Source organism: Xiphophorus couchianus, chromosome 4, assembly GCF_001444195.1.
Source record: "Xiphophorus couchianus chromosome 4, X_couchianus-1.0, whole genome shotgun sequence".
NCBI lineage: Eukaryota > Metazoa > Chordata > Actinopteri > Cyprinodontiformes > Poeciliidae > Xiphophorus > Xiphophorus couchianus.
Window position 1 is genome coordinate 36,356,514 of NC_040231.1, and position 144,179 is coordinate 36,500,692.

General features: G+C 41.0%; 2 protein-coding genes and 2 long non-coding RNA genes across 11 annotated transcripts in view; 1 reads left to right on the top strand and 3 right to left on the bottom strand.

Moving 5' to 3' along the window:
• Window positions 1–884: 884 nt before the first annotated feature.
• Window positions 885–86,160, bottom strand: tmc3 (transmembrane channel like 3). Of its 7 annotated transcripts, XR_003595106.1 has the most exons (23): window positions 85,897–86,160; window positions 85,360–85,506; window positions 83,259–83,334; window positions 78,596–78,677; window positions 78,292–78,398; window positions 74,368–74,466; window positions 73,906–74,048; window positions 73,653–73,800; window positions 73,479–73,522; window positions 72,048–72,195; window positions 71,604–71,713; window positions 66,613–66,691; window positions 52,894–53,130; window positions 44,765–44,893; window positions 32,997–33,064; window positions 32,600–32,728; window positions 25,153–25,263; window positions 22,637–22,762; window positions 22,343–22,421; window positions 19,309–19,351; window positions 18,934–19,207; window positions 6,651–7,201; window positions 3,927–6,560 (listed from the first exon to the last, which is right to left on the bottom strand). XR_003595106.1 is itself a non-coding variant. In XM_028014241.1 (22 exons), the coding sequence occupies exons 1-22, from the start codon at window positions 86,016–86,018 to the stop codon at window positions 2,948–2,950; spliced, it is 3,474 nt and encodes a 1,157-aa protein (XP_027870042.1). In that variant the 5' UTR covers window positions 86,019–86,156; the 3' UTR covers window positions 885–2,947. The 7 variants fall into 7 exon arrangements, 6 of the variants coding, with proteins under 6 accessions (XP_027870042.1, XP_027870044.1, XP_027870043.1 ...); XM_028014241.1 differs by lacking the exons at window positions 3,927–6,560; window positions 6,651–7,201 and adding an exon at window positions 885–3,920 and having other exon boundaries at window positions 85,897–86,156; XM_028014243.1 differs by lacking the exons at window positions 3,927–6,560; window positions 6,651–7,201 and adding an exon at window positions 2,702–3,920 and having other exon boundaries at window positions 25,153–25,179; window positions 85,897–86,157.
• LOC114142786 (uncharacterized) lies at window positions 49,440–50,334 on the top strand. Its single transcript, XR_003595108.1, has 2 exons — window positions 49,440–50,166; window positions 50,235–50,334. It is a non-coding gene; the product is annotated as an uncharacterized LOC114142786 (long non-coding RNA).
• Window positions 86,161–101,129: 14,969 nt separating the features above from the next.
• On the bottom strand, window positions 101,130–102,928 carry LOC114143341 (uncharacterized). Its single transcript, XR_003595224.1, has 2 exons — window positions 102,887–102,928; window positions 101,130–101,497 (listed from the first exon to the last, which is right to left on the bottom strand). It is a non-coding gene; the product is annotated as an uncharacterized LOC114143341 (long non-coding RNA).
• Window positions 102,929–121,839: 18,911 nt separating this feature from the next.
• efl1 (elongation factor like GTPase 1) overlaps window positions 121,840–144,179 on the bottom strand; it is a 40,892-nt gene continuing 18,552 nt past the window's right edge. For both annotated transcript variants that reach the window (XM_028014758.1, XM_028014759.1), the window contains exons 12-23: window positions 142,805–142,904; window positions 138,675–138,793; window positions 137,897–138,051; window positions 135,903–136,038; window positions 135,001–135,132; window positions 134,384–134,531; window positions 130,819–130,948; window positions 130,490–130,616; window positions 129,644–129,848; window positions 128,999–129,495; window positions 127,826–128,010; window positions 121,840–123,376 (exon numbers count right to left, since the gene is read on the bottom strand). In XM_028014758.1, the coding sequence (XP_027870559.1) occupies window positions 123,188–123,376; window positions 127,826–128,010; window positions 128,999–129,495; window positions 129,644–129,848; window positions 130,490–130,616; window positions 130,819–130,948; window positions 134,384–134,531; window positions 135,001–135,132; window positions 135,903–136,038; window positions 137,897–138,051; window positions 138,675–138,793; window positions 142,805–142,904 (2,123 nt within the window). In that variant the 3' untranslated portion in view covers window positions 121,840–123,187. The remainder of the gene's footprint in view (window positions 123,377–127,825; window positions 128,011–128,998; window positions 129,496–129,643; window positions 129,849–130,489; window positions 130,617–130,818; window positions 130,949–134,383; window positions 134,532–135,000; window positions 135,133–135,902; window positions 136,039–137,896; window positions 138,052–138,674; window positions 138,794–142,804; window positions 142,905–144,179) is intronic.

A 144,179-nucleotide genomic window follows, 5' to 3' on the forward strand; every position in this document is an offset into this window, starting at 1 on the left:
TGGAGTGACAAACACTCACAACTACCTGTTGGATGTTTTCCTATCAAATGTAGTTTTATTTAATACTGTATGTCCGAGCCTCAATCTTGTCACTACTAAATGATCTGCCATATATTCCCTTCTATAACTTTATGAGCAAGTATCAACATAAACCTAATCTTTATTTGAGCTTGTGTCATTCTAAATATAACTTCATAAATTTCATATACAAACTCCATACGACTTTCAGATGAGACATTTAAAATAGACATTAGTGATGATAATGAATCTGAACATATAAGAACTTTTTCAATCTTATTTTGCTCTATCCACTGTAATGCCATCAGTATTGCTAACATTTCCATTGTATATACAGCTAAATGGTCAGATGTTCTTTGCTTCATAAATATATCTAATTCAGGAAAGCAAATCCTGTTTTTCCCGAAACTAAATCTTTTGAACCATCTGTAAAGGATTGTAAAGGATTTATATATAGTTTTAATTCTATCATTTACAAAAGCTACCCAGTTATTATCTTTATTAAGCTATATTTCTTTATGGACCTCTAGGTCTACATTCACATATGGAAACAACCAAAAATGTGTAGTTGAAAAAGGCACAGCAGCACAGTACCTCTTTCCCTGTATCCCCATTTCCCTAGAGGATTTATCTGCTGCCCAGCTTTTCCACTATCCCAACAAGGTCTCAGGATTCTTAGTGCTGGATTATTCTCCTTCTTATGTCCTTGCATACTTACCCAATAATTCAGCATAATTTGATTTTGTCATAAATATAAAGGAATTTCCCCCATTTCCACCTGCACTGCCAAAGATGGAGATGTCTTCAAAGCTCCACAGCAGTCTCAACGCTTGATCCTGAATTGCTGTTTATGCAGCCTGCCCATACACCAGAGTTAATAATCATAAACACGTTTTTGCTGAGGCTCTGTAAGAGCCATATGAATGAAAGAAGTAATTGATATGACAGGAGCACACGACTTTGACACTTGGGTGGCGAGCGTGTCGATGTGGGCGTGATGTCATCAAGTATGAATGGGAAGGTTACTGGCCTGCTGCTTTGTGTGTATGAGGAAGCGAGTGATCGCGGTGGTCAGTCCTTGCAAAGTTTGAAGCATGATAATCAAAATGGAATAAATCGATAATTGTGACAGAACAAAGAAGTGATTTGGATTTGAATGATACACGAGTCGGACAGATGAGATTCCCTTAGTTAAAAAAAAAAAAGAAAAAAAAACGAGGCGCACGTTACGCAAAACTCAAACAGGAGAATCGGACGTAAAACGGAGCAACAAACTAGATGTGAATAAGCACCGGATTCACGCTGAACAGTGAAAAATCAAGAACTTATATGAAGACAGATCAGGTGAAACTCAAGATGATGAAGCGGAGTAGCAGGTGAATGGCATGATGAGTGAAGAAAGGATAATACTAATCAAAGGAAACTAAATGAAAATGCAGGAAGAACAAAATGCAAGTTGAAGAAACTAAAGTAAATACAGAGGAATGAACCCATATGAACCCAATAATTATTCTGAGCAATAATTAAAACAGGGCAGGGGATATGGCAAGAACAGACAGATACTATTTTCAGATTAAAGCTAATATTGTTGAAGTGCCGTGGGTATGTTGAGAACACATCTAGTAGAAATGTATTTTACTGACCATAACAGTAAGGAACTTATCACTTATCTATGTTTTTAATTAGATTTTATTTTATGTATTTATTTCTTCAATATTATTTTTCATGCCAGTGTTAATGTCATGATGCTGTTAAGTGACACCATGATACTTTCAATTTGACTCATTAGGATTTGATTAAGAACCAGCTTTATTATTTGTCATTTCTGTACAGCAAAACTATTAATCTATAAATCAATAGACAAAAAAAGGTTGAGAAACACTGTTATGCACTGGAGGCCAGTCGCCTAAATCCATCTCATCATCTCCATCACCCTCAACCTCAAACACCATAGCAGTCCAGTCACAAACCAGTTTTATGCCAACCGCCCAAGATCAGCAATTTTTTGTCGATTCGGTCCTGTCTATGGACTTCTTAGCTTCCAGATAAGAAGCTAAGAAGTCCGTAGCTTCTTAGCTACAAACTTCATAGCTAAGCTCATGAGTAAAATGAGCTTACTCATTTTATTCAGGTAAAATGAGTAAGCTTTTTGCAATTATGATTAGCTAGTTACTAACCCTACAATTACATGTAGCCTAAACTTATAACCTTATTTTCACACTCATAACAAATGTACATATTGATAAAGTCATTTAAACTAAACAACTTTTGAATGGAAAAGGTAGAACATTTTCTTTTCAGTGTATTAATATGCTCTGACCATGTAAAAATAATGAAAATCATACCTTAAAACTAGAAATCTTTTTGTTCTCCATCCTCTCCTTTACCATCTTCTCCTTAACCAGACCAAACTCTTATACTGCAGGAATAATCTGAGTGAGTTAAATAATTTGTTGCCAACCAGAAGACAGTAACTATTAGGAAGCGCATAGCCATTTCAGAAGTAGTAGTCCGCTTTCATCTGGAGCTGCCTTAGTTTGCTTAATGTATGGTAATGCATTTTAGAAACTTTCCCCCACTAAAATGGAGCAAATATTTTATTCACTTTAAATTGATACATAAAAAACTCAAAATCCCTGAAAGCTTTGAAAAAATAGCAGAAATCAAAAAATCTGAAATACACTCACCAAAGAAGACACCGATTTTATTTAACAGAACTTAATATTTTTAGAGCAAGCTCAAACAAAACCTGTTACTTCACATTGTTGTAATAACCCATGTAATTGTATGTTACAGATCTTTTATGCACATACATGTTTATAGCAACCAATGGAGAATTATTATTTTTTTACTATTTGTAGTTGCAGTTTAACAAGTAGGATATACATACTAATTAACAAACAAAATTTAAATTTGACAAAAAAAAGTGTTACACATTGGAACAGATCAAGTCATTTGATTCTGTGTAGTTTAGATCAAAGTTTGTCTTGGATTTCTTTTTGGACATCTTTTCTTGCCTGACATCAGATCCAAGATGGCGCTCTTTGCTGTGGATGACATGAATATATTGATCAGTGCTGCTGTTTTGTTGGTCACTGCTGGATGCTATGGAGGCCGAGTCAGATTCAGTCAAATGAGTTTCAAGCTGACCCCTTAACTTGGGCTTTAATTGAGACCCCATGTGTCTGGTTCTGGTGGGGGACTGATATTGTCTCCTTGGAGAATGGACAGGTTGCCTTTGTGTGTGAGAAGATTCTTTTTCTTTTACACTGGTTTGAGATGGAGACGGTAAATTGAAATCTCCCCAGTCAATTCCTTCTTTACCAGCTTCCTCTTCATCATCTTCTTGCATCTCATACCTTGCTCTCTGACTTTCTCTAAAACTATCTAACCTTTCACCAATATAGAAGTGCGCTTGTTGGTGGTGGTCAGGCAAGGAACAAGGCCGAAGGCTTTTGCCTAGAGAAGTCCTTTTCCTGTCTTTTCCAGTTTCTTCCTCCTCTTTCCTGAGCTGCTGTGATGTGTGGGAGCGGGGGGGATGTTGTTGGTGAATGGTGCGAGGTGTGTAGTGTTTTATGTTGCGCGGGTATAGCTCTAGGATCTCTCTGGGCTCCTCCATGAGATAGTGCCTTGGGATTCGTGTGGTTGAGCACAGTAGCTTCTTACGGGGCCTGTGCTCATTAACAATCACATAGCGGGTAGTAGGACCACAGTGCCCCCCATAATTTTGTGCAGCAATGATTCCAGCAGCCTCAACAGGGTGTAGAGAACGAATGGTTTTCCTGTACAAGGGGTCAGTGTGGATTGCATTAGAAAGGTCAGATGGCGGATTATATGCCATGTGGTGACAAGACTTGGATCTGCAGGAACCACTTCGGCCACCAATGAAATGTTGAGGTCTACTATGGGGGAAAGAGGGAAAAACAACATTAATCAGCTTGTGCAGTAATCATGTTCTATTTATTTACACTTTCCCAAGTTGCAAGAGCAGACAATGAGCCAACTGCATGCCAGAATGTGTGTAATATTTAACTTGGTTCACAAAGATATATGCACTGTCATCAGTCTCACTATACACTCAATGCAAACCTCTGAAAGCATAACTACTGTCAGCATACAGTATATATATATATAGTAAGTCTTTAGGGTGTTTTCAAACCTGATAGCCCGGTTGAGTTTAGTTTTGTTTACCAAAATTGCAACATTTGTAAAATTTTTAGCTGCTGTGGTTCACATTCACACTGCACTGTGTCAGACGACCCAAACTAACTAAAAAACCTGTTCCTCCCGTCACCTGTGGGGGCACTGCACCAAGAATTACTGAAGGAATTGACACAAAACCTCTGAAGAAGACCAGAGCAATTTCCTTCTTCACAAAACGTAAACAAAAATGGAGCAGTGTCAGATTTTAGCGTTTGTAGGATTTCTCCATTCATATACATTACTAGTTTGGACATCACCTATTAGCTGCTAAAGCTAGCAACACGCCAGCAGGCGCAAATTACTGATGCGGTGAGTCTGTCCACAAAACCAAACTGCTCCAATGTGGAATGAGCAAGAACCTGTCAAAAATGATCACAGTGTCCTTATTTTTTACCAGATTTCTATGAACTTGGCATAAAGCTGAGAAAATTTCTCAAGTTTTGATATATGTAAAATATGTATATTATTATATAGGCAATTAGTCCAGTTTTTGTCATTTATTAAAGTTTTAAAAATTATAGCAGCTGCAGTGCTCCACATCAAAGGGAAAACAATCTGAGAAACAGCTTTAAACATCTACATTCTGCGTTTCCTTGCTGTCTGTGACAGATTGCAGACCTGTTGCCATGGCAACTGACCTCCGATCCGCTTGCATTCTCACTGCCTTCCGACCACTTCAGAGTTCACTACAGCTGGATTCAGACCTAAGTTGGTAGGCGGTTCAGTTTGCTTCTTTAGTCTATTTTGGAATTCAAATTTGTATTCTCACTCCCCAAACGAATCTGACTTTCTAGACAAACAAATTAGAGTCTGATTACAGTGGACTAAACAGGGCTGGTGTGAATACACCCCTCGAGGTTCATGACGCACGATGGTGCAGTATTCTCTGGAAAGACTGTTGGCATAAAGGGAAGACAAAAACCTGTTGTGCAAAAACACCTTCCAAATAGAATATTTTAAGTGAAAGGTGGAACATGCTCCATCCCAAGTTCAGTGTGTCCACTACAAACTGACCACAGCCCATCTTTGCTATCTTTGTTACTGTTGTGTAAAATAATCAACTTTATTCATAAAGAGGTGAAACAAAGTGCTGTACATGGGAGATAACATAACAAAGCTAAGCACACAACAATATACCTGAATTAAAAGCTCAACACAAAAACGCAGTAAAATACATAAAATCAATACCAATAAAGTTTAGTCAAATTAAATCTCATCTGGGTTGAAGCTAATGAGTAAAAATATGATTATAGATGGGTCTTAAAATAACCTGTATAAAATAAACAAACGACAATTAGCCTGGTGGTGTAGGGCAAGCTTCTGTACACTGGGGGAAACCCTGCAGCCAGAATGTTTTAAAGAATCCACAATTAGGTGGAGCAATAGACCTTATTTGGGAAATATTTATTTTACATGTAAAAAAAAAAAGTATAATAATACTGTAGATTTGGTTTTATAAATTTTAATAAAATATTGTCACATGACAGATGTTCACTCTGCAATGCATTATGGGTAGATGGCATCAAAAGGTTCAACTGCCTGACTCCCTCCAGCCAAAACAGTGATGAGTAAAGTAATTATATGGAGTGAAAATAGTGTCCAAACACCTTCACAGTGTGTAATACTGTATTTGTAGTCCGTGTAAGCATCTTTGTGTGTAACTTTGGATAGTTGTATCTGTGAAACATGATTTGTAAACCGGGTACTTTTAAATATGTGGTGAAATGCATACACAAATAAGAAATTATAAATACAAAATAAAAGTACACATACACAAATACAATTTCTACAAACATTAAATTTCTACACACAATTTTTTTAACTACAACCTCACAAATCTGGTAATTCCGAATTCAAACCTTCTCCTATTCCTACAAATGTTGAGAAAGCACGCACGAGTCGAGTGATACACACAGACAAAACGGCATTTATGCACAGATCCGGTTACGAATGCACAACGATTCTTAACCGGATTAATTTCCATGCTTCCAACAGCCTCTTACTTGTGCGCAGGTGGTGCGTTTAAATTCTGGTGGAAAGCTGGGTCATATGATTTTTGCTCAGCATCCAGTGTTCTCAGTCGCTGAATGTTTGTCACTGTGCTTGTACCAAAGTGGCAAAGATGTTATTTAGTTGAAAAACAGAATATTTTAATACTTCTTTATAATACTCCAAAATTGTTTATAGGCATATTGTGCATTTTATGAGCGGGACAGATGAGATTATGTGGTTAATAAAAATGACCACTGGGTGGCGGAATGGTCAAAGGTTGAAACAGAACTGAAACGTATGCTAGAGTTGGGTATCAGAGCCCACTGATTGGTGCGCCCCGATGGTTCCTGTCGAAAAGTAAAACAGAGATCAAGTAAGAGTACGTATGGATTTGAAACACCTAAACAAATCAGTAAAACAAGAGCACTACATCTTACCAACTATGGAAGACATCACTCCAAAGCTGGCGGGGGCTAAGGTGTTTTCCACCTTAGACGCCTCATATGGATTTTGGCAGATCCCTCTGGATGCAAAGAGCAGAAGACTGACAACATTTATAACTCTCATCGGTAGATTCTGCTTCAGACAACTGCTATTTGGAATCAAGTCAGCTCCAGAAATTTTTCAAAGACAGTTATCCACACTGCTAAAGGACCATGAAGGTGTTGTCGTAGTCATGGATAACATTCTCGCTTATGAACAAACTAAGGAGGAACATGACAACCACCTGAATGCAGTTCTGAAGACCATCAAGAACAGTGGCTTGAAACTGAACAAAGCAGAGTGTTATTTCAGCAAATCAGAAACGCGGTACTTCAGTCACATCATCAGTGCGGAGGGCATGAAACCAGACCTGACCAAGGTAGAAGCCATCACGCAAATGCAGTGTCCCACAAATGTGGAGGAGCTCCGTCAGGTACTGGGTCTGACTAATTATGTGGGGAGATTTTTGCCAGGCCTCTCCACCAAGCTACATCCAATCACCAGCCTGTTGAGAAGAGAGAACAAGTGGATATGGGATGACACACAAGAACAGGTGTTCATCACTGCTAAAGCTATGCTCGTGTCAGCCACAGCTCTTGCATATTATGATGCAAATTGGAAAACTGTCATCAGCGCAGATGCAAGCAGCTGTGGCTTAAGGGCAGCTCTATTACAAGAACATGAGGACGGCTTAAAGCCAGTGGCATTCTGCTCCCGCAAAATGTCTGATGCCGAGAGGCGATACTCTCAAATCAAGAAAGAGTGTGTGGCAGGTGTGTGGCAGTGTGCGTGATTTGCACTCTACATTCAGGGAATGAACAGTTTCCTTCTGCAAACAGACCACAAACCACTTGTGCTGCTCATAAATACTTATGATCTGGACAAAGCCCCTCCACGGTGCCAGAGACTCCTGATGTGCCTTTTAAGGTATTGCTGCAGAACACATCCCAGGCAAGCAGTTGGTGGTGGCCGACACTATCCAGGAGGCCGCAGAGACACGGGAGTGGTGAGACCACAGATCATGTGGTAAAAGCACATGTTGAGTCGATTGTAGCAAATGCACCTGTCTCATCCCAAAGACTCTCTATGATCTGTGTGGTTACTCAGCACAATCATGAACTGCAGGAGATTGCAAGTTTCATCAGGAATGGATGGCTGCCCAAAACGGTGATGAACCCATCTCTTCATTGTTCTTATTCTGCAAGAGCACATCTCTCAGAAACGGATGGATTGGTGTTATATCAGGACTGACTGACTGCGCAGAGGGTTGAGGTGCTATCAGATCTACAGTACATAAAGGACACCAGGGACTAACAGGGGCCGGGCACGTGCTAGGATGGCTGTGTGGTGGCAGAGCATCAGTGCTGAGATTAAATAGACACTGTCATCATGTAAATTCTGCATAGAAAATAAACCAACCCAGAAGCATGAACCTCTCCTGACTTCTACCCTACCAGAGGGCCCCGGGCAGCATATTGCTGCAGACCTGTGAGAGTTTGAGAGATAGAATTATCTCATCGCAACTGAATATTACTCCAGAGACACTAGATATAGAAGAGAGCCAAATTATTTCAGTCGTGATGTCACTAGTCGACTCAAGGGCATGTTCGTGAGGTGGCGAATTCCACTGGATCTGGTCAGTGATAATGTCACTCAGTTCACATCTACCGAGTTCCAGGACTTCACCAGAGAGTATGGATTTGTGCACAAAGCCTCTAGTCCCCATTACCCTCAGGGAAACAGTGCTGCTGAATAAGCAGTTCAGGCTGTTAAGAACATCTTGAAGCAGCCTGACCCCCATTTGGCCTTGATGTGCAACAGAGCAACCCCTAGTACTGCTACAGGCGTGAGCCCTGCACTACTTATGACTGGAAGAGAGATTAGAACTACACTTCAGATGATGGAGAGCAAGTTGCAAGCTGCTCCGGTGGACAGACAAAAGGTTCGGCAAAAAGACAATCAGACAAAGTCAGCGTATCGGTTCTTCCATGACTGCCATCATTCTGCACAACCACTTCCCACACTACAACCAGGACAGAAAGTCAGGATAAAACTGGACGGTGAAAAAGGTTGGAAAACCCCAGCTAAGATTATTGCCAAATACAAGGAGCCATGCTCTTACACGGTGGAAACAGAGAATGGAACTGTGCTACGACGGAATCAGAGACACCTGCAAGCCGTCCCACAGCCCACCGATCGACCAGATCAACTGCAGTCACCTGATTCCCCAGTGGAACTGACCAGTAGCTTTCCACCTGAGGACAGTTCTGACTCCACGGCCAGAAGCCCTGTTCAGAGGCAGTTGTGCCCAGAAGTGGAGCGTTCTACTCCACTTGAAGGTTCACAGGTTACATCCTGAAGAGTAGTCAGAATTCCTCTGAGATATAGAGACACTTTGTTATTCAAAGTTCAAGTATTTAGGTGTGAAACCTATAGAGTTCAGAAATTTATTAACTTTATTCTACTTCAAAGTTTACAAGGACGAGACAAAATGTTATTGCACATTATAATTTTGTTTTATTTCTTTATAAAGGTAATTCGATATAGTAAAAAAGAAACGAGAACAAAAGGGGAGAGAAAAGGAGTAAATTGGAATTTGAAAGTGCACTGGAACTTTTTAAGTGTAAAGACTCACATGTTATAGATGGTGGAGTTCCGAGCCGTCTACTAAAACTTTTCTGTTTGTTTTTTATAGGACTGATAGGAACAGCAACTGTTGAGGGCAGAATAATCCCTATGTTGCTGCAAACTGAGGGCAGTCTACCCCAACGTCCTAGTGTTCAGAGATACTATTTTCTAACTTAAGTATTTCTGCAATGTACCTGTTAGAAAAATTATCCTCCTGTTCATTTACTTATGAGTTTATTTTACAAGTTATGTTTTCATATTATTCTTTTATATTATTACTCTCATATTATTATTCTTTTTATATTTACTTAACTTCTCTTTCTTTTGTAGTATATTATTAACTTTGTTTAGGATGTTTGCCTGGAAGCTAAAAACGTTAAAACATTCATGTGTTATTAGTTCCATATGTAATTGATTAGTTGTGGTCAGTCACATGCCCTTGTAAGGGCATGTCCACAGGAGGTTCCAGAATGTAAAGACGGTTGGTCAATTCTCTGTGTGACTGTGTGAAGAAGCCCAACCTGCTTTTTCTATACAGTAAAGAGAAATGCAAAGAAAGATCTGGCAGAATTGATTCCAGACAGTATTTGACAGCGATTCGTCGCGTCTGCTCTCAATTCTCCTGTTCTGCAGAAAAGAAAAGAAAACTAATCCCTGTCTCTGGCTGATTCTTTGCAGGTTAGGACAAAATAAACCTATCAGTACCCATGTAAGGCTATGACAACCTCTGTCCTGTTGATATTGCTATCGATATACATCTCTGTATCGGAGGTTGCGTTAACGGAATATTTTCCGTATTTGACAGAAAATATTCCGGTCGTATAAAAAAATATACGAAAATATACAAAATTTAAAACCATCCATCATTTGACAGGTTATAATTCACACCCTTGAATGGTGCACATGCGCAGACATTATAGTTTTTACGCTCATCGCAGAGGCAACTAAAATCAATCAATAAGAAAAATCCTTTCTGAATTTCATCTCATTGACAGTGAACTAAATGAGTCTTTCTGACCAGTCTTTCTGACAGCATGTTGAGGATGGTTAGGAAGCACATTTCAAACCTTTGGTTGAAATGGCTCCTTTAATTCAAGTCTCCATTCTAGACCAGAGAAAACTAAAGAGAATGCAATGTTGAGCTAATCCATTTGTACTCTAACCAGAGGAGCTGGCAGTTTATCTTGAGGAAATAAATAAAGGTGCAGAAGTTAATTAGACCATAATATGTGCAGTCTAATTAACTGCACAACCAATGCGGACGCAGCTCCACCACTATGAAGAATTGAACTCAACTCATCCTGTGGATTTAACAAATGGAGCTGGAAACTAAAGAGGATAAAAAGCTAGCAGAGCTCAAATGGTTTGATTTGGATCAGTTTGGATCAGACAGATCCAACTGAATTAAATTAACGCAGATTTCTCTGCAGATGCAACCAGGAGGAATTTGTGAGGCTGTGTGTTCAGAGCCCAGCAGGAAGTGCTTTTAATTTAAGTAGAGTTGTTTAATTTCATTTACTATAACTTATTGGGGCCACAGTCAGTGGTTTTTGTCTCTATGGAGAAAAAGTTAGATGCCTTTATCTGCTTTATGTGCGACAGGATCTGGATTCACGGTTCAACTAGGTGAATATTAACAAAACCGCATAAAAATAACATTGGCTAAAATAGCCAATGTTACTATGGTTATAACTTGACAGGTAAAAATAGAACATGACCATTTTTTTAATGCTGTCTGTCAAAATGACGGATAACAAGAAAGTCTAGCGGGACCTCTGCTGTGTATATAATTTACTTTGTGTTTGGGTAAATAGGGCGCATGCATCAGATAAGACTGGAAAACAGCTACTTAACTGCAGTTAATTTACATATTAATCTTCAATCAGATATTTCCAAATGTACACTACCCTTGATCAGGTAACATATCTGGATGTTGGTCACCATCACTGAAACCATAATTTGTTGCTTCAGCAGTATTGAAGGTAGACATGGACCTGCCAGGAACATCATCTGCAACTGCTAGAAAATATTCACCACAAGAAACTGAAAGGTACTTCCTTATTTACGTTGACTTTTTAACATAAATGAAGATTTAGACTAATGTTCACATAGCCTCCAGAATCTTCAGATTAAACTGTATTTGTGTCTAGTTCTCTATGAAATCCACAAAGACCCCTTTTCATTGGCCCTTGAACAAATATACACCTCATCTGCAAAAAAGATGGGTTAGGCACCTCATCGTGCCTAACCCAAGACAAACCTGGAGTTCTTGTCTGTCTTCATTTCAAGTTGACTAATGTAGATGGTAAAATATATTCAGTTCAATTAGATTTTCACAGGACAGTAAAATTCTTTTTCAATTGATACTTTGACATAATTAACGACTAATAAATGTATAATTAAAAAATAAATATTTTATGCATTTATGTAAGCACCATTGCAAAAATAACCTTCACAGCAAAACATTTAAACATAGACATTTAACAGGGTCCGTACCGGTCATGAAAAACCTGCCCAGCTAGCATTGATTGTTCAGACGACATTCACTGAATGTCCAGACGTCAAAATGAAATTCGACGACGTTCGTGACGACTTTTTTCGGACTAAAAATGAAACACAGACGTTCAGCGGACATTTGCTGACAACTTTCAGTGGACATTCGGAGTAGGTCAAAATAAAATGCTATATATGGTTCAGCTAGATCTGTGGAAATGCTAATATAGCAGCAATTTCATTGGAATGCAAAGTTTTCATGTGGAACAGTTGTCTTCCATTTCCTAGGGATCCTAATACAATCTTGTAACAAAAATCTATGACAACCAACCACTTAAAACACTTGGAAAAGTGCTTTAAGTGGTACTGTAAAATTAATGAATACTGTAAAATTCATTCATTTTACAATATTAACATTAAAGACTTACCCCGAGACACAATATGATTTAAAAAAATTCCCATTTATTCATACACATGTACCAAAAAGAAAGTAATGAAGCCTTCATTTCAACAAAGTAAAACAGCACAGTATCAATTTTAATACAATGGCTTTCCAGAAGACATTCACAATAATAATCAAGGCAAAGTCAGCATTTAAAAACCAACCTCTCCTTCAAAATATGATTTTAAAAGAAATATTTACACCAGAACTGATCTTATGAACGTTGACACATACACAAGATAATAAAACTACAACAAACCAAAGGTACATGAGCTTATACTTACTACATATTTCAGTCACAAAGTGCTGGTGAGTAGAAAGACTTTTCTCTCCACCCTGTTCACTCTACTGCTCACCTTGGTGGTTTGAGAGGATTTGGGATAAAATGTTTCAGACAGCAGATCAGGTCCCTCAGAGACCCAGCTAAAAAAGTAAGACAAAGAATTTAAAAGTCAATATTTACACAGTACTGCACCTGATAATGTGAAGAGAAAGGCTAATAACGTTTTCAAAGTATTATGCATACAATTTTTTTCTGAACAGTTCCTGATTCCAGTTTTTGGTTTGAGACTCCTAATTTGATGACGCCTGATGCCTCCTGAACGCCTCCCTGGTGAGGTGTTCCGGGCACGTCCCACCGGGAGGAAGCCCCTGGGAAGATCAGGACACACTGGAGGGACTATGTCTCTCGCCTGGCCTGGGAACGCCTTGGGATTCCTCCGGAAGAGCTGGAACAAGTGGCTGGGGAGAGAGAAGTCTGGGCCTCCCTTCTGAAGCTGCTAACCCCGCGACCCGACCCCGTATAAAGCGGAAGAAAATAAATGGATGGATGGATGGATGGATGGGTCATCAACATGCTGGATCAGACTGAACATTAAAGATTTTTTGTTCACTCACAAGAAACCATTAACTAGTTTTCAGAAAGTAGTGCATTTCAGTAATTACTGATCCCGTAGATCCTGCTGTTAGTTAGATTCCTCCTATGGATCTAAAAATAATTCAATTTAAATATACTGTACTTCATTGATCCCAAAGGAAAATTAAATGCAACTCCCATTACCAGCTGCCTCGTCTCATTGCTGTGTTAGAAAATGTCAGTAAGCTTTGCACATTTGGCAGTATAAAGTATTAATGCATTTATTTTCTCTAACTTGGCTTTTTAAAAGGGACAATGTCCAACTCAAACATAAATGTTACCATTTAATGCTCTGTACAAGATAATAGAAAAAGCCAATTCGCATTCAGTCCCTTCCTATCATTTTTACTTGCTGGCCAGCAGCTCCACTCCGCCTGACTTTTGGTAGACATGTGGACTGACGCCATGTTGTTTTGTTTTCTCTATGGCCCTCAGTCTATGAACAAAGCAGTCCGTACGCAAACTCTCCTAATTACCTGCTTACCAATTATGTTGACACTGTCGTTCAGGAAACTACAACACTAAGCAAAAAATGAGCAGGACATTTCACTCAGAAAAATATTTCTGGCTGCATCAAACTTATAATCAAAGTTGAGAAGTCATGAGATAAAAGCGCCACATGGTTGACATGAAGGACGGCAAAGTTCGGTGCATGATACACCCACAAAAAGTGTTCGTAACAAGTTATGTGGCTTTTTATGCTCTAAGCACATGCTTGGTCAGAAAATGATACAAGTAAATATGGAAACCATTAACTTACCAAACAAGGTAGATCCCATCGGTTTCATATAAATACAGAATCGTTGTTTCATGACTGCAGAAATCCGAGTACAACCCGGAAAAGGAAGTTGGGGACTGACGGCACTCCACAGCTCACTTTTTTAAACTCCAAATGAAAGTACTTCTTGAACTTTTAAGTGTTATTCTCTGTTGATACATTTACATACTGTTAGAATAAATGCAAACGCCCTCCTAAGTCGGGTCCTGTGTCACACGTACGACAATACTGTGACCAAAGTCTGAAACATGGTGATGCGACATTCAAGAACGAGACGATTTTTCTGAACGGCTCTTTACTATGAATAATACACTGCCTGGCCAAAAAAAAAAGTCGCCACCAAAAAATAGTCACACTCTCTGATATTTTGTTTGACTGCCTTTAGCTTTGATTACAGCCCACATTCGCTGTGGCATTGTTCCAATAAGCTTCTGCAGTGTCACAAGATTTATTTCCATCCAGTGTTGCATTAATCTTTCACCAAGATCTTGTATTGATGATGGGAGAGTCTGACCACTGCACCAAGCCTTCTCCAGCACATCCCAAAGATTCTCAATGGGGTTAAGGTCTGGACTCTGTGGTGGCCAATCCATGTGTGAAAAAGATGTCTCATGCTCCCTGAACCACTCTTTCACAATGTGAGCCCCATGAATCCTGGCATTGTCATCTTGGAATATGCCCGTTCAATTTGGGAGGTCAAAATCCATTGATGGAATAACCTGGTCATTCAGTATATTCAGGTAGTCAGCTGACCTCATTCTTTGGGCACACAATGTTGCTGAACCTAGACCTGACCAACTGCAGCAACCCCAGATCATAGCACTGCCCCCACAGGCTTGTAAAGTAGGCACTAGGGTGCATCACTTCACCTGCCTCTCTTCTTACCCTGATGCGCCCATCACTCTGGAACAGGGTAAATCTGGACTCATCAGACCACATGACCTTCTTCCATTCCTCCAGAGTCCAATCTTTATGCTCCCTAGCAAACTGAAGCCTTTTTTTCTGGTTAGCCTTACTGATTAGAGGTTTTCTTACGGCTACACAGCTGTTCAATCCCAACCCCTTGAGTTCCCTTTGCATTGTGCGTGTGGAAATTCTTTTGCGTTCACAATTAAACATACTCCTGAGTTCTGCTGTTGTTTTTCTTCGATTTGATTTGACCAAACGTTTAAGTAATCGCCGATCACGATCATTCAGGATTTTTTTCCGACCACATTTCTTCCTGGAAGACGATGGTTCCCCACCATCCTTCCAGTTTTTAATGATGCGTTGGACAGTTCTTAACCCAATTCTAGTAGTTTCTGTAATCTCCTTAGATGTTTTCTCTGCTTGATGCATGCCAATGATTTGACCCTTCTTAAACAGACTAACGTCTTTTCCACGACCACAGGATGTGTCTTTTGCCATGGTTGTTTAAGAAATGAGGAGTTACTCATTGCATCAGCTGGGGTTAAATAACTTGTTGCCAGCTGAAAGATAATCGCCTATGCAGAACTTATCCAATAGGAGGCTTGTACCTATTTGCTTAGTTAAATCCAGGTGGCGACTTTTTTTTTGGCCAGGTAGTGTAGTAAAAATATGAATAATAGTAAAGAGCTGGTTCTCAGTGAGAACAAAAACAAAGAGATTCTTTGTTTTTGTAATGCTCTGCGTACACTGCAGTACCTATTATTCTATTTTATTAACATATATTTATTTAATCATCAAGTAAACCTCCAGTGGTGTTGCAGTGTGTGTGCCTGTCTGTTCTGAACTTTTGTAGAAGCAGTTAGTTCTATATACATGTGCAATCTTGTGTTTGCATTACTGCTAACATGTTATTGATTATAAAATTATTGTCATATGATTTCTCAGTCAATATATTGGCACTTTTCAATTCATACCTTTCTGTGTGGGCTTCATTTTCACATTTGTGTCATTTATGTTTTCTCCCCATCTCCCTGCTTTACACTTTTACATGTTTGCCATAGTACAACTTGGTGGGGTTAGTCTGTCAGTTATATACTTTTCTCGATAAACCTGTTGTATGTGGATCATGGAAAATTATACTGAAGGTCATGGAGAGTCATGTAAAAGTCATGGAATTTTTTTTCTAAATACCAGTCGGAACCTGTCAACATAAAAAGAAAAAAATTCTACATTTACATTGTGAAGATACAAGCAATTTTCAGGTTCAGTAATGTTTGGTCAAATTCAGGTTTGTCAGTGCATCAGTTGTACAGGAAAATCAACATACATTTTCTAACACTGTCTATTTGTACTTTTCCTTGCATCTTCAGACAATCTGCAGCAGGGACGTTCCACACCAAAACCTCCAGCTTCAAACTGAGCCGTCCACCGGACCAAGGAACCTGCCTTCCTAACAACAACACTAATTAATGTGTTGGTAGACATTATGGTTTATCCTTAATCTGTATTATGCATTATGTATTAATCAGTCTGGCCTTGGTCTTCTTTGAATTCACAGCATTATGGCGTTTTCTTTTGGTAATTGCTTCTAGTAAATATTTGAACATCCATGTAAGTTTTAAGACATTTTATCTGTTAACTTTAGGTAGCTGTGAAACAACTCATGTTAATCTTTGATTCTATTTTGTTAAAGATTCAACAGATTAGGGTGCTTTTACAAATTTCATCTGTCCTTTGTGTGCAGTGAGGTGAACATTAAAGTTAACTCAGGAAACACTTTTGTCATCTTTCTGCAGTATAAATGGAATGATGCCTCTATTATATTTGTGACATCAAACTTTCTTTCTGCCATATAGCAGTGGTCAAACTACGGGTAAATGTTTGTAATTTACTTTCAACAAATGGTCACCAAAATGGTTTTAGCATAGAGACACAGGTAATGTTTCCACATGCTGTATTGTATGCAAGTAAATGTGATGCAGCTGAGTGAAAGTTGTACAGCTATAAACACTTTTGGAGTATTATAAAGTAGTACTGAAATATTCTGTTTTTCAACAAGATATATTATATAGTATTTATTTAAATGTTTTTCATACAATATATTTAGAATTTCACTCTTTGTGGTGGTTATTGCATTATGTTGTTTACTATTGTGGTTACACACATTTAGTAAACACCTTATGTTTTATTTGGATCATTAACTATTTTGTTTTGCTCAGTTTAAAGGACTGGCTTTGGGAGAGGACTGGTTGAAAGGCAAACCAGGAAGTGGACCAAATCTGCTGGAAGCAGGGGACTTGATGTTGAAGAATCTGCCTCTCTACTAACAGCACAACTGCTAAAATATGTTTGGTTGTAGGTTGTTTTGTTTTTACAGTTGTGTATGTTTATGCATCGTTTGTCTCCTTTTCCATCCCTCCTCGTTTGTGTAGACTAGCCTGTGTGTTCTTTGTGTGAGGTCGATTTTTGCTTTGTTATCCTGAGTTAGGCCTGCCTTAGTTGATTTTTTTGGGGCCCATTTTGCGGAATTTTTTAGATTTGTTGTTGAAAGCCTTTTGTTAAGATTTTTTTTAAAAATAAACAGAAACAATTTTTTTATATATGCCTTTGTCCTTGTGCCTTACTGGTTGGACCGTAACACACACCCACAGGTGTTTGGAGACTATTTTCATTCCATATTATCATACCTTTTCAATTTGAACCAGAGCTCTTTGAAATTGATTGGAATGCAGAAATCACAAGAGGTGATGAAGATGAGGAGGACCAAACAGAGGAAGAGGACAGACTTGGCCGTAGGAGCTGGTGTTTTGCTGTTGCTGCCTTCAGCTTCTTAAATAGGGTTAGAATTATGTAAATGACTGAAAGTGTTGTGGAGAAATGTCGCGGGCACAGATTAGGTCCTTCGGAAATTGTGTTCCATTCCGGCTCTGGCACTGGGCCCTTCTTTCTTTCATGAGGGGAATTTTCCAAATTCACCTCATTTCTTTTCTTCTTCTTTTTTTTTAAACAACACAGTGTGGCTTTATCTAAAATTACACCAGTAAAACACAATATGATAAACAACTACTGGGGTAAAGTTAGCCTTCCTGTGTTTACACTGTAGACTCCAGTAGAGAATGGACCTGATGACGTCATCAACCCACTGGTGAAAAAATGGCGACCTCCATGGGTGAAAAATATAACTAAAGATACACATTTTTGAGGTAATCATGAGTTTTGGTATATCACAAACAGCAATGTTTTAGGTAATAGGAAATATACAGTATATTTAATCCAACTTGTTCAACTAGTCCTGGATTCCTTTAAAATAATCTAGTGGTAATAATTCTAGGACATCTGTCTGCAGCATCCTGAGATGAAATATTGTGATGGTGTTTGTACTGTAAACCTTAGTAGGAATTTTAAAAAATAGCACAGTGGGAGTCTTACATTCTGCTTAATTACATAAATTCTTAAGTTATATGAAGAGAATGTTCCAAGCTGGTCTCTGGCTGTGAAATTAGCCAGTTTGGGTGTGGCTTTGTCAATTTGTGTAACAGTTATTTCTTTTGGGTGTTTTTTTAAATTAACAATAAAGCCTGGACATTTTTACTTTTTTCTATGTGAGATTATGGTATTGCACTAAAAACTGAATTTATTTTAGGGTAGTTGACATATTCTTAACATGATGACAGTAATTTTGAAGTGAATTGAACTGATAGAAATCTCCCTTTTCCTAAATAAAAACATTCAAAAGTTTTGGTAACAAATAATTGTCATTCTTTGTAGCACTTCTTCAAAAGCAAATGAAATTAATTTCTGAATTCTTTGCAAAAGTATCTATACCTCTTGAGCTTTAGGATTATAACTGCATGTCACAGTTTTCAAAATTTTAATCCATAAGAACCTTAGAAAATTATTTTGCTTCTATTTTTGCACTGCTTTGTGTGGATCATTAACATAAAATCCATTCAAATTTGTGTTTTTACTGTAACTTGTAAAATAGAGGTATGAATACATTTACAAGACATTTATAGACTTTGTTCTAATTTGTTGAAAATTCTAGCAAAACTATCATGAAGTGTGTAATACCTGTTCGGTAAGTGTTCCACCTGGTGTTTGGGTAGTATGATCACAGCTGGACTTCTGACAGATCCAGACACACATCCTTCATTCAGGTCAGCTCCAGAAGCTGATTGGCTGATGGTACGGATGCTGTTACTACGATTAATAGGAGACTGAACGTTTGTAATGCTGCCATTTTGCTGGGGAGATGAGGTGTGTATGGAAGCTTCCTGGTTTGGGATGTCACTTTCCTGCTGATCTGGGTTTTTGTCAGCTGAGGCCTCTGGGACTTGCAGCCTTGCTGTAATAGTAGCAGTGGAAACACAATCACAACACTAGTTTTATCAGAACAAACCCCACACAACTCAAAAAAACAAAAAATAAAATAAATAAATAAAATACCTGCAGCCATCTGAAATACTTTTTTCTTGTCTTCTGTCCGCTCCTAAAAAAGATGGGAGGGGGAAAAATTCAAACAAAGAAAGAAAGAAATTCAACATCAATTGTTATTTTTGTCTTAAGAACAATACACTGCACTGGCTACATGTCTTTTTTCAAGGACTGATTAAGAAGAGATTAAAAATTCTAATTCAAAAGTACTTTATTGATCCCAAAGGGGAAAAAAATATTGTAACTCATATTAATCCAAATTCTTCAAAGAGTTTTTGTAGATCAGGGGTGCTGAAGTCCAGTCCTCAAGCGCTACCATCCTGCAACTTTCAGATGCTTCCCTTCCAACACACCTGAATCAAACAAATCTGTTGGAGTAAAAGTTGCAGGACGGTAGCTCTCAAGGACTGGCCTTGAGCACCCTTGTTGTAGGTAGTCATTACTGTTGGCAGGAAAGATCTCTTGTAGCAGTCTGTATTACAGTGAGTACGAAGAAGTCTCTGACTGAAGACACTGTTTTGCAAGACAGACTTATGAAGATGGTCAGGGTTGGTCTTGATTTTATGTTTGTGAGTTAGCCATAGATCCTGGCAATCCTGGTCCTCAAGGGCCGCTGTCCTGCAGCTCTTAGACGTCTCCCTGGTCCAACACACTTCAATCAAACAGCTGAATCGCCTCCTAAGTGCAGTCAAGTTCTCCAAAGTCCTGCTAATTATCTCATTATTTGACTCAGGTGTGTTGAAGTAGAGACACGTGTAAATGTTGCTTTGTCCAGATGACAGTAGGTTTGTTGAAGCAGGTGTATGATGACGTCTTCAACTCCAACTCCACAGCAATAAGCAAACTGCAGGGGCTCTTGATATGTGCTTGTTTGTGTGCACAGCAGGACTGCATTCAAATTATTTTCTTATAAAAAACAATGTCCCTTATACAAAAACTTAAGTACACAGTTTTACCTAATCAGAAGTGTTTTTTAATGGTGAACCATCAGCATTTAAGTGTAGTGCCAGTTTCCATAAATATATCTTCTTTTTTAGACCCAAGCAACAACAGCACTTCAAAGGCCTATTGTAATTTATTTGGCGCTACTCTTTGACTAATACAGATTTCAACCTAAATATGTTTGTTTGCTAAATATTTAGTTATTAAGCTAAATAGATAGATCTGAGCTAACTATTTAGTTTGAAAAATGTTTAATTTGGAGCTAAATATTTAGTTAGCAAACAAAATATTTGCAACTAAATATTTATTTTGTGTGTGTATGGTTGTGTGTCCTGTCTGTTTCTGTGTTGCCCTGTGACAGACTGGCGACCTGCCCAGGGTGACCTCACCTCTCGCCCGGAACGTTAGCTGGAGATAGACACCAGCACCTCCTGACCCCTCTAGGGACAAGGGTGTTAGAAAATGGATGGGTGGATCATTGTAGACTAAATATTTAGCTCAGACTTAACATTTAGTTGGGAACTAAATATTTAGCTGCAAATTAAACATTTATTTTCCTAACTAAGTTAGCGCATTTAATTTGAAAGCTAAATATTCAGTTAAACTAATTAAATATTTAGGCTGGAATACAGACATTTATGAATGTAGGAACAATATGGTGAAAATCATGGAGGACCAAGACTGACATAACTAAAAATTAAAAGCAGAAATATATGTTATTTTGTTTTTCCTTACACATGTTTTCGATCAAGAAATGCCTGTATGTTTTTCCTTTTCTTCATATGTGTTTTTGTCAAGAAATGTATTTACTTTCTTTTGCGTTTTCCCCTCTGATGCATGAGTTATTGACTATACAGTCTTCCAAGAGTGGGTCTTTTTGCACCCGTGTTAGAATCACTGTTTTCATGCTACTTTTGTCATTTTGATTCAGAATAATGTTTTGTAAAATACTTTTTGCTGTGTTTTATTTGACACAAGAATTATTTCATATTTGAAATATTTCATTTTTCAAATTTTTAAGCATTTTTAGAACAATTTCTAGAACATTTGTGATGATTTGTAGAACATTTTTAAAACAAAATGACAGCAGCAATTTTACAACAGCAATGTTGGAACAACATCAACATCCATTATGTATGTGTGGGGGGTAGAAAAAGCATGTTTGTTGAATCTAGCTAACCAACATAGCTAACATTACTGTCTGAATTCTATTGTGCTATCTGTATTACGCATGTGAGTGTGAAAGTGCAGTCATCTATCCATCCATCCATCCATCCATCCAGGAAATCCCAAGGTGTTCCCAGGCAAGGTAGGACATGCCGGGAACACCTCACCAGGGAAGTGTCCAGGAGGCATCCTGACAAAGAAGCCCGAGCCACCTCAACTGGCTCCTCTCGATGTGAAGGAGCAGCGGCTCTACTTTGAGTCCCTCCTGGATATCTGAGCTTCTCACCCTATCTCTAAGGGAGAGCCCAGACACCTTACAGGAAAAATTTATTTCGGCCGCTTGTCTCTGTGACCTCGTTCTTTTGGACATGACTCAAAACTCATCTATGGAGATGAGGATAGGAACTTAGATCTACCAGTAAATCAAAAGCTTTGCTTTTTGACTCAGCTCTCTCTACACCACAACAGACCGGTACAGCACCCGCTACACTGCAGACGTTGCCCCGATCCACCAGTTGATCTCCCGCTCCACTTGGTGCAGGAGATCAAAATTAAGCTGATGTTCTCCCCGACCCTGAGATTATTCTTTTTCAGCTAATTTATTTATGCATTTATATATATATAGCTATGAATTTTTATTTTATTTATTGAGATGATAAAAGAGAACACATTGATCAACAAGTTTTGCATGTCTTTCAACACATCCTCTCTCTTGGTTTTCTCATCCATGGTGTCAGACACACACATTTACTGAATGACACTTCATGACAACATTTATAAAGACTCCATGTTCATGACAGTGTCATGTCAGTCTTATGCACACCCCATCAAATAAAGTGTTACCAAACATTCTGTTTTTCACTGTTAATTTGCAAAATTAATACAAGGCAGAAAACGCTTTTTTGCAAACTGTCATGGTGACTATTTTAAAACTTACAGTCTGGAGCTGAATCCTCAGTTGGTTGTTAGTAAATTTTAGGGATCTGGCAATTGCTTGAAGATAATATATCAGCATACTGAAACACAAATGGTAAAAATACAAATATGTTTTAGAAAAAAGAATGTTGCAGCAAGTGATGTATATATTTACATGTATAAAGACACACACACACACACACACAGAAGTGAAGGCTTTCACTGGTATGAATAAACATGCAGGCGGGGCTGGGCGTGTGTGACATATATGAGACATGATCTGTTTAATGTCATGTTAGTGTGTGAGGCATCTTACAATAGCAGTAGCACTGCTGGCAGCACCACAACAGGGCTGGTGACATAACTCATCACTTTACTGAACCAAAGTGGGAAGTCTGATGCCACTGTATCTGAGATGATGTCATAAATCTTCTCCTGGCCACTGAAACACACATTTCAGCACTTTTACCCAAATTAGCTCTTTCAGAGGAATTATAAAACATGCAAGACTGAAAGATGTCAAGTCAATTATATCTTTTACAACTGTTACATTCAATTCAGATTTATTTATATGGCACAAATTCACAACAAGTTTCTATCAAAGAAAACCGATTGAATCTAGTCATTGACTAGCAACATTTCCTCCTCCTGGAAAATCAGAAAACCGCTAGTGTTGTGTTGCTGACTTTACAGCAAACCCTCATACAGAGCATGAGGGTTCTATGCTAGCTTTCCCTAGCATAGAGAGGGAAAGCTCCTCTTCAAAGCTGCAGTATGTAACATCTAGAAAAAATAGAGATTTTTTTTACATATTTAATAAAACTATCACTTTGTCATGACAGTATGGTATGAGACAGATAATCTATGGAAAAAAATCAAGTTCCTCTGCCTTCTCCCAGTGATCCCAGTACTGACCACAGAAATACACAGCTCAGTCAGAAACAACCAATCAAAGCCAAGAGGAAGGTCTTAACGCTGCCAATCAGGCCTGTGTATGTGCTACATATCCTTCCCCTCAATAGTAGAGCCCATCATGAATCATCTGCTTAATATTGCCACTGATGACGGTGGATAAACAGTTCTTCTGGAACAGTAAGTTGTTTCCATGCAATTACCAAATTGAGCAGCACATACACAAGACTGAGTGGCAGTGCTAAGGCATTTCTCTAGGTTCTGATTGGTTGTTTTTACCAGAATCAATGCATTTCTCTAGGTCCCAATAGTAGCTCAGGCAGAGGGCGGAGGAGCTTATAGAATAGAATAGAATAGAATAGAATACTTTATTAGGATACCTTATTCATCCCAGCAGGGAAATTACTTCGCAGTTACAGCCTAGAGACAAGACACAATAACAACTACCACTGAGTAGTAGTTGTAGATAAAATAAAATATAAAATACTATGAATTGTAAAAATATAAAATGCTGTTAATATAAGAAGCAACTTAAGAGCAGTCCTTGCAAGATTCAAAAAATGCAGATATGTATATGTAAATATATGTACAGCAAGTGTGCCACAGTGCAGTTGTGCAAAATTGGACTGATTAGTGCAGAACAATGATTTAGCTTTTATTGTACAGTGAGATGGCATGTGGCAGGAAGGATTTCCTGTATCTGTCCCTACGACAGCGGAGCTGGAGCAGCCTATGTGAGAAGGAGCTCCACTGTCTGTCCACTATGTGGTGGAGAGGCTGCTGTTTATTGTCCATAATAGACAGAACCTTCTTCAGTGTCCTCCTCTCCACCACAGTTTCCAGGGACTCCAGCCTTAGTCCCAGTACAGAGCCAGCTTTCCTGATGATTTTGTCTGGTCTATTAGAGTCGCTGGCTCTGATGCTGCTTCCCCAACACACAGCAGCAAAGAAGATGGCGCCGGCAACAACACTGTGATAAAAGGTCTCCAACATCTTGCTGCACACATTAAAGGATCTCAGCTTCCTTAAAAAATAGAGTCTGCTCATCCCCTTCCTGCACACAGCGTCAGTGTTAGATGCCCAGTCCAGTCTGTTGCCGATTACAACTCCCAGGTACTTGTAATCCTCCACCTCCTCCACCACTTCCCCTTTGACCTTTAGTGGCCGTGAAGGTATCTTCTTCCTTCTGAAGTCAATCACCATCTCTCTGGTCTTACTAATGTTGAGCCTCAGGTGATTCTGCTCAGACCACTCCACAAAGCTGTCCACCAGTGTCCTGTACTCCCCCTCCCCTCCATCCCCTATACACCCGACAACCGCTGAGTCATCAGAAAACTTCTGTAGGTGACATGACTCAGAGTTGTACTGGAAATCAGTGGTGTACAAGGTGAAGAGAAAGGGAGAAAGCACAGTTCCCTGTGGAGCTCCTACGTCACTGACCACCACATCAGACAGGACACTGCCCAGACGGACAAACTGTGGCCTGCCTGTCAAGTAGTCAGTAACCCAGGAGATCACTGAGTCGTTGACACCCATCCTTCCCAGCTTCTCACCCAGTAGCAGAGGCTGGATGGTGTTGATATTTTTCACAGATTATTGTGCTCATACCATACAGTCACGACATGGTGACAGTTTTAAGAAATGTGTAAAAAAACAAATTTTTTTTCAATAAAACTTACATACTGCAACTCTAACAGGAAGAAACCTTCAGCAGAACATGGCTCAGTAAGAGCGGCCATCTTCCACAACCGTTCACAGCTTTTGATCACAGCAATGCTGTGTGGTATTCTCAAAATGAAGAGTTTTTCAATGGAAAAAATAAACTAAAAATTAGACCTTGACAATAATATCCTTCAACAGCAAATAACATCTGTTTGTACGGTTTGTATAAACAGATGCACATGTGCCTTCTGATTTTACCTGAATGGTCCACAGTGTTCCGATGGTCTATATCGCACAATGGCAAAGATGGTGGGGAGCATACACAGGAACAGCATGAAAAGTAGCATAGCCAAGTAGAAATTATTTGATCTGAAAAAGCAAAATACAGTTAGCAAAGAGCAAATTGAGAAAAATTTCATAAAACCTTTTATAAGCAAACATTATGTTGAAGAGGGTTGGTTTAAATAGGTCACCGGCAAGAACAAAGCAGACTGTGAATGTGGGGTTTAAAGCGATCTTTTTTACATATTTAAGAGTGTCTCTATATATTGACAGTGGAATATGAGACAGCTAATCTGTGAAAACGTCAATTTATCCACCTCCTCCCAGTCCTACTATTGCCATCTGAAAAAATATCAGAGAGGAAGGTCTTAGCCACAGGGGTGAAAGTAGTTTTAAATTCCTGCTGGTACTATGACGAAAGTTGTCAGTGACTCATTATGTCAACCAAAACAAATACAAATAGTTTAATAAAAACTTAAATATTTTACTGTACTAAAGGCTACCTGTATGGATAACACTGTCATGGTTTGAGTTTTTCTGTGTATTAATATTGATTTTCCTGTTTCTGAGTCTCCATGTTGTCCTGTCCTCCCTTTGATTGTTCCCAGGTGTGTCTCGTTTCTGTGATTACCCTCTGTGTATTTAACGTCACCTGTGTCTCTGTCGGGTCCTTGTCATGTGTCAAGCCAGTCGTCTGTTGTTGTCTATGCTGTCTAGCTGTTTGTCAGTCGTCCATTCGTTTCGCCAGTTGCTACCAGTGCTGAACCCTGGATTCTGTTCTGCCGTGCTGCCTGGTTGTTTGACTGTTTGTAGAGTATTTCGGACTTACTCATCATTAAACCATCACTTTACTTCTACCTGGGTCTAAGCGTCCTGCCTCACCATCTCCACCCACACAACGTGACAAACACAGAAAGTATAAGCACTTCACAATGTGGAAAAAGTATGTAATTTGGTTTCTGCAACATTTGAAATATCTATTAATGGGTAAAGATAAAATCAGAAAAAAACGGTATTGATCTTTCAGCTGTGTTTGTATTAAGATCTCATGGTGTTGCATCAATTGGAAGACAGAGGAGCAAAACCCACCAAGTGTAGTTCAAGTTAACTTCTGAGAAAAAGAAAAGTCTTTGCTGAATTTAATGCATCAGTTTAATCATAAATTAGGAGCTAGGAACTGAAGGCTGAAGGAGAAACAACTTCTCCCACTCTTTCATCCTTACTGACAGCATTGACTGCTAAAGATATTCCATATCCAGTTTTTATAATTTTATAGCTTTTATAATGTCACCTCTTTATAATTTTTTATAACTACTCTTACATTTTAATTTTTGCAACTACTTTTACATTGACAATTTTGAGGCTCTAGACAAAAATCAGCTTGAAACCTCACATAAATTTGAAACAATAGAAAAGCAGATTCTGCTACTGGAAGTGAATATTGCATTAAACAATCTTTGTTGCAACGAAACAACTATTCCCATAAACAATGAAGAGGCTGCATGCCCTGCACCACGCAGCCCGCCCTGGAATGTCCTGGGAGCTAAACCGGAACAGATTGTGGATCTGACGAAAAAACCAACGCCGATAACCCCTCGCTTGGACAAATCAGCATGGCGGCTTTGAGCCAAAACCCACATCCAATGTCAGCACCTGCTGCACCTGCTGGACAACAAATGAGGAGAAACTATTCCACTGGCCCTGTTTCGCAGGACAAAACGACCAGCCCGAGCAAGAACACACCCCGACTCTGTGGGAATCCCACTGAAAAACAGATTTGCTACACTTCAACAAGAACCTGTGAGGGAAACCTCAGCTTAAGACATCAACCACAGGTATGAAGCACATTCACCCCCCAAAGCAAACACTAAGAAAAACTCAAATATGCCAAAGTACTTAATGTTAGAGATGAGACAGTATGTGGAATCAACCATTTCTGCAGTGCCAAGAGAACCAGAGTCATGTCCTTTCCCAAATCTACTGTATGTGATATGACAGAAAAATATTCTCTCTAACCACAGATTAGTCAACTATTGAAACTCTAGTTGTGCATGTGGGAGCTAATGATCTGGCAAAAACAACAATCAGAGACTCTGAAAAAAGACTTTACCATTCTTCTGGACCCTGTTGGAAAACTAAAACAAAAGATTTTTCTTAGTGGCCCTGTTCCACAGCAGGGTGGGGTGACGAAATACTCTCGATCACATTTAGTTATGTTTAATGATTAGTTATTTCATTACCCTAGGTTCTGTTGTTCATATATGCCTGAGTCTATGTGGCAACCTTTCTTTAGTGATTCTAGTTAGGTTATTTCTTTGTTTAGTCATTCTAGTTATTCTAGCTTTGTGTTCCTTAATTCGTATCATTTTTTTTTAGATCAGCCTTGTTTCTGTTTGGTTATTTCAGTTTCCCCTCCTGTCTTTGTCTCTGTAGTTCATCATGTTTTCTTTTGGTCTTAGTGTAACTTAGTGTAAGAATGATTTCCAGCTCCCTTGTGTTCTCTTCCCCTCCTTCTCTTGTATTCCCCTGTGCATCTTCCTGGCGTCCTGTGCTACTTTCTCTCTCAACTCCTCAGCCTAGTTTCTGCTCTAACTACTCTCAACTGTAATTAATTAACTCATCAGCCCAGGTCTTCTGTCACACTCACAACTCTCTAGTATTTAAGCTCCTCTATTTCAGGTCAGTCCATCTTGTCACTCTGTTTTTGTTTACTCTGCTATTAATTTCCTGTTTCTCTATGATCTCCTCAAGTCTTCAGTTTTGGGTTTGTTTTTTGGATTCTATATTCAAGAATGTCATAAATTGTAACAAAATCTCTTTGGGTCATTTCACCTCTTTTGAATATCTGGGTATTGAGGTAAAAGGCCATAAACAAACTTTGATGCTAACTTTATACAAAACTTCAACATATGTACAAAACTTCTTTGCTGATTTTAATAAACTTTTATCTCTCATATCTATTGATTATGATTGTTTAATAATTGTCGGTTACTTCAACATTCATATTGACAACCCTCAAGACAGAGGGGCAAAATAGCCATGTTATGATATTCTTGATAATTTTGGTCTAATTCAACATAATAACCAGGCAGTGTGTTATTATGTCCAGCAGTGTCAAGGACACACACTGGACATGGTTATCAGTAAGGCTGTGAATATTTCCAATGTCTCTAGAACTGATGTCGTCCCGTCACATCACTTCTTGTTATCTTTGAAAATACCATTAGCCAAAAAGCTACTATCACAAAACGTTCTTTCACAGAAAACTCAGCAAAAACATTTCATCAAATCTACTCTTCTTCCTCGCCCTTAAGTTGTAATGATGTAGATAAGTTGGTATATAGCTTTCATTCTAAAATTTCAGATATCATTGATTCCATGGACCTTACCACAGGGGCCGCTTTTCATTGGCTGATGCCCATTCTACGTAGTAGCGGCTACAACGTGTGTGGCCGTCTCACAAACACACGCTTCCCGTTAGCTAAGTACAGCATAAAGGCAGAACTGATACAACTTCTACACCTTGAAGCCTGTCTGCTACACAGTCTTATGTTAGCTAAACAGATCAATATCCAATGTGTACTGTATCTGACATACAGTAAAGATTTTATTTTAGCAGAAAAGGCTTTGGACTAATCTGTTACTCGTGTTAGCCACTCTAGCACCAAGTACAGCTAGTCAGTCAACCATTGCTGTGTTCAGGGAAGCGCTGATTAATAATCGAGAAATAAATATCAAGCCTGGAAACTTGATATCGTAACGGACTGAATGTTATGTTTTTAACGTAATCTTTGCTCGTCTTGCGGGGAGCAGGCGGTTGCCATGGTAACAGGTGTGCTTACAAAGAGAGAGAGTAAAAAGGTATGAGTGGTTTTGAGTTGATCACCTGTTCGGGTTATTTTACCTTTGTTGACCTTTGCTGTGGCTCATTACAGCCACTGTAGTTTCTAAACATTGGACTAATTACCTCGTTCGTTTGTGAGTATACCTCATTCACAACAAACATCAAATAGAACAAATACATTTCATAAAATTTTAACAAACAAATGGCTTCTACTGTGGTAATTCTGTGAAATTAAATTAATTATATCCCAACTTCAGAAGATTTGCCTTTACCTTTACAGAGCTCTTTGGTTCCTCCTATCAGTCTGTAGCTTCTCATATTGATGTCATCAAACCAAATTTCAGATCTACCATAACTGACTGACCTGCTGGCCTCAGGTTTGCAACCAGCTTGTGACTGAGAAACCAGTAACTTCCTCCCAGATGATGACATGAACTTGTTAGTTCCTCTGTCCATTGTAGTAGCTGATCTAATGTGAAAATCCGGTAGAAATGATGCACTAATCGAGTCATGTTTACATAGAAACAACGCGCTGCGAGGCTTTGTTTGTGAGACTTGCTGTCACGTGGGTCGGTTGTGAGCTTAGCTTGGTAAGGTCCATTACTCCCATTAAAGTGAAGGCTGTGTCTGGTAGGATCAAGTCTGAGTGGAGAAATGCACAGTTAGATCTGCAAGACAACTCTGCCATAGAGCCAAAAGTAAATGGCGTAAAACTCAACTTCACATTTATTATAAAATCTACAAAGATAGACTGCATAGCTATCACTCAACACTAAAACATGCAAGAGAAACATTTTTTGTAGAGATCATAAGTAAAAACATTAACCAAGCTTGAGCTTTAATTGCAACAGTTGACAGTCTCACAAATCCTCCTATGACGTTACCACCTGAATTTCAATCTAATGCCACCTGCGACCAATTTGCCAGCTTTTTTGAAGAGAAATTTTAAAAAATCAGAAGTTTAATCTGCACATCCACTCTAAAGCCAGTACCAATGCTGTACCCAAACATAACAAATACAGGAAAAATGACCCAATTTCAACCACTTAATTCTAAAATTTTAGAAGAAATTATAGGTCAATTAAGTTGAAACCTGGTAGTAGTGATGGACTCAGACCTGAACCTTTAGAGCCACATTAAGACAGTTACAAAGATGGCCTTCTATTACCTGAAGAACATTTCCAGGATTACAGACTAATGTCTCAGTGAGATCTAGAAAAACTCATCTATGTGTTTATCTTTAGTCTTATTGATCACAACAGCGTCTTCACAGGTCTACCTAAAAAAATCAGACGGCTGCAGCTGTTACATAGCGCTGCTGCTGGCGTTCTCACTAAAACCAGGAAGTTAGAGCACATAACACCAGTTCTAAAGTCCCTCCATTGGCTGCCTCAGAGAATAGACTTTAAAATCCTGTTGATAGTTTCTAAATCACTGAACGGCTTAGCACCACAATACATTAAAGATCTGTTGTTGTATCAACCTTCCAGACCTCTCAGGTCTTCTGGTTCTGGTTCGGCTCTGCATCCAGAACCAGAACCAAACGAGGAGAAGCAGCATACAGCATCTATGCTCCACAAATCTGGAGCAAACTTCCAGAAAACCTAAAAACAGCTGAAACACTGAGTTCCCTTAAATCTTGACTAAAAACCCACCTGTTTAGAATTGTATTTGAGTCATAATAAATTAAACCTTGATCAATATATTTGATGTGTTTGATTTTGGTGATGGAGCTCATCAAAATGTAATATTTGTTAAATTGTTGACTATGTAGTGCTTTCTTTATAACTTTGTAACTTTCTGTTTTTTATTATGTAAAGCACCTTCAACTTGATTTATTGATTGATTGATAACCTAGACGGTTATTGATTGTACTAAGTGCCTAAAAAATACACAATATTCACCCTTTAAAGCAGTGGTCCCCAACCTTTTTATCACCGTGGACCGGTCAAGGCTTGGCAATTTTACTGCGGCCCGGGGAGATGGGTGGGGAGGAGGTCAAATGACATAATTTGTGATTTTTTTGTCCTGATTTTCCCCAAATTACAATATTAGAAAGTTCTGAGTTCTAAGATTATCGCTTGTGATAATCGTACGATCATCCTGTCTGTGTGGTGTGTTACGTGGAACGTCGGACCGCTCCCATCTAAAATCGGACATATTCAACATGTTTGACTGTCTTGGCCCTTTTATCGCAGCGTGTGGGTTTTCCCTGATGGGGAGCGAGAACACAACTTGTTGAATGTGACAGGTAGCCAATCAGAAAGTACAGTGATGTAATAACAGAAGGGAATCCCAAGCAGCTGACCTGGTGCAAAAAAGAGTCTGGTTTAGTGCATAGTGCAGCAAATAGAGCGGCTGCTCCCGTCGTCTTTTATCAAACGCCTTTTCTTTTGTTATGTCTTGTATCGCTTAAAATGAGCCACAAACTATCACTACTGCTTCTACATCGTCATCCATGTTTGATTATTCTGAATTCACGGATGTATGTTGGGGGTTTTACTGGATTTTCTTCTGGAATCGGAATGTTCGTGAGTGGAATCGGTTCGTGTGTGGTGTGTTGCTCCTGCCGTGTGGCTGGACACACGAACCGACCGAACCTGTTGGACTTTTATCGGCTCGTGTCGTGTGTGGTCACAAAATCGGCCGACGGGGTCTGGTTCAATAAAGGCAGGAATCAGACCTAAAACTCACAATCTCTATTCCTCTCATCTCGTCTCGACCACTGCCCTCACACTCTCTGACTCTGGTTGCTATGGTAACATTTACATATCCCTTCAAAATAAGACAGAGACGCGCCACAAAAACAAACATTTTACTTTCGTGAAAATTTTAACTCACGATAACGACTAATGGGAGCCCTGAGCTTGTTTCTCTGCAACAAGACGGTTCCATCTGGGAGTGATGAGAGACGATGACACCCTTAGTGTTGCTTATGCACGGGGTGCTTGGTCTCTAGTGGTGAAGCAGTTTGAAGCTTCATTGCCTCATTAACAGGCTGGTCAGCATATCATGCAGAGCTTGGAATGTGGGAATCACCTGCCAGGATAAATCCATTCTCCTGTCTCTTCTCTGGGCCTTTTCCCCGCACAAAGAAACTTTCCAAAGAATCTGATCTGTTTCTTACTCATTTTGCTGCTTGTAGACTCAATGTTGGCGCGCAAGACGTAACCTAGAAAATCCGGTTAAAGGATTTTCAAAATATAAGCTCCTCCAGACTCAAGTAATACGTAAAACGGAAATATTTAATTATTTCTTGTGCAGCTCGGTACCAATTGGTCCACGGACCAGTAACGTCCGTGGCCCGGATGTTGGGGGCCACTGCTTTAAAGCAGTGTGCTCCAAAATCTTTTTTTTTCAAATGAACAACCAATGGAAATTTCTGGATGTAACATAAGAGCTAAATGGACCATAAAATTGTGCAGACAGTTGCTATTTTGAAAGGTTTACATAGAATGTAGTTTGCATTCAGTGTATCTTGGACATTTGCAGATACTTATTTTTGATAAGGAGATTGTCCACATAAAATATGTATGAATGGAAGGGGGAATGTGACGTGAGATTTGCAGAGGTTCTGACCTGGAAGCCCGGAAAACCTGCTGATGAGGAACATTACAAGTGAGGACAGCCCAGCTCCTTAGATACATGAGACCAATCAGTTTCAACACATTAAAGGCAGGGAGGCATGGAGAGAAAAAGGCTCCCATCCTGAAGAAAGACACACGCACAAACACACACAGCATTATAAAACAGGCATTACGCTTAGAGGGCCATGGTTTCACTTCATTATCTGTGTAGTTATGAGTTTATATCTCCTGAAATTGGCCAAAAATATATATCCAGGCCAGGCAATTGGGTGAAATTAGGTTTTTAGGGGGTCATATTCTTTATAACAGGGTCACAGTCACAACAGACACTCTATTAGTTCTATATCAGATTCGTTTTACTAGGGCTACAAATAATCGTTCAGACTTACCAGATCATTCCTTGGTTGTAGATCAAGTGTAGGACATTTTCAGCTATTTTAAATTCTCCATATTCAGGCTGCAAAAACATATCAAAAGTTTATTTTATTGGTATTACATGTGTTTCTGTAAACATTTAAAACTGGCTGATTTTTTAGGCTGGGAAATCAACACTTCACTACAGTTTGGGAAGAAGTTAGATGAAGCAAATCCATCAGTTGCAGTCCTTTTATCAGTGTTTTCTGTTATAGCTCATTTTAAGTCTGGAGTCCATGAATATGCCTGGAGTGATTTTTCAAATCTGGTTCAGAAGGCTGAAAGGCTTAGTTTATTATACACCCAATTTTCATTGACAGAAATAGAAACAGTCATTAAGTCATCGGAGAAATACACTTTAGCTAAAACCCATTAGTTATCTTCACAAGCATATTGGCATCATCAAGACAGGGGCAAAAAGTCAGGTGTGGACTTTATCTTGAATAGACACACCACACGGATCCGTACAAACTAGGGAGGCTCCGATCTGGTGTTTTGCTTGCTCTGTGGCAGCTGAAGGAGGAACAGCTTATCCTGCTCTCTCTCATCTTTACTATTTTTAAAGTTATTTTTAGTTATTTCTAGTTATTTTTAAAGTTTTATAGTTATATTTACATTATCGACATCATAACTGGATTACTTCAAACCTAAGGACTGGGGGATTTTCTTACTTTTATTTTTACCTTACTTTTCTTCATCTCCAAGTTGAACCAGGGCAAAATGCCTCCGGCTGACCCCAAGGACATTAGCAGTATTATACAACGACTTCAGTCTATAGAAATGAAGATTAAACAGCTGGAGGTGAACTTTGAGATCAACGCTACCTGTGGAAATGAGACAACTCTTCCTCAAATCAACGGAGAGGCAATAGCCCCGCATCAAGCAGCCCACCCTGGAACGCTCTGGGTGCCAAGCTGAAGCAAAAGTCTCACACTGCAGATCCGATGAGACGATTAACAGAGAGGATGAATCAGCATGGCCGGCTCTGAGTCGAAATCCACCTTCAACTTCAACACCTGCTCCACCAAAGAAAAACAAACAAGTAGCTGCAACCAAAACGGCTCCACTGACCCCGCTCCCAAGGACAAAGCGACCAGACCATTCTGACTCCGTGGGAATCCCACTGAAAAACAGATTTTCTGCACTCCAGTCTGAGCCTCTGAGTGAAACCTCGCCTTCAAACATCAACAATGAGGCAAGACCAACACATCCACCCCCCAAAGCTCCAAAGGACAAAACAGCTACCAGGAAAACGAAAGGTATCCCAAAAGTGTTTATTGTTGGAGATGAGGCAGTAAATGGAATCAGTCACGTTTGCAATCCCAAGAAAACGAGAGTGATTTCTTTTCCTGGTGACATTGTATCTGATTTAACTCGTAAAGTTCTCTCGCTAACCGCTGATCAGCCAGATATTGAGTCTTTAGTTCTGCATGTTGCAGCCAACGATCTGGCAAAGCAGAAATCTGAGATTCTGGAAAAGGACTTTAATATTCTTCTGAACACTATGGAAAAATTAAAAATGAAGTTATTTCTCAGTGGTCCAATTCCATCACTTCAATGGGGAGACGAAAAACACTCCAGGCTGGACATGATAAACAAATGGCTGATTAAAACCTGCTCTGCCAACTCAGTGACCTTCATCGATAACCTCTGGATCTATTGGCAGTGCTTTTACCTTTTTGGAAGTGGCGGACACAATCTTAATAAACATGGGATAAAGCTACTCACTGCAAACCTTTTTCATTTTATCAACAAGGACAACAATGTGATCAACGCTTCAGAAGAACAGGCTCAAGGATGTCTGATTAGGATGGAACCCTCCGCTTATCAGGAGCAAACCGTTCCAAAACAAGCTGATACATCGACTGCAGACAGAGCGACCGGTTCCCTTCCTCCTTCCCCCTCCCTCTCTGCTCACCCACTCATTCACAGGATTCACAAAATACTTATGTCGAAATGTCTTCTGGACCAGAGTTTCTTAAATTTACAGATGGAATGAATCAACAGGTTTGCTTCGGCACGTCTCTCCTTAGCGGTCACGTAGCAGACCTCACTTCATTTAAGCCACCTGACTCTAACTTCCCAGAGGATCCATCACTTCTGAGGTCTGAGGCCGGGGTCCAGAGTTTATCTTTACACCCGTCTTACTCCAGAATGTGTCTGGCCCCCCGACACTGCAAAACAGGACATTACCTGTCCGGATAACTACAAGAAAATTTACAAGAAACAGAAATATAAAATACAGCAGACCTAATTCAAACCTCAGACTGTTCTCCTGCCTAAAAGAACCTCAGACTAAAGAACGTTTGGCCTCCAAGTCACTTAAACTAGCTTTATTAAATACCAGATCTCTCTGTGCTAAAGCTCTATTAATTAATGATTTCAACACTGAGTATAATATCGATGTTATGTTTCTGACAGAAACATGGTTGAATGACAATAATGAACCAATCGTACTAATTGAATCAGCGCCTCCTAACTACAATTTCTTCAGTGAGAATAGAAAACATAAAAAAGGAGGAGGCGTGGCTTCAATATTTAACAATACCATAAATAGTAGTAAAATTTCTTTGGGTCACTTCACCTCTTTTGAGTATCTTGGAATTGAGGTTAAAGGCCACAAACGAACTTTGACTGTAACTCTATACAAAACTCCAACATATGTGGAAAATTTCTTTACTGACTTGAATGAGCTTCTATCTCTCATCTGTATTGATTATGATTGTTTAATAATTGTCGGTGATTTCAACATTTATGTTGACAACGCCCAAGACAGAGGGGCAAAAAAGCTCGCTAATATTTTAGAGACTTTTGGTCTAACACAACATGTCAAACAAGCAACACACACTAAAGGACACACACTGGACCTGGTTATCAGTAAGGGTGTGAATATTTCCAATGTCTCTGTAACTGATGCGCCCTGTCAGATCACTTCGCTGTTATCTTTGAAAGTTCTATATCCTTTAACCCACTTGGACAAACAGCAACCATCACAAAACGCACTACAAAGCCAGTACCAGTGCTGTGCCCAAACAAAACAAATACAGGAAAAATGACCCAATCTCAACTACTTAATTATAAAACCCTAGAAGAAATTATAAGTCAACTAAGCTCCAGTTCCTGCTGTCTGGATGTTTTACCCACACATTTCTTTAAGAAAGTCCTGCCTGTCATTGCTGTTGATCTGATCCAAATAGTAAACTCATCGCTCTCATCAGGCGTTTTCCCCCAGGCTTTGAAAACAGCAGTAATCAAACCACTTATCAGACAAGATGGCAGCGCCCAAAATGGCTGTGGCTGCATGGGCTCTCGACAACTTGCGAGTATTTGAGCAAAATACGCCGCCTAAAACGCTACAAACTTTGCATCCACTCAGTAAGTTAGCATATGATTGCCAGCGTCTGCTGGAATTACGATCATCAAGTGATTTTGGACTCATAAATACGACTACTCTGGAGTGTTTACGTGATCTCTGAGTGCTACAGAAGCAAGATCCAGCGGCCCGCAGCACAGCGGACTCGCCTAGCAGCACTAGCCGGAGGAGGAGCAAGCGAAGGCGTTGCGACCGGCAGCGGAAGCGCGGCTGTCGAAGTGGACTAGCAGCTAAGCTAAACGCTAACCCCCACAGATCGCCGCTTCCGTCCATCTTCCTCTCCAACGTCCGCTATCTGGACAACAAAATAGACCATCTGCAACTAGAACTGTCTTCAAAGAGAGAGTTGAGGAACTGCTGCGCTCTCATTCTGACGGAGACATGGCTCAACTCATCCATACCGGACAACGTTGTTAGCCTGGAGGGGCTCGCTACATTCCGCGCAGACAGGAGCAGCGCTCTCAGCGGTAAAACCCGAGGACGGGTGCTGTGTATTTACATCAACAACAACTGGTGTAAAAATACCATGAATGTCGCCAGTTACTGCTCCCCGGACATCGAGCTTCTGTCTGTTAACTGCAGACCATTCTACCTGCCCAGGGAGTTTACTGTGGTTAGCATCACTGCTGTGTATGTGCCCCCCAGTGCTAACACTAAAGAGGCTATGAGTGTTCTCTACCGGACCATCAGTGATTTGCAATCCTCACACACAGAGGGCGTTTTCATCATTGCTGGGGATTTTAACCAGGCCAACATGAAGATTGTTCTCCCTCACTTCAATCAATATGTGGATTTTCCAACCAGGGGAGGAAATACTCTAGACTTGGCCTACACCAACATCAAAGAAGCATTCAGAGCAGCCCCCCGCTCCCACCTTGGCTCTTCAGACCACCTATCTGTTATGCTAATTCCTGCATACAAGCCCCTGCTGATCAGAACAAAACCTACAGTGAGGCAGGTGAGAATGTGGACTGAGGGGGCCATGGAGGCACTTCAGGACTGTTTTGAGTGCTCTGACTGGGAGATGTTCAAGGCAGCAGCCACTTACAACGACCAGATCAACATCGATGAGTACGCCATGACTGTGTCAGCCTACATCGACAAGTGCACAGAGGATGTCAGCATCACTAAGAACATTATCACCCGGGCCAACCAAAAACCCTGGATGACTAAGGAGGTACGGGAAATGCTAAAAGCACGGAACTCAGCCTTCAAGTCTGGCGACAAGGAGGCACTGAGGACAGCGAGAGCCAACTTGAATCGTGCTATCAAGTTAGCAAAGCGAACCCACAGTCGGAAAATAAAGGAGTTCTTCCACGACACCAGCAACACCAGGAGTATGTGGCAAGGCATAAAGGCGATCACAGATTACAATCCATCCTCCCCCCCCAGTGGGTGAAACTGATGCTGACTTTCTAAATGGACTCAATAACTTCTTTGGGAGGTTCGAGGCACTGAACAGTACTCTGGCAAAGAAAACTGTTCCCCACCAGGAAGAGGAGGCACTCTGCCTGGACACAGCCGATGTGTTGAAGACTCTGAAAAGAGTCAACCCATGGAAGGCCCCAGACCCCGACAACATACCTGGGCGGGTGTTCAGGGAATGCGCAGGTCAGCTGGCTGGTGTCCTAACAGACATTTTTAACACCTCACTGGACCAAGCCACAGTGCCAGCCTGTCTCAAAACTGCCTCCATCATTCCGGTGCCAAAGAAACCTCAAGTCACCTCTTTCAACGATTACCGGCCTGTGGCACTGACTCCCATCATGATGAAGTGCTTTGAAAGGCTGGTAAAAGAACACATCGCCTCCAGACTCCCCCCCACATTCGACCCATTCCAGTTTGCCTATCGCCGAAACTGCTCCACTGAGGACGCTATCAGCGTTCAACACAATCATCCCACAGCCAGTCCGGATCGGACAACACACCTCCGATGTCATCACCCTCAGCACAGGCTCCCCTCAGGGCTGCGTCCTGAGCCCTCTGCTGTTCACTCTGATGACACACGACTGTGTCACCAGGTTCGCCACCAACCACATCGTGAAGTTCGCGGACGACACAACGGTGGTGGGCCTCATCAGAGACGACAACGACCTGGACTACAGAGAGGAGGTGGAGCAGCTGGTGGACTGGTGCAGAGACAACAGCCTGATCCTGAACGTTGACAAGACGAAGGAGATGATCGTCGACTTCAGGAAGAACCGGCCCAGCCACGCTCCACTGCTCATCGACAGCTCGGCTGTGGAGGTGGTCAGCAATACCAAATTCCCGGGGGTGCACATCACTAACGACCTGACCTGGACTGTGAACACCACGTCTCTGGTCAAGAGGGCACAGAAACGTTTGTATTTCCTGCGGAGGATGAGAAGAGCACACCTGCCCCCGCCCATCCTCAAGAGGTTCTACAGAAGCACCATAGAGAGCATTCTGACCAGCTGCCTCTCTGTGTGGTGTGGAGGCTGCAGCGCCTCTGACTGGAAGAACGTGAGGAGGCTGCGTGTCCCGAGGCCGAAACATCATCAGTGACCCCTCACACCCCCACCATGGACTGTTCTCCCTGCTGCCCTCTGGAAAGAGGTTCCGCAGCATCCGGTGCAGGTCCACCAGGTTCCAAAACAGCTTTTTCCTACTTGCCATCAGACTGCTGAACTCTTAACTGGACTGCACTCAAAATTCTGGTCTCCACTTCATACCTTGCACATGTACAGAGCTAAGTAACTTCCATTTTACTGTCAGTCCTGCACTTTATATTTTATATTCATATTTATATTCATATTTTATACTGTATTTTATTCTGGAGTAACCTCACAACATTGGAACCTCAAAACACTGTCCTGAGCCGTATGCAACGAAATTTCGTTCTGTATACACCCTGTGCATGCAAAATGACAATAAAGTCAGTCTAAGTCTAAGTCTATAAAAAAGAACAGTCTGGACAAATCACTAATGCAGAATTACAGGCCGATCTCTAACCTCCCATTCCTCAGCAAAGTTATTGAAAAAGCTGTGTGCAAACAATTAAATAGCTTCCTAACGATAACCAACCTCTTTGACTCCTTCCAGTCTGGTTTTCATGCTCACCACAGCACAGAGACCGCCCTCGTAAAAGTGTTCAATGATATCCATATAAATACGGACTGTGGGAGAACCACAGTGCTGGTTCTGTTGGCCATGACATATTACTGAATTGACTGGAGAGTTGGATCGGACTCTCCGGTCCAGTGCTTAACTGGTTTGAATCCTACATAAAGAACAGGGATTTCTTTGTTTCAATTGGAAACTTCTCATCAAAGAGGTCAAAGGTCACATGTGGGGTACCCCAAGGTTCAATCCTAGGACCCCTTTTATTCAATTTTTATATGCTCCCACTAGCTCAGGTTATAACAGGAAATAAGATTAGCTACCATAACTATGCAGATGACACACAGCTCTACATTACGATGTCACCAGGTGACTCAGAACCCATCCAATCACTGAACAGATGCTTAGAACAGATAAATGTGTGGATGTGCCAAAACTTTCTCCAGCTAAACAGAAACAAAACTGAAGTTATTATTTTTGGACCTAAAGAGGAACAATCTAGAGTCAATGCACAGCTTCAGTTATTACAACTGAAAACCAGCGATCAGGCCCGAAACCTGGGAGTAGTGATGGACTCTGACCTGAACCTCCAGAGCCACATAAAGACAGTTATAAAGTCGGCCTTCTATCAACAGAAGAACATTTCCAGGATTAAAGGACTAATGTCTCATCCAGATCTAGAGAAACTCATCCATGCGTTTATCTTCAGTCATACTGATTATTGCAACAGCGTCTTCACAGGTCTGTCCCACAAATCAATTAAACAGCTGCAGCTGATCCAGAATGCTGCTGCTTGCGTTCTCACTAAAACCAGGAAGATAGAGCACATAACACCAGTTTTAAAGTCCCTATACTGGCTCCCTGTAGCTCAAAGAATAGACTTTAAAATACTGTTGTTAGTTTACAAATCACTGAACGGCTTAGCATTACAATACATTAAAGATCTGCTGTTGTTGTATCAACCTTCCAGACCTCTCAGGTCTTCTGGTTCTGTTCTGCTCTGCATCCCCAGAACCAGAACCAAACAAGGAGAAACAGCATTCAGCATCTATACACCACAAATTTGGAACAATCTTTCAGAGAACTGTAAAACAGCTGAAACACTGACTTCCTTTCGAATGGGTCGACTACTGGGTTGACCCATGTCCCACTGTGCATTGTCCCGCAATGCACAGCGGGACAACAGTGCATTGTTCCGCTGTTTTTTCGGTCTGTTGCTGTGATTGTTATTCTTACAATGACTGCGCCACTGCTGCCGCTGGCAGGTTCTGCTTGTGGGGCCTTTCATCAAGCATTTAAATCACACCATCTCAGAACTTTCCGCTCCAGGATTATTCATACTAGGTGTGAATTTTGTGCCTTGTGCTTTCCTCGCATTGTCTTCAAATACAGTCGCAAACATATTTTCAATGTCTTCATAACTTCTGAGTGTTTTGAATCTCTGTCGCCACCCGTAAGTCCCTTCCTTCCCTCACTAGATGTCCTCAGGGAGCAGGATGGGAGCGGAGCCTCTCTGAGGTTCTCCCGCACACCTGCGATTCATCTTCCTTCATTAGGACGAGCATACAAAAAGGTCCTCCGACGCCAGAATGTTTGCCTATGTGGTAACTCCAGCCACTCAGATCTCAGATCTTCATCTGAATCTTATGAGTTTAGAGCTCACCTGCGTTTGTGTTCTGCCCTACTAGGTATGCTTCTACTCGGGATTCCACCCAGATCGTGGTTTCCTCCCTCTGGTTCCAAGCGACTCCCCACAGCGGTCTTGCCCCAGCTGGTCCCTGCTCCACCACAGCTCTGCCTGAGCCTGCTCTGCCCCTTTCCCTCTTCCACCTCCATCGGGACAAACTGACTGAGATCAGCGCATCTCACCACCCGTCGGGTGCCACTGGGACCTTCTCACCTCGGCAACCCTCCTACTGACCCAACTCTCACCCCTCCCTGGCGGATCGCCCTGCCTGCATGAGTAAGTGCCACTCGCACAATCCTGCCTCAGCACCCCGCTGGACTCGCGTCTCTCTTCTGTCCCCAGTGTTCTGAGCCAGCCTCCCAGTGTGGGTTTTGTTTAGGTCATGGACACCTGCATTATCACACTGTTGTAACTTGTTGTAAATGAAGCTAAAGAACTGTTCTGATCTCCTGATGGTGTTTCTGCATGTGGGTTAAACAAATTCCCAAAAGCATGACACTGAGTTTAGTCTGAAACTCTGTAAAAGTCAGCTTATCACCATCTTCACTTTTTAGTGAAGATGAGATGGCGATCAGAAATCCATCGTTCAAATCCTCACCTGCACTTCTTAAAGTAGTGATTATGATCAGCTCTGTTAATATACTCATTCACCAAGTCACTGGTCGATTTCTGCAGTGAGGTCAGCTCAGTATACAGGTTGATCCCCCTTGGCTTCCCTTTACTGCTGTAATGTGTCAGCAGGATTCCAATTCCCGCATGCCCATCGTCTGCCGCATCATGCATTTGGATCTTGTCATCCAAAAATCCAAAAACTCTGCATTAGCTTCTGCATTTTTATTTGCGTCGTCTTCTTCATTCTCATCAGTAGGGCTGGTTAAAATTGAATCCTTCAGCCCTTGTAATACAAGATGTCCTAACAACGTTGTTTCCCATAATTCACAATTCTTCTCATCTTCATCTCCATCGTCTTAACCAGCAGCTATGTGCCATGTCCTTTTCTTTTCTGTACATCTTCCTTATTGACTTAAACAACAGGCGCTCACTGTCCATTGTGACATTCACCTGTTTAATTTATGTCCATACTGTTCACACATTCTGGGCCTGTAACCTGTTAGCAGGTTCACTTCTTGGTACAGCGTTACATGTGACGCACATGAGACACAGTTTCGCTTCATGTTGTTCCTCCTTCGTTTGAAGGACACACAACTTTTATTTTACACAGGTGTGTTAAATTAGACAGGTCACGTAATGTGACGTAGAATAAACCAATAATTAAACAAAAATAAACAAATGAGACCACAAAAACATTCATAATGTCAACAGTATGCATATGTGAATATATACACGCAGACATGTATGCATATTTATATGTATACATGCATATACATATAAATATGCATGTATACATATGTATGTACATGTATATTTACATATACATGCATATATGTAAATGTCGATGCATATTTACATATATGTATGTACATACATATACATATACACTCACCGATCACTATAGTAGGTACACCTGTCCAAATGCTCATTAACGTAAATGTCAAATCAGCCAATCACATGGAAGCAACTCAATAGTCATGTGGACATGGCCAAGACGGTCTGCTGCAGTTCAGAACAGGGAAGAAAGGGAATTTAAGTGACTTTGAACGTGGCATGGTAGTTGGTGCCAGACGGGTTGGTCTGAATATTTCAAAAATTGCTGATCTACTGGGATTTTCACCCACAACCATTTCTAGGGTTTACAGAGAATGGTACAAAAAAAAAAAATCCAGTGAGCGGCAGTTCTGTGGGCACAAATGCCTTGTTGATGCCAGAGGTCAGAGGAGAATGGCAAGACTGGTTCAAGCTGATAGAAGAACAACAACAACTCAAATAACCACTTGTTACAATTGAGCTATGTAGAAGAGCATCTCTGAATGCACAACATAACAAACCTTGAGGTGGATGGGCTGCAGCAGCAGAAGACCACATGGGGTGCCACTCCTGTCAGCTGAGAACAGGAAACTGAGGCTACAATTTGGACAGGCTCACCAAAATTGGACAATAGAAGATTGGAGAAACATTGCATAATCTGATCAGTCTTGATTTCTGCTGTGACATTTAGATGGTAGGGTCAGAATTTGGCGTCAACAACATGAAAGCATGGATTCATAGTGCCGTGTATCAATGGTTCAGGGTGGTGGCGGTGGTGCAATGGAGTGGGGGATATTTTCCTGGCAGACTTTGGGTCCATTAGTACCCAATTGTGAGTATTGTTGCTGACCATGTCCATCCCAATGACCACAGTGTAACCATCTGCTGATGGTTACTTCCAGCAGGATAACGTGCCATGTCATAAAGCGGGAATCATCTCAGACTGGTTTCTTGAACAGTGAGTTTCCCAAACTCAAATGGCATCCACAGTCACCAGATCTCTATCCGATAGAGAACCTTTGGGATGTGATGGAACGAGAGATTTGTATCATGGATATGCAGCGTACAAATCTACAGCCACTGCATTATGCCATTTGTCATTATGTCATTATGGACCAGACTCTCTGAGGAATGTTTCCAGTTTCTTGTTGAATCTAGGCCATGAAGGATTAAAGCAGTTCTGAAGGCAAAAGAGGATCCAACCCGGTACTAGCAAGGTGAATCTAATAAAGTAGCCAGTGAGTGAATGTATCCATATATGAATACGTATATGAAAATTCTTGACATATGTCAAGAACATACTTGAAAGCAAATGTCAAAACAGCACAGCGGTGACTCGCAACCTTGGCCTCCATGGCCAGTGACAGAACAGGACTTATTGATGGAGCTGACATGAAGAAATCAGCTCTATGATGGCCATTTTAGTCTTCATGCGTAAAGAGAGGAAGATTTTGGCTATTAAGGAATATAAAACAACTTGAGGATTATGTACTTAATTTTCCAATACGTGGCACAGTTAGGGCCACATTTGAAGAGGTTTGGAATGGTCTTAATTTGGTTTCTTGCTTCAATAAAAGTATTCACTTTCAATACACAAATTGCCCCTTACAATTGCTTATTAATAGGCTAATAGATGAATAAACAGCTACCACTCAATCCCTATGTCTGCACACTTCATAAGCTTCTTGCTGCTGTATAATGGTGGATATATGTACAAAGAAATATCTAAAGAAACCCTCTAAGAAAGTTTTCTAGTAGTCTCTCCCTCTGTGTTTATTTGTATACAGCACAAAGTGAAATCTGGATCATGTATCCACTCAGAACACATTTACATTTCTGTCTTCAAGATCACTCGATACTGATGTTAATGTCAGGGCTGAACATGACCTCAGTAATACCAGGCCTCTTTATGTTGCGTTTTTTGCATAGTTTTAGTCAGTGGCTTGTACAATTGTAAGATCATAATGGTGGATTAAATGGGTAAACCCCCTGTAAAGACCCAGGTACCAAATGCATGACACACTACAGACAGCCCAATGTTGTAGGTACCCCATTAACTGGCCTGCCTTCTGATGGGGTATGTGCGTCTGTTTGTGTGCAAGAGAATAATTGCGTATGCAAGAGTGGTCTGTGTGTGAGAGCTTGAAATACTTAGAAAGTACTTTAAAACAACTTACAAACTTGCTTTCTAAGTCCCAGCAGCAGCAGTCACTCAGATACCGAACCACCAGACCCCTGATAAAGTCAATGAGCAAGATGCTGGCCACTGTGAAGATCATGTCAATAATAGAAAGCTTCAACATCTCCTGAAAACAGATGAACATGTAGATGTTATTTTACTGCTGAATTTTATACATTAAAAATTCTAGATTAAAAATTGGGCATTTACATTTTTCGTGATGGATTTATTAAGAGAATAATTAATTTGAATACTTCATTCAAATTAATTATTTGGAGATGGCTTGCTGGCAAGCAAGCCATCTTTCCAGTTGAAAGAACTGAATTGTTATGCACACATATACATATTTATACTGTCAAGACTGGGTTTTTGTGGTTAGTTTTGTGTATTTCTGGGTTTTTGCTGTTGCTCTTTTTAGTTATCAATTATGTTTTAAATTCATGTTTTGTTTTACTCTTCTTTGTTATTTGTTGTTTCTAATTTTGTTAGATCTTTCTCATTCTTGTGTTTCTTTATTTTAGCCCCCTTTTATATACGTATATAATCCATTCCCTAACATTCTTGTATATTCTGTATAATCTGTGCATATAGCTCCTATATTTATATTTATATTTATACACAATATCTATATCTCTTTGCTATAACCCCTTATAGTCCATACATACATAGTCTTGTACACCTGTAAATAAATATTTATATCTCGTAGAGCACTTCTGGATAGATGCAAACTACATCTCGGTGCTTGTACTTGTGACAGTGCAATGACAATAAAGTTGAATTCTATTCTATTCTATAGTAGTGTTTTGTAGTTATTTTATCTTGTTACGCTAATTAGGTTTATTTCTTTGTTTAGTCCTTCTGGTTATTCTAGTTTCTGTGTTCCTAAGTTCTCCTTATTAGATCAGCCTGGTTTCTGTTACAGTTTCCCCTCATGTCTTTTTCTCTTTCTAGTTTATCATGTATTCTTTAGTCTTAGTGTTTCTTTAGTGTTAGAATTATTTCCAGATTTGTTGTTTTCTCCCTGACTCTTTTGTATTCCACTGTGTATCCTCCTACCTTATCCCCGCTCCTCAGCCTGACTCCTGCTCCAAATTCTCTCCGCTGTGATCAATTAGTCTCGTCAGCTCTGGCCTTTGTCTATTGCTGTCAACCTTCCCCAGTATTTCAACCTCTCATTTTCTCCCACAACTCGCCAGATCCTCATGTTCACTCTGGTCTATCCTTGGTGCCTTCCTGTGTTCCCCTCATGTAGCCTGCTTGGATGTCTTTGGGTTTATTTTGGTTTTTAAGTATTTTCATCAAACCACCATTTGAGCTGCTGCCTCATTACATCCAACCATCCATACATACAATTTCACACATTCATACAACACTGGAGGTCAAAAAAACTATTCTTTTACATCATCCACAGCCACATTAACTCAATGAAACTTGGAAATATAGGTATTATTAATTATGAATTTATTAATTCACAAAATTATTAATTTTGTGTTGCACAGCAAAGGGAAAACCAAAGTACAACTCGAAACCACTTCTTTCTCATCCCTTGTTCTGGTTTTCTGTTTACCTGTGCTACCCGTAAATCTGTCCAGTTAATCAGGACAAAATTTATTGTTTTTTGGGCTATTTTGTCCCTATATTTTTCTGTTTAATTTAATTCCAATAAAAACGCGTTTCCCCTGTCTGATACTGTTTTATTCTTACAAACACCTTTGTATTTAAAATATTTTTAACAGGTGGGATATTCTAGTAAAAGGATTAGTGCATATATCTATAGCTTTTCATTTTAAACAGGTAGGATATTCAGATAAAGGAAGTCATCTTGTTGTGGTTTTCTCATGTATATAAATTGTTCCAATGCTAAGCTAAGCATAACTCCTAAGTTTCCACTTATGTACCGTCACTCAAATAATGTTATCCAATATATTTAACATTAACACAACCCGCTATAGTTTTCTGTCTGTAAATATGATGGTAGCAGTTTTGGACACATAGTACTGACAGATAGACTTAGCTATCTATCCGTGCTACGGTAGGAAAATCTGACGAGGTAGCACTGATAGAACAAGGTCAAGCTACATGCAGACTCATTTCCATAGCAACTGACAACATTGCTACTTTATGTTTTAGGATTCAACACCAAAAAACAATCAAAGAACAGAACATTCAGTCTGTTGCATTAGTATGATTTTTAACTTGTACGTTGGGGTTTACCCTGGTGAACAAGAGGGTAGCCTCTCTCCACCTACGGGTGGGGGGACGGGTCCTGACTGTTGTTTGTGTTTATGGGATGAACAACAGTTCAGATTACCCACCCTTCTTGGAGTCCTTAGAGGTAGTACTGGAAAGTGCCCCTCCTGGGGACTCCCTTGTTCAACTCTCACATGAGCAATGACAGTGAGAACTGGAGGGGAGTGGTTGGAAGGAATGCCCCCCCCGATCAGAACTTGAGTGGTGTTCTGTTGCTGTACTCCTGTGCTCGTCACAGATTGTCCATAATGACCACCATGTTCAGGTATAAGGGTGTCCATACGTGCATTTGGCACCAGGACAACCTAGGCCGCAGTTCGATGATCATCATTGTTTCATCAGATCTGCGGCCATATGTCTTGGACACTCGGGTGAAGAGAGGTGCGGAGCTGTCAACTGACCACTACCTGGTGGTGAGTTGGCTCCAGTGGTGGGGGAGGATGCTGGTCAGACCTGGCAGGCCCAAACGTGTTGTGAGGGTCTGCTGGGAAAGTCTGGCAGAATTCCCTGTGAGACGGAGCTTTAACTCCCATCTCCAGCAGAACTTTGGACATGTTCCAGGGGAGGTGGGGGACATTGAGTCTGAGTGGACCATGTTCCGTGCCTCCATTGTCGAGGCGGCTTATCGGCGTTGTGGCCGCAAGGTTGTTGGTGCCTGTTGCGATGGCAATCTCCAAACCGGTTGGTGGGCACCTTCGGTGAGGGATCCTGTCAGGCTGAAAAAGGAGTCCTATCAGGTCTTTTTGGCCTATGGGACTCCAGAAGGAGCTGATGGGTACCGGCGGGCGAAGCGGCATGCGGCTCGAGTGGTTGCTGAGGCAAAAACTCGGGTGTGGGAGAAGTTTGGCATTTGGAAAGACTTCCGCACGGCTTCGAGGCAATTCTGGTCCACCATCCGGCGTTTCAGGAGGGGGAAGCAGTACAGCACCAACACTGTTTATAGTGGGGATGGTGTGCTGCTGACCTCAACTCGGGATGTTGTGGGCCGGTGGGCAGAGTACTTCGAAGACCTCCTCAATCCCACCAACATGCCCTCCATTGAGGAAGCTGAGCCTGGGGACTCTGGGTTGGGCTCTCCAATCTCTGGAGACGAGGTCGCCTAGGGTGTACTCCAATTATAGGGGAGTCACACTCTTAAGCCTCCCTGGCAAGGTCTTTTTAGGGGTCCTGGAGAGGAGGGTCCATTGGATAATCGAATCTCAGATTCAGGAAGAGCAATGTGGTTTTCGTCCTGGTCGTGGAACACTAGACCAGCTCTACACTCTCAGTAGGGGCCTGGAGGGTGTGTGGGAGTTCGCCCAACCAGTCTACATGTGTTTTGTGGACTTGGAGAAGGCATTCGACCGTGTCCCTCCGGGAGCCCTGTGGGGGGTTCTCCGAGAGAATGGGGTACTGGGCCCGTTGATACGGGCTGTCAGGTCCCTGTATGACCGGTGTCAGAGTCTGGTCCGCATTGCCGGCATTAAATCGGGCTCATTCCCGGTGAGAATTGGACTCCGCCAGGGCTGCCCTTTGTCACCGATTCTGTTAATCACTTTCATGGACAGAATTTGTAGGCACAGTCAAGGTGTTGAGGGGATCTGTTTTGGTGGCCTTAGGATCTCATCTCTGCTTTTTGCAGATGATGTGGTCCTATTGGCTTCATCAGGTCGTGATCTGCAGCTCTCGCTGGAGCGGTTTGCAGCCGAGTGTGAAGCAGCTGGGATGAGGATCAGTGCCTCCAAATCTGAGGCCATGGTCTTGAGCCAAAAAAGGGTAGAATGCCTTCTCCGGGCCGGGAGGAGAGGGGGCGGGTGTCCTGCCCCAAGTGGAGGAGTTCAAGTATCTTGGGATCTTATTCACGAATGAGGGAAAAAGTGAGCGGGAGATCAACAGGCAGATTGGTACGGCGTCTGCTGTGAAGCAGGTGCTGTACTGGTCCGTCGTGGTGAAGAGAGAGCTGAGCCAAAAAGCGAAGCTCTCAATTTACCAGTCAATCGACGTTCCCACCCTCATCTATGGTCATGAGCTTTGGGTGATGACCGAAAGAACGAGATCACGGATACAAGCGTCCGAAATGGGTTTTCTCCATAGGGTGTGTGGGCTCTTTCTTACACATAGGGTGAGAAGCTCAGTCATCTGGGAGAGACTCAAAGTAGAGCCGCTGCTCCTTCACATCAAGAAGAGCCAGTTGAGGTGGCTCGGGCATCTGGTCAGGGTGCCTCCTGGACTCTTCCCTGGCGAGATGTTCTGGGCACGTCCCACTGGGAGGAGGCCCCAGGACATGCTGGAGGGACTATGTCTCTCGGCTGGCCTTGGAATGCCTTGGAATTCCCCCAGAGGAGCTGGAACAAGTGGCTGGGGAGAGGGAAGTCTGGGCTTCCCTTCTGAAGCTGCTACTCCTGCGACCCGACCCCGGATAAGCGGAAGAAAATGGATGGATGGGTAGATGGATAATATCAATATGAAAAGGCAAAAGAAGCAAAAAACGACATTTATTTGTCATCTCAGAAAAAATAAGAATTAATCTTTAGGTCCCCCCCTACCATTGATAGAACAATGGTTCAGTCCAAAGTGTAGGAGGAGCAGCACAGGCTGGTAGAGCCGCTGAAGTGAGGAGCTGGCTGTTAGCTGTGGCACTGCAGCACAAATAACAACCCTCCAGTAAGTTAATACTTACAGCAAAAGACATGTAAACATTTTATTTACTTTAGCTGCTCAATAATAAGAAACTCATTGTCAGGGTTCCTGTGTGCGTGAGTGCGAGTAACGCATCTCTTCCAGCGAGGATCTTGGTGGAGAGCCTGGGCAGCCTTCATAGGTGGAGCTCATCAGCCTCATCAGAGTGCTGGGGATAAAGGAGCAGCAGAGCCTTCACTCAGCGCTGGATGATTAACGTCTACTGGTAGTCACTCTGGCCACCTCTTGTTGTCAGCTATTTTTAGCTTTTGATCAGTCTTTTGAGAACCTACCTGAAGTTCATAGTTCTTGTTTTTGCTTCCTTTCGGTTTTTGTCACTGGATCTCTCTAGAAGAATCAGTTCAACCGTTTTCTCCTCCTGTGAAACTCCCCAGCAAGTACCTACCTGCCTGCCTGCTCCACCGTTCCCCCTCATCTCCACACAGGACCCCTGGGCACCTTTCTTCCACGCTTCACCAAGTCCATTCAAAAGTAAGCCTTTTTTACACTGCATCTGATCAACTCATTACAGGCCACCAATAACCCAACTCTCATTCCAGATGCCACGGATCGCATGACACTGCCACTCCCTGATACATCAAGGAAACCTGTAAATTGTTGCTTGTTGTTTGAAGGAAATAAAACCTATACCTAATTGAACTTGTTGATTTCTGCATGTGGGTCAGAAGATTAAATCCGAACATGTCAGAATCATCCAGCCAGCCTGACCCAGCAGAACCACCTCTGGACCCCAATCAAGATCATGCTATACTCGTCCATCATGACTCTATGCTTAAATCTTTATATGAGCAACAAATAAATATAAACCAACGATTAGAGCAATTTTCTGAGATTCTCAAAGATCTTCACCAAAAACTTGTTTCTGCAGGTTCCCCTTCCACAGGTCCGCCTCCTGTCGCAGTTCCGCCTCCTTCTCAAGCCAGTGCCTCAGCCAGTACAGCACAAAGTTCCCCCATCTCTGTACGTTTCAAAGAGGTCTCGCCACCCACTCCTGAGCCCTGTTCAGGAGAGATAGGTAAATGTGGGGGTCTCTTGTTGCAATGCTCCTTAGTTTTTTCTTTTTCACCCTAAAGCGTCCAAACAGATGCAGCTAAGATCTCTTACGTCATTTGCTCTTTAAGGGGAAAAGCGCTGAAATGGGCGGAGGCCAAACTAGGACAGCAAGTCCTTTTTCAGGGCACTTATGATTCGTTTGTGTCCGCTTTTAAACAGACATTTGGGTACACTGAATCACAGTCAGATATTACCTGCAAGCTGTGGAATTTAAGGCAGGGTCGTCAAGCAGTAGCAGATTTTGCCATTGACTTTAGAACCCTGGCCGCCTCCTCTGGTTGGAATACAGAGGCATTAAAAGGAGCTTTTCTACAAGCTTTGAATGAGAACATAAAAGATGAACTGGCTTACCGAGATGAACCAGGGTCATTGGAAGATCTCATTACTTTAGCTATTAGGATCGACAATAGGATCAGAGACAGAACCTGATCCAAGAAAGAACTGAGTTTTTACCCAAACAAGGTCGAATCCAATACCACCCCTGCAGAACAGAGCCCAGAGGAGCCTATGCAAATAGGAAGAACCAGACTCACCCCCGAAGAATGACAGCGTCGCATGAGATCTAGAGCCTGCCTTTACTGTGGTCAAGCAGGACATTACATCGCTAACTGTCAGAACCTGTCAAAAGACAAAGCCCATCATTAGCGACGGGAGGAGTGGTGGGCAACTCAAAGAAAACTTCCCGTCTAACTCTACCTTGTTCCTTGATTACAAGTAACCGTTCCTTTCAGACATTTGTTTTAATTGATTCAGGATGTGAACAAAATCTCATTGATGACAACCTGATTAATCAACTCCAAATACCCACTGTTCCTCTTCTAGCCCCAGTCTTGGTCTCTGCACTGGACGGCAAAGCCTTACCTGTCATTACTCATCGCACTATTCCCATTGAAATTTTAGTTTCAGGAAATCATCGTGACAGAATAACTTTTTTGTATTTCCTTCACCTCAGTCTCCAGTGGTTCTAGGCTACCCGTGGCTCATTCTCCATAATCCACACCTAGATTGGAAGACCAGCCCCTCCTTCTGTTGCACTCAAACCAATTAATCTACAAGCAATTAAACAGGTAATGTAATCTGCCGGTACTCAAGAGCAACTAAGGGACACTTACTCCACTATACATGCATACAAGTAGTAGCAAATTTGTTCAGGGGACAACTGACAGATAAGATAGATTTTATTTTCTAATTCTTGGGTGCCCCACCTCTTCCTGATGCTGCCCTGGGAAACTGTCCATATTGCCCACATCAAAACACGACATTTATCATTTATGCACATTTTCAAGAAATGTTTAAGAAAAGTTTCATTATCTCAAACCAAACCTTTCTGAAGATTCTCATTTTTCTAGGTTTTTATATTCAGGAAGATTTAAAGGAATAAATTTTGTTTTAAAAGTTTTAGAAATGTCCCTCTCTATTCATTTCTGATAGAACTTGCATGTGAACTTGTTCATCTTTTCTGTCTTTGGTCGCTCCCCTTTTGTCGATGTCATAACCTGGTTCAGTTAACTAGCTAATTCTCTGTGGGAGAGTGGCTTTTACACCAAAATAGGTAGTTTGATTAATCATTATGTAATGCATTAACATTTTCAGATGAATCACATGCATTAATATGTTAATGTTGACAGTACTAACACAATTTTTGATTGCGTTAATTGCAGGGTCTGTAATTAAATATTCTCAATCCCATTTTAATTAAAAACTATATAGCAAAATAGGCAGCATTTTCAATTCAAAACCCCCCTTTGCTCCTAATTTTTTTAACTGAGATGAGCTCAATAACAAATATTTTTGTTTTTAAATCTGTTTAGCTTGTTCCCTGATCACTTTTGGAAATTCTTTACAACTGTGGATGCTGACATTAGCACTGAGGACGTCTGTGCTTCTGCAACATGTTTAGCGTTTGGATACTATCTTAGGTTTGAATAGCTTTGCTGATAGGCCATCTCCTTTGTGCACAGCCAGCAAAAACAAACAAGTCTTTTCCAGTGCCCCATCAAATTGGGTTTTTAAAACAAAAGTTAATTCCCAGTGGGCCAAGCGTAACAGTTTTGTTGCTGTTGAATGCAGATTTTTCTTGTACAACTTTATAGGTGTATCAGAGACATCCATAAGTGTGTGTGTGTATTTGTATGTTTGTGAAACCTGTCCAACATAGGTCTCCCAGCACTGGTCCTGTTGAGATCGTGCATTTTTCTCAAAAGGAATTGTCTGGTTGGATGCAGTAATCAAGCTGCTCCTGTTGTGGATGAAGTTGATTGCTGTGCTGATGGTTGCCATGGTACTGTTGTGATGCTCAGACACAGAGATCCTTGATACTTGGGCAGAGAGACTGGATATGGTGGAGCTGGTGTTAGTCCAGTTACTTGAACTCACATGAGGCTGAAAGAGAAATATTATATAGTCAGAGCAAAAATGAAATGATTGTTTTTGTGTAGCAGAGTTCCTGCATGGATGCTGTCCAGGGCGAACACTTTTGCACAATTGCAAACCAATTTTGTTTTAAACAAACTAACAATTTTTCATCCACATGATATTATAAACTACAGATTAAGGAAATGCAACATCTTTTAAAAATATTTTCTTTCTCTTTCTGAGGGGTTGGGGGAGTGTATGCTTAGAACCATTTTGTGATGTAGAATTTTCTACAGCCGCAATCAAAGCTGTACTAAATAAACTCAACAGGCCATGCAGAGTTTCCCTGTTATCGGTATATTTTCTTATGCATAGTTGCTTCAGTTTAGTTTATTTGTGTAGCACCAATTCAAAACAAATGTAGTTTCAAAGCACTTTACAAAAAGGTAAATTCAGTCTGATCATACAGATTATAGTCATTTGATCCTAATTATCGAGTAATGCAATCAGATTTACTTTGTTACTGAAATAGAAAGAAATCAGTCAATCTAGAGGAAATCCAACAGAATGCATGAGAATACTGAACATGCATGTAACGACTGGAAATAAAAACTCCCCACTACAAGAAAGGGCAGCAAACATAGCTAAGACCAGGCTTAGTGTGACCGGTTGTCTGCCACAAACAACAGGAGGTTTGAGAAGAAAAAGCATACACACAATATACACACAGAAGTGCTAATCCAGGTCTATACTGATGTTAAAGAAAAGTAAAAAGCTACTAAATAGAATCTTTAGTGGCTTCATCTAAAAGAAGCAACTAAAGCATATTTTTTATCATTAAAACTAAAAATGTTTGATGCAATCTAGGCCATGATATTTCAAAAGAGGATTGATAGAGCTAAAACTATTAAACTACTAAGTGCAGATAAATCTGATAGTCAGTGAATACCAGTGGCCTCAAAATCAAACCCTGCCGTATCTCACACAGGTGCTGAGGTGTTTTTTTGTTGTTTTTTTTAACGAACATTAGCATAAAAGTGTCTCACTCAAGTAAGCGTTGCTGCTATAATGCTAACCCAGTGTTCTAACCATGATAAAAGGTTGCTGTGATCAACAGTATCAAAGGATGCAGTTAAGTTTCACAAGCACAAGAGTCACAAATGGATCAGTCATTTTGCAAACAGCTTTAGGTTGTTTAGGATCTTGGGTTGTTTTGGAATTTGATTATAGATTCTAGTTTAGTCATTATTCTGTATTCCTTAGTTTCTGATTAGATCAGCCATGTCCCCTTAGGGCAGTACTTCTCAAAAAGTGGGGCGCCCCTCTCGACCCCCCTGCAGTGGGGCCGCGTGGCAAAGTGTCGGGGGGGCTCGAGAAGACTTTATAATTCTCGAGCCCCCCCTTATAATTCTGCCACTTTATAATTGTCTTTATTCATGCTTAACAGATAAACAAGCTTCCGGTCACTAGGTGGCAGCAGGGTTCAAACTAATCAACAGGCTGCCTGGTTAAGCCAGTAGAAGAAGCTACACAGCCGTGTCGTAAAGGGAGCAGAGGAAAAAAACGGAGTGAAGGATATAAGTTTTGAAATTTATCTACCGTCATAGAGGAGAGATGGAGTTTGACAGTGAAAAGAAAAAAACTGCAGCAGAGGTCAGTAAAGCAAGTATGACAGAGTTTTATGGCCAGGCCAAGATATTTTTATTTTCAAATACAATAATAATACAAAAACCAAGTAATAATAGCAGAATAAAGACGAAATATTGCCAGAAGAAAGTTGTTAAATTAAAAAGCTCAGAGTGATAGGCAGGGGCGCCGTATCGGGGGGGGGGGGGGGGGGGGGGGGGGTTATGACAATTCCAAGGGCCCCTGACCAGCAGGGGGCCCTCCACAATGTTTCTTTTTGCTTGTTTTGTTCATAGAAATTTGGAGAAGGTTCTCCGGGAGTATGGGGTACCGGGAACTACTCCAGCTGCAAAACTACAACACCTAGACACTCTAAACCTGCACTGGATTATTCTCAACTATCCATCTATCCATTTTCTAACACCCTTGTCCCTAGTGGGGTCAGGAGGTGCTGGTGCCTATCTCCAGCTAACATTCCGTGTGAGAGGTGGGGTCACCTGGACAGGTCGCCAGTCTGTCGCATTATTCTCAACTAATAGCAGAATATTTATAACCATGTTTGGGATTTGTGAAACCTTTTTCTGGTTCATGAAACTTCCATAAAGGGCAATTAACTAACCCTAACCTTTTGCTTTTTTAACATCCATCCATCCATCCATCCATCTATCTTCTTCCGCTTATCCGAGGTCGGGTCGCGGGGGTAGCAGCTTCAGAAGGGAGGCCCAGACTTCCCTCTCCCCAGCCACTTCTTCTAGCTCTTCCGGGGGAATCCCGAGGCGTTCCCAGGCCAGCCGAGAGACATAGTCTCTCCAGCGTGTCCTGGGTCTTCCCCGGGGCCTCCTCCCGGTGGGACGTGCCCGGAACACCTCACCAGGGAGGCGTCCAGGAGGCATCCTGACCAGATGCCCAAGCCACCTCAACTGGCTCCTCTCGATGTGAAGGAGCAGCGGCTCTACTCTGAGTCCCTCCCGGATGACTGAGCTTCTCACCCTATCTCTAAGGGAGAGCCCAGCCACCCTACGGAGAAAACCCATTTCGGCCGCTTGTATCCGCGATCTCGTTTTTTCGGTCATGACCCAAAGCTCAAGACCATAGATGAGCGTGGGAACGTAGATCGACCGGTAAATCGAGAGCTTCGCTTTTTGGCTCAGCTCTCTCTTCACCACGACGGACCGGTACAGCGCCCGCTTGACAGCAGACGCTGCGCCAATCCGCCTGTCGATCTCCCGCTCCCTTCTTCCCCCATTCGTGAACAAGATCCCGAGATACTTAAACTCCTCCACTTGGGGCAGGACACCCCCCCGACCCGGAGAAGGCACTCTACCCTTTTCCGGCTCAAGACCATGGCCTCGGATTTGGAGGCACTGATCCCCATCCCGGCCGCTTCACACTCGGCTGCGAACCGCTCCAGCGAGAGCTGCAGATCACGATCTGATGAAGCCAAAAGGACCACATCGTCTGCGAAAAGCAGAGATGAGATCCTAAGGCCACCAAATCGGATCCCCTCAACACCTTGGCTGCGCCTAGAAATTCTGTCCATGAAAGTGATGAACAGAATCGGTGACAAAGGGCAGCCCTGGCGGAGTCCAACTCTCACCGGAAACGAGCCCGACTTACTGCCGGCAATGCGGACCAGACTCTGACACCGGTCATACAGGGACCTGAAAGCCCGTATCAAAGGGCCCGGTACCCCATACTCCCGGAGAACCCCCCACAGGGCTCCCCGAGGGACACGGTCGAACGCCTTCTCCAAGTCCACAAAACACATGTAGACTGGTTGGGCGAACTCCCATGCACCCTCCAGGACCCTGCCGAGGGTGTAGAGCTGGTCCAGTGTTCCACGACCAGGACGAAAACCACACTGCTCTTCCTGAATCCGAGGTTCGACTATCCGACGGACCCTCCTCTCCAGGACCCCTGAATAGATCTTGCCAGGGAGGCTTAAGAGTGTGACCCCTCTATAATTGGAGCACACCCTCCGGTCCCCCTTTTTGAACAGGGGGACCACCACCCCAGTCTGCCAATCCAGGGGAACTGCCCCCGATGTCCATGCGATATTGCAGAGTCGTGTCAACCAACACAACCCTACAACATCCAGAGCCTTAAGGAACTCCGGGCGGATCTCATCCACCCCCGGGGCCCTGCCACCGAGGAGCTTTTTAACCACCTCGGCGACCTCGCCCCCAGAGATTGGAGAGCCCAACCCAGAGTCCCCAGGCTCCGCTTCCTCAGTGGAAGGCATGTTGGTGGGATTGAGGAGGTCTTCAAAGTACTCTGCCCACTGGCCCACAACGTCCCGAGTAGAGGTCAGCAGCACACCATCCCCACTACAAACAGTGTTGGTGCTGCACCGCTTCCCCCCCGAGACGCCGAATGGTGGACCAGAATCGCTTCGAAGCCGTACGGAAGTCTTTCTCCATGGCCTCTCCAAACTCCTCCCACGCCCGAGTTTTTGCCTCAGCAACCACCCGAGCCGCATGCCGCTTCGCCCGCCGGTACCCATCAGCTGCTTCCGGAGTCCCACAGGCCAAAAAGGCCCGATAGGACTCCTTCTTCAGCCTGACGGCATCCCTCACCGAAGATGTCCACCAGCGGGTTCGAGGGTTGCCGCCGCGACAGGCACCGACAACCTTGCGGCCACAGCTCCGATCGGCCGCCTCGACAATGGAGGCACGGAACATGGTCCACTCAGACTCCATGTCCCCCACCTCTCCCGGGACGTGTTCGAAGTTTTGCCGGAGATGGGAGTTAAAGCTCCGTCTCACAGGGGATTCCGCCAGACGTTCCCAGCAGACCCTCACAACACGTTTGGGCCTGCCAGGTCTGACCGGCTTTCGCCCCCACCACCGGAGCCAACTCACCACCAGGTAGTGGTCAGTGGACAGCTCCGCACCTCTTTTCACCCGAGTGTCCAAGACATACGGCCGCAGATCCGATGAAACGATGACAAAGTCGATCATCGAACTGCGGCCTAGGGTGTCCTGGTGCCAAGTGCACATATGGACACCCTTATGCTTGAACATGGTGTTCGTTATGGACAATCCATGGCGAGCACATAAGTCCAGCAACAGAACACCGCTCGAGTTCAGGTCGGGCGGGCCGTTCCTCCCAACCACGCCCCTCCAGGTCTCACTGTCATTGCCCACGTGAGCGTTGAAGTCCCCCAGCAGAACAAGGGAGTCCCCAGGAGGAGCACTCTCCAGTACCCCCTCTAAGGACTCCAAAAAGGGTGGGTAATCTGAACTGTCGTTCGGCCCGTAAGCACAAACGACAGTCAGAACCCGTCCCCCCACCCGTAGGCGGAGGGATGCTACCCTCTCGTTCACCGCGGTAAACTTCAACGTACAGGCGCCGAGATGGGGAGTGTCAAGAAAACTGGTATGAGGTTTGAGATCTATCCAGGTACACACAGAAAAAGGTGCATGAAAGCCTGAAGGAAATAAAGCAATCTTGTGTTTTGATTTATAATGATTGAGTGTTTTGATAATGATTAAGTTGAACATGGATGAATACAATAGGTAAAATGACTGTATGTAAGTAATCACTGAATGATTCACTGAATGATTCTGAAGTGTACGAATCATGATCTGTAATAACATGACAACAATGAAATGATTAAGGTTTGATGATTTATAATAAGTGAAAGAGGTGATTAATGCTTATGATTAATGCTTAATGGAAATCAGCACATAGTTTTTAATATTTGACTGCGTTTAAAAGTTAATCAGAGGAAAGCACATAGGTTTTAATGTTAAAAAGAAAAAGGGAAAAAGCAGAAGGGGAACTTGTGAGTTCCTGCTGTCGCAAGCAGTTCTGAACAGATGGCCAGATGCACAGGATGGGTGGGGCGGTATGGTTGGCTAAGACCAACGCTGAGGAAAGGACGGTACTTTCCATCCCAGCCAGCAGACAGGAGGGGCCGAAACCACGTAAACTAACACTCCCCATACACATATATGGCAGAGAACTGTATATAAGCAGACGGAAAAGGAGAAGTTCTTGTTCTTTGTCTGCGGCACCGAAGTAGAGCTAACACGAAGAAGCAGATCAAGGAAACAACAGCAGACCACACCCTGAAGCCACGGGAAAAGCTGAAGCTTCGTGCCGCCAAAGGGAGACAAGTTCCAATCGTCCAACCCGGGTTTCTGATTCGATCGTCGGTCTTACCTCAACCCAAACATTGCAACAGACTTGGAGAAAGGACAAAGGTCCCGGAGGGATAAAAGAGTTGGGTTTTCAAAAGCAATTGAACCCTCTCTACTTTGCTTCCATTCTAAAGAGGATTTTTTCACACAAAGGATAAAGACTCAGACCAAGGTTTTCGGACGTTCCTGTTGCCAAAGATCCACCACCAACTGGGTATGAGTAGAACTCGCTTCCTAAAAAGCTATCTCAGAATCTGCGACATAGGTTAGGGCAAGAGACAGGAGGGTATGATTGTACATGTTGATCTTACTACACTGCTCTTGAATTATATACAATTGATTATTGATTTGTATGTCACATATCCCTGCTTAAGCTTGCTTAATAAATTCATACTCTAAAATTCTAAAGAGGTTGGTGGACATTGGAATTAATTGAGTCATTTACTCATTTTTCAGTTCTTTTAATAAAGGTAAAACTAATGTACATGGTTCTAGTAAAGAGGAGGCTTCATAATTTCCTTTGGTGAGAGTAAAATAATGACCCAGGGACTTACATCCAAGTCACTAAATCTAGCCTAGTCGGTTCCAAGAGCTAGTTATATTTTAGAAAGCGAGCTACCGTTAACAGAAGTGGTTATTGGAATTATGCAGCTGTGAGGGCTACTCAGCTGATTGTTTCTTAACTGAAAAGGGTCGTAACTTCTGGATTGGAGGTAGTTAGAGCTAGACGAATCGCTTTCGACACCAGTTTAAATAGATTATCTCTTATAGATCTCTTTTAGGGTAATACCCAGGTCTTAGAGATTTTCCGGACCTGTTAGACAGAGAACTGGTCAGTAGTCAGCCCCGGAGGGTTGTGACGAAGTGGGCGGGGCTAGCTATTGCGGGATAACGGACAGGAGCAACAAGTATGCCCACTCCTGCCCGACGCCTCTCACCTTGGGCAACTCCAGAGTGGAAGTATGTCCAGCCCCTCTCAAGGAGACTGGTTCCAGAACCAAAGCCGTGCGTCGAGGTGAGACCGACTATTTCTAGCCGGAACCTCTCGACCTCACGCTCTAGCTCCGGCTCCTTCCCCACCAGAGATGTGACATTCCACATCCCAAAAGCCAGTTTCTGCAACCGAGGATCGGACCGCCAGGGTCCCCTCCCTCTGCTGCCACCCATCCCACACTGCACCCGACCCCTTTGGCCCCTCCCACGGGTGGTGGGCCCATGGGAAGGGGGGCCCATGTTTCCTCTTCGGGCTGAGCCCGGCCAGACGCTCGCCATCGTGCCCCCCCTCCAGGCCTGGCTCCAGAGTGGGGCCCCGGTGACCCGCGTCCGGGCGAGGGAACACCAAGTCCAAGGTTTTCCTTCATCAAGAGGAACCAGTTGAGGTGGCTCGGGCATCTGGTCAGGATGCCTCCTGGACGCCTCCCTGGTGAGATATTCCGGGCACGTCCCACCGGGAGGAGGCCCCGGGGAAGACCCAGGACACGCTGGAGGGACTATGTCTCTCGGCTGGCCTGGGAACGCCTCGGGATTCCCCCGGAAGAGCTGGAAGAAGTGGCCGGGGAGAGGGAAGTCTGGGCCTCCCTTCTGAAGCTGCTACCCCCGCGACCCGACCCCGGATAAGCGGAAGAAGATGGATGGATGGATGGACTTTTATTAAAGTATTTTTTACGGTCTGCTCACACAGGTTTCTCACAGGTGTGTCACAAAAGACTCTCTGCTTCTGTCGTCCTATTCTTTACATTTATGCATTCACATAAACTCATGATCGCCACCTAGTGGACATAAACATAATTCATTCAATTATCACATGCACAACCTTAAAGTAATACTTTGTTGCAGCACCTTTGGCTTTTATTACAGCATTCAGTCTTTTTGGGTAGCAGTCTATCAGCGTGGCGCATGTTGATGTGGCAATATTTGCCCACTCTTCTTTGGAAAACCACTTCAAATCCAATAGATTGCAAGGGGATCTCCTGTACACAGCTCTCTTCAGATCACCCCACAGATGTTCGATGGGATTCAGGTCTGGACTCTGGCTGGGCCATTCCAAAGCTTTAATCTTATTCTGGTGAAGCCATTCTTTTGTTGATTTAGATGTGTGCTTTGGGTCATTGTCATCTTGAAAGATGAAGTTCCTCATTGTCTTCAGCTTTCTAACGGAAGGCCGAAGGTTTTGTGCCAACACCGGCTGATATTTGGAACTGTTCATAATTCCGTCCCCGCTGACTAAGGCCCCAGTTCCAGCTGAAGAAAAACAGTCCCAAAGCATGATGCTGCCACCACCATGCTTCACTGTAGGTATGGTGTTCTTTTGGTGATGAGCGGTGTTGTTTTTGCACCAAATATACCTTTTGGAAATATGTCCAAAAAGTTCAACCTTGGTTTCATCAGACCATAACACATTTTCCCACATGTATTTGGGATATTTCAGATGTGTTTTTGCCAAATTAAGCCGGGCTTTGATGTGTTTCTTTGCCTACTCTATAGCCCAGACATATGAAGAAGACAGGAGATAGTTGTCACACGTACTGCACAGCCAGTAATTGCCAGAAATTCTTGCAGCTCCTTCAGTGTTGCTGTCGGCAGCCTCCCTGATCAGTTTTCCTCTTGTTTTCTCATTAATTTTCTACGGACGTCCTGTTCTTGGTAATGTTACTGTTGTGCCATGTTTTCTCCACTTGATGATGACAGTCTTCAGTGTTCCATTGTATATTTAATGAATTGGAAATTGTTTTGTAGCCTTCACCTGACTGATATCTTTGAATAATGAGATCCCTCTGATGCTGTGGCAGCTCTTTGTGGACCATGGTTTGTACTGGACAATGTGACTACAAAAATGTCAGGACAAGCCTACTAGAACAGTTGAACTTTATCAAAGGCACTTTAATTGCCTCTGATAATTAAAGATTATCAGATTATTATATACCTATGATAACCTGTTAATTGGTGACAGGTGTGTGCTGACTTCAATTTTACATGAGTTTGAATGTAATTGGTTAAATCTGAACACAGCCACACCCCCAGTTCTAAAAGGGTGTGCACACTCATGCAACCACATTATCTCAGTTGTTTGTTTTTACTTCACCTCCCTGAAAGATTTCTTTGTTTCTCAATTGCATTGTACAGGTTACAGGTCACATTAAAGGTGGAAAAAGTTGTGAAAATATTTGTCTTGCTCTCATTTTTTTACATCACAAAAACCTGGCATTTGAACAGGGGTGTGTAGACGTTTTATATCCACTGTAGCTAGCATGATGTGCAACTGTTGGTCATAGCATGATAAAATAAGTTATGCTACCACCCTCATAATAGTGATCCATTAATGACCCACACACATTACATGTAGGTAAGTGGATAAATGAGAAGAGAAAATGGCCCAAACTTCAGTGGCTGGACATCACTTACTAGCAACATTTGTTAATGGTAAGATCATTAACTCTCAATGAGACATGCAAGTCCCTCAAAGAAAGACAGACACAATGGACACCATGGTGAGCAATAAGGGCACCAGAATGGGGTTTTCATAAAATGTAAGTTTCATTAAAAAACAGAAAAAAGAAAGGAATTTATATTTAGCGTGCAAAGGACAAATTGAATAACAATCATTTCCTCCTATTTTGGTCACAGTTATTGGGAAAATGAAGATGTATCTGCATTCTGGGCTGAAATCAAAAGTGCAGAAGAATAAACCGAAGGTAGTGTATGGTATAGAGATGCTATGCTAAAACTAAAGCCTCTGGTATCTGCAGACACCACAAATCAGTGTGCTGGAGTTGCATTGGGCAAAGAGCTCAGCTCACTGGCCACCTGCTAATAAATCATTTTATTAGCCAGATTGTAAATAATTGTAAATAATATGGGCCGAACGACAGTTCAGATTACCCACCCTTTTTGGAGTCCTTAGAGGGGGTACTGGAGAGTGCTCCTCCTGGGGACTCCCTTGTTCTGCTGGGGGACTTCAACGCTCAGGTGGGCAACGACAGTGAGACCTGGAGGGGCGTGGTTGGGAGGAACAGCCCCCCCGATCTGAACTCGAGCGGTGTTCTGTTGTTGGACTTCTGTGCTTGTCATGGATTGTCCATAACGAACACCATGTTCTAGCATTCTTACTGCACACAATTCATTTAGTCTAACTGATCCTGTATTGAAGGACAGCGTGGGATTAAATAGTTAGAAAAATGTGTTCTTGCCTGCTTTCTGCAGGAAACATGCACAGTAAAGTGGCTGCTGATGCAAACGCTAATGCTTTTAAGTATTTGGGATTTTCCCTCCAGGAATTTGTCATGTTTGTCTCCCATGCAGCACTCTTAGATATACATAGAATAGAATAGAATAGAATTACTTTATTCATCCCAGCAGGGAAATTATTTCGCATATACAGCAGCATAGAGACAAGACACACAACATCCACCACTGAGTAGCAATGTAGACAAGATAAAATAAGAATAAAATATGACATGCTGTCAATATAAAAAGCAGCTTAGAGCAGTCCTTGCAGGGATTCAAAATGCAGAACAGAATGTATATGTAAATATATGTACAGCAAGTGTGCCACAGTGCAGTTGTGCGAAATTGGACTGATTAGTGCAGAACAATGATTTAGCTTTTATTGTACAGTGAGATGGCATGTGGCAGGAAGGATTTCCTGTATCTGTCCCTACGACAGTGGAGCTGGAGCAGCCTATGTGAGAAGGTGCTCCGCTGTCTGTCCACTATGTTGTGGAGAGGGTGCTGTTTATTGTCCATAATAGACAGAACCTTCTTCAGTGTCCTCCTCTCCACCACAGTTTCCAAGGACTCCAGCCTTAGTCCCAGTACAGAGCCAGCTTTCCTGATGATTTTGTCCAGTTTATTAGAGTCGCTGGCTCTGATGCTGCTTCCCCAACACACAGCAGCAAAGAAGATGGCATCGGCAACAACACTGTGATAGAAGGTCTCCAGCATCTTGCTGCACACATTGAAGGATCTCAGCTTCCTTAAAAAATAGTCTGCTCATCCCCTTCCTGCACACAGCGTCAGTGTTAGATGTCCAGTCCAGTCTGTTGCCGATTACAACTCCCAGGTATTTTTAATCCTCCACCTCCTCCACCACTTCCCCTTTGATCTTTAGTGGCCGTGAAGGTATCTTCCTCAGGTGATTCTGCTCAGACCACTCCACAAAGTCGTCCACCAGTGTCCTGTACTCCCCCTCCCCTCCATCCCCTATACACCCGACAACCGCTGAGTCATCAGAAAACTTCTGTAGGTGACATGATTCAGAGTTGTACTTGAAATCAGTGGTGTACAAGGTGAAGAGAAAGGGAGAAAGCACAGTTCCCAGCTCCTACGTCACTGACCACCACATCAGAGAAGGACACTGCCCAGATGGACAAACTGTGGCCTGCCTGTCAAGTAGTCAGTAACCCAGGAGATCACTGAGTCGTTGACACCCATCCTCCGCAGCTTCTCACCCAGTAGCAGAGGCTGAAGGAGAGGTGGTGTGCTGGAGAATGCCGGTAGGTGGATTGAATAACTTGGGGCAGTGTGGATCTGTGGGGGGATGGTGGTGGTATGGGAGTAGCAGGAGGTGAGCTGAACCTGTTGAAAAACTGGTTGAACTGGTTTGCTCTATCCCGGCCCCCAGATATCTGTGTGTCCTTCCCCTTCATTCCAGCGATGTTCTTCATTCCTTTCCACACATCCCACACACTGTTCTGCTCGAGTTTGGACTCAAGCTTCCTACTGTAGTTGTCTTTGCATGTCCTCAGTGTCTCTCGGAGTTCACGTTGGACTCTCCTCTGCTCCTCCTTATCTCCAGACCTGAAAGCCATCTTCTTTTTGTTTAAAAGTGCCTTCAGGTCACTGGTAATCCAGGGTTTATTGTTGGAGAAGCAGCGCACGGTCCGGGCTGGGATGACAGTGTCCTCACAGAATCTGATGTAGTCCGTGATGCAGTCAGACATGTTGTCGATGTCTTCCCCATGAGGCCCACAGAGCACATCCCAGTCTGTCGACCCAAAGCAGTCCTGCAGTGCCTCAGCTGCCTCCTGTGTCCACCTCCTCACCGTCCTGATGCGCACAGGCTGCCTGCTCACTAAGGGGACATACTTGGGAGTCATCCTTACCAAGATGTGGTCCGACCTGCCAAGGGGGGGCAGGGCTGTGGCGTTGTATTCATCTTTGGCATTAGCATACAGGAGATCCAGCATTTTGTTTTCCCTGGTGGGACAGGCAACATACTGCTGGAAGTTGTTTAGAGTTTTGTCCAATGAGGCATGGTTAAAGTCACCTGTGATGACCATGAAGGCGTCCGGGTTTTTAGTCTGTATTTTGGCTGTAGTAGCGCTGATGAAGTCACAGGCCACCGCTGCATCAGCTGATGGGGGAATGTAAACAGCGATCAAAATGGCGGATGTAAACTCCCTCGGTAAATAATATGGCCGCATTCCCACAGCCAGAAGTTCAATGTCCGGGCTACAAATCTGTTCCTTCACGTTAACATGACCGGGATTACACCACCTCTCACTCACATAAAGTGCAATCCCGCCGCCCTTCTTCTTCCGACTCTTGGAAAGGTCCCTATCCCCCCGCACCAGGGAAAATCCAGGAACCTTCATGCTGCAGTCTGGAATAAGCGAGTGTAGCCAGGTTTCCATGAAGCAGAAGATACTGTACTCCCTGTAATCCTTCTGGGTCCTAACCAGCGCCGTGATTTCATCTGTCTTATTCCCCAAAGACCTCACGTTCCCCACAATAATCGCCGGTTTGTGCCGTCTCCTCTTACCCCTCCGTTTAGCTCCAGCCCTGCAGCCCCGTCGTCTCCTCCATAGCTCCTTTGGGACCACCGGCCTGTCACTGGGCTGCAGCAGAGGCTTACACAGCGCAATCAGCTGTTCACGCGTGTAAACAATGCCCCTGCTCCGTTCGGCGAGGTTCTCCGTAACAATCATGCCTCTACTCCGTAAAGAACAGCGACAGAACCGACCGAACCACATCCAGCCCTTGTGGGAGTTTAACTGATGATCTATGGGTTTAAGAACCCATAGAACCCATGCTGTAACTGATTAAGGATCCGTGCTTAAAGAAGCACGGATCCTTAATCGGTTACAGCAAATATACACAGATTAACACACATACGACGGGAGCTGCAGCTGCAGGCAGCCAGCCAAACCGGCGCCATTTTGTGTTTCCCATTTTGTGTTTCAAAGGGATTAATAAAGTTTCTATCTATCTATCTGTCTAGTAGTATGAGATCAGAGGCACTTTGTCCACATCGTCAGACATATTTTCTTTATGTTCATGTATCTTTCTCCTGTACATTGGTCAAGAGTGTCCACATATTTTCTTTTTCATGGTTTCAAAGCCATGGGTATGCATTGTGCATTCATTTGCCTACTAAGATGACGTGGATACCTTCTGGTTCAGACTTATGGGAACTATGCATTGGCTGGGATGGTTGGCAGGCAACTGTATTCTTTAGACCACAAGAGTAGAAAAGAATTCACAAGCGAGCAGAGAGGTCTGCAAGCAGAGATTTAATCCATACAGAGAGAAGTTGTTCATGCAAGGAGAAAATCTGAGCATGAACACAAAGATGTGATAGAGCACAGAGATTATTTGAAAGAGAGCATAAGTTTTGAGTGCAAATGTTACAGTTTTTGAGAACAAAGATGGCATTCTGCTTTCAAACTGAAAATGTATGTTCTTGACATATGGTAGAAAAATTCCCCAATAATATGGTACATAGAATCTCAATACTTACAGCAGAGCTCATACTGTTGACTTTATCCAAGAGGGCAATAATGAGGCTGTAGAGGTTTCCCAGATATAGAACAAGGACTCTGTAAACACAAAGCACACAATCTATAAAACCTCGTATATCATGTGTGTACTTTACGGTCCAACACATTCTTTCTCCCTACTTGTCATATATGGACGCTTGCCCAGGTTCCCTGAGTCATATGTTGAGGCAACAGGTACCCCCTTCTTGTCAGTAATGGACATGCAGGGTGCTTTCATTGAATGTTGTAGAGCTCTCTACACATTGGAAACTGATGACCTAGGAACGAAAAGCATGAGTCTTCGAATTTTTTTGAAAAGCATCAAAAGTGCTTCAATCCGTTCACAGTCAATGTATTTGTATGCTTAACAATGATGTTTATTTTACTTCAGCTTTAAAAGATCCTCCAAATCTTTGAATATATGCCGTAATTTTATCTTCATTTCTGCAAATTTTTTAACATTCAATGAAAACACCCTGTCTACTACTGGCGAGTAGAGGAGAAATTTCTACATTGCTACTCAGTGGTGGATGTTGTGTGTCTTGTCTCTATGCTGCTGTAACTGCAAAATAATTTCCCTGCTGGGATGAATAAAGTAATTCTATAATCTATAATCTATACCCGTTTTCTCAACCTGCGACTCAGAGGGAACCTGACCAAGTGTCCATATGTGACAAGTAGGGAGGAAAAATGTGTTGCATGGTCAGAGTAATTCCATCCATCCATCCATCCATCTTCTTCTGCTTATCCGGGGTCGGGTCGCGGGGGTAGCAGCTTCAGAAGGGAGGCCCAGACTTCCCTCTGCCCGGCCACTTCTTCCAGCTCTTCCGGGGGAATCCTGAAGCGTTCCCAGGCCAGCCGAGAGACATAGTCCCTCCAGCGTGTCCTGGGTCTTCCCCGGGGCCTCCTCCCGGTGGGACATGCCCGGAACACCTCACCAGGGAGGTGTCCAGGAGGCATCCTGACCAGATGCCCAAGCCACCTCAACTGGCTCCTCTCGATGTGAAGGAGCAGCGGCTCTACTCTGAGTCCCTCTCGGATGACTGAGCTTCTCACCCTATCTCTAAGGGAGAGCCCAGACACCCTACGGAGAAAACCCATTTCGGCCGCTTATATCCGCGATCTCGTTCTTTCGGTCATGACCCAAAGCTCATGACCATAGATGAAGGTGGGAACGTACAGTAGATCGACCGGTAAATCGAGAGCTTCGCTTTTTGGCTCAGCTCTCTCTTCACCACGACGGACCGGTACAGTGCCCGCTTGACGGCAGACGCTGCACCAATCCGCCTGTCGATCTCCCGCTCCCTTCTTCCCTCATTCTTGAACAAGATCCCGAGATACTTGAACTCCTCCACTTGGGGCAGGACCCCCCTCCCCCGACCCTGAGAAGGCACTCTACCCTTTTCCGGCTCAAGACCATGGCCTCGGATTTGGAGGCACTGATCCTCATCCCGGCCGCTTCACACTCGGTTGCGAACCGCTCCAGCGAGAGCTGCAGATCACGGACCTGATGAAGCCAGAAGGACCACATCGTCTGCAAAAAGCAGAGATGAGATCCTAAGGCCACCAAATCGGATCCCCTCAACACCTTGGTTGCGCCTAGAAATTCTGTCCATGAAAGTGATGAACCGAATCAGTGACAAAGGGCAGCCCTGGCGGAGTCCAACTCTCACCGGAAACGAGCCCGACTTACTGCCGGCAATTCGGACCAGGCTCTGACTCTGGTCATACAGGGACCTGACAGCCCGTATCAAAGGGCCCAGTACCCCATACTCCCGGAGAATCCTCCACAGGGCTCCCCGAGGGACACGGTCGAACGCCTTCTCCAAGTCCACAAAACACATGTAGACCGGTTGGGCAAACTCCCATGCACCCTCCAGGACCCTGCCGAGGGTATAGAGCTGGTCCAGTGTTCCACGACCAGGACGAAAACCACACTGCTCTTCCTGAATCTGAGGTTCGACTATCCGACAGACCCTCCTCTCCAGGACCCCTGAATAGACCTTGCCAGGGAGGCTTAAGAGTGTGACCCCTCTATAATTGGAGCACACCCTCCGGTCCCCCTTTTTGAACAGGGGGACCACCACCCCAGTCTGCCAATCCAGGGGAACTGCCCCCGATGTCCATGCGATATTGCAGAGTCGTGTCAACCAACACAACCCTACAACATCCAGAGCCTTAAGGAACTCCGGGCGGATCTCATCCACCCCCGGGGCCCTGCCACCGAGGAGCTTTTTAACCACCTCGGCGACCTCGCCCCCAGAGATTGGAGAGCCCAACCCAGAGTCCCCAGGCTCCGCTTCCTCAGTGGAAGGCATGTTGGTGGGATTGAGGAGGTCTTCAAAGTACTCTGCCCACTGGCCCACAACGTCCCGAGTAGAGGTCAGCAGCACACCATCCCCACTACAAACAGTGTTGGTGCTGCACCGCTTCCCCCCCGAGACGCCGAATGGTGGACCAGAATCGCTTCGAAGCCGTACGGAAGTCTTTCTCCATGGCCTCTCCAAACTCCTCCCACGCCCGAGTTTTTGCCTCAGCAACCACCTGAGCCGCATGCCGCTTCGCCCGCCGGTATCCATCAGCTGCTTCCGGAGTCCCACAGGCCAAAAAGGCCCAATAGGACTCCTTCTTCAGCCTGATGGCATCCCTCACCGAAGGTGTCCACCAACGGATTCAAGGGTTGCCGCTGCGACAGGCACTGACAACCTTGCGGCCACAGCTCCGATCGGCCGCCTCGACGATGGAGGCACGGAACATGGTCCACTCAGACTCCATGTCCTCCACCTCCCCCGGGACGTGTTTGAGGAAGATGGGAGTTAAAGCTCCGTCTCACAGGGGATTCCGCCAGACCTTCCCAGCAGACCCTCACTACACATTTGGGCCTGCCAGGTCTGACCGGCTTCCTCCCCCACCACCGGAGCCAACTCACCACCAGACTCTCTTCACCCAAGTGTTCAAGACATACGGCCGCAGATCCGATGAAACGATGACAAAGTCGATCATCGAACTGCGGCCTAGGGTGTCCTGGTGCCAAGTGCACATATGGACACCCTTATGCTTGAACATGGTGTTTGTTATGGACAATCCATGACGAGCACAGAAGTCCAACAACAGAACACCGCTCGAGTTCAGATCAGGGGGGCCGTTCCTCCCAACCATGCCCCTCCAGGTCTCACTGTCATTGCCCACGTGAGCGTTGAAGTCCCCCAGCAGAACAAGGGAGTCCCCAGGAGGAGCACTCTCCAGTACCCCCTCTCAGGACTCCTAAAAGGGTGGGTAATCTGAACTGTCGTTCGGCCCGTAAGCACAAACGACAGTCAGGACCCGTCCCCCCACCCGTAGGCGGAGGGAGGCTACCCTCTTGTTCACCGGGGTAAACCCCAACGTGCAGGCGCTGAGATGGGGAGCAACAAGTATGCCCACTCCTGCCCGACGCCTCTCACCTTGGGCAACTCCAGAGTGGAAGTATGTCCAGCCCCTCTCAAGGAGACTGGTTCCAGAACCAGAGCCATGCGTTGAGGTGAGATCGACTATTTCTAGCCAGAACCTGTCGACCTCACACACTAGCTCCGGCTCCTTCCCCACCAGAGAGGTGACATTCCACGTCCCAAGAGCCAGCTTCTGCAACCGAGGATCGGACCGCCAGGGTCCCCTCCCTTGGCCGCCACCCATCACACAACGCACCCGACCCCTTTGGCCCCTCTCACGGGTGGTGGGCCCATGGGAGTGTTGCATGGTCAAAGTAATTCTTTGGAGGGATTTTTATTACTTTAGTAATATTTCTTCAAAATATATTGTAGTGCTGCTCTTACTTGGTTTTGGGAATTCTACACCTTTAATCATAATCATATTTTTCTAAGCACTGGATATTTATTATATTTTTATTTTGCATGTCATTAATCCCGTTGCATACTCTTGCCAATGAATGCTTCACTGATAACGTCTAGTATGTAATTACATACTAGACTAAGGGTTAGGGTTAGGTAATAAAGTGACTTTTATATCATTTCTTTTCCCTTGGTTGTCTTTAATGCCATTATTATAGGTCATATTAATGTTTGGGTTGTCTATGTTGCCTGTAAACATTTAATGAACGTTTGCAGACAATGCTTGCTGGACATCAATATTACACACCTTTAAATAGCAAATGTTGTCTGCAATTGTTCAGTGAACATTGGTTGAACATCTGCAGGCAATGACCACTGAATGTTTAATGGTGTTTCATGTGATGTCAGCTGAACATTCTTGGCAACGTTCAGGGGTTGCTCTCTGAACGATCAATGCTAGGTGGGATGTGGCATGCCAGAGTTTCTGGGGACTGAGGGATAAGCTTTCTTAGGCAGTGCAACAGCACAGGCTGTCTACCACAACACTGAAAATTATCTCTGGGGCATGTTAAAGTTCAATGGGTGCTGCAGAATTTCACAAAGCTGGTTTGTACTGCCCTTCCATACTCTGGGGCTGACATGGTCAATGATGAAAACTGATAAACTTACAGAACACATGGAACATAAGCAGGAACCTGGGCAACAACTACAGTTTAACACAAGAATCCAGTGAATATATGAAACCAAGGAGCTTAAATAATGTTGTGATGTGATGGTGACATGGAAATCAGTTGAGTACAGTAAACAAATACAGAACAGCTGGGTGAAACTAAGGTAGAATAATGGTTAAAAACTAATTGGCAATACCAAGATTAAAAAATCTTGATCTCAAAATAGTGTGAATGGGAAATACACACACTGTTTAAGCTGGATTAATTAAAAAAACAGCTTGACTTTGGTAAAAATAAAAATTAAAAGAAGCAGACTTTATTCCCTCTCTTTCTAATTTACAAGTCCATAGTGAAAATATTGAACCCTGCTATGCTTAATGTTGTGTAAGTAGGAAAATGAAATTATTAAAGAGATTTTATCAGAATCCACAACTAAGGATACATAATGCAGATAATGGTCAATTAAATTATTACCTGGCCAGCTGGAATCTCAGGGAGGTTCTTGGGTGATACATCTCCAGCTGTGCAACCAGCTCAAAAGCAGAAGGGGCAATCATAGTGATGAGCGAGACCACCACACTCACCTGAAGGGACACAAATAAGACAGCAATTTGAAAAAAAGAAAAAAGATATGTCTCTGTCACAAAATAAACTAAACCAGACCCAACAAAACAATAAAAAACAACATCAACAGAAAGTGAGAAACTTGAAAATTTTAAGAAGTGTTACTGACTGGCTGACTACAGTTTGCTAAAGAGTTGTAGAATCACCCAGTTAGATCAGCAAGTAGGTTGACTAAAACTCAGAAAAAAAAACCAATCCTCTCTCTGCGGGCTGTTTTCCATCGGCCCCTACCTCTATTGGATGTTGTGTAATCAAATGAAACCAATAATTATGTTATATATCTTGCTTCTGTACCTCATTCTTCTCCCACAACGTCAGCTCTGGCTTTTCCTGCTCCAGTTTCTGGGATCGGTCTACAACAAAATAGATGATGTAGATGCTCCCAGCTAGTGACAGCAAAACCAGGATATTGGCTAAAATACGCAGACTGATGAGAACTGCCCTGAAGAAAAAAACAATTGGTCAAATGAATTTAGTGGAGCTCAAAAATTTATAAAGGAAAGAAAAGAAAAAAGCTTTACATTGAGTACATTTTATCAGTGAGCCCTCAGTGCTAGATGTTTTCTGGTCTATGTTGCGATTACAACGTACAATTAAGTACAGCTAAGCCTAAAAACCCCTGGCAGATTTAGAATTTACTGTTTCTATAGTTATGGCAGGAAATAAAATAGACATCTTTATAAAGATAAAAAATTACAATGCAATGGAAACAATTTTAGAACCAAATAATTTTTGCTCAATTTTATTTGAAAATAAAACAAATAGTAGTATAGTATTCATGAGAAAACAATAGTTTAGAATATTTTTGTCATGATATGTTGTAGGTTGATTGTGGACTCAACTGCAGAACAGCAGAGGCATGGAGTAGATTTTAAAAAATATTTAATGAAAGATGATGATCACAAAAACGCACAAAAAAATCACAAGGAGCCAGAGCAGAATGAAAACCGTAAATCAAATGAAAATGGCAGCAGGCAATACAGGGAAGAACCAGAGAAAATAAGAGCTCAGAAGAGTAACCGGGCAGGGAGACTTCAACACCCCTGATTGCCTCTCTGCAGGCATTTCCATTTAAGTTTCTCATATTCAAGCAAAAGTTATCTAAACCCTTGTTTGAATGCCAATCCTGGAAAAATCCTGGCCAAGCCATCTTCTTAAATCAAGACACACATAAATGTACTTCTCTGTAAATTAATTACATTGAAATAAATAAACATAAAAATGTGAATAAAAGTTTTACTGGCCCACCAGTTGGGACTGCCGAATACAACAGGGGAGATCTAAAATCGCTGTGATTTAATGATTTTTCTTGTCTTTTCGTAACAAAGGCTGCGGTGACAGTAATGGAGTGGTTATTTTTAACTGGACCTAATGAACCCAATTTAAGCTTTGTTTAAGCCCTTAAAGGAACTGCAACAGAGTGACTGAAATAAACATGGAAGGTTCATGGCAACCAGTCTAAATACACCAAAAGATTTTTATTTTCACTTTCATAATCTGAAGGGGACTGAGAATATTTTTTTCTTTCTCAAGGACATTTTTATCTTTTCTTGAAAGCCAACATAACCAAGAATCCACTCAGATATAATAGGCACTATGAATCTGATTCAGAAACACTGTTAAAATTGGAAAATGCTCATGCTTATTTCTCTTGTTTAACTAGAGGAGTCTTTGTTAGTGCCAAAAACCAAAAAGTCATACACAGGCATTCACAAAAACACTTACAGGCTTGTATCCTTCTTCTTTTCTTGTTCTTCAACAATTGCTTCCTGTTCAAAACAACATGATTCAACCCACTTGTAAAATTCTCAAGATTTGTTTTGACTTAAATTCTCAGATTAATTGAGTTTAATCCAGGTTAGTTTGTTTGCAAGAGATTTGTGTAAGTGTATAACTGACCCTGATGTTGTTAACGATTGCAGCCCCTTTGCACTCTGCAGCTTCCGGGTTACCAATCAGGTAATCCCAGGCACAGAAAACTCTCCAACAGAATGTGAAGTTTTCATCAGAAGCACTGGCCAGACTCAGACGAGAGTTCTTTGCCATTCTGGTGGAAACATTAAATGTAAATTTCTTTTACAGAGTATAGAGACTGGAGCTGAAAATACATAATCAGAACCTTTAGATAGGTAGTAAATAGCACAAACATTACTTGCGTAACAGGATGATGAAACTGTAGGCAAAAACAGCCATCCCAACCAGGAAGTATGCAAGTGGCAGCCGGTAGCCAGCACTGCCAATCTTCCTCACGCTGCCATAATAACCATAGAATAAAACAGAGTACTGCAGGTAACCCTGTGGTGAATCATACACAAAATACAGGTTTTTATATATCACAATAATATATTGAGGATGATTCTAATAAAAGGGATGAGAATTACAGCTAATAAACAGTATGTTGCATGTTAAATTAAATATAACTGTACAAGGAAAAGAATGATGTAGAAAGAATACCATAACTAATCATACCATAACTTAGTGACTTATGGTAGAAGAAATTGATTAAACTGACCTTGGAAAAACAGGAGGCAGTAAATTTATGTTTAAGTGAAGATATATTGTGTCTATACATAGTGTATTATTGACCAAACAGTAAGACGAATGAGAGACTTGCCCCAAGAGACCAGATGGTGTCCAAGTCTTGGGCTGAAGCAAGATGCTCTTTGGGGATAGTTTTACTTCTTGTTGTTCCAAATGGAGCTCCAGCCAACAGCTGGAACAGGATAAGATTAATACAAAAAAGATCAATTTTATTGCACTTGCATCAAGGAAAATCTGACAGATGGAGACTCAAAGAAACACAGCAAACCTTCAACATTTACAGATACACTAGAAAGGACATATTTGTTGCCAAAAACCCCATAATATTGTCAAGTTTAGCTGAGCCACATAGATATAGCATTCCATATCTGGTCACATAATCTACAGCATTAAAAAAACAAAAATATAGAATTGACAGAACCTCTTTAGTGTTCGATGGTCCATGATTTTAATCACAAAAGTAGAAAATGTGGAGAATAACAAGGTTATTAAAACCTTGGTGCTACAAATAGATAAACAGAACAATAAGATTACACTGGGAGGATGACAGAATAAGTAATGTCAGTGGAAATTGCTTGTGTCTGCATGTCACTAACAACAATAAATCCAGCATCATGTTTCCTCCTCTTTTGGTCTATGCAGTTTGAACATATTCCCCAGGGATAAGTTCTCAGCTATCCCTATAAAAAGACAAATTATTGTTTACAGAGGGGAAAAAACAAAACAAAAGAAATTGAATTATCTCTACATTTTGAACAGTGGTAATACATTTTAATACCTTACAATAAAGTGGAACAGAAAAGTCTACTTTTAAATAGTTTTTTTTTAAATTAAAACTCAAAGTATTTTGACATTGAAAATCACATCACCTATTCACAGACAAAAAAGCATTTACAGATTGGTAGGTAAAGTTGTGAGAAGAAACTGGAATCCAATTTTCAGCCTCACAGTTACTAATTATGATTACTCCTCCACTGTGAGTCACAACCAAACATCTCATAAATCAACTGTGATCATTTTGGACAGTGTTTTGTTGGTTAATGAGAGGCTAAAGGGAGCTAATTTATTTCTGTGCTCAGTAACATTTAAGGGCAGAACTGTAAATTAATCACTCCTAACGTATTCTTTGTTTGTCCTTAGAGTCACAATAAGGGCTACACAGATTTTGGATGGAATTAATATGTTACATAATGCTAGGTGAAAATGTATTAGGTTTTTTTTCATTAGCTCTAATGATACAGTGGATCACCAAATTCTTTTAAATAAACTTCAACATCTGGTTGGCCTTTCTGGTCCTGTTCTTCAGTGGTTCAGCTCTTATCTCACAAATAGAACTTCTATGAGGAGCAGAATGGATACATGTTCCTCACAGATCCATGATATTAACTGTGGTGTCCCCCAAGGCTCTATTTTTGGTCCCCTACTTTTTAATTTGTACATGTTGCCGCTTGGTGTAGTCATCAGGAATCTGATGACACTGAGCTATACGTCTCGCTATCATGTGATGACCCCCAGCCAATCACTGCAGTTTTTAATTGCATTTCAGATATAAAGACCTGAATGGCACAGAAATTTCTCCAGTTCAACCAGGACAAAACAGAAGTTTTAATCATTGGACCACAGGATCAGAAAGAATTTATCATTTAAAAAATACAACCTGCGTCTTTTAAACCTTCAAAACAAGTCAGAAGACTGGGTGTTCTTCTTGACTCTGAGCTCAGTTTTATTCCACATATTAAACAAATAGTGAAAACAGAATTTTATCATCTAAAATATATAGCCAGAGTTCGCCCTATTCTCTCTCTCTCTCTAACACTGACACTCTGATGCTTTTATTTCCAGCCATATAGACTATTGCAATGCACTGCTTTCTAGTTTCCCTAAAAAAACTCTGCACAGCCTTCAGCTGTTTCAAAACTCTGCTGCTGGAGTGCCAATCAAGACCAGAAAGCAGGCTCACATCACACCTGTTTTAAAATCACTGCAGTGGCTCCCAGTATTCCTCAGGCTTGATTTTTAAGATTCTTTTACTGAAATTTAAGATTCTTTTACATGAAATGTACCATCTCATCTTGCAGGTAAGATGTACCATCTTACTTTGCAGAGCTGCTATTACCTTATGAACCTATGTGGACCCTGAGGTCTTCTGGCACCAAACGACTAACAGTTTCAAGTGTCAGAATGGTGAAGCTTCTTTCCAGTATTATTGAACCCGTTTGTGGAACGGTCTGCCAGAGAAGCTGAGGGCTGCAGAAAATGTTGCTGTCTTTAAGAGCAGCTCAAGACTCATTGTTTGTTTTTGTGGGTTTGTTTTATTGATTGTTTATTGATTTTATTGTGCACTTTAAGCTGCTTTATAAATAAAATTGGTTGATTCAGTGATTGATTGACATTTCGTAATGCAATAAAAACCGCTTTAGGATTAAGTGACCTAATAAACATAAACTGGCTGAGAGTACTAAGTTAAACAAATGCCTTTCATTCATATAAATTTAAATTATAATCTTGGACAAACTCCTACAACATGACAACACGATCACATCAGAACTAGCTTTCAGCATATTTCATAAGAGTGATACTTTATGTCATCAGAATTTGTTTTAAAACAAAAGTTTTACAAAAATGTTTTTGCTTTTTTTCCCTCAAGTTAAACAACTTAAACAAAATATGTTTTCTCGCTGGTCTTGGTGGAATATATTTTCTTAATGGTGCTGTTACATGCAGTGGTGGCTGCATGTCGGATTTCCCCCCAGTTCAGGTTGCTGCTGAGCTCCGGCGGGTTAAGCAGGCCCAGCTGGTTTCACTCTGCCTCTTGATGAGCAGAGTATAAGACTAGCTGGGAAACTGACTTTCAGGGCCTCTTGGCCAATTGGGCAGCATGTGTGCTGCAGCTTTGTGGTGCTGTGAATGAGGAGTTTGTCTACTAGAAACCCTGGTTTTCATTGTTATTCTCCCTTTCCTTTTCTTGTAGGTTCTCATTTTCATCTATGAGATTTCTCTGGATCCCCATTAAAGAATAAACCCTTTAATTTTACCCTCCTGGTTTTTGTCTCTTAATTTTTCCTGGTTCATCTATTGTTACAGCCCCCCTCCAAAACCCTAGACTGGGGGGTTTTGGAGGGGGGTTATGTGGGATGTAACAGGTGCGTTCAAACCAAAGGTGTCAGGCATGTCTGGTTAAATTCAAAGTCTATGAAGAGGCATGTCGAGGGCGCGTCACGGCGCTATTCGCGCATCCAGCGCTGCGCAATTTGAAGCGTTTTGAGTTGGAGTTGGAAAATCACAACTTTCGCTGCTGGACGCGGACCATCAACCAATCAGAGAGACTCAGCTATGTGGCATACTGGTGAATGTTCTGATGTGATCTTAGAAAAAAAAAAAACTATGGAGGATAAACTAAATGTTGCTGTTTACTCTTGTCCTATAACCTACGACCAATAACGTTATCACTATAGAAACAGGAATTGAAAGGACCTCGCTTGGAAGAGGATGTTACCGCCCTGGGTCTTATCAAGTGGGTTGCAGGTGTTTCTAGTGTCTGTCCTTGAGCTCCTCTTCTTTACAAGTGTTACTGATCTGTTAATTTGGAGCACAGAATATTTAAACCTGGCTGTTTCCATCTTCAAGGTCGCCTTTGGCGTCGATTAAGTTATAACTTTTACTTTTGAAAATATTTTCCTGCATTTGATCTGTCCAAATCTGCCCAGCAAAAATGTTGAGTAAGATGAAATAAACTTTGTATTTATTTATGTATGAGACGGTGGAAGAGTTTGAGGGACACGAATGCCAAGGAGTCTCCTCTCAGCGCCCACTTAGAGCGATTTTGATGCACCTGATGTCTGTCTAGAGCAAAATGTCATGCGTCTAACTTTAAAGTGCACACATGCTCCCGTTATTGACATGTGTAACACGTTCGGTGTGAACACACCATAATTATTTTTGCCTTTGCTAAAGTTTTGTACGGTATATGTAAATGTGAATTACTATGGACACTGACCTCTGGTAGGACCACAAAAGATCCTGTCATGATGGTGAGGACGATGTTTATCCCAAACAACCAGCGAAGAAAGATAAAATAGGAGGCCACGCCTGATCCAAAGTGACCTGAAGAAAAATAAAAATGCTACTAAAATTTTATTGAAAACATTTCATAGACTGTAATTTATTTTTTCCCCTGACAGCAACAAACACTTAGATTATAAATAAATGTGCCCTTTTAAAACAAAACGTACAGAAAGAAGGGAAGAAAAGGCAACACGCTTATAGCAGCATCACTTTGACTGCAAAAAAACATTACTTACTTTCAATTTTTTTGATCCTCACTTCCCACGGAATGAATGTAACAACAATGTTGTAAAGCACACGGTAAAGTTTTTTCAGCAGCTACAGAGGAGAAAAGTTTAAAAAAGCACAGTCAGAACAGTGGCATTGGCACAATGCAGAAGAAAAGATCTTGTTCTAAAGTCCTAAATTTTCTTCAGTTCATCCTTTGTAGTTTATCATATTTTATCCCTAACCCCTAAACCTGTCTCTAAGGGAGAGTCCAGACATCCTTCAGAGAAAACTCATTTCGGCTGCTTGTATCTGTGATCTTGTTCGTTCGGTCATGACCCAAAGTTCATGACCATAGGGTGAGGGTGGGAACGTAGACTGACCGGTAAATCGAGAGCTTCGCTTTTTGACTCAGTTTTCTCTTCACCATTGTTACGGTCACTGACTTCTAGGGGCTCTTTCTTTGTGTTTCAGCTTTACCTGGCTGCCACAGGTGCAATGTGTTGGAGCTCGTCAGCCACCCCATAGAGAGCTTCAACCGGAGATGTCAGATCCCTTTTTCCTTGGGCCTTGATCTGATGTGATCTTGTCAGTGAGCTGATTGTTTGTGGAGACTTTGGATGGTTTTGCTGTGAGCATTCTTGTGAAGCATCAAGTGTATAACTAAAGTTTTGTTTTGATTCACAGTGGAAGCTGGTAGGGGTTCTCTGCCATTTTGTTTAACTGTTTTCTCCTGTTTTTTGGTTAGTTAGGGAGTTCAGGTATTGTACTTTCTTTTTCAGTTCTCTTCTAGAAAGTGTTTCTATTTTACAATTAAGAGTGGGATGTTATCTTTGTTGTTTTGGCCTTGGAGACCCTGAAGTTTAAAGCTTCCCTGTGCTTGTTGTCTACTGTGAGTGACATTTTACTTGAACTGTAAATTAAACTATATTTTTGGTACTGACACCAACTGTTTAAGTTGCCTTCTTTTTGTGTTACACCCAGTGCCAGACTTGACCCTTATTGGTCTTGTGGGGGGTTGTAATAACCATAATAGACTAATACAGCGCCCGCTTAACTGTAGACGCTGCGCCAATCCGCCTGTTGATCTGCCGCTCCATTTTTCCCTCATTTGTGAACAAGATCCCGAGATACTTAAACCCCTCTACTCTTTTCCATGGCTTTCCAAGGGACTCAGTCTAACGCCTTCTCCAAGTCCACAAAACACATGCAGACTGGTTGGGTAAACTCCCATGAACCCTCCAGGACCCTGCTGAGGGTGAGAAGCTCAGTCATCCAGGAGGGACTCGGAGTAGAGCCGCTGCTCCTTCAGGTCAAGAGGAGTCAGTTGACGTGTTCAGAGTTTGGAGGAAGCGGGCGGTGAAGTTGGCTTAAAATTGAATGGATGAAAACATCCATAAGTGAAAACTGATGTGTTCCATAATGTTCATGAGAGTGGACATGAGAGTGAACACTCTGAGAATGTTCCTCAGAGTCCATGAGAGCTGCCAACTGAAACATGTTCTGTCAGAGCGTCCATACGAAAAATAATCAAGTCAGGAGTTATAACACTATTTTCTAAAGACGTTGCCAAGCTCCAGCTCACTGATAAAGCCGATGGTAGGTCACCATCTTTCTTGAAGCAAAGTACGGTGTGATGCTAACCAAACAATTGGGAGAAGTTGTAGCCTGATGACGCCGCTGACCTTTAGGGTGCTTAGCCCCCAGCAGCGCTAAGACCCAAGAGAAGATATTCATTGGTGAAGTTTTCTAAACGTCACTGCTTATTTACACACATTCACATAAGAAATCTAAATAATTTTGTCCAACTAAAACTGTTAACTACATACAGGTCTGTAAAAAATGAAAAGCCCACTGCACTGAACCCCATTGAAAACACCAAATATTGATGTCTGAACTCTTTCTGAGTTAAAACATTAGTTTTGTTGTTTCTAAATGAATATAAACTTGTTTTCTTTGCATTATTCAAGGTCTGAAAGCACTGCATCTTTTTTTGTTATTTTGACAATTTCTCATTTTCAGAAACTAAATACTAAGTTTTTGCTGGGAATTTCAGATACATGTTGTCAGTAGTTCAGCAATCTTCATTTTACTTAAACATGTACCTATAAAGAGTCAAATCAGAGGACCGATAGTTTAGTTTACATCATACCTGCCAACATCTGCTAACATTAATGAGACACAAGCAGTCCTAGTGTGGAAATTAAAATAAAATCTACTCAAAACTATGCATTTCCAGTCATTTGAAGAACATTTTACTAAATTCATAAGATTAATAAACCTAAAACCAGTTTATTATCTAGGTACAAGTTCAGGTTAATGACTAGTAACAACTAGTCATTAACTTATTTGAAAATCATACTTAGAAATTGCATTACCATTATTTTTATCTGAATGTTATGTGGCTGTTGGCCTTTTTTCTTTAAACAAGAATGTTTGTCCATCTATGGAGAAGTAGGCATTGTGAGTCGAGGTTTTACTATTTCAGTTCACAGTTCTTGAAGTGAGTCTATCAGAGTTTCAGTACCAAACACCTTTCTACTCACAGACACAGGAACAGCCTAACCCTAACATTCTGTACTGTTCCTTAGTTTTACCTCAGAGAGGTTTGGGAAATTAATTACAAAACAACACAACAGTCACTAATCAAACTTCAAACTTCTAAAAAGAGCAACAAGAGTAATTAACAGGGCTAAGGACCAGGATTAGACTAACCCATTATTTATCCAAATATTTTTGCTCATATACACTATTTTGTACTGAACTACAAAATACTCCTGAAATAAATAAAGCCAATACTGAGCACAATTTCATTCATAAATATAAAATTAATTCTAAATTAAGTGCTGCATTGCCCATTGCAAAAAATCCCTAAGCATAATATTTTGCATTGCAAATTACCATCTGAATAAAGGTGCTGATGATACAAGTCTGACCCTTTATAGCTGGTTAAAAAAATCTAGAATGGTCTTTACTGTTTTCTTTAGAGGCTGGTTCTAAACCAAATTTACCACAGGGGACATTGTAGTCAGTGTGTTTTATGGAGAACACAAATTACACAAAAAGCACAGCAATATATCATGATATATAGGGTTAGGGTAGGATATATAGGGTTAAGTCGATGAAAGCGCCACTTGTGTCTCCAGAGATTCAGGTTGCAGATCCAGCAGATGGAAAACGTGATCCTATCTAGGGCTGTCATAAACAAATATTTTAGTAATCGAGTAGTCTATCGATTATTCTTATGATTAATTGAGTAATCAGATAAAAAACATCAGTAAATCTAACATAATAGCAGCATTACTATTGCATATCAACATCAGTGCAATTGTTCACATTTGAGTTGTCCTAATAACTTTTCTCTAGTTTAGAAAATTGACTTGTAACAATAATAGCTCACTTTCTAAGTAAACCTGAAAAAAAAGTTATACAAAAATCTGAAATTATATTCAATTTAATAATAAAAAGGTAGGCTCACAAATACGCTTATAAAAAGCTGTCTTCACTCCAGCTTTTGGTTCATGTATTCATCTACAGTCAGTTTAATAGATGAACTCTCTCCTTGCCCAGACATTTATAGCTTTGTGTTCAGCAATAATAGCGATGGGATTTGGCACCTTCGTTTGTCACACATAGAAACATCTACCAGGTATGTAACGCCACCCATTAGATGAGAGATGATATGAAATTTGTTTTCCGGTTTGTCTGTAAAGCTACGCATCTAACGCACAGCTGCCCGCCGTGTTCAGTCTATCTGTATTCAAGAGTCCCTGCACTCCTTCCAACTTCTGTTTCAGTCACATTGTCAGAACTTCCCCATGAAAGTTTAGAATTTAAGGAAAACAGTACTGCAATACAAAAACAGAAACACCAAGCTGGAAAAATGCCAAGCTTATATTTTTATATTAGTTATTTTGTGCATTTTCAGCTATGCTTTTGTGTGTTTTACAATTTTCTCGGAGAAAGACTCTTGTTTTATTGAATAATGTAGTTCTGATAGGTAAAATACTAAAATTGAACAATGAGTACTTTTAGGTCACACAATCCTTGCTGCAGAAAGATGAAAGCTACACAGAAGCCTTAAATAGAATTTAAACTGTTATCTGAAATCATGTGCTGTCACCCTCCTGACAAATTTTGGCTTCAAAGAATCCTTTCTTAAAATATATCTGACACGGGGGCGTGCTGTGGTGGCGTAGGGGATAGCGCGACCCACGTTTGGAGGCCTTGAGTCCTCGACGTTGCCGTATCCGGTTTGATTCCCGGGCCTGGCAATATTTGCCACATGTCTTTCCCCCTCCTTTCCTGTCAGCCTACTTTCATATAAGGGACACTAGAGCCCACAAAAGACCCCCTGGAGGGGAGAACCAAAAAAAAGTATATATATATATATATATATATATATATATATATATCTGCCACAAAATAATACAAATATGTGGAAACCATGCGAAAATATTACCAAAAGTTTTTTGCAACACATTTATAATATGACTTTAAATTCTCATCTCCCCCATTGCTGGACAATCTTGTGCTCCTGTTTCATAACCCCCTCCCCCAATTGAGACTACATAAACATTAAATATTAAAATTCATAAAGAGGTAAATAGAACTACAAATTGTATCTTATGCTTCACTCATTTGAAATTGTGATCTCATGTTAGAAAGTTAACCAGTGTGAATTGAAAGTACATCAGCTCCGGCGGTCTGATAACCTCTTGTTCTCGTCAGCTGGCCTTCATACTTTAGGACAATCTCTCGAGCCTGCCTAAAAAAGCAAACAGATAAGTGAAAGATGTTTATTTAAGTGGGCACTTCTTGTGGTTGTCTGTGTTGCACTAGATCTAAAGAAACCTCTAAGTGAAGACACAATTGTCAATGACTTCTTAGGTTGCTACAGTCACAGCTGTTAACACAATCACAGTGACATATTGTGAAGTTCAACTATGCTAAACCAAAGCGTGAATATGTGGACTTTCCCTGTTGAAACCTGATTCTGTAGAAATAACTTATGATCTCAACAAGTAAAAAAAGACAGTGGAGAAAGTAAAAAAACCTCCCAAAGTACAACTTGAAGACAATATGAAGAACGACATATTGCAGTGAAAAATAAATATTCAGCAGCTTATTTGGAGGCATTTCCTGCACAACCAGAACTGGAGTGATTTTTCCAAACTATTGTTTCCTCTCTGATGACCACAGCGAAAACACATTTTTTCTCCAGATCTCCAGATTACCAGAACCCTAACCCTACCTTCTCATTTAGCATCTAAGTAACTAAGCAAATAGCACTAATGACATGGTAAAATAAACAAGTCCACCCAGTTTAGCAGGTGCGAACACATATTCTGTCACAAATGACAAACTACAGATTCTAATCAGGTTTAATAAGTCTATTCTTTAATATGTTTGGCTTGCTACAGCACATAAATAAATAAATGGCCATCTGATCAAAAACTTGTATTTGCACCTTTGTGATCAGAATCAGGTGTTCCAATCACTTCCACGACCACTATAACTTCATAACAGTGTATAAAGTTAAGCACCTAGGCATGCAGACTGTTTTTACAAACATTTGTGAAAAATGGGACGTCCCTTGGGACGTCAACATGACTGTGCACCAGAGCACAAAGCAAGGTCCATGAAAACATGGACGGGAGAGTCTGGTGTGGATGAACTTGACTGGCCTTCACACAGTCCTGACCTCAACCTGATAGAATAGCTTTGGGACAAATCAGAGCAGAGACTGAGAGTCAGGTCTTCTTGTCCACCCATAGACACATTCCTAAACCTTGTGGACAGGCTTCCCAGAAAAACTTCATTTGTTCTAGCTGCAAAGGATGGACCAACGTCATATTGAACAATATGGATTAGGAATGGGATGTCACTTAAGCTCATATGTGAGTCAAGCCAGATGTTTTCCTATGTGCATCCTTTTGAAACCATTGTTTGATCAAAGTTCAGTAAACAGTTTTAAATTACAGTAAAAGAAAAATACATGGAATTAGACTAAACTGTTAATGTAAGACTGATTTTGTAGTAATTTAGAATAAAACAATATAAGATGTGAAGTACAGGCTATGGCTGCAGCTGCAGTAGAAATAATCACAGTCATTCAGCCTCAGTGGAAAAGCGCAGACTTGCAACCCATCCCTGATGAAGGTAATAAAACCTCTGCAGTAATAACAAACTGCCCATATAAAACCTGTTAGCCATGGCACATACTCAGCACATCTTATTTTAGACGCTCTCTATCTATTCAAGCACTATTTGGAAGAGCTTGTTCTACAGATCCTAAAAGCTTTCGTTAAACATTTAAGATATTTTTGTATTCCTTGGATATCTGATATTGTGCATGGTTTTATCTAAATCCCATGGATACAGAAACTAAAATACACTCCAGTTTGTTATTTGTTTTAAATGTACCTGACAATGCATTTTATTACACTGACCATATTAAAATGTCACAATATTGTTATTTTGGTAAAATTGACTGCTTTGGCTAAAGTGGTTAAGAGATAAAAACGGCTATATTAACAAAATAAATGCAGTAGTTATAAAGGAAAATGTTGAGCAGTTAAAATACTAAATGAGATTTTTGTAGATTAGGAACAAGATTTGGTTATTCAAGTTTATGTTCTCTGACAGATATTTTCTTTTTTTTAGTTTTAAAACAAATGAGAAAAGTCAGAGAGAAGACCTTCTTGTGTGGCACTTTTTGCTGCAGAAAGAAAAAGACTAGAAGAAAGAATAAATGTTGCAAACATAAAACCAGCATCTAAACAAAGGATACTTTAAAACTTTGAGCTTGCGTCTCATTGGCCAGGGTCTGGAGCGAATGTTGGCGATGATCTCTTTTTGGTACTGAATGTTCTGGAACATTTCTTCAGGGTCATTGCTGTCCACTTCCTTATCATCTCCACCTTCTTCATCCGATGAGCTGCAGGTTATGGGCACAATGAAGATGACTGCCAAGCAAATTCATAAAAAAAAGCAACATGATGGCAACATCGTTGGCTTACATATAAACACTGTTAATATAAATACTTATCATTTATGACACAGCTGGTTATAGCTACATTTGAATACAATAATTAGAAGGTGGAACAATACAGAATGTTTCTGAATGGGTTTGTTGGCAGCCCAATAAAGAGAAAAACTCTGGAGTTTTATTATTATTCTGTCAGTTTATAATATTAATTTGAAGAGACAGGCTACAGTCTGTTAGGGCAAAGAAAGATCTAGAGCAGAGTCATCTAAATACAGAACAAAGTCCCCTTAGAATACGTAACAATAAAAAGGAACAGATTCAATTATAAGAGCAACTCACCCCTGCTGGTGGTCTCGGTAAGCAGAATAAATCCTTCTTGAGTTCTTCCGTACAGTCCTATGTCTTTTGGCAGCAAGCAAGGATCTACTGCTTCCAACCACAGGTTCAGATGCTGAACTCATTCTAACAAGGTTTGTGTGAATAATTGTGTGTTGATGATCAATGTGTATAAATCAGTGTGTGGACAAATGCCACCTCTCTTCTATGTCTCCCCTCAAAGGTCTGAGCTGGCGCTACCTGCTGCTTTGGAGCAACAGCACAGCAGTACGGACCCATGCACACGGTCATCAGTCCAATCACAGCCTGCAGAGACCACTTAAAGGGACAGCACTACACTCTTCTTCACACACACACACGCATGCACCAGGTATTAACAGAATGACAGCTTGGGTAACTGTGGTTTAGCTATTATATGTCTATGCATGAAGCTCAATTAATTTGCATATTTTTTTGAAAAAATGATCTTGTGTTGAATCTCCACTCACTCCTTTTAATTAAAGCTGATCAACAGATGGATGATGGGGCTGGAACGTAGATAGACAGATGTCTCTTGTTTAACTGTCTCTTTAAACAGACTCTGTGGACTGCTGCTGATCGACGTCTTTCTCTATTAGATAATTCTTAAATGGCTGTTTGTGCCTTGGCCCTGCCACATAGTACAACATAAACATACGCTATAAATTACAAAACAGGAACTGAGGCACAAGGACTGTTTGAGAGAGAATCTTATACCTATTAAACATAACTTTTGCTTATTTATTATTTTTGATTTGAAACTACCAAAGTAATTAAATTAAATTCAAAAACCCTTCTTAATCCCCAGGGGGCAATTAAAGGAGATTTACTGCGGTGTTCAGATAGAGAAGCTTCTGTATGGTCGTAATTATTAGGCTGCATATGATTGCTATGAGTTTTGCTGGCTGATAATCAACTGCACTGTTTCATAGCTGTAGTCTGTAGCTTATATACCGACTTCCTTTAACTTCTGAGCACATGAGATAAAGGAACCTGAGTTTGAAGTCAAGTCATGGGTGTTTAGAGAACAATTCCAAGTTAAGTTTGAAGATTGCTTTTGCAACTTAGGTGGAAGTGCAATATAATTCTCTAACTCTATGTCTGACTAATTATTTCAATATGATAAACTGGTTTCCCAGTTAATAAGTGAAAGCTGGAGCAAACTACATGCATCGTGTCACTTTTCTCTGCAGAAGTATAACTCAGGTAGAGAAGTGGTGAAAGTTATAGTCAGGATAAATAAAGTAAACTGACTTTGGAAAGAAGGGATGGACTATATACATTCTTTCCTTCAGACTACTCCTTTTCATTCAAAACTTTTGTTTATATTAATATGTGACATGTTCATCTTAAACTTCGAGACAAAACCCTGTCTAAAAAACTGGGTTTTTTTGCCCACACAGAGTTGAATCCAGTTCTACCTCCGTTAATCAGAACCCTGAGGAGCCTCTGCAAATAGAAAGAACTAGACTCACTCCCAAAGAACGATCGCGTCAAATGAGGTCTGGGGGAATCCTTTCCTGTGGTCAGTTTGCAATATGTTGCAAACTGTCAAAATCGGAAAAGAAAGAAAGCACACCATTAGCTATGGAAGGAGTGGTGGGGCGATTCAAGGAAAATTTCCCATTTAATCGTACCATATTCCTTGTTAACAAATAACCAGTCTTTTCAGACTTTTGTTTTAATAGATTCAGGATGTGAACAAAAACATATTGATGACAATTTGGTTAATGAGTTCCAGATACACACTGTTCCTTTTCCAGCTCTGGTTCTGGTTTCTGCCCTGGATGGTAAAGGCTTACCTGTCATTACTCATCGCACTGACCCATCAAACTTTTAGTTTCAGGAAATCATCACTATGGAAGTTTTATTATCGGGATTCTGCAAATTAAATATTTTCATAGCATATTTCAATCATTCCTTTCATACAGTCTAGGCTCCCTGAAAAGGAGAGATTAACTTTCAGAGAAATATTATTTTGATTACTTTGAGTATCATACTATTTTACTTAATCTGACTGATTTGACTTTTAATGCATACTGATGCTTCACGTTGATCATTTATAAACTTATCAATTACAAGAGGTGTACTGTCTGTGGAATAAATCTACTAACTTTATTAGTTAGTATTCTAAGGGAACTTTGTTCAGTATTAGTGAACAGACAGCAACATTAGGACCAAGGAATGTTAAAGGTAACAAAACAATTCGTCATGTTGTGAGTAACTCTTGGAGCATGGTTGTGTGGTGAGTATGTTTTATCTTTTTTAAGGTAAAGTGTACCAATAGCAAGCTTAGTCAATGTTGTTATAAGTTGGGCTAGTTGTCAGAAGATGTAAGTAAGAGAGGGGCTATTTAGGAAAAAACACAAATTCACTGATTATTTGTTGGTTGATATGTAGCACATATTTGAATTTGTGCAACAAACATCAGCCCTCTCCTTGGGCTGCCACCTTATCGTGGAGGAGGGGTTTGAGTGCTCCAATGATCCTAGGAGCTATGCTGTCTGGGGCTTCATGCCCCTGGTAGGGTCACCCAAGACAGACAGGTCCTAGGTGAGGGACCAGACAAAGCGCAGCCTGAAGACCCCAATGATGGATAAAAACATTGGACTTGGCGTTCCCTCGCCCGGACGCGGGTCACCGGGGCCCCACTCTGGAGCCAGACCTGGAGGGGGGGCACGATGGCGAGCGTCTGGTGGCCGGGCTTTAACCCATGGAGCCCGGCCGGGCTCAGCCCGAAGAGGAAATATGGGTCCCCCCTCCCATGGGCCCACCACCTGTGAGAGGGGCCAAAGGGGTCGGGTGCAGTGTGGGATGGGTGGCAGCAGAGGGAGGGGACCCTGGCGATCCGATCCTCGGTTGCAGAAGCTGGCTCTTGGGACGTGGAATGTCACCTCTCTGGTGGGGAAGGAGCTAGTGTGTGAGGTCGAGAGGTTCCGGCTAGAAATAGTCGGCCTCACCTTGACGCACGGCTCTGGTTCTAGAACCAGCCTCCTTGAGAGGGGCTGGACATACTTCCACTCTGGAGTTGCCCAAGGTGAGAGGCATCGGGCAGGAGTGGGCATACTTGTTGCTCCCCATCTCGGCGCCTGTACGTTGGGGTTTACTCCGGTGAACGAGAGGGTAGCATCCCTCCGCCTACGGGTGGGGGGACGGGTCCTGACTGTAGTTTGTGCTTACGGGCCGAACGACAGTTCAGATTACCCACCCTTTTTGGAGTCCTTAGAGGGGGTAGTGGAGAGTGCTCCTCCTGGGGACTCCCTTGTTCTACTGGGGGACTTCAACGCTCACGTGGGCAATGACAGTGAGACCTGGAGGGGCGTGGTTGGGAGGAACGGCCCCCCCGATCTGAACTCGAATTGTGTTCTGTTGTTGGACTTCTGTGCTCGTCATGGATTGTCCATATCGAACACCATGTTCAGGCATAAGGGTGTCCATATGTGCACTTGGCACCAGGACACCCTAGGCCGCAGTTCGATGATCGACTTTGTCGTCGTTTCATCGGATCTGCGGCCGTATGTCTTGGACACTCGGGTGAAGAGAGGTGCGGAGCTGTCCACTGACCACTACCTGGTGGTGAGTTGGCTCCGGTGGTGGGGGAGGAAGCCGGTCAGACCTGGCAGGCCCAAACGTGTTGTGAGGGTCTGCTGGGAACGTCTGGCGGAATCCCCTGTGAGACGGAGCTTTAACTCCCATCTCCGGCAAAACTTTGAACACGTCCCGGGGGAGGTGGGGGACATGGAGTCTGAGTGGACTGTGTTCCGTGCCGCCATTGTCGAGGCGGCCGGTCGGAGCTGTGGCCGCAAGGTTGTTGGTGCCTGTCACGGCGGCAACCCTCGTAACCGTTGGTGGACACCTTCGGTGAGGGATGCCGTCAGGCTGAAGAAAGAGTCCTACCGGGCCTTTTTGGCCTGTGGGACTCCGGAAGCAGCTGATGGGTACCGGCAGGCGAAGCGGCATGCGGCTCGGGTGGTTGCTGAGGCAAAAACTCGGGCGTGGGAGGAGTTTGGAGAGGCCATGGAGAAAGACTTCCGTACGGCTCCGAAGCGATTCTGGTCCACCATCCGGCGTCTCGGGGGGGGGAAGCAGTACGGCACCAACACTGTTTATAGTGGGGATGGTGTGCACAACCTCTACTCGGGACGTTGTGGGTCGGTGGGCAGAGTACTTCGAAGACCTCCTCAATCCCACCAACATGCCTTCTATTGAAGAAGCTGAGCCTGGGGACTCTGGGTTGGGCTCTCCAATCTCTGGGGACGAGGTCGCCGAGGTGGTTGAGAAGCTCCTTGGTGGCAAGGCTCCGGGGGTGGATGAGATCCGCCCGGAGTTCCTTAAGGCTCTGGATGTTGTAGGGTTGTGTTGGCTGACGCGACTCTGCAATATCGCATTGACATCGGGGGCAGTTCCCCTGGACCGGCACACTGGGGTGGTGGTCCCCCTGTTCAAAAAGGGAGACCGGAGGGTCCATCCATCCATCCATCTTCTTCCGCTTATCCGAGGTCGGGTCGCGGGGGTAGCAGCTTCAGAAGGGAGGCCCAGACTTCCCTCTCCCCAGCCACTTCTTCCAGCTCCTCCGGGGGAATCCCGAGGCGTTCCCAGGCCAGCCGAGAGACATAGTCCCTCCAGCGTGTCCTGGGTCTTCCCCGGGGCCTCCTCCCGGTGGGACGTGCCCGGAACACCTCACCAGGGAGGCGTCCAGGAGGCATCCTGACCAGATGCCCGAGCCACCTCAACTGGCTCCTCTCGATGTGAAGGAGCAGCAGCTCTACTCTGAGTCCCTCCCGGATGACTGAGCTTCTCACCCTATCTCTAAGGGAGAGCCCAGCCACCCTACGGAGAAAACCCATTTCGGCCGCTTGTATCCGCGATCTCGTTCTTTCGGTCATGACCCAAAGCTCATGACCATAGATGAGGGTGGGAACGTAGATCGACCGGTAAATCGAGAGCTTCGCTTTTTGGCTCAGCTCTCTCTTCACCACGACGGACCGGTACAGCGCCCGCTTGACAGCAGACGCTGCGCCAATCCGCCTGTCGATCTCCCGCTCCCTTCTTCCCCCATTCGTGAACAAGATCCCGAGATACTTAAACTCCTCCACTTGGGGCAGGACACCCCCCCCCCCTGACCGGAGGGTGTGCTCCAATTATAGAGGGGTCACACTCTTAAGCCTCCCTGGCAAGGTCTATTCAGGGGTCCTGGAGAGGAGGGTCCGTCAGATAGTCGAACCTCGGATCCAGGAAGAGCAGTGTGGTTTTCGTCCTGGTCGTGGAACACTGGACCAGCTCTATACCCTCGGCAGGGTCCTGGAGGGTGCATGGGAGTTTGGCCAACCGGTCTACATGTGTTTTGTGGACTTGGAGAAGGCGTTCGACCGTGTCCCTCGGGGAGCCCTGTGGAGGATTCTCCGGGAGTATGGGGTACTGGGCCCTTTGATACGGGCTGTCAGGTCCCTGTATGACCAGAGTCAGAGCCTGGTCCGAATTGCCGGCAGTAAGTCGGGCTCGTTTCCGGTGAGAGTTGGACTCCGCCAGGGCTGCCCTTTGTCACTGATTCGGTTCATCACTTTCATGGACAGAATTTCTAGGCGCAACCAAGGTGTTGAGGGGATCCGATTTGGTGGCCTTAGGATCTCATCTCTGCTTTTTGCAGACGATGTGGTCCTTCTGGCTTCATCAGGTCCGTGATCTGCAGCTCTCGCTGGAGCGGTTCGCAACCGAGTGTGAAGCGGCCGGGATGAGGATCAGTGCCTCCAAATCCGAGGCCATGGTCTTGAGCCGGAAAAGGGTAGAGTGCCTTCTCAGGGTCGGGGGAGGGGGGTCCTGCCCCAAGTGGAGGAGTTCAAGTATCACGGGATCTTGTTCAAGAATGGGGGAAGAAGGGAGCGGGAGATCGACAGGCAGATTGGTGCAGCGTCTGCCGTCAAGCGGGCACTGTACCGGTCCGTCGTGGTGAAGAGAGAGCTGAGCCAAAAAGCGAAGCTCTCGATTTACCGGTCGATCTACGTTCCCACCCTCATCTATGGTCATGAGCTTTGGGTCATGACCGAAAGAACGAGATCGCGGATACAAGCGGCCGAAATGGGTTTTCTCCGTAGGGTGGCTGGGCTCTCCCTTAGAGATAGGGTGAGAAGCTCAGTCATCCGGGAGGGACTCAGAGTAGAGCTGCTGCTCCTTCACATCGAGAGGAGCCAGTTGAGGTGGCTCGGGCATCTGGTCAGGATGCCTCCTGGACGCCTCCCTGGTGAGGTGTTCCGGGCACGTCCCACCAGGAGGAGGCCCCGGGGAAGACCCAGGACACGCTGGAGGGACTATGTCTCTCGGCTGGCCTGGGAACGCCTTGGGATTCCCCCGGAGGAGCTAGAAGAAGTGGCTGGGGAGAGGGAAGTCTGGGCCTCCCTTCTGAAGCTGCTACCCCCGCGACCCGACCTCGGATAAGCGGAAGAAGATGGATGGATGGATGGATGGCAACAAACATCAAAAGAAAAAAAACCTATAGAAAACCTGAATGGCCATTCAGTTTGATATGTACACAGGCCATCATTCAATAAATCGATAGAAAGCCAAGTGCACACATCAAAACATCAAATCTAAATAAATAATATGAATTGTATTAACTATTTCAATACAGACTGATGGTTCACATTGATCATTTATAAGCTTTAGTAATGGAAAATTCAACAACTACAGGTGTACTATATTTTGTTAGTGAACACACTCAAGTGTGTAAGACAATGGATGGAAAGAAAGCATCATTAAGGCCAAGAAACATACAGCACATAAATCTGAGACAAAAGTTGTAGATAATTTTAAAGGTAAAAAAAATCAAACAATTTCCCATGTTGTGAGCAACTCTTGGAACATGGTTGTGCAGTAAAAAGAAAAAATATTCATTTAATTATGTTTTGTTTTGGGGGAAAGATGAAAGTTAAACACCTGTAACAGAATGTGTTACAGGCAGTAAACACCTGTTTGCTGCCTGTAACACATTCTTAAGAAATCCATTTACACATGAGGAACATTTACTGAAATGTATCACACTAGCAAGTGTTACAAAAAAAATCTTTAAGAATTTGAAATTTAATTTAACCAACCTTTACTATTTTGGAGAACGCATGAAGCAGCGGAAAGATCAGTGTTGATTCAACAGCAAGAAAAAGACTGAACATAAGTAGCATTCACAATGATGTGAGGCCAAATTATGGAAAGGAAGTGATATTAGTAGTTGTCTTTCACTCTAACTGTGGAAAGCTAAAAGTTAAATTTGAGTAGTCTCACTTAGGCCTGTTAACTACCTGTAATATACTCTTAAAAAATACATATACAAATGAGGAACACTTACTGAAACGTATCACCCTAGCAAGTGTTACAGAAAAAAATCTATAATCAATCAATCAAATTTTATTTGTATAGCACATTTCAGCAACAAGGCCTTTCAAAGTGCTTTATATCATAAAAACACAAAAACACAAAGTCATGTAACAAAGAATCAACAATTAAAACATTACATTAAGTCAAGTACCACCGTTAAATTTGTAGTTGATTATGTTTCAAATACAACTCTAAACAGGTGGGTTTTCGGTCGAGATTTAAGGGAACTCAGTGTTTCAGCTGTTTTTCAGTTTTCTGGAAGTTTGTTCCAGATTTGTGGTGCATAGAAGCTGAATGCTGCTTCTCCTCGTTTGGTTCTGGTTCTGGATGCAGAGCAGAACCAGAAGACCCAAGTTGTAATGTTTGTACTGCAGTACATAAAGGAAGCCAAGTCTTTTAAAGTTATCTGGTTTATTAACTAACAGCATCAGTCATTATACCCTCAGGTTTCTACCCGCTCCGGTCTCTGGCTTCTTCGTGTCCACTTCTCTTTAATCTTCTTGCATCACCACCCACTGGTGCTGCATATCATTACATTCCCGTTTCAAGCTTGTTTGTTAACGTGTCAACTGCTTTCACTAACAGAGTCACCAGTAACAACAGAGTCACCATACAGACCTGATATTATGAAGTTCTTAATATCAGAACTTCATAATAACAGAACTCCACCCTGAACAGTCTAACACTGTTTCCACTTCCTTAACCTTGTTCAATCAGTCTCTCTGGTGGCCGTCGTGTCTCTGGTGGCCGTCGTGTCCTAGTTGACCTTCTTAAGACATGTGTTGAACTAGTGTTGTTTGGTAAAGCATCCTTACCCACACCGTGTGGATCAGTCGTCTCTCTGGCCTGCATCGCTCTCGTCCTGACCCTGTTTCTGTGAGTCTTCTTCCTGAGTCTTGAGTAAACTCCTTCGGTTTCTCCTGAGTACTTGTCCATCATCCGTCTGCATCTCGTATGACCTGGGGCTCACTTCCTTGAGGACTGTGGCCTTTCACTCCCACGTGCCTCGATCCTCGACTCTCACTGTATCATTTTCTGCCAGAGCGCTCAGCTTCCGGGCTGTTTTATCATAGTTCTCTTTTTGTTTCTGTTTGAGCGTTGTTTGCTTTCCCGTCAGCTGTTTTGTGTTAGTCTTTAGTGATAGGTGTGGCAGCGTTGTACGCAGCTTGCGACCCATGAGGAGCTCAGCTGGGGAGAACCTGCATGCCAGTGGTGCAGTGCGGTAGCTCAGCAATGCAAGGTAAGGGTCAGATCCACTGTCACTTGACTTCTTTAATAGTCTCTTAATGACCTGGACACCCTTTTCAGCTTTCCCGTTCCCTTGTGGATGCAGTGGACTGGAGGTGATGTGTTGAAACCCATAGTCCTGTGAAAACTTCCTGAATTCTCTGCAGTTGTACTGTGGTCCATTGTCACTAATGACAAATAAGGGAATCCCATGCCTGGAGAAAACACTTTTCATATGAGTAATTACTCCAGCAGCTGATGTGTTAGAAAGCTGGGCTATTTCTGGATAGTTAGAATGATAATCTATTATCACAAGATAGTCTTTACCATTCAGGTGGCATAAGTCAGTTCCCACTTTTGCCAGGGTCCTGTGGGTTCATCAGTGACCAGCATGGGCTCTTTGGTCTGTTTATAGTGAGTTTAAGGCACGTGGCACATGTGGATATCATATTATCTATTTCATTATTGATCCCCGGCCAGTACACTGCCTCTCTGGCTCTTTTCCTACATTTCTAAACCCTGAGGTGTCCCTCATGAATGCGGCACAGCATGTCTTGTCTCATTGACTGTGGGATCACCATTCTATTGTGTCGGAGCACCAGGCCCTTTACCACAATCAGGTCAGCTCTGACTGGATAATATTGTGGACAGCTGCCCTTCTTCCAGCCATTTTTTAGGTTGTCCATCACTCTTTTCAGAGTGGTGTCTTTTCCTGTTTCCTGTATTATCTTTTGCAGCATGACATCAGACACTGGCAGACCTGACATCACTGTGTCCACATGTACTGTAACATCTGCACCACTGGACGAAACTTTGGCATCAGTGTCAGGTAAGGAGGCCCTGGACAGTGTGTCAGCCACAACTATTTTCCTATGTATGTATTTTCCTGGCGTGTAAATGAGCTCAAAATCATATCTTTGCAACTTCATCATGAGTCGTTGGATTCGAGGATATTTTTTTTTATTGAAATCAGCGGTTTGTGATCTGTCTCCATAGTGAAGGTAGGTAATCCATATACGTAGCAGTGAAACTTTTCACACCCATAAACCAGCCCCAGAGTCTCTTTCTCTATCTGAACATATCGTTGCTCAGTGTCCGTCATTGTTCTAGAGGCATAGGCCACAGGTTGCCAGGTGTCACCAACTGATTGCAGTAATACGGCACCTAAGCCCTCCTTTGAGGCATCTGTTGAGATTTTTGTCTTTCTTGCAGGATTGAAAAAGGTAAGGACTGGCTCTGTAGATATCGCTTGCTTTAGCATTTTCCACTCTTTGTTATGTTTCTCTGTCCACTCAAACACGGTTTCTTTTTTTAGCAATTCTCTCATGCATGTTGTTTTGGATGAGAGATTTGGAATGAATTTGCTCAAGAAATTGATCATCCCTAGAGCTCTCAATACACCTATCTGTGGGGTGTGGCATCTCCTGGATGGCTTGCACTTTTGAGTACAGAGGCTCCATACCCTCTTCTGATATCTTGTCGCCCAAGAAGACAACCTCCCTGACCCCAAACTGGCACTTCTCTTTATTAAGCTTCAGTCCGCTCTCCCGGATCCTCTGTAAAAGCCTAGCAAGTCTTTCATCATGTTCCTGTCGTGTTTTTCCCCACACCACTATGTCATCAATGTAGACTCTTGTGCCTACCAGACCCTCTGTTATTCGCTCAACAAGCCTTTTGAAAAATCTCAGGTGCTGATTTAATGCCAAATGGCAGCCTGAGAAAACAGTACCTTCCAAACGGGGTGTTAAAGGTGCATAGTTTGCTGCTTTCAGCATCTAACTTTATTTGCCAAAAACCCTGCGAGGCAACTAGTTTGCTAAAATACTGAGCGCCTGCCATCTCGCTGGTGATCTCCTCTCTCTTAGGAATCTGATAATGTTCTCTCTTAATATTTTCATTTAGATCTTTGGGGTCTAAGCAAACTCGTAACTTTCCGTTTGGCTTTTTGACACAGGTGATTGAATTTACCCAGTCTGTGGGTTGTTCGACTCGCTCAATGACCCCCAGTTGTGTGATCCTGTCCAGCTCTTTTTTCAGGCTGGCATGCAGTGCAACTGGCACTCTCCTTGGGGCATGCACAACAGGCTTAGCGTCACTCTTAAGTTGTATTTTGTATGTGAATGGCAGGGTGCCCTGTCCTTTGAAGATGCCTGGGAAGCTATCTACAAATTATACACCCCTGCACCTTGTTCAGTCATGTCTACAGTGTCTTTGTTGAGCTGATATATTCTCCTGACCAAACCCAGATCCTCACAGGCCTTGTCTCCCAGGAGTGACTGTCACTTAGGAACGACCACAAACATTATATTGTGCACATTACCCTTTATTTTCACTTTAAGTCTGCATACACCCTCCGTTTCTATGCTTTGCTGGTTATATGCCCTGGGTGCAACTGTATTTTTTCTTATCTTAGGTTTCTCTTTAAGCTCTCTAAGATCATTAACATTTATAATATTCGCCTTTGCCCCAGTATCAAGCTGAAATGAAATGAAATCAGTGTCCCATTTACCACAAGTGGTGCCACCCATTTATTTCTTTTGTCTGCGTACCTAGCTTGATGTCCATCAGTATTCTTTGTTGATGGACCCTTTCCATCTTCCTTGTTTACCATACTGATAAAAAGTGAACCACTATCATCACTTTGGTCACCACTGTCATTGTCATCCTGAACAGTATGTACTTTTTTATCGTTGGACATACACAGTCTGGCAAAATGATGTAAGCCTCTGTATTTTGAGCATGCTTTTCCAAAAGCTGGACATTGCCTCGGTTTATAATCACTTCCACATCTGTTGCAGCTGAACATGCCATCATTCTTGTTCCTATTCTTGAACTTAGCTGTGCGCTTCTCTCTGATGGAGACCGAGTCCACTGCCTCGCATAGCTGACTGGCTGCTGCCGCGCCTTGCTCTCTTTTGGCGAATGTCTTCGCATGTTCTCCTGCCATCTCACTGGCTTGACAAATTTTGACTGCTGTTTCCAGTGAGATCACTTTCTCTCAAATGTTTTTCTCTTGTCTTTATATCCTTAGTACCAAACACTACCTGATCGCGAATCAGTGAGTCCCTCAGCACACCAAAGTTACATGATGCAGCTTTTATTTTTAACACTGTCAGGTAGCTATCAAACGACTCATCTTGCTGCTGCACTCGGGATTGAAACACGTACCGTTCAAATGTTTCGTTTTTTTTCAACAGGCAGTGTCCGTCAAACTTCTGCAGGACCACATCCAACTTGTTTTCCTCCTCGGTCTCAAACGTGAAGGTGTTGTAAACTTCCAGCGCTTCCGGGACAGCAATTGTGAGCAGCATGGTGATCTTCCTTTCATCCGGCTTGGAGTCCAGTCCCACTGCAGACACGTAGAGCTGGAACCGTTGCTTGAATGCTCTCCAGTTAGCATCAATGTTCCCTGTTAGCTTTAACGGCTCCGGCGGCTTCATTGCATCCATAGTTACGTAGCGTTCCTAACAACTGATGTCTACGAAAACAACAAACCTATGCAAAAGTCCCAACTCTTGGTACCATGTAATGTTTGTACTGCAGTACATAAAGGAAGCCAAGTCTTTTAAAATTATCTGGTTTATTAACTAACAGCATCAGTCATTATACCCTCAAGTTTCTACCCGCTCCGGTGTTATGCCCAGAAATGCATGCCTGCCGAGAATTGCATCCCCTGTCGCGGGAGCGCGCATCTTTCTAAACTCTCGCATTTTAATGAGGAAACGGACTGAAATATGACCGAAGACGAAACTTTTAAAGATATTCGTAACAATATCACGTTTCTTAAACATGTCAGCCTTAAAACGGTGGGTTTTATATCGCAGATTAATTGAAATAAATACGGTTTTTACACATTTATTGAGACAAATGAGTCGAACGTTTTTCAGTCCGTGTCTGAAGAAAATGTTCTCCGCATTTGGTTTGAAATTTCCCGATTTTTCTTTTAACATCATATTAGCATAAAGTATTACAAAACAGAGGCCCATTATGTAGAACATTTTATATCATGCTTAACTGTCTAGCATATTAATGTAGAGGGGATGCATTTTAATGACTGAGCCTGCCAATATTTGTATCCCCTGTCTATTGTTGATATGAAACGTATAGCAGTTGCACAGAGAATAAGTGTCATTACGTAGAAAAGGTGAAGTCCCTCTTAACTCTTCATTTCTTCAAGTTAGCAGAGGGATGCATTTTCTGGCATAGCAAATTATTACCTTGCCAATACATGTAGGCCTTATATATTTTCCACAAATATAATTCTACTGATACAAAATGTATACCAGCAGTTCATAAAACAAGTGTGATTGTATAGAAAAAGTAATTTCACTCTTGACTCTTTATTTCTCCATGTAAGCAGGGGATGCATGTACAGCAAAGCCTATTATTAGCCTGCCAAAATATGCATGGCCTCTCCATGTTCTTCAAATATTATCCTATCGATATAAAACCCATACCAGTAATTCATAGAACATCTCTGATTATGTAGAAAAGGTGAAATCCCTCTTTAATTCTTTATTTCTCCATGTTACCAGGGGATGCATTTTTTGGCAATATGGATGTCGAGCCTGCCAAAATATGCATGCCCTACCTATTTTCCTCAAATATTATCTTATTGATTTAAAACTTATATCAGCAGTTCATAGAACAAGTGTGATTATGTAGAAAAACTTATTCCACTCTTAACTCTGTATTTCTCCACTTTAGCAGGGGATGCATTTTTTGGCAAAGCCTATTATTAGCCTGCCAATATCTGCATGCCCCTTCTATTTTTCTCAAATATTATCCTACTGATATGAAACTTATACCAGCAATTCATAGAACAAGTGTGATTATGTAGAAAAAGTTATTCCACTCTTAACTCTTTATTTCTCTATTTTAGCAGGGGATGCATTTTACGGCAAGGCCTATCATTAGCCTGCCAAAATATGCATGCCCCCTCTATTTTCCTCAAATGTCATCCTATTGATATGACATTCATACCAGTAGCTAAGAGGATAAGTGTAATTATGTAGAAAAGGTAAAATCCCTCTTGACTCTTTATTTTTTCAAGCTAGGAGGGGGATGCATTTTTTGGCAATATCGAATTTGAGCCTGCCGATATTTGCATGCCATACCTATTTTTCCCAAATATCATCCTATTGATATAAAACTCATACCAGCAGTTAAGGGAACAAATGTGATTATGTAGAAAATGTTATTTCTTTATTATCGCTATTGCAAGGATACTGAAGGAAATAAATCTGACAATGCATCTTTGCTAAATGTAAAGCATACACAAACCATTTTTATTTTGGTTTAACATAAAAATTAAATCACTTTTTTTTATTAATTTCAACAAAAGAATATTCATAACAAAAATTTTTGGAAAACCAATTAAGTCAACAAAAATTATGTCACATGTTTAAACTGAAAATCCACTGAACTGCAGTCATTACAGAATTAGATTGGTACAAACATAAAATCTATAAACACATTGCACAGCAGTAGTCTGTGTCGGTTTGTGGGACCTTAATGCAGCCTTGGTGGTTCCACCAGTTACATCTGTCACATGTGATCTGTAAATAAATAATACAAAATGGTCAAATAACAACATAAAGAATGTTTTTTTTAGTTCCTTATCTGTTTACTGAAGGTGATATTGGGTTTTGCCAACATAAAGCTTCTTCTTAATTATCAATATATGATTGGTAGAACTTTATTTGAGGAGATGACAGCATGTTCCTGACATGTATGGAGGTAAAAAAAATTCTAGGACCACAAGCATCTGTGTTTAATGTTTTACGACTGTACTTAAAAAAAAAAAAATTAAGCTACTTCCCACTTACCTGCCTTGGGTGTTTATTTATTTTATTATGATTTATTTTTGTATATCTACATACTTTGCAACTATTTTAAGGATGGTATATGGTTTGCTTGAATTGATTTTTCACTGCATTACATTGTTGTCTTACCCACATGTGATCTTCTGTGTCCTCACTGCCACAGTGTCTGCAGAGTCTCCACTGACTCTACAGAAAAACAAACCGCATCTTTAAATCAATGTTATAAAATAATCTTAATGGTATTTTTTTGCATTTTTTTTTCTTTTAAATAATTCCATTTGTTAGTGTTCTTTTGAAAGTGGAACAATAATCCTCTGTGTAGATCTCAGTCGTCTAATCATCCCTTTTTGATAATGTCTGGTCTCATAAACAAATACAATAGAAACTGTACATCATATTGGCATATTAGGCAGGCTCACATGGTGTCTGTCTATTCATGAATTGAAACACACATGTATTTAAGGTATTTCTGGGATTTATGGTAAAAGAAAGCATCACTTAGTGTTTACCTTTTTATAATTTTCTCCAACTTAAGCCACTGAAAGTATAAAAATGGCATTCAGAAAATTGTAATATGTCTACATATATATGTGTATACATCTTGTGAAATTTGTCATTTTGTAAATGTTAATTTTATGAAAACACAGTAATGAATATAATGGTTCACATAATACATCTCATTCCAGTTTTGTACTTTCACAAACTGCAAGTCCTTTTTGCTTATTAAGTTACATTAAAGCTACTCAAGAAAAGTGTAATTGTATCCTAGAACAATTTTAAGTTTGTTGATTATGTTTTTTGCCTCAACAGTTATTGGGCTGTGTTATGTGTAATTTATTTATTAGAGATCAAGGCCAGGTGTATTGAAATGTTCTTCACTAATTGAATTTGACATAAACACTAACATGATTGTACTTCACACATCTGCAAAGTTCAATATTTTAATATTTCTAATTAGATAAAATAGCTGACCTAACACAATTTTTTTGTGCGTGCATGATTTTACACACAACATAGTATCCCACCCACATAGGAACTGAATAAAAAATATGTCAAAAGATACCTGATTCTGAGAGAAGTGTGGAAGAAATGTTGAGTCTCATGGTATTAACAGCTTCTGCTGCTGATGGAAAGTTCAGGTCCTTGTTTTCCAGTATGCACTCTGCAAACTGTAAAGGCAAATATATTTTTTTCAAAAAAGAAAGAAGAGTAACAGCGGACTCATTACAAATACAAAATATTTGTCAAAGTATTAGATTGTCATATAGAGGTCATGACATTTATGAATAATTTAACATTTTTGCTATACTTATTTCAGACTCTTTCCATTGTCATTAAAATAAATCAACCATGTAATAAAGCAATAGAATTCATAAACTACATTATATTTCAGGCAGAAATGCACAGTTTAAGTTGTTAAGCCAAAGCTGTTCATCATCTTAAAAGTTCTACTCCTACAAAATAGCATTAGATTAATGGCAATGTGATTATTAGAAAACCACTTTCATATTAATCTTTTTTTCACAACATCAAAAACATAAACTAGCATGTATACCAATATATTGATATATAATTCTATCTATCTTCAGACATAGATAGATATACATGTATGTGGAAAGAGACAGAACAGTACACATAAAGGTTATATAAATTGATTTGTAAACAGACAATGTTCTACATTACATAAGAAATATAAGTAATCATAGTCAAGTATATACAGTACAGACCAAAAGTTTGGACACACAGTTGTGTCCAAACTTTTGGTCTGTACTGTATATATATATATATATATATATATACTGTATATAAAAACATAAAACCACGGCTGCCCAAATCACGGCAGAATTAAATGTGCACCTCAACTCTCCTGTTTCCACCAAAACCGTCCGTCGGGAGCACCACAGGGTCAATATACACGGCCGGGCTGCTATAGCCAAACCTTTGGTCACTCGTGCCAATGCCAAACGTCGGTTTGAATGGTGCAAGAAGCGCAAATCTTGGGCTGTGGACAATATGAAACATGTATTGTTCTCTGATGAGTCCACCTTTACTGTTTTCCCCACATCCGGGAGAGTTACAGTGTGGAGAAGCCCCAAAGAAGCGTACCACCCAGACTGTTGCATGCCCAGAGTGAAGCATGGGGGTGGATCAGTGATGGTTTGGGCTGCCATATCATGGCATTCCCTTGGCCCCATACTTGTGCTAGATGGGCGCGTCACTGCCAAGGACTACCGAACCATTCTGGAGGACCATGTGCATCCATGTATATATATACACTGCTCAAAGAAATAAAGGGAACACTCAAATAACACATCCTAGATCTGAATGAAAGAAATATTCTCATTGAATACTTTGTTCTGTACAAAGTTCCATTTGCACAACAGCAGGTGAAATTGATTGTCAATCAGTGTTGCTTCCTAAGTGGACAGTTTGATTTCACAGAAGTTTGATTTACTTGGAGTTATATTGTGTTGTTTAAGTGTTCCCTTTATTTTTGAGCAGTATATATATACTGGTATATATATATATATATATATATATATTTAAACAGCACTTACTTTAAGCGCAAACACACCACATGAAACCACATCTTGCTGGATGGCATGTTATACTGTTTCACATTTCCACATTGACACTTTCATCCCTTTGCTTCTCATAAATGTCCTTGTTGAGAGGATAAAATGTTAAATTAACATTCTAGTTATCCAATTATGACATTTTTTATTATAATAAACAATAATTGTTCTTGTTTTTCTCACCTTGTTACTTCCAAGCACCTCTTCACATCTTTTTGGGACTCTCCAAGTGAGTTAAGGAAACCTATTGTTATGAATATTCTTTTGTTGAAATTAATGAAAAAAAGTGATTTAATTTTTATGTTAAACCAAAATAAAAATGGTTTGTGCATGCTTTACATTTAGCAAAGATGCATTGTCAGATTTATTTCCTTCAGTATCCTTGCAATAGCGATAATAAAGAAATAACTTTTTCTACATAATCACATTTGTTCCCTTAACTGCTGGTATGAGTTTTATATCAATAGGATGATATTTGGGGAAAATAGGTATGGCATGCAAATATCGGCAGGCTCAAATTCGATATTGCCAAAAAATGCATCCCCCTCCTAGCTTGAAAAAATAAAGAGTCAAGAGGGATTTTACCTTTTCTACATAATTACACTTATCCTCTTAGCTACTGGTATGAATGTCATATCAATAGGATGACATTTGAGGAAAATAGAGGGGGCATGCATATTTTGGCAGGCTAATGATAGGCCTTGCCGTAAAATGCATCCCCTGCTAAAATGGAGAAATACAGAGTTATGAGTGGAATAACTTTTTCTACATAATCACACATGTTCTATGAACTGCTGGTATAAGTTTCATATCAATAGGATTATATTTGAGAAAAATAGAGGGGGCATGCAGATATTGGCAGGCTAATAATAGGCTTTGCCAAAAAATGCATCCCCTGCTAAAATGGAGAAATAAAGAGTTAAGAGTGGAATAAGTTTTTCTACATAATCACACTTGTTCTATGAACTGCTGGTATAAGTTTCATATCAATAGGATAATATTTGAGGAAAATAGAGGGGGCATGCATATTTTGGCAGGCTAATGATAGGCCTTGTCGTAAAATGCATCCCCTGCTAAAATAGAGAAATAAAGAGTTAAGAGTGGAATAACTTTTTCTACATAATCACACGTGTTCTATGAACTGCTGGTATAAGTTTTATATCAGTAGGACAATATTTGAGGAAAATAGAGGGGGCATGCATATTTTGGCAGGCTAATAATAGGCCTTGCCATAAAATGCATCCCCTGCTAAAATAGAGAAATAAAGAGTTAAGAGTGGAATAACTTTTTCTACATAATCACACGTGTTCTATGAACTGCTGGTATAAGTTTTATATCAATAGGACAATATTTGAGGAAAATAGAGGGGGCATGCATATTTTGGCAGGCTAATAATAGGCTTTGCCAAAAAATGCATCCCCTGCTAAAATGGAGAAATAAAGAGTTATGAGTGGAATAACTTTTTCTACATAATCACACTTGTTCTATGAACTGCTGGTATAAGTTTCATATCAATAGGATAATATTTGAGGAAAATAGAGGGGGCATGCATATTTTGGCAGGCTAATGATAGGCCTTGCCGTAAAATGCATCCCCTGCTAAAATGGAGAAATACAGAGTTATGAGTGGAATAACGTTTTCTACATAATCACACGTGTTCTATGAACTGCTGGTATGAGTTTCATATCAATAGGATAATATTTGAGGAAAATAGAGGGGGCAGGCATATTTTGGCAGGCTAATAATAGGCCTTGCCGTAAAATGCATCCCCTGCTAAAATAGAGAAATAAAGAGTTAAGAGTGGAATAACTTTTTCTACATAATCACACGTGTTCTATGAAATGCTGGTATAAGTTTTATATCAATAGGACAATATTTGAGGAAAATAGAGGGGGCATGCATATTTTGGCAGGCTAATAATAGGCTTTGCCAAAAAATGCATCTCCTGCTAAAATGGAGAAATACAGAGTTATGAGTGGAATAACTTTTTCTACATAATCACACTTGTTCTATGAACTGCTGGTATAAGTTTCATATCAATAGGATAATATTTGAGGAAAATAGAGGGGGCATGCATATTTTGGCAGGCTAATAATAGGCCTTGCCATAAAATGCATCCCCTGCTAAAATAGAGAAATAAAGAGTTAAGAGTGGAATAACTTTTTCTACATAATCACACGTGTTCTATGAACTGCTGGTATAAGTTTTATATCAATAGGACAATATTTGAGGAAAATAGAGGGGGCATGCATATTTTGGCAGGCTAATAATAGGCTTTGCCAAAAAATGCATCCCCTGCTAAAATGGAGAAATAAAGAGTTATGAGTGGAATAACTTTTTCTACATAATCACACTTGTTCTATGAACTGCTGGTATAAGTTTCATATCAATAGGATAATATTTGAGGAAAATAGAGGGGGCATGCATATTTTGGCAGGCTAATGATAGGCCTTGCCGTAAAATGCATCCCCTGCTAAAATGGAGAAATACAGAGTTATGAGTGGAATAACTTTTTCTACATAATCACACGTGTTCTATGAACTGCTGGTATGAGTTTCATATCAATAGGATAATATTTGAGGAAAATAGAGGGGGCAGGCATATTTTGGCAGGCTAATAATAGGCCTTGCCGTAAAATGCATCCCCTGCTAAAATAGAGAAATAAAGAGTTAAGAGTGGAATAACTTTTTCTACATAATCACACGTGTTCTATGAAATGCTGGTATAAGTTTTATATCAATAGGACAATATTTGAGGAAAATAGAGGGGGCATGCATATTTTGGCAGGCTAATAATAGGCTTTGCCAAAAAATGCATCTCCTGCTAAAATGGAGAAATACAGAGTTATGAGTGGAATAACTTTTTCTACATAATCACACTTGTTCTATGAACTGCTGGTATAAGTTTCATATCAATAGGATAATATTTGAGGAAAATAGAGGGGGCATGCATATTTTGGCAGGCTAATGATAGGCCTTGCCGTAAAATGCATCCCATGCTAAAATGGAGAAATACAGAGTTATGAGTGGAATAAGTTTTTCTACATAATCACACGTGTTCTATGAACTGCTGGTATACGTTTTATATCAGTAGGACAATATTTGAGGAAAATAGAGGGGGCATGCATATTTTGGCAGGCTAATAATAGGCTTTGCCAAAAAATGCATCCCCTGCTAAAATGGAGAAATACAGAGTAATGAGTGGAATAACTTTTTCTACATAATCACACTTGTTCTATGAACTGCTGGTATAAGTTTCATATCAATATTATAATGTTTGAGGAAAATAGAGGGGGCATGCATATTTTGGCAGGCTAATAATAGGCTTTGCCGTAAAATGCATCCCCTGCTAAAATGGAGAAATAAAGAGTTGAGAGGGATTTTACCTTTTCTACGTAATGACACTTGTTCTCTGAGCTACTTCTGTAAAGTTTCATATCAACAGGACAATAGACAGGGGATACAAATATTGGCAGGCTCGGAAATTAAAATCATCCCCCCTACATTAATAGACTAGACAGTAAAGGATGATATAAAATATTCTACACAACGGGCTTCTGTTTTGTAATGCTTTAAGCCATTGTGTCAAAAGAAAAATCGGGGAATTTCAAGCCATCTGCGGAGAACATTTTCATCAGACGCTGACTGAAAAACGTTCGGCTCAGATGTTTCAATAAAGCTATAAAAACCGTATTTATTTCAATTAATCTGCGAAATAAAACCCACCGTTTTATGTCTTACATGATTAAGAAACGTGATAATGTTACGAATATCTTCAACAATGTCCTCTTCGGTCATATTTCAGTCCGTTTTCTCATCAATATACGAGAGTTTAGAGCGATGCGCGCTCCCGCGACAGGGGATGCAATTCTCGGCAGGCATGCATTTCTGGGCATAACACCTGTCTCTGGCTTCTTCGTGTCCACTTCTCTTTAATCTTCTTGCATCACCACCTACTGGTGCTGCATATCATTACACAAGTGGTCTAGAAGAGTCACCTGATGACATCATAATGTAGAGCTATGTGCCATCCGCATAGTTATGGTACCTAATCTTATTTCCTATTATAACCTGATGATGATGATGAATACTTTATTAATCCCCAAGGGGAAATTCAAAGTCCCAGCAGCTTAAGACATTACACACAACATACAGTTCACACAATATATTACAAAAACACTAGATTACTACATAAACACAATTACCAGATCAACATTACGAAGAGCTAAAAATACTAAAAAACACTAAAATCCTAAGTGCTAAAGAGTGTGGAGGTGAAGTCTGCTCTGTCGATGGCCTAAGCAGAGAAGTCCACTTCTCCCCTGCCCTTCAGTGAGACATTGTATAGTAGTATGGCTCTTGGTACAAATGACTTCCTGAGTCTGTCTGTTGAGCTAGTGGGAGCATATAAATATTGAATAAAAGGGGTCCTAGGATTGAGACTTGGGGTACACCACATGTGACCTTTGACCTCTTTGATGAGACGTTTTCAATTGAAACAAAGAAATCCCTGTTCTTTATGTAGGATTCAAACCAGTTAAGCACTGGACCGGAGAGTCTGACCCAACTCTCCAGTCGATTCAGTAATATGTCATGGTCAACAGTGTCAAAAGCTGCACTGAGGTCCAACAGAACCAGCACTGTGGTTCTCCCACAGTCCGTATTTATGTGGATATCATTGAACACTTTGACTAGTCCAGTCTCTGTGCTGTGGTGAGATCAGAAACCAGACTGGAAGGAGTCAAAGCAGTTGGTTATTATTAGGAAGATATTTAGCTGGTCAAACAGCTTTTTCAATAACTTTGCTGATGAATGGGAGGTTGGAGATCGGCCTGTAATTGTGCATTAGTGATTTGTCCAGATTGTTCTTTTTTATAAGTGGTTTGATTACTGCTGTTTTCAAAGCCTGGGGGAAAACGGCTGATGAGAGCGATGAGTTTACGATTTGGATCAGATCAGAAGCAATAACAGGCAGGACTTTCTTAAAGAAATGTGTGGGTAGGACATCCAGACAGCAGGAACTGGAGCTTAGTTGACTTATTATTTCCTGTAGGGTTTTATAATTAAGTAGTTGGAATTCGCTAAGGAGAGACATGCCAAGGCGAACCAGTCACGATGGGTGCTATTTGTCTTGCCCACATGCAGAACACTACAGTGGAGAAACGGAATCAGTGAAAGAAGGTTTATTAATATATATAAATATACAAAATAACTGCAGTTGTTGGTCCGGGTCGGAAGGGGAAAAGTCTCTTGGAGCAGCCAAAACTCCATGAGAGACAGCGGGGCAAAAGCATGAGTTCACAGATGGTGGGAAATAGGAGTGACAACAGAAACAGTGGATCGATCTTACTGGGGGGATGAGAAAACTCAGTCCGGAGGGAGTAGTCCGTGGAGGTGTGGCAGAGGGCGGGCAGGTTAAGTTTGGGCAGACCGGAGACAGAGGAGCGGTTCGGCAACCAGCCGGAGGAAACCAGGGAAGACGTGTAATCCAACGGGGAAGTAGAAGACGGAGCTCGGGCAACCAGTGGGTACGGTCCACGGCGTCACGAGGGAGAGAGTCCAATAGGGGAACCAGACTTGATCGTCACTGGAAAATCCAAGGCATCTCGAAAGGGAACACCTGAAGACCGGGAAAAAACACGAGAGGATTCACTCAGAGAAATACTCCTGTGAAAACACAGAGCCTAGCTCTAGGGGGCTCAGAATACCATTGCTGGCTACACTCTGGCGTCGAAGTGCTGGCAGCCCGCTCCTCTTGTACTCTCGGCCTGATGAGGTGATGAAACACCGGTGTGCAAGTAATGCACCGATCTCTGGAGAGGTGGTGGGTCTGACTCCATCTGGTGGTTGAATGATGAGTAACAAAAATGAGAAAAAGAAAACCAAAAACCCCTGCTCCATGACAGAACCTGTTGATTCATTCCATCTGACATTTCTTCATGTATATCTTGTGAATACAGTGAATGAGTGAAGGAGCAGAGAGGGAGGGGAAGGAGGAGGGGAACCAGTCACTCTGTCTCCAGTCGATGTTATGTCAGTTTGTTTTGGAAAAGTTTTTTCCTGAAACGTGGAGGGTTCCATCCTAGTCAGACATCCTTGAACCTGTTCTTCTGAAGCGATGATCACATTGTTGTCTTTGTTGATAAAATGAAAAAGGTTTGCAGTGAGTAGCTTTATCCCATGTTTATTAAGATTGCGTCCGCCGCTTCCAAAAAGGTGAAAGTGCTGCCAATAGATCCAGAGGTTATCGATGAAGGTCACTGAGCTGGCAGAGCAGGTTTTAAACAGCAATTTGTTTATCATGTCCAGCCTGGAGTGTTTTTCGTCTCCCCATTGAGGTGATGGAATTGGACCACTGAGAAATAGCTTCATTTTTTCCGAGCTAATGTACAAAAATACATTAATTTGAAACAACTTCAAAATGACAGTTTCCTTACCGTAGAAATATTAAAATAAGGATGGAGGGTATGCCGTAGTGGCGGAGGGGTTAGCGCGACCCACATTCAGAGGCAACGTGGCCTCGACGCAGCTGTCGCGAGTTCGACTCCCAGACCCGACAGCGTTTACCGCATGTCTTCCCCCTTTCCTGTCAGCCTACTTTGAAAAAGGGACACTAGAGCCCACAAAAAGACCCCTCATGGGTTGGGTAAAAAACAAATAGAAAAAAATAAATAAAAATAAGGATGGAACAGGACATTAATGATGATGCGTGAATCATAGCTTTTTTTGTGCATTACAATGCTTTCAGCTCCTGAAAAAAGAAAACACAATTGGAAAAAATCGCTTTAGGTAACATTTGCCTCATTTGGGGATCACTTGTTCACAGCATAAAGAGGCACTTAGGGTGTTAGATGGGGGAAATTTCCAGTGATAAAAGTTATGAGATATTTTCACTGGTGACATTCTTAATGTTCAATTCTGTTCAAACTCTAAAGTAAAGCTCAAGACCCTTAGAATAGATTTATTTCCATACCCTCACATGCACTGGGAATGCTCCACATCCTGCTTCACAGCAGAATATAAAGAAAAAATGATCCAGTTTGTTTTTTTCTGCCCTAAGTGAGACACAAAAATATTAAACCGTTAAAAAAATTAGCAGTTTTCTTACAAACATGGAACTTCTATTGTATAGACTGTAAAGTTTTTCTTGTGAATCAATTATTGTGACTTTAAATTTACTCACCCAAACTGGTACCTATGACGGGTGTCCCAGGCCAGGATGATTAGACTGTTAAAAATGACTGCATTGCTAAGGTTTACCTCAGAAACTGCAGATTGGATGTTATCCCACAAGTTCTCTACTGAATTAAGGCCCAGGGATTAGTCTGGACCAAAACACTGGTCATTTACTGCAGAGTTTGTTTTACTGTCTTGTTACAACATCAACAGTAAATAGCATTTACTTGTGTGGCGCTCATTTGCTTCTAAATCCTCAAGGATGTTGTTTTATTTCCACCAATTTGAATGGAAAACTATATTTAATAAAGTTTTTATCCAAAAACTGACAAATTTACTGGCCTTGAGAGAAAAGAAATAGTGGTAAGAGGGAGTAGCCACCGATGCAACGACCCACAGGACTGCTATGCTTGCTTCCTAATGAAAAATGATAAGGTCAGTGATTTGTTCAAATTCTCGGACCAACCATCTTCACCAACGTTTTGTTGATCCCACATCTGACACCATCATGAAAAGCAGGGCCGGATTTAGGAGGATGGGGGCCCCTGGGCTGGAGTCAGGATGGGGGCCCCTGGGCTAGAGTCAAAAAAAAAAATTATATATATATATATTTTATTTTTTTGTTTGTATGTGTTTGTTTTGTTTTAGAGGATGAGCAGAAAATGACCGAACAGTAAGTTTTGACAACTTACAACTTTAATAAGCCAGTTGTCACAAACTACAAACAACTCTGAACTCTTTTCTAGAAAGACTAAACCACATGTTGGGGTTGAAACTAGAATATGATGCTTGCATCACAAAATAAAATCACTGAATAGTTATTGTTGCCTGGACTTCAACACAAACTATAAAACAGATTGAGTGCAAGAAAATGCAATGCTCAAATATACTTTTACAAAGCAAAGCAAGTAAAACAATATTTATACAAATATCCCCAGCATTTACAAGTCCATATAAGTACAAGTGGAATATATCAAAACTCAAACTTTTTCTTTGGTTTTAAAGTTCTTGGTAAATAGTGGAGGAAATAAATGTCAAAAAAAGTGCTTCTCTGCCAGTCAGACAGAACATGGATATAAACAATATCTTCTGGAAAAAAGAGATCAGGCATACTGTAGTTTTCAGAGAATATCCTGACCCAGGTAAGTCCAAAGTGCTGCCCTCTGAAGGATTTTTTACAGCCCCTGGTTCTCAATAAAAGCAGAAGTGGGTGCAAGTGAACAATTTTCATCTTCTAGACCAAGGTTTTTACAGAGAACATCTTGAAAAATATGAAGAACAAAATACAGATTTCCATTTATTAATCACACTTTTGCATTCAACTTCTTTGTAGGAACTCGAACCACAAACACAAACTACATTTACTCAAACGCAAACCAAATAAGACAACAATACTCAACCCTGAAAAGTTTGAAACTTTGAGCCTGCCATTATCAGTTCTTCCAAATTTGTCACTGGCTCCTCTCAGAGCCAGTCCCCTCTCTGCTAAAAACTTGACAACAGACACAACTCTTCTCAACACTTCAGTCCAATATGAACACTCAGATTCAAATTGTTTCTGCAGTTCTGTGTCTATCCTCCCGCTGGCTGCTGCAAGTGAAACATAAGTCAGCATTGCCTTTCTATGATGTTCGCTGTTTTCGTGCTCTCTCATGCGTTCAGTTGCGTGCTTCCAGTCACTGAAACCAATTTCAAAGTTTGACTGAGTATTAGCATTGCTGAAAATGCGGCATGCAAAACAAAATGCAGCTCCGGTGGATGGAGAGTAGAGCAGCCACGGTCTTTCGATGTACTCACTATTTAACATCTTGCATTTAAAGTGAGATTTGGAGAAGTGATGCTTTTGATGCTTGTACACCCGTTCTGATGTTTGAAAGCTAACATTCATATTTTGACAGCTCTCCGGTCCTCGCTCAGCCCAGTAAGCTCGCACGGACTCGTCAATTTCCCCCCAATGCGCCGGATCGGTACTGTACGGATCCACAGTCGTCTTTCCATCTGCGGAAGAAGATCCCGCTTCCACCGACTCTGACTCCACAGACGCCAGTCCAGCCACCGACTCAGTCACGGTTAAAGGTTCTGGCGGGATCTTAGTGCCGGTGTTAGCATAGCTAAGGGTTTGAGGAGCGGGGAATAATGATGTTTCTGCTCCATCTCCGCTAACAGGTTTAAAAAAGCCTGTCAGTTTAGGCATTTTGTTTGTCGCCTCTTTGGCGCGATGCTCTTTTTCTTTTCTCTTCCTTCTTTTCTGCGCTCCGCTGTCATATTTTCTGTTGTCCGCCATTGTAAAATAATATTCCCTTGACGCTCCTCCTCCCCAATGCGTAAGATGCGTCAAAAGTGGACCAATAACAAGCAAGCATTCAAGATGGACGTTTGTCAGAACAAATTGGAACATTTTTCATCGGTGCTGTCAAAATCATCGTAGTCATTGATTAAATTCTGACACTATCCATTCACAAAAATATAAAACATCCTTCGGGGCCCCCGAAATGCCGGGGCCCCGGGCTGCAGCCCCGGTAAGCCCCTGCTAAAATCCGGCCCAGATGAAAAGTTACAAACTTTTCCAAGTGTCCGAGGTTCCAGGTTTTACTGCACATCCAGAATTTCCTACACTGCTCAACCATCAGACTGCAAGTTTATTTGACACTGCACAACTTAAAGAACAACATTGGCCAAACCCATCAGCCAAATACAGATTGGACAACCCTGTTTACACAGCCATGGCTTCATTAACTGTAAACTCTACAGTTCAACACATTAGCATTATAAACCATCCCACCAGTTTTTGCACCAGTGGCCACTCCCTGCAGTATTTCCACACCATCATCCACACTAACTTTATTTCCTTTTTCCCAAAGTTTCCTTTTGTGTGATTTTCTCCTCATCTCATTTTGATGAAAGAAGTCGGCTCAGATGAAAGCTGCAATAAAAAAAAGTATCCAAACAAGCTTCAGCTCTGACTCTGCTCTCCTAGCATTGTCAGACTACTTTTTGGTAAAGAAACCTGGCGGAGTTTAGCTAAGGCAAAAAGAAAGCACACCCTCTTCAATCAGGAAATAAAAGTGACCTCATCTGTATCTGGTTCTAAAATGATTTAATTCTTCTGACCCTTCCACTAAAATGAAAAACACAGCTGGAGGTGTCAAATGGCTCAGTTTTTTTTTAAGGGTGCCCTAAACACCTTAAAAAACAAAAAGGAAAACTGGGTAATGAGGTTCAGTGGATCCCTGGTACCAGAGCAGGTTTGGTACTACAGCTGGCTGTGTAGAAATACTTGAGCTTTCCTCTAAAAATGCTTTTTACTACCTGTTCTAGTAGTTCAAACACCAAATATAGATTAATATGCAGCGGAAACGGTCCTGCACTAATGCAGAAGCTGACATCCACAGTCTTCCTTTGGGAGCACTGCCGATTGGACTGAAGCAAAATAGGTAGCGGCTGCTTTGTAGCTGCAGTCAAGAAGCATTATGAATTTTCCATCAAATTTATACAGTATATGCTCTATAAAATAAATCTGCCAAATGGTTTGTTTCAAATGACTTCTCTGGATTTACGTTCCAGTGAAAAATAGAAACCCTGAGTGGTTTAAGTGTATTTGGGTCAATAATGTCACAAGTGACACAATACTCAGAGCTAAAATATTTTGTTGCAGGAAGAATTTGATAAAAAAAAGAAAAAAAGAGGAAACAACAGGAGAAACACACTGTTTAGTTACCTCATACCTTTAGTTATTTCTCTACTGCATGTGTTTTAGGGAGGCTAGTTTTTATTCTTTTACAAAAACCAGCAAAATAAATAGAACAACTGACCGCAATAGATAGAATTTATTTCTTATTAAATCCTGATTATATTTTATGAGCTGATTATAAGGATTTGAGTTTTTCTGGGTGTTTATTTTAGGTTTCTGTGTTGTCCTGTCTCCCCCATGATTGTTCCCAGCTGTGTCTCGTACCCTGATTTCTCTCTGTGTTTTTAGTGCCACCTGTGTTTCTGTGTCTTTGTCGGGTCCTTGTCCATTCTGTCGTACCAGTCTGTTTTATCTGTCTTGCTGTTTAGCTGTCCCTTCTAGTCTGTTGCTAGATGTCTGTTAGTTTGCCAGTTGCTACCAGTGTTGAGCCTTAGCCTTTCCACTCATCTGTGCTGCCTGGACTTTGGATTGTTTGTCCTTATTTTCATTATTAAACCACCATCATTCATTTCAACCTGGGTCCGCTGCGTTCTGCCTCATCACCTCTACCACATATCATGACACTCATTTACATTAAGCATTGTTAGTGTTGGATTACTAAAGATGCACTTTAATCGTTATATAGAAACTTTAATCTCATTTGTCTTCATTGCTGATTTGTCACCCTCAGTTTTTCCTCTCATACAGATCATAAAGCTACATCAAAATACATTGTTATTGTCCATCTGTTAAATTGGCACAATAGAAATATTTGATAGTCTGGGTCCTGACTTTCTTCAACCATTATTTTTGGAGTTACAACGAAATATTTTCTGTTCCTGTTATTCTACACCTGGATTTGGTATATCTTAATATAATAAAGCCTAAACAGCTGCCTTGTAATATTAAATATATGTTCACTACCAAAAACTGTATGTTGATGATGGTAAGAACCTTTATTTTTTCGTTCTTACCTGCGGTACTTGTTCTGACCCAGTTGGTCAACAATCCATTACCTTTGGCCGCTTCTAGCAGATCCTGTCTTTTTTGTTTCTGACGTCTTTCTTTATGTTTTTCTGTGCCATCTTTGAACTGAAAAAAGCAAAACAATACTAATTATGATCAGAATACTATATTAAACCACACTACCAATTCTTTCCCTTTGTGTTTAAATCAAAAATGTTTTTCAGTCCATAGCACAGCATAACAATATTAATTTCAGAGAAAATGAGACCTCTGCTATGGAGTTCAATTTGTTTCACAATTATTCTGAGGTTCACTGCCCTCAGCGTTCTCCATTCTTCCTATACCTGTACAGTGGAGGGATGTCGGCTCTCACAGCAACATATAATAGATCTTCTATTATAAGTATGTGGTGATGAATGCACTATTCTTTTTTTGCTCATTCCCCACATGATAAAATAAATGTAGCATTTATATCACACATTCCAGTTAGTGCCTTTACAAGTTATATAGCAAGAACTGTTGGAGGAAAGTGATTTCTTTCCAAGAGCAATAGCCTCATACAACCATAGTCAGCTAAAACTATTCTATGGGGAAAATCCTTCATTTATATCAATTTATTATTGTTTTGTGTTTTTCAATATATTTTTGGTTTTGGTGGTTAGTCAGATTAAAGCAAATTTCTTTGGATGGTCTTTATTATCTTTGACTGTGTTTGTTGTCCAAATCCAATATAAAAATGTTAGCAACAGATCTAATCTTATTTCTATTGGCTGTTATGACTCATAATCTATTTTAGAAACTCACAAAAGCTCACAGCAAAGCTCAAATTAGATCTTTTCACAAATAAAATCAACTTTAAAATGATTCATTGTAGTGTCTGAGAAGCTGAGCACTAATTACATTCTCTTGATGTGGCATTTCCAGTAAAATTGGACCAATTCCTATTTTACTGTAAACACCTTTGAGCTTGTCACACTTCAATGCAAAGATATTTCCAAAGCACTGCATACATATTTTCACAAAGTGCTTCTGCATGGAATCTGAAGTGTTCAGATTTGCTTTGTTTTGTTCTAAACTTTGCAAGTAAACTCTGAAAATTTGTTTCAATTAGATAAAGAAAGCAAAGAAATCTTCTCATGATAAGCATGGTTACAAAAGTACATGTCAGAGAAACATAATTATTTGGTTCATCCATCAAGAAAAAGATGTCAATCTGAGTTGCTTTAGTCTATTACAAATTACAGTAAATGTGCATGTAGGAAATAAAAAACCTACCTTCCAGGAAACACTCAATCAGTATGACACCTTTCAATTAATTAATTATTTTTCATCCACATGGTGATAAAACAATAAATAACATATAGCAATGACATTTTTATAAGGGTATCTCATTTAGCACAGCTCATTGATCTGTAAGGCTTTTAACACTTAATGGTGGCAGTAAATTTCATCTACCCATGACTGAAATTTGTGCAGAGCAAACTGCTAGCTAAATAAAGCTCTCTAATGATTCTTTAGTGCCACCAGCATCTAGTAGAAAATATATGGAGTTAACTCCCTGTCTCTTATTGCCCAGCTAGATTTAGATTCAAATGACTCCTCCTAGAAGAAGGCTTAAGTTGAAAAGAGTCTTTCGGGTAAAGAGAAGACCTGTAAAAAGATTTAAATTCACCCTGAAAATTTGAAATTTGAAATACATCACAAATAATATATATGTCTTATTGTAAACATAACAAAGACAACAAGGAACCTTTTGGAAACAGAAATAACAAAAATCTAAAACTTTGCTCAAGAAAAGAGGGACAGATCTTTCTTCGTAAACCTTTCAAACCTTTGGTTGAAATGGCTCCTTTAATTCAAGTCTCCATTCTAGACCAGAGAAAACTAAAGAGAATGCAATGTTGAGCTAATCCATTTGTACTCTAACCAGAGGAGCTGGCAGTTTATCTTGAGGAAATAAATAAAGGTGCAGAAGTTAATTAGACCATAATATGTGCAGTCTAATTAACTGCACAACCAATGCGGACGCAGCTCCACCACTATGAAGAATTGAACTCAACTCATCCTGTGGATTTAACAAATGGAGCTGGAAGAAGGAGAGTGGAACTCAGGAAGAGGATAAAAAGCTAGCAGAGCTCAAATGGTTTGATTGGGATCAGTTTGGATCAGACAGATCCAACTGAATTAATGCAGATTTCTCTGCAGATGCAACCAGGAGGAATTTTGCTTTGAACATATGACTGAAAACATAAAGCAGAAAAACTTCACTTATTCCGTTATGACTAACTCATGATCACAATTGACAAATGACTTTTATTTATCTTGATTATCTGGCTTTACAATTAATAGGACAGAATATTCAACAACATTTCACAATAAAATATTAATTTGTTTAAAAAACATTACATTCAACCTTTATTTTTTGTCACCAAGCGCTCAAAGTTGCCCTTCTGGTCCATGAAATGTTATTTTTGGTGTTATCCATGTTGAAAGACCTTTATCAACCAACATAACTCCCTGTCATCTTAGTATTATGTTCAGAGCAACATATGTCTTATTTATGTAATGTGAAAGATTGCTAAACATAAACTTGAATTGAACAATTTTTAAAATAAACTATGTATTCAATTGGACAAAAATGTTAATATGCTGGTTACCAAAATACAAAACTACCAGAACAATGAAGGGAAGTGTCTTTTGAACAAAAAAATACATTGAACTTTCTTAGCTTCTCAAATATAATACATTAACTCAAATAACAGCTGACTCACAAAACAAAAAACTACTTTCTTTCAGGAAAGCTGACCATTATTCTTTTATGTAGAGCACAGCCTGAGGGCATATGCTGGTCTTTTCAGAGGGTGTCGTTACTTTTTTCTGAGGTCATCGTACATTTCCCAGGTGCCCGGGGACCTCTTACAAAACGCCACATAATGCCCAATTGTTTCAGGCGTTGGACCCTCCTGAAACGCTATGATGGCTTTCAGTGTGAATCTCTGACGGAAATTCACTGAGGGAAAACTACTTAGGGTTGGGGACACTTTGCTCCACAGTTGTGGCACAGAATTGTCCAAGGTCTGTGTCAATCCAGACAAGTTCTCGCGCTCTGTGACTGTGACAAACAGTCCCCATACAGAGTATTTTTCCTAACATGTCAGTTTTACATGCTGCTGGGCATGTATCGGGACTTTGGATTGGTCTTAGGCATGGAGGTGCTGCAAGGTGGAGCCTTTGTTCAACAGCAGACTGAAGGTGAGTTATGCCAGAAGAGGACAGGACTGACAAGTCAATGGAAATGAAAGGTACTTTCCTTGTATTTGGAATATAAAGTTTACAGTAGTGGGAGGAGAACTGTCTTGTGAAGTGAATACTTGGATTTTTTGTGATTGTATTTTGAATAACTGTGGACACATGGCACTGTGCATTAACATGATGAACACCAGACTTCAACTGAACAGGGCTGAATATTGAGCTCAGAATCTCAGCTCTCAACGAATAGGTATGTGGAATGACACCCTTTGAAGCAATATCTTTCACATGCTGGAACAATTTATTTTTCTCTGTACTTTTTAGCACATTCTGAGCAGAAACACTGTTACAGAAAGCGCAGCACATACCTTGACAGACTGCATCAAAGGCACAGGTGTTCGTGACGCAGTATCGTTTCTTGCTGACTCTGATTGGTTGTTGATTATTTCCATTTTTTAAAAGCCCCAGCTTAACTTTTTTTTCTGTTTTACAGCTGGATCAGAATGGAGCCCTTCGGGACAAGGGAAGAGGTATGATGTCAACTTCCTCTTCTTTGGTGGGACTACAAGGCCTCTCCAGTTTTCCAATGCTGCTGTTTCTTCTTTGTTGGGTTCCTGAGAGCAGTTTTCATCCATTTCTTGTTCCACAGAACTTTTGATTGGATTCTGAAGTTTCACTGTCTCTTCTTGTCTGGCAGCCTCTGCTTCTTTTAAAAAAATGTTTTGGCAGAACAGATCCTCATGTTGCCCTCAGTGAAGCCAAGATGACGTGAAATTAATTTATCAACCCTAATGGAAAGATTTTCATGCTTGAACAAGCCATGTTTAATGTTCTTGAACTTGCAGTGAGCTTTTCGCAGTGAAATAGGGGAACCATTACTCCAGTCCAAAGAGGTAGGTATCCTCCCAATCTTATTAGGTGTGGGACGAGCTCAGGTAGGTAGTGCATATTGTCTCAGTCACCATTGACTTCACTGTGGCACTTACTCTTCTCACAAATCTCTGTCACCCACCTCCTCAACTCAGTATTTATTTGTGTGCATTGATCCAATCTAAACCCTTCTGTTTCCTCTCCCTGGTGTCAAGAAAACCTGAGCTCATCCCACTTCCCCATGCTGGAGATTTTAGTTTAACAGTAATAATAAATAAAGTTATCTTAAAAATGAATCACTCAAGTGACATGTAGGCCCAACAGTAGACTTGAATGTCAATAAAATAAATCTGGTTGTGTGTGTTGTTTTTGTCTCATGCAAACTTTGCTTTAATTCTACTTTTTTCTATCTAATCATAAGAAATCATAGTCAGTCAGAAAGAGTCATTAAACAGGAAAAGCAGGTTTCCTGGAAAAAGAGGAAGTAAGTTTCCAGCCTGCAGATATATAAAAATAGCTGAGACTATTCCTTATTTTAAAGCATGAAAGTTTAAAGAATGAAATCTAAACATTTTGAGTAATTTGATAAGATTCAAAGTAAAATACTTATATTAATAATGGTTTACTTGTAATAATATTTACACGTACATTTGTGAGAACACTTACAAGAAAAACAAGTAACTGTAACTTTGGTATCAAATAATTAGAATCATGGATTATTCTTGGTTTCTTTTCAGAAAACATCTGTAATAACTCACATTAAGATTATAATAAGAATAATTAATAAGTTATGGTTATAAAATGATAAATGAATGCTAAATCAGAGAAGCAAAAGACGTTATAAATGTGATTTTGACATTGAACTGGAAATGGTGTAAAAGGTGTAACTGCAATTAAACATCACTGATATGTTGGAGGTAGATGGTAGGTGAAAGGTGAAAGGATAAGGGAAAAAGGGGAACTAACAGGAGAGCAGAGATGAACAACGCCTTATTTAGAAACAGATTGTTGAACAACGTAAACGTTTCAGAGAAAGGGTTGTGCAGGCAATGGACATAGGAGGTTGAGCAACCCTGAGACATTGGCACAGACATCAGGACATAATGTCTCTTAAGACAGTGATGGATATGAGATCATCTGTCCAAGCAGACAGCCAATGAAACAAGACCAGCATCAGTGCTAGCCAATGCAAACGCGCCAAAGGGTGGATAAACCCTATGAAAGGTGAGTGCAAAAGAGGAATCTTTGGTTGGATCCTCCAAGCAGCTTTGAGCCAAGATCGAGACGGACAAAGAACTCTGCAGCTGAAGAAGAGCCACAGAGCCGAAGACTGTCCTGCGCATGGCGACCAACTCGTCAGCCCCGCAACATGTGGCTTCAAATCGCACTTCTCTCATCAGCTGGGTTCAGACCCCAAAGACAAAGATGAAGATAAAGGCAAAAACAAGGAACAAAGGCAAAGAAGAAGAACTGGTGCCTTCCTTCCTTCCTGCCAGCACCAAGTCCTGTGTGACCTCACCATCCATGTGGAGAAGAAGCTCATCAGACCTACAGAGATCCCTGCCTTCATCAATCAACTTCCTCCTCCTGCTGCAGCACCTTCTTCATCATCAGGCCAGGTCTGGGGTTCGAAACGTCATACTCCGGCCGTCTCTCTCAAAGGTTCCCTTTTTTAGTTCTCAGTGTCAGCAGTAGGGAAAGATAGACTAGATGATTGATTTTACTTATTTGATTATTTCTGCTACTGAATTAAGCTGTACTGACCCTTGCAAAAATGCCTTACTAATAAAATATTTAGCATAAAGAAAATCTAAAGATGTTGTGGACATTCAGTTAATGAGTCACCTTAAAGTTCTTTGATGGTTGTAAAATAGCTGTGATGTTTGATTCTGGAGAGGAAAAAGTGGAAAATGTTTTTAGGTTGCTGGTAGCCCAAATGTAAAACCTCATCCTTGGGACTCGCCCGAGTCACTAAAACCTACCTGGTTCAATATCATGAGCAAGTTGTAATAAAGAGAACGAGCGACCGTTAACAGGTGTGCTCTGTGAAACTAGCTGGCTGCAGGCTGCTCAGTCTGGCTAATTCACAGGGGGAAGAAGGGTGGGACACCTGGATGTAGGCCGTCAGATAACCAGGCGAATCGCTTCTCGAAACCAGCTTAAACAGAGTTTACTTCAGTTCTGGACAGGGTAAATCCCAGCAGATTTAGGAAACTCAATTAACCCGTTAGATGGAGAGCTGGTTAGCACATCTGCCCTCTCAGGAGAGGAAGTACGAGAGTGAGAGAGTAGAGAAAGAGGGGGTGTGGGGGGTTGCACCACATCACTGGGAATGGACACTGTCATCTGCAATTTTGCTTTTAAGGTTTGATTTGCACACTTCTGACATGATGGGGTTACCATGAGTGTCATTACCTTAATGCTACAGCGGCAATGCTGCGTATTAGGACCTTTGCTTCCTCTAAAGATTGCGACTTGACCAGCTGTGCCATTGAACGTACATAGAAGTCTTTCACCCGATGAGGTTGTTTCCTCAAACAATCCCACTGAGAAATCCTTTTGATCAGGTGTGCCACATCCACTCAGATGAAGCATGGGGGCAGTTTGCTGCATTTGTTTTGAAGCAGAACACCGAAGCACTCATTTACATAGCTCTTCAAATCAGAAAAATGTGTGAAAACCTTAACTAATGTACCAAGTATAGCTAAAGAAAAATCTGAAATTGCCTCTTTTGGGACTGGTGCTCCAGTGCGAATCCATTCTGACAGCCATCTTGTGATTGCCTGGACATCATGTCTCTCTGACAGCATTTGAACCACAGAGATGTGGGAGTTGTCGCTTCCTGTTAAAGCTCCTTGATACAGGAATATATGTCCAGACAAGCCGTTCGGCCTGACAAGTTGTTATTTTTACAACTGAGGCAGTTGCATCAAAAGCAACCATAGGGTGTTTGTCTGGTACATCATCATTTGGGTAGGACTCCACTAGTGACAGAAGAATCTGTCTAATCCAATGTCACTAATACTTCCACTGTGAGGATAACTACATTTTATTGCCTGTAGTGACAATACTGGGTTTTTATGAGCCATTTCAGATTCATGTTGTTCTTGTTTGGCTTTACGCATAGTTGCTAAATTTGGTAGATGACTTGGCTCAGGGTCTCCAGTGTCCATCAGTTTTTCTGTCTGTGATGCTCTCCACACATGTGGCTGCAGTCTACCCTCACAAAGTTCTTTTTTAACTTCTGCATGCAGTCTTCCAGAAAATGGTCTCTTTGAAAACCTTGTGTGCAGGGATTCATCCATGTTTTCCATCACACACCGAACTGCATGTCTGCTTCCTTTTCACATGTAATGTACAGTTGACCCTTGCACTCTTTACAGAAACCTCTTATTTTTATGAAAATAAGAGCTTTATAAGAGGTCTAAATTTAATTTACAACTTTTTTCTACATATTTGTTGAAACTGTCATTGTCGTAACAGTAAGAGAAATATAACCTGTAAAAAAAAAAAAAAGGAGCTTCTCTGCCTTCTCCCAGCGCTAAATATAAGCAATCAATTATGATTGACGTCACAAAAATAACACTTTTTGTGATGTCAATCATGCTCATATACAGAGGGCTCACCCTCTTCCCCTTGCCTGGCTCTAATATATATAAAAATGTATTGATAAAGCTGTACAAGGGCAGTTTCTCATTTTGAAAGTTCTTTATCCATTAACCCACTTGGACAAACAACTACTATCACAAAACTTTCTTTTCACAGAAAACACAGCAGAAATATTTAATCAAATCTACTCTTCTTCCTCCTCGCCCTTAAGTTGTAATGATGTAGCTATTATTTGATATTATATATAATATATATATAATATTTGAAACATAATCAACTACAAATTTAACAGTGGTACTTGACTTAATGTAATGTTTTAATTGTTGATTCTTTGCTACATGACTGTGTTCTTGTGTTTTTATGATGTAAAGCACTTTGAAATGCCTTGTTGCTGAAATGTGCTATACAAATAAAATTTGATTGATTGATTGATTATTGAAACTAATACCAACTTTTGGCATTTACATTTGTTTACCTTTAAAGTGAACAAAGCACTGTTTTCTTTCTCTACAGACTTTATTCCTAATATTTTGTCATTTAATCTCATTGAATTAGAAACTTGAGGAAGTTTGCTGTTGCTGCCATACAATAATAGAGCTTCAAGGACAACTGCTTGATGACATTACAGACTGATGGTATAGTATAGTCCAACACAAAATGTTGCTGAATTGACTTGAAAGATCTCAACATTATCGGAGAGATAATGTTGACATTTCTCTCTGATAGGATGGACAGATGTCTCCTCTACTTGTTCTTGCCAAGTGTCCTCTGTTTCTCTGCATGCTCAACGATCTTCTCCTCCACAAAAAGACCTTTCCGTCGACGGACAGCGTTCGTGTATTTCAGGGCCTGGTTCACAGAGTCCGCCTTCTCTCCAAAATGCAGGTATTCTTCTTCAGTGGTAGGAACCCAGTATGGGTCACTGCTGATCACCTGGTTTACAAACATAACAGGTAGAGTCACCATGTGTTCATAAACAGTATAACCTCAAATGGGGATGCAGTTGAGTGTGTTTATGCAAAAGAAAAAAAAATTCTGACAACTGCAAAACAAACCTCATTTATGGAATATGTATTTATTACTGTATATAAATTCCTAAATTTTACTTTTGCCCATAAAATTTATTTTGAATAAAAAAGCAACAGGATAATTTTATGCACACCTTTGATCATTTATTTGTTTAGAGGACTTTTGAAACATGTAAGGTAAACATCAGCAGACAAGGAAGTTTTTTGGAAATTGTAGTTGCTACCAACTGGTTCCTTTTAAATGGGTTCAAATTGTGTCAGGGATTCCCCCAGTGTAGTATAAACCTATAGGCCCGCCATGCTTTACTAGCCACCCGCCAGGCCAACCGTTGCTTGTTTTTGTTTTTAGAAAAATTAAGAATACAAAAAAATATATATATATTTTTTTTTTTTACAATAAATCCGTATTGAAAGCATCTCTGTTGCTCTGACCGATGGACCAAATTTATTCCTAAAAGATAAGTTTATAGTTTATGCATTTAAAGCCGGGAGAGCAGAAAAATCACACAGCTGGCGCCTCTGCGCGTTGCCTTTCCACTTTGCCTTGCGTGCTGCCCTGCTTGATCTCTGAAGTTTCCCTCAGTGCAGATCGTGTGCTTCTCCTTTCACTCAAACTGGACACAGGTTGACCTGTGTGGATATGTACATCAAACCCCTGTATGGAATTATTTTTCTTTGACGAACTCCACATGAAGGTAAGAGTTTAAAACAAACCGCGTTAGCTCTGGTTGCACAGCTCTACATGAACCGCAGGAGTAACTTGTAGTCACGCTTTCAGAGGTGCAGGTTGAGGGAGTGGTGAGAATGATTTATATTTGTGAACAAAGAATTATGTAGAGCGTTTATATATCAAAACACTGCCCAGTGCCTGACTCTGTCCTCCCTGTAAAGTTAATGTCCGTGTTCCAGGTTGGCTGGTGTGTTAGTGGTTAATGAACCAGCGCTCTTTTGCTCTCGGTGAAGACAGACGCTTTTTTCCTCTGCTCCCTCCCTGCCCTGCTTGCTCTGTTTTTTGTCTTTTTCTATATTTTTGGAGCCTTTCTTTGTACATCCTCTGAATTTACAAATTATGGATCTGGTCAACTGGTTTCTCAATGCAATTGATCAGATTTTCTCAACGAGAAGACTGGGCACAAGAGAGTCCTCTTTTCCTCCGGGGCCACACCTGGCTGGATTCACCCTGGATTTATTCATGACAACAGGATTTCTGCTGTTTGGAGCTTGCGGTTACGTGGCTTATCGATAAATTTGTGATGGACTTGGCCGAACTAGCAAACACTCAGACTGTTGGTGTGGACAGAGATGCAAGTTGGATGCGAGTCTTGCTGAGACTCACAGCCCAGATGAGCTGCGGAGTTTTCGGTGGAATCTTGGAGAAGATTGATGGAATCGATCCTGGAGAAGTTTCCAGTTTCGGCTCAGTGGAACGACCAAACTAATGTGGATAATTGGGAACTGAGATGTATCGGAGAGACTTTAGGGAAGATTGATTAAGATACCTGACCTAAGACATTCTGTATCTGAATTGGCTTTCCCCATGTTGCCTTGGAAGGGCTTCATATTTCTAATCTCCTTGAATATATGTAAACATAACGCTTCTTCTCACCTTACCCTGCTGTGGACTTCATGCAGCTGTGGAGCTGAGAACTCCCAAGGACATTTTTCGATAACATCTTTATCAGACTTCTGCCGGGAGGCTGAGCAACGTGGTTTTATGGCCCTCTGATGTCACTGCCTTCACTCATGTCTTTGTTTTGACCTTTGTTTTGTCTGAATGTTGCCATTTGCCTTTTTTATTTTATTTTGTTAGAAACTGTGGAGTACTCACTTTTAACCCAGAAAAGGAATTAGAACAAACTTAGAATGCAGAAAAACATCTTAAAGAAGAGGAACATTTAGTTTTTATTATTACTTAGAAACTGTGAAGTACTCATTATTTTGACAAATTTAGAGCACACTTAGAAAATCTAGAGGATACTTACTTATATTTATCTCCCAACCCTGGACAGGAGTATCTAGTTTACATACTTAAGATCAACATTAGATTCTTTTTCTTCTTTTGCTCTTTCCTTTGGTTTGTTGTTTTATTTGTATTTCCTTTTAATTCATGTGAAGCACTTTGTATTGCCTTGTTTCTGAAAATGTGCTACATAAATAAAATTACCTTTACCTTTACTAACCACTCATCATGCAGGTTCAGCCCGGTGAGGAGCTTTTGCACTCGTCTCGTAGCCATGCTTCACGCTGGTTTTATATTATTTTATTATTAATTCTATTATTATTTTCCTGGTTACATGAAAAATCAAATGCTTTGTCCACTTAGTCAGCCAGAGTTAATCCGCGGAGATCTGAAAAACTCGTCCCTAAAAGCTCGGACCAACCAAAACAGTTTCTATGGCGCTTATTAAAAACTCAACAGACATGAAATGGAAGCGCTACTGAAGCCACATTAGCAGCATTGAATCAAATCTCTACGGACAGTGCAGCAGATTTAACTCACCATGCAGGGCCATTCCAAGGCTGCATGAGGCCTGGAGCAGAATTTGACTTGGGGGCCCCTTTTGTTGCTAAAAACATCAGCACCTCTAACAACTTCTGTGTTAGATTTAATCTGGGAGAGGAGGACTAGTTTAATTGGTCAACCTAAAAAGCAATAAGTTATAATTGTAGTTTATTAATCTGTATTTGTGAACAAACAAATCAAACTCAAAGATTAAACTCACAGCATCAGATTGTTGCTATGGTAACAAAACAATTTAACTATGAAGTCTTTGAACTTTTACAAAGTAAACTTGCCAGCTCCGTAAAATCTTACATTTCAATGTTAAACCATTTAAAATATTTTAATATATGTATGCTGAAACCATTAAATCAAATTTAGCAGCATTGATAATCTCAATAAACAAATGTTACATTTATATATCTATGTTAAAATATTAGCATTTATGGGACATCTGGGGGCCTTATGGAGCTGCTGACTTAATTTGGATTAAACAGAAGTTCAAATAATTGATATTAATTTTGTTTGTATTTTTTCATTTGTTGTTTTGAAGACTCATTGTGGGTTTAGATAGCATTTCACTTGTGGTTTTTTCCCTTAACATATAATTACCAACTAATATTTTTACATTTCCTGTCTACTTAACATCTTTTAATACAAAAACATGATAAACCGCCTCAGCACCCCGACTACTGGGCTTAGCAAGTTTTCTGGGGGAAACCCTCATAACAGAGAAACAGCCTTTATCCAGCAATGTATTGATGAGAATCAGCTAAACAAAGCTAAACCATACATAACATGTTCACACTCTGTCTGGCTCCTGTTTTATATAAGTAAAACCTGCACAGTCCTGTTAGAACCAGTATTATACAGATGCCAGATGAATACAAAACACATCAGTCTTCAGTGTTTTTGCTTAAAGCTTCAATTCTAATTATCCCATAGCATGATCCACTAACCCTTACAAGAAGATTTTGGAAACATGTGGAAGTTAAGGGAATGTCTGAGATAAACATACCTGCTCTGCAGTCAATTCTATATAAGTACTACTTACATATTTTTTTTGATATTTCAAGTTTCTGTAATTTTTTGTCAGAAAAACCAGTCTGTTGATTATGATAGGTGAAAGCAATAAAAAGTTAAAACATCTGAGGGGATGAACACTTTTCTAGGCACCATAGATTTGTTTGGTGGCCAGGTAAAGTGGGGATTCTAATAATTCTAAACTCCTTCCATTTTCAAAGAATGAAGAGTTCACCATATTTAGGATGTTCAGATTGAACAAATTGTTTTTGTATCTTGCATTCAATCTGGTACAGGAAGCATACAAGTCATTGCGGTGACTTGATATCGTCGCCTTCCAAAACCACTTTGTCAATAAATGACCTGGACCATTATTTTAGAAAGGTGACAATATTCTGGTTTCTTCTCTGATAAACACAGTCAGCTGTGACACCTTGAATAAACAAGTGTGTTCCATTTCAAATCACATTCAATCAACTAAACTTTTTATAGAAGGACTCCCACAAATGTGCAAAACAACATCAATGAGTTGGAAGTCAACACCTACGTTCTATTTTGACTCTCAGAACAAATGCTTGTCTAAATTTACAAAATTTCTAAAACCGTGCTTTTACTTTGATACTCTCAGCTAGCTTGTGTTGAACTTTTTTTGAGAAAATTAATGAAATGAGTTTTAAAATAATTTTGACTTGGCAAAAAGTGTGGGGAAAAAGAGATATGAATACGTTCTGATGGTACTGTATAAAAATGATCAAATAATGATCACATGACTTTTATAGCAGAGGATAAACAAATTCTGGCTTTTTATAAAAGAATGGCTAAAGAGTTCACCTCCCAGTGGCTGAAAACCAGCTGTGGACTGGCCAGTCCACTTGTCCTCTTGCGGATCTCATCAGCAAATCCGAAGCTCTCAGCCACAGGAAGAACAGCTGTGATGATAAACATATCTGTCCCTTCTTTCATCTCTTCATGGAGGACTCGACCTTCTCGCTTTCCAAGTACACCATAAACCCGGCCTTATGAAGGACAAACAACAAGCAAAGTTAGGGTAGCAACTGCTGAGATCATCCAAAAAAAAAAAAAACAGCATGGCAATTTTATTTACGTAACATTTTCAGCAACAAGGCAATTTAAAGTGCTCTACATGATTAACAGGAAAATAAAACAGGAAACCAGCAAAAAACATTGCTTCACTGCAGTGAAGTAGGAAAAGCGATGACAGGGTATAAAACAGACGAGACTTTATAAGGTTCCAGTTGGTGTTAATCAAAGGAAACTCAAACCAAATAGGTTTAAGAATTAGATTTATTAGTTAGTTTATTCTTTGTCGCTGTACACATGTTGCCATGGCTACTTTTGCATCCAAAAAACATGAATGCCAGAGTAGTTTCTCAGGAGAAGGTTTTTGATGCACTCAAAATAAAAAGCACTCATGGAGAGTTTTCTGGTTTCAAAAAGAGCCTTTTTAATGCTTGTAAGATTAACAGAAATATTCTCAGAGTTGACTTTATATAAAAAATTTAAATATAAACAATAATTTTGTGGTAGAAAAAGTGTTTGACGCCTCATTTAATCTCTGTAAACAATTAGATCAACCACAGAAGCTGCTTTTGCTTGTTAATCATAGCAGGAGGCTGACCAGACGAGGAGGCCCTAAGCAATAAATAAAGAAATAAGGAAACAAAGCTTTTTTCAGATTGGCCTAAATGATGAAACATTTCTTAAAAGCTACGAACTATTTATGCAATGATGTATTAAGAAAAATACACGGGGCGTGCTGTGGTGGCGTAGGGGATAGTGCGACCCACGCTTGGAGGCCTTGAGTCCTTTACGCGGCCGTTGCGGGTTCGATTTCCGGACCCGGCGACATTTGCTGCATGTCTTCCCCCCTGTCCTTCCCCCTTTCCTGTCAGCCTACTTTCATATAAGGGACACTAGAGCCCACAAAAAAAAAACCTGGAGAGAAGAGAAAAAAAAAAAAAAGAAAGAAAAATACACTCTTACCCAGCACCTCAGCAGTTGCCATGATCTCACAAGTGTACATGGCTGCCATCAGTCTCTGGGGCTGAGCCTGGAAGGCATGCCGGCATGCCTCCTTCATGGCTGCGATCAGCTGGCCAGATACTGGCCCATAGCAGTCCACAGAAGAAGCATCCATCTTTCGCTCTGCTATCACATCTTCACTGTTTCCATGTGAATTGACATCTTGCAATGCTTCAGGGGAAACAGAGTCCTCTTTCAAGGTGTCTGGATTTTGTGAAAAAGCTACAGACTCGACATCCCACCTCTCAACCGAGAAGCAAACTCCCATCAGGGGTTCTTCACACATGGGACCAGACAGGGTTACAAGTTGGAAACCACTGATGATACTGTTATCAAAGTCTCGGAGTGGAGAAGCTGGAGCTCTAACTTGATCATTACTGTGTCTCCACTCAAGACACTGCCACACTGATGGTCGGCTGTAGTCTTTAATGCTGTTCAGAAGAATGTTGGGACCATACCTGAAAACAAACACAAAAACCAACCAAATTACCAACCCCATGAAGTAATATTAACAGAAAAATGCTGCATGAATTTGCACCATCATTCATAAAAGCTGAGACTGTTTGGAAATGGTTAAATCTGATCAGGAACGCCACCAAGACTGACCTCCGAGGCCCAAAAGCCCAGATCCGTTCCACAGCGTTCCGCCACTTTCTTCCCTGCAGCAAACTCTGAAGATGGTCTTTCAGTTCTGCAATAGCCTCCAGGGTCCTGAGATTTATGTCCATGGCTCTCCCCTCCCTGAGGGATGAGTTCATCAGCTCCAGAGTCCGAATTACCTCAGAGTTTCTCTCCAAGAGAACAGTCACCTCTGTCCAGAAAGACAAGACAGCTGAGCTGAAGTCATCAACAAGTTAGTAGCCAGTAAAAATACATTCAAACTTCAAACTCACTGACACATACAGTGCATCACTGTTCAAGTTCCTTTGTGTTTTTAACCTCAAACATCAAATGAAGCCTAGGCGCAAATTCAAACTGGAAGACTCTTTAGCCCCACCCGCATCATCCAATCGGCGCGTCCCGCTCATCACCGCCGACCTATCAACGCTGGACCAAGCCACGTCACGTCCAATCACCAACCAAGGCCCAGTTGATAAGGACCTCCATCCATGGCATCTTCCGCTTTCCAGCTGCGCTCAACCCTACTCCACCCCTTCTCCACCTCCACTCTTCAGGTTCCCATCCTTCACCGACCTCCACCACCAGTGTCGGGTCCCGGGGGATGACATTCCTAACCTACATCGGGAATGCTCATCCGAGCTGATCGCAATTCACAGCTCAATGTCCTCAGCCGGGGCCCGAGCGCCAAAGAACTTTAAATTCATGCATGTCAATAAACCTTTTTAATCGCTGTTTTTTCCGTCTGAGTCTCTCCAGATTGAAATACCACTTTATTCATTTAAAGGAATTCAAGCCACACTTGGACTAAGTTAGTGTGTATTTGTGTGATACCTTGTGGTAATGGGATGGCCCGTACACAGACAGTAGCAAGTCTGTTAGGAGTGGTGAGGGTAACAAGACCATCAGGATCCACATGCTGGCAGTCAGATGAACGACCCTGAGAGAGTTCTTCTTTCACCTAAAACACAGCCAACTGTAAGCCGGTGGTTATTTCCGCTGCTCATAATGAGTCAAAAGCTTTCAGTAATTTATGACTGAATCAAAGAAAAAGACTCATTTACTCCTCGTATAAATTTCTTCAAAGTTTCTTTGAATATCTGTAAAAGATAGTGACTCTGTCTTCATTCTGAAAAACATCAATGTTTTCATGGCTGACTCACCTGATGAATGACAGCAACTTTTTGTTGCTTGCCAAGTTCCTCATTCACCATATCCACCTTTGGAGGTCTCACCACAGTTTCTCTGAATGGAATTATGGGCTTAGACACACTAATCTCTATCTTGGCAAACCTTCAGAGACAAATTAGACAAAGTGAAGAAGTAATTAGTGCTATACTGACTCCTGTATTATAAAATCTATTCAAAACTTTCTACAATTAACACAAAATATCCAGTGTAACCTTCAACAAAATGCACAACTTACTCTTTCCAGTCAATCTGCAATGTATGTATATTATTTGATATTAAGCAGTAGTTCTACACTGTCAAATCTGTTTTGGTAAAGCTAAAAAAAAGAAAATGCTTGTGACTTTGATTGAACTTCTTTAGGCAATCAAAATAGGCCAGTACTTGAGCAGTACTTTTTCACACAGAGCAGATCAAAACAGTCAACTTAAGTGAAGTTTATTAGTTTAGCACATTTCAACAACAACATTAAAACATAGCACAATAAACAAATAAAACCTTACACTGCAGTGGCAAAATAAAGCAAAGTAATTAAAAGTTGTGTCAAGTAAAGGGGAGCTAAAAGAGAGAACTTAAAGAGTACTTAAAAATTAATATCTTAAAATAACAAAAGATTGTGTGAATTAAAAAATGAATTAAAAAATATCATTGTGACTGCCCTACAGTTTAAACGGACTAAGAAGCAGCATTACTTCTGGATAATTACAGCAATACTTTGATTAGTCTAATAATCAAAGTAGTAATCATGTTAGATGTATCTATAATGAGAAATAACATATAACTGCAATCAAAGATCACTGATGTTGTGTTGGAGGTAGACAGCAGGGGAAAGGTTAGGGGAAAAGGGGAACCAAGGAGGAGAGTGTATTGATCAGGAAACAGATGGACGACCCAAAGGAGGAATTCAGACTGCTGAGAGAAGAAGAGTGAGAGGGGTAAAGGATGGGGTGACCTTTGAGCAGCCCTGTGAAAAGAACACAGACACCAGACATAATGTCTGCAAGGCAAAGGTGGATCTGAGATAATCTGCTCAAGCAGACAGCCAATGAAATAAGTATGGCAACAGTGCTAGCCAGGAGGTTAAAGGTCAAATCCACCTCCTCCTAACCCTAACCCTCCTTCTAGTTAATCAGCCTATGGAATGAAGAGAGGTGTGATGTTCAGATGAAGGTCGTTAACTCTCCTCTATTATCCAGCTAAAAAGATTCTCTATGAATTCTGCTGTGGTTTATACTCTGTTTATACTAGTTTAGGAAACTAAACTTGAGGTGGGTAAATAGCTGGATTAATTATTAACTCTCTCACGAGAAGCAAGGGGGTACCTGTGCAACAACAACAGTTGCAATCTGGACTGTTTTAATCAAAGGCAGCTCTGGGTTTTAGCCTTGATGTGGAGGAACACAGTGTATCAGCGGTTCTATTGTTTTCCAGAAGTTTCTTTCCATAGAAGCTGAATGCTGCTTCTCCATGTTTGGTTGTGGTTCTGCTAGGAATGCAGAGAAGAACCAGAACCAGAAGACCTGGGAGGTCTGGAATCTTGATGCAACAGATCTACTGTATTTTCTATGTATTTTGGTGCTAAACTGTTCAGTGATTTATAAACTAACATCAGTATTTTAAAGTCTATTCTCTGAGCTGTAAGGAGGTTGTGGAGGAACTTTAGAACTGGGGTGATTCACTCTATCGTTCTGCTTTTATTGAGAATGCCAGCAGAAGTGTTCTGGATGAGCTGTAGCTGGAGGATTGATTTTTAAGGCAGACATTTGAGGACTAAAGATAAATGCATGGATAAGTTTCTCTAGACCTTGCTGGGACATTAGTCATTTCTAGGGAACCAAGAGTAGTTTAACATGTTAGCCTAAATATGTTGTAATTTTCCTATTAGCTAAATAATTGCTGTTTGTGATACGCTAAAACTCATAATTGTCATGAGTTGGGGTTTGAAGTGGTGAGGACGGACATGGCAGGACGCAGGTATGGAGAAGAATGATGGTTTGAGTTTGATATTTTTTACTTTATAAAAATATTACATTACTGTTCAGTTATAAAGCATCTTAAATACCTGCAGTACCAAATATGATACACAAATTTTAACACGATTTAAATGTAATATAACCAAAACATTTCTAATTAATTGTGCATTATTTAAAAACATAAAACATTAATTTAAAAAAAGTGAATAACAATGCATTTATTATTTTTACTGTAAGTTGTCTGAAATTGGCAAAGACTTTCCTGGAAAATGCTTATGACCAAGAAGACATTTTGAAAAGAAACAAAAAGAAAAGCTGTTTTTCTGCCTGCAGCGCAATGATAATCCAGTAGATGGCAGAATACAAGTCTCAAATTACTGTATATACAAGAGGTTGTTTGGGTAAGTACTGGTCATGGTGTAAAAACAGAGACCACACAAACATAGGTATCATACATGATACCAATGGCAATAATGTGTTTTTCTGAGCTGTCTTGAAAAGTAACATAAGCGCTAAGACGCTCACGCCGGTTTTACAATTGTGGAACAGAGATATGCTGCTGCTGTGTGGAGCTGCACAGGTGTGTGTTAGAATCACGGCAGCAAACCAGCAAAAGGCAAAGAACTTTGCACAGTTTATCCCTCAAGCTAACAATGAGTTGAGTAAAGCTGTTGGATTGTTTTTAACCGTGTTCGTGGAACAACAAGGAGATTCAGAGTTTGAGAACAAAGACCATGAGCAGCAGAATATTTAGTTAAAAGCTGACAAAGATAATCAGGAGCATGGCCATGATATTCTTTCTTTTGCCTTTTCATATTTACATTGTTTAACTACAAAGGTTTCTTTTATGATTTATCCTCTTTAATGAGGATAAAAGACTAGGTTTATCCTCAAACCAATTCTGTAAAAAAACAACAAAAAAACCTAAATCTGTTTAAATGTTTAATATTAGTCTATTAGCCTAATAGCATAATAGGACTTAATCAATTATGCTATTAGGTTAATGATTTGTTTTCCTTAGTTGTTCAAAAAACTTTTAATTAGTAATTTAATTACTAGACCTTTCCAAAATTTGGGGGTCCAGACCCCTGAATCCCTGGGATTTCCACTCATGCTGCTAACCCTGAATCTCCTGGCAGGACACCAACTACACACCACTGCATCGCGTAACAGAGTCTCTCTGATTGGTTGATGCTCAGTGTCCAGCATTACGCCACATAGACTTTGAATGTAACCCAGATGATCCTAAGACCCAAATTGGGTTTGGTCTGATATGCAGCATTAGTCGCTCTGCTCCCCAAATTTGGAATTCACAGCTCCTCGATCTACGAAACATCACCTCCTGTCATTGTTTAAATCTGGTCTGAAAACACACGTTATCTTATTTCTTCTTAGTTCTTTTTTTATTGCACTTCTATTCCAATTGTTCCTTTTGTTTTATATTGTTTTTTACTGTACAGCGACGTTGAGTGTCCTCATTGGCACTTTTAAATGAAATGAACAATAAACATAATATTATTATTAACAGAAAAAGTGGAGGGAAAAAGATGTGATAAAACACGCTCACCTCTCTCTGAGGTCATCTAGACAGCGCTGCAGGTGAACTTCTCCAGCAGTGACCAGAACATGCTCTCCTGTTTCCTGTATCAGAACTTCAACACATGGATCTGCCTGGTTCAACAAACGCATCCCAGAAACCAGCTTTGGCATCTCACCTACAGCATACATGTGGAAAACGTTCATTTTTATTGCCATTGCAGTCAATGCAGCCGGAGTTCATTTCTTCTGGTTTAATAATTTAACTCAGTTAAACCCAAGACGTTGATGATTCCAAAGCTAAATCAGCCACTTAAAAAAGTAAGGCTTCATTCAGGCCTGGTGTTAAGCTTCCTGCAGGTTCAAGTTTAATGACATCAAATGAAGAACATCAAGGATTTTCAGTCAATGAAGTTAGTTTTTATCAGAGAGGGCACTTACAGTTTCTAGAGCAATTTTCAAGTGAGTATGACAAGCTGGATATCATAACCCTCCACCCCTAATCTCACTCCAATAGTTGTTAAGCAAAAGGACAACAACCGCACCACACCACAGGTGAAGTCAACAGGAAATGTGGAATGGGTGGAAACCAGCAGATATTGTCTCCTTAAAAGGTAAATGACAAACTAAATGTCTGGTGAAACCTACTTGGATGTTTTGGCTCTACAGCAACCCGTACAATGGGTGCAGCTTCAAAGTTGAGTGGGGTGAAGGGGGAACAAGCAAGGGACGCTGACAGGGTAGCTGTCTTTAAGACACAGTCCTCCAAACCTCCAATGCCTGAAAAAAGATGACAGAAGATGGGCAAATGCTGCAATAAACAGAAAGGTGAGGAAGAAAAAGCAGAAAAATCAAGTGTTTATTTTAAATTGGATGATAGCAGCCACACCCTAACCCTAACATTTTCAGCTGTCATTTCTGTCTAAAACCTTGAAGGAGCTACAGGGAGATACCAAACAAATACTCAGCCCCTGTGGGCAACAAGTCTTTTATAGAGAAAAGAGCTCAGCTTCTGGCGCTGCCTCGGGAGATGGAGAAGCATCTTCAGAATGGAACAGAAAACAAATCCATGAAGAATCAATAGGTGGTTGTATCCCAATAGAAAACATTTGTGAAAATTGCTCAGACTTTAAGGAAAATCTGTATTAGCAATAGATTGTACTTGAACTGCCAAACTGGCGACCTGTCCAGGGTGACCCCGCCTCTCGCCCGAAACGTTTGCTGGAGATAGGCACCAGCGACCCCTCCCGACCCCACTAGGGTGTTAGAAAATGGATGGATAGATGAATTGTACCACTTCTTACATTTTGTTAAAAATATGGAGAGCAAGACAGAGAGAATAAAAGCCCCCCCTCACAAACTGTATCAACAGAAGAAGTTGGTGCTGAGATGGGATTCCTTTTTTTTTCTTGGTGCAACAAATGGTGTTTCTTGGGTGGAAATAGGAAAATCTAGCGCTGGTTTAGCACAAGAAGGCCCAAGTAAATGTGAAGAGGTCTGAAGTTTTTCCAAATATAGTGCAGTCCTGATAAAAAGGTACATAAATCTACCCATAACATTTCCAGCAGGGATTTCCTCCAACTCTTCCAGCTCTCGGCCCATAAGCAGGTAAAGGTTTTCCACGGTACAACAGGACAGATGAGGTACTTCCGGAATACAGTCAGATGTACTGGATCCTTCTGGCAGCTATAATGAAAAAATAAGAATATAACATGTTAGAAAAAACGGCACAGTGTTTGTTTTTTTGTCATGACTGAAAAGGAAAATCTGTTAATGAGCAGGAATAAAATCCAGGTAAAATCCAGCAGCATAGAAGGCATCTACCTCCATTTTGGCTTAGAAAAGGTTGAGAACATGGCTAATAATAATAATAATAAAGTATAATAATAATAATAATAATAAAGTATAATCAAGAAGAAGCGATGGGGTATAATTAAACACAAATGCACCTGAGTGAAATCAGCTTTTCTCATTTTGGATACCATCTCATGGTATTTGCATCATTTAGTTTCAGAACTAATCCGATGCTATTTGTGTCATTTTCAAGTAGTTGTATTTCCTTGTAGCTTATTTTCAGATTTGAAATGATCCTTGTTTCTTGGTCCCCATCCCTTGGTGCAAATGGAGACCAAAGTTGCAACATGTGTTACATTTTTAGCTGGTGTGGTTCACTTTCACACTGCACTGTATCAAACCTGTCCCCACCTCGCCTGTGGTGGGGAAGGAATTGTAATAGAAAAATTCATTTTTAACCTTATTTCCTCTTTGATGTAAATGCTGAACGCCTGACCTGGCAGTTGTCTTAAAAACCTGACGTGTGTGGAATGTAGTTAGTACCCCTGTTTTACCCTGCACTCATGAGTAACTGACAAAGAGGAATTAGAAGTTTCTCCTGAAATCCTTATTGGCTCTCTTTCTTGCCATAAAACCGTCCCCTCCAAAGAGGTGAGGGACAGTTCATGAGGAGGGGGTAAAGATTGTATCTGTGGTCCATTTGGCAATAGAGATAAGATCAGACTTTGGCTGGGGCTTTTTTCTGCTCTGGCTATATAACCATGTAATGAGTGTCGTTAAGGGCTCTTCTCCTGACTGCGTTCAGTGAGACGGGTCTTTGAACGCTTTTGCCTTCGAATAAAGACACTTAAAGACACAGATGAATCTTTCTCTTATTATTGAAACAGATTCTCATTCTTTGTTAAATGAAACTTCCATAACATAACCTTCACAAAATGTAAAGAAAAATGGACTAGCGTGAAAGTGGCAAACCAGAGTATGCCACTGTTGTTTTATCCGCATCACAGTTTGATTGTGCATTCACATTTCCCCAAGTGAACCGGGCTTTCTGGGCAAATTAACTAGAGTTTGAGTAAAGCAGACTAAACACGGCTGGTGTGAAAGCACACTACGTCGCCTTGGATGAAAATTTCTGTCAACTACAGAAAACTATCTTTACCGGCATTTCAGAAGTTCAGTATTAATTTACACTGAGGTATTACAAATGTCAACCTTACCACAGTGGTTCCAGCCAAAAGCTAAAACTAGGCGTAGAGCTGGTCCCAAACTGGCTGTTTTAAAACACCAGGAAGAGACAGTTTGGTTTTCAACACCCAGAGAGCCATCTGGAAGCAAATCTCCATTACATCTCTACTAAATGCTTGAGCTTTGCTCTGTTGGCTCAAAATAGACTGCAGCATGTCTTTTTGCCCGAGTACACATGCCTTAGAACTACTTCCAAAACTGTGTTTAACCGGTTAAGCCCCTGAGTACATTTCTGAGAAGCATATATGAACAGCAGAGCATACTGAAGTGATGCATATCCTTTCAGATCACCTAACAACATTAAAATACATGACAGCTTATGAAGCTGCCAACAGCAGCAGTTCTGTACAGTTCTACACAGTTCTATGTGGGGTAAAGACCTGACAGCATGAAAAACCACACAACTCACATATCCCTTACATCAAATCGTTTTACCATATTTTTTTATTGCTCTACATACTTTAGACAAATAATGGAGATGTAAAACAGGGAGTGTAACGTTTACCAGACTCAGGCCCTGAGCAGGATCATACTTTGGTCCCAGAACAAAAACCCTTTGACCTTTCTTGACTGTCCCACTGTAGATTCTTGCGAATGCTATGAAGACCTCCTTCTGCTCCTCTTCCTCCTCTGGTTTTAGAGGCAGACGTGTCATAGTAGCTGACAGAAAATAAAAAATCACACAATATATATATTATATATTTTATTCTAAAAATATTAATATTTTTGCTTAATAAAACATTAGACTGTTTGGACTGGATTGCACAATAAAACATGTCCAATTTATGATAGACTGGGAAAATATTTTCTTCAGGAAGACCAATGCTTCACATTAAGATGTGATTAATAACTTCCTGTTATGAATTACTAAAACTTTTAGTTAAAGAATATTTCTACATTTATGTTCAATGCTTTTCTTTATTTTTTACTGATATTTATAACATATCGTATAATCTTAAACCTGAACAACCTATTATTTAGCTTCTGCCTGAGTTGCACAGTTGTTTTTAATTTCTGTTAAAAGTAAAAAAAATAAAATAAAATCAGCTCACTCATGTGCTTATCCCGGCCTTGTTTTCGTTGGTTGTCAGCTAGTTATCAGCTCACATAACCCAACCATTTCTTCATCCTCTGTCACATAGACAGATATTTAGGCTGAATTGTCCTGAAGACTGACAACTATTGCAGACTAATGCAGATTTTTCCCGACTGGGAATCGGGCAAAAAATGGAGCAAAAAAAAAATCATGTTATGCCTCCCCAGTTATAACTGTGCCAACTGACCTTCTCTTGGAGCACTACATGACCGGGTGGCCCTCTCAAGGCTCTCTGCAGCCAGTTTCTCAGCATGCCTTTGTCTTGCCACTTCCCTACGCTGAGTAATCTCCTCCTGGTTTAAAGGCCTGAAAACAAATAGGTGAAGAGTAAATACAGGAGCCTAACAGCGAGTGATAAATCCAATATATTAGATATAAGAATGTCTCTTCACACTGCATTTCTAAAATAGTACTATGACTATCGAGTATACGGCTTCACAGTTAACTGAGTGTTAAATTATTTCATCTCATTCCTTGGAAATCTACACTGTAAATACACTAAAAAAGTATTTTAGCACAGGGGAGAATGGCCACTTAGACTGTTTCTACTCAGTAACAGGCATCTGTTCAGAGATGCCAAATGTTTAGACACACAACAAGCACCACTGATCTTTGAATATTTAGGGGTGGAGTCATGCTGATGACTCCACCCGTAAATATTGAGGTGGAGTGAGTACAGGTGGAGCACTCACATTAATTTCAATTCCAGTTTATTTATTTAAATAGGGCAACAAATGTCAAAAAAGTCAATCCAATCATAAATATATTCCAGTTGATCCTAATTATTAAACAAAGCATCAAGTTCAGTTTATTATTTAGAGTAATTTCACAAGTTTTCTATCAAATGAAACCCAGCAGATTTTAATTAAAGTGACATGCTACTTGAGTGTTCAGAAACATGGGATTATTGTACCAATATGTCAAAAATCCGATAGAATACGGTAGCAAAATATAATAAAATAAAAAATATTTAGTATATAGTTAGAATTATTCAATGCCCTAACTAGTCAACATATATTAAAATATAATAAAACAGAACTTTTTCTTAAAAAAATAAAAATATGGAAAAATTCTATTAACTCAAATTCACATTTCAGATCTCAGATTGTAGTTTTCTTTATAAATTGCAACATTTTTATTGTCTTTGTTGCTGTGTTTGTTTTTTCATATTTTCTATTTAAAGAAAGATTTGGAACGATTGCTGGACTTGTTTGCTGCCATCTGCCACGTCACAGTTTTCTGGTCTGTGAATGATCTTGTGACAAGAATCCAGAGATTAAAGATAAAAACAAGTGGTTATTAGATGTTTATATTAAGGTAGAAAATATTCATTAAAAACAAATGTTTCTGTAGTCAAAATCAGATGAGGAGAATTTAACATAGATTGAATATCAGAAACATAAAATGATTCAGGCAACAAAAAAACTGACTAATTTTTTCACATTCCTAGAAAGTCACTTCATCCAGCATTGGTTTTCAATCACAAAAAAAGAAACAGCTCAATTTCATTGTTAAATTGTGTTTTAAAACAGAAAATCAAACAACCACTTTTTTTTTATTTTTCATTTCTGGCTTCTTATGTCGGATGTGTCACAAAGTCTGAATGTAATGCTAGAGTATGTAAACAATAACATCATGTACAAATGTAACCTAGACAGGAAGTGTATCTCAGCTGTATAAACTCAAAATCTCTTCCAGGTTTTTACAGATAACTGCTGTAAAATAAACAGAGGAAAAACTTGTCTTGCTCTGACTTCCTGCACTTTCAGCAAGTTTGTCAGCTTTTCTCTTCTTTTATTCTGAACTTTGCTCCAAGCCAGGGTTAGGGTTAGGGTTAGTACTCTGGTACTGTACCCTAGGGTACCTCCAGATAAAGAGAGTATGATGGGCTAAATTTAAATGTTGCATTTCAAAATACAAACGCATAAATCTCAAAGCAAATAAAACAACAACTTATACCCCACAACACCGTATTTAAACACAAGCTTGCATTTAAAACCCAAGCTTCAACTCCAAATCCTGCTGCAAATACAAAAACCCAAGAGTAAGTAAATACAACTGGCAGCTCAAGCACTTTGAATTGCCTTATTGCTGAAAATGTGCTGTCAGTGATTCTTGATTTTTTAATTATTTTTTAAATATTCCTCACGCTTATGTATACAAATATGACAAATAATGTTTTGGAAATGTAAAGATGCTAAGGTGCAGGCTCCCAGTTGCAACATTTTATTTGAAAATAAAATTTTTAATGGACCTGACCCAGAACTTTGTCATCACCATCTGACAAAAATAAATATAAAATTATTTTTTAATGATCCTATTAGTGATATTTTTACTCAGTTTTACAGACAAATACTTCTCAAGAAACAAAAGAAATAAAACAAAAAAACAACATAAAGTCCATCTGACAGAGTTGACAATGCATGACGGAGTTGACGCAGAACTGAAGATGGTGGCAAACTAGTGAGTAAGATGAAATACTTGATACATGTGAAGCAATGTCATTTATGTAAAATACATTAAAATGATTTAACTGCACACAAGTGCGATTTGACAACACTATCATTGAAAGAGTCACACAGTCAGTTAGAAATTCTCATAGTGTTGACATCTGATAGAGTTGACAAAATGCCAAAATACCTCAATTTATATTTTGTTATTCTGAAGGAGGCCATATTGTAACTCATCAGGTCTATGAAATCTTTACAGTACACTAAAATTGAGCATTTAGTTCACGAAATTTCATCAAAGTTTTGTAAATTGTCATTTACTGTGTTGACACATTATGGTTGTGACGAGCAACTTAGGAATAAAACAGAAGAAAACCCTAAAGAATAACATAAGCTAACTAAGGAAGCTAAGGAAGAGAAAGGAAGAGGTCATGGGGTCCTCAGAAGTTCTGATGCCGCCCAATAACGCCTGATTTTTTTTTACATTCTCTTTATGTCTGACGGTGTTGACAAAAACTTGGGACAAATTTCAATGTAGTTGGAAAATATATAAAAATCATTTTTAATTCAATTTAATGATACTTTAGAATTATTTATCTGAATATTTGTACTTTATTGTCATAATATATTATTTTAGTATTCCTTTAATTGTTTTAAACTATTACAATGTTTTGAGTTCTGCTCCTGGACAAGGGCTTCTACAGACACCATCCACCTACTACATAGGTTAAAATAAAAAATATTCAGCAAACACCATGAAAACATATATTGTTGTGCTCACATGGCCCCAGTTAGTTTAGTCAGATATTTGAAGAAATATATATTTTGTGTATATTTTATTCAAATTTTGTGGTTTATCCATAGGACCTGTTTTGTCCCTCTTCTCAAGAATCACTGGCTATATAAATACAGTTTACCTTGCCTTAGCTCAGTGGTTCCCAAAGTGTGGGGCACACCCACTAGGGGCAGCACAGTGCCATTGCAGGGAGGGCACTGCAAGCGGTATGGATGAATGAAAAAAAAAAAAAAGTTACACAAAAGTGTTTCACTGTAAAGATGGTTTGTAGTTTGTTTCGTTGCAATCTGAAGTGTGAAATAAACTTCAGAGGAGTTTGAAAACAAAATGTGTGTATAGGTTTATGTATGATTGAACGATGCGTGTGCCCAGTTGATTTTGTTTTTCTCTTTTGGGGGGATTTTATTGTAATCTATAGGGGGGGCCCAGAAAATCTTTGGGAACCACTAGCTTAGCTGACAGGCCAGACTAGGTAAGGTCAACATTAACCAGAGAAGCCGCCAAGAGGCCGGTGGTAACTCTGGAGGAGCTGCAGAGATCTGCTGCTCAGGAAGGAGATCAGCCAAACACAAGCTTTGTTCTAGACATTGTTCCATAAAAAACAAATATGTGTCAGCTAAGATTTTGATACATAAGGCTCAGGGTGAGCAAATCACAGAATGACTGAGAATAGTGAAAAAAAATAAACTAACAACAAAAAAACCCCCTCCTTACTTCTGAGTCTGATTCTGCTAGAAATTACTTTCAACTTGTCCTGCTCAGGACGCAGGACTGAACACTCAGACTCTGTTTGTTCCAGAATTTTATGGATTTGATTTCTATTTTACACCCTGACTCTACAATGACTGTCACACCCCTACCTAAGCTTCCTTTCAATCTATAAATGTATATTGTCACTTCAATAAAACCTCACCCAACCAAATACCATATTAAATACTAACAGTTACACGTTTTTTTATGGGCAGAGCTGGATGACATACAGTACAGACCAAAAGTTTGGACACACAGTTGTGTCCAAACTTTTGGTCTGTACTGTACATCAACACTACCCAGGTTATTGATCACATTTACCTCTGTCTCTTCTGAGGCAAAGCTTTGGTGTCCACAGCAAACATTTTGGACACAAAAATGATGACTGGGGCATTTATCTCACTGGAACACTGGAGGAAAGCTGAAAAACAACCCAAATGGGAAAACATTACATCCAAAATCTCTACAGGCAGAAAGAAGGTCACTGTTAACATTGTTAAAGCTGCAGTTTACAGCTTTAACAATATGTAAATGTTTTTTTTACATATTTGTTGAAACTGTAACCATGCCGTGACAGTGTGGTATGAGATGAAAAATATGTGAAAAAATAATAAATAAATAATATTGTGTTATTACCCATACAGAACCGACCGAGTTTTGTCAGTGACAAAATCCAGCAGTGGAGTGTTGAATCCCAGTGGGACTCAACACTCCACTGTTGAGTGGAGTTCACTGTCTAACATGAAGACAGTGGACTCATGTAGTCCACTGTCTTCATGTTAGTCTTCATGTTAGCCTGGTTACAATCTCCAGTAACAATAAAAACACCCTCTGGGTATATGGATTGTCTGTCAGTGATGGCATGGTGAAGAATACTCAGTGCTTGCTTAGTGTTAGTACTGGGTGGGATGTAGACAGCAAAAATGATAACGGTGGTGAATTCCTGGGATAGGTAGAAAGATCTGCATCTCACAATCATGAACTCAATGTCCACAGAGCAATGACTGGAGACCAGGGTGGCATTGTTACACCAATCAATCAATCAATCAATCAATCAATCAAATTTTATTTGTATAGCACATTTCAGCAGCAAGGCATTTCAAAGTGCTTTACATCATATCAAACACAGAATCACAATGCAATACAGAATCAATCATTAAGTAAAGTTCCATCAATAAATTTGTAATTGATTACATTTCAAATACAATTCTAAACAAGTGGGTTTTTAGTTGAGATTTAAAAGAAGTCAGTGTTTCAGCTGTTTTACAGTTTTCTGGAAGTTTGTTCCAAATTTGTGGTGAATAGATGCTGAAAGCTGCTTCTCCTCGTTTTGTTCTGGTTCTGGGGATGCAGAGCAGACCAGAACCAGAAGACCTGAGAGGTCTGGAAGGTTGATACAACAACAGCAGATCTTTAATGTATTGTGGTGCTAAGCCGTTCAGTGATTTATAAACTAACAACAGTATTTTAAAGTCTATTCTTTGAGCTACAGGGAGCCAGTGGAGGGACTTTAAAACTGGTGTTATGTGCTCTATCTTCCTGGTTTTAGTGAGAACACGAGCAGCAGCGTTCTGGATCAGCCATCAGCCGATCGCAGTTTTCTGGCCGATTGCTGATTATCAATCGTTAGGAACCCTGACCTGCCGATTCCGATTTTGCTCTATAACATTTTTGGTCTGAAATGTCACTGAAAATT

Coding starts and splice junctions, on each gene's coding strand:
- tmc3 (XM_028014241.1), bottom strand. CDS start 86,018: ATGAGTTCAGCATCTGAACCTGTGGTTGGAAGCAGTAGATCCTTGCTT. Junction 66,692..71,603: donor CTGAGATTCCAGCTGGCCAG/GTAATAATTTAA, acceptor TTGTGTTTACAG/AGTCCTTGTTCTATATCTGG. Junction 33,065..44,764: donor GGGACTTAGAAAGCAAGTTT/GTAAGTTGTTTT, acceptor ATGTTTTTGCAG/CCTGAATATGGAGAATTTAA.